Source organism: Zea mays, chromosome 1 (genome assembly GCF_902167145.1).
Source record: "Zea mays cultivar B73 chromosome 1, Zm-B73-REFERENCE-NAM-5.0, whole genome shotgun sequence".
Classification (NCBI taxonomy): domain Eukaryota; kingdom Viridiplantae; phylum Streptophyta; class Magnoliopsida; order Poales; family Poaceae; genus Zea; species Zea mays.
This window is the reverse complement of record NC_050096.1, coordinates 99,294,131-99,438,309: the sequence shown is the minus strand read 5'-3', so window position 1 is coordinate 99,438,309 and position 144,179 is coordinate 99,294,131.

The following is a 144,179-nucleotide window of genomic DNA, read 5'->3' as shown; positions in this document are numbered from 1 at the left end:
ATCTCCAGCCCCTTCTGAAGGCCCTGGAGGTGTTGCGGAAAGGAGGGCTCATTGCTGCGGGGGTGATTGCCGCCATCCATCGCCAGAGGGTGCTTCCCTTGGCGAAGCGGTGGTTGCCGCTTTGGGAGATGACGGCAGAGGCCGACTTGGAGGGTTCGCAGATGTCCTCGGATCCCCTCCCCGTCGACGACCTCCACGGGCGGGTAGCCGTCGCGTTGGGAAAACCGGACGCCAGCGCCCTTTCCTAGCCCTTGATGCGTCCTGACCGCGGGTGCGTGTCCCTGGTGAGTGTCCGCTCCTTCTTTCTCCTTGCATCGGATTGCCCTTGGTCCTCACGGCCGAGACTTTTCGTCTGTCTCCAGGAGGTAGGGTGGCACAAGCCTTCCCGGCCACCGGTCCCAGAGGACGCGGTGGACCGAGCTGCGCGGCAGGTTGCCGCGGAGAAGAGGAAGGAGAAGAAGGACGCGGAGAAGGCTCGGGCCCGCGAGCGGACGCGGGCCCGAGACGCCTTGGAAAAGCTCCATCGCCGGCAGGAGAGGGATGGACTCCCGAGGGAGCCGTCGCCGGAGACGCCTGACGACGATGACGACGATGAAGACGATGACAAAGATGACGATATGGCCGCTCGCCTTGGCCTCAGCCCGGGCTTGAGGTTAGGCCAGGAGTCGTCAAGCCAGCCCCCAAGCGGGCTGGCGCCGTCGGTTTCCGGGGCCGGGACGCCGGGGTCCCGGTCCGAAGAGCGGGGGCAGATCGAGGGGGTACTTGACCCCTCGGCTGGGGAAGTTGAGGTGACCCCTGGGAGTCAGGCCGAGCTGCCTGTTCCCCAAAAATCGTCGCCCGTGCCGGCTGTGCAGGAGGGCGATCCTCAGGTCGCCGTGGCAGCGTCGGGGCAGTCCATCTCCCGGGCGTCTGGGGCGCTCAAGGCGAGGATGGCACCGAAGCTGGCAGCGAGGCGGGCCTCGACGATACCTTCGGGGGTCGAGGTTCGAGATACCTCCCCACAGGCACGGTTGACCATGGCCCGGAGTGGGTAAGTACCTTAGGATGTCTTCGTCTCGGCTCCTCCTTTGTATGTCCCGATCCTGACTTTCCTTTCCTCCTTAGCAAGCGGAGTCATGGCCTGACCGATCTGGCCCCCCGGAAGGTCCTCAAGACGGCGTCGGCCTCCGCAGCCGGTGCCGTGCCGGGCCTCGCCGGCCAGCTGACCTTCTCGCAAGATGCCCCACAGCGGGGGGCTTAGGCGGCTCCAGTTGCCGTGGAGCGAGCTCCCGAGGCCGGCTCTTCTATCGAGGTGGCTGTCGTGCTGGGGGAGGCGGCTGGCGCGGCCGTGGCCTCGGGCCCACCAGACATGCCGCCGGCGCTGGCGCTGGCTGCTGCCGAAGCCGTTGCCGTCCCGGCCGTGGAGCGACCCGTCGCCGCCGACGCTGAGATGGCCGAGGCGTCGCTACTTGATGTCTCGGAGGAGGGGGGCGTGGAACCGCGACCCGTCCCACCGAGCGGCAGCCTTGTCTCTGCGCGGCGGAGCTCCGATGGGCGGCGCCAGTTGCTCTGGTTCCGGACCCACGAGGCCTCAGATCCCTTCTTCGTTCTCAACGATGAGCGGGAGGAGCAGTCTTGGGACGAGCTCCGCGAGTGTGCCGAGGCAACGGTGGGGTCGCTTCGGTCATCCTTGGAGGTCTTTTGCAGGGACGTCCCCAAGATTCTCCAGGTAATGATTTCAGGCATACCTTTTTTCGTGATCAAGGCGTCCTTTGTGACGCCCCGCTTCCTTCCCTCAGGATCTGACGGATCTGAGCGCCGCCAAGTCGTCGTTCATCCACCGCGAGGTAGATGTCTGGGGTTCGCTGCGATCCCTAAGGACCTCGCTTGCCAGGGCTACCGCGCGCCTCTCCCAGCAGGGCGCCGAGGTGGTGGACCTTCGGTTGCTCTGTGCCGATCGGGGAGTAGAGGCAGCAGCGACACGCGCAGAGGTGCATCGGCGGCAGTTGGAGCTTGATCGGGTCACCGATGAGCGGGACCAATCTCAGGGCCGGGCCGCCGAGGCCGAAAGCCGGGCTGCCGAGGCCGAGAGTCGGGCCGGAGCTCTTGCAGCAGACCTAGCCGTAGCCCAAGCCGCATCCTCGGAGCAGCGTGCCCGAGCCGGGGGTATGTCCTGGCTGTTTTAAGTTTTCGTTTCAGCTCAGTTCCTCCACTTGTGTTTGAGGCCTTGCGTTTTGGCTGTTCGCAGAGCTCGAGTCTGCCCTTGATGAGTCCACTAGGGCGCTTGCTCAGGCGGCCGAGCAGAGGGAGGCCGACCACGCGGCCATGTCCGAGGCCATCTCGGACTTCTGCCAGGTCTTTGGCTTCGGCGACGTCCCCTCGGGAAGCTCCCCCCAAAGTCGCCTGCAGGCCTTGGGCGACCATGTGCGTGGCAGACTCCGCGAGGCGCTACATCACGGCGTCAGGCGGGCCTTTGCCGTGCTTGCTTCCCACTACGTCGTGGATCTAGAGTGGATCAGCGAGGGGTATTGCCTCCCTGACGAAGATGAAGCCGCCCTGGCTGAAGTCCAGAGGCTCGACGCGGCCGCCGTGGGCCCGAGCGCGGTGCTGGCAACCACCTTCGAGGCAGAGATCCTCCCGCCTGCGCCATCGTCCGAGGCCGGGGCGGACTTTGCCGAGGGTGGGGATGAAGCCGAGGGCGCGGCTCCTTCTCCAGGCGACGTCTGACCTTGTCAGAGCAATTTTTCTTTGAATGCATATGTGTCTTTTGCGACCGCTGAGGCCCGAACACTTTATTATCGTAGTATAAAGTTGTGCTCCTTTTCCTTCCATTTTGCGTATCCGGCGCCGTTCGTCAGTAGCAGGGTGGCTTACCCAAGTAGGAGTCATTTTTCGTGGTAGGTGACGAGTGAGGTATCCGTATCCCAGAGGTGTAGGAGTCCCTCGGCTCGGTCGGCCTTGTCACTTACATGCGCCCTCGTTCGCTTCTTGGGGTCCTACTACTGATATAGCCGGGGTAACGCAGAGGGGGTTCCCCCCTTTTAGCCCCCGAGGGAGGGTCGGGCTTTGCCGAGGCAAGGCTGACCCTTCCTTGATGACTAAACTTTGCGTGTGAACGAGGTATACGAACAACTTGAAAGCATCTTAAGGGTAGAAGCGACGTAGCTGTCGGATGTTCCAAGCGTTGCTGTAGACCTTGCCTTGACTGTTGGCCAGCTTGTACGTCCCGGGCTTCAGAACTTTGGCGATGACTAATGGCCCTTCCCAGGGAGGCGTGAGCTTGTGCCGCCCTCGGGGAACCGTATTCTAAGTCTGTGGGCAAGATGGCCTCGGCCCCATAGACTAGAAAGAACGGTGTGAAGCCCGTGGCTCGGCTCGGCGTTGTCCTCAGACTCCAGACCACCGAGGGGAGTTCCTTCATCCATCGCTTGCCGAACTTGTTGAGGTCGTTGTAGATCCGAGGCTTGAGTCCTTGCAAAATCATGCCGTTGGCACGCTCTACTTGCCCATTCGTCATGGGGTGAGCCACGGCGGCCCAGTCCACCCAGATGTGGTGATCCTCGCAGGAGTCCAGGAACTTTCTGCCGGTGAACTGGGTGCCGTTGTCGGTGATGATGGAGTTCGGGACCCCAAAGCGATGGATGATGTTGGTGAAGAACGCCACCGCCTGTTCGGACCTGATGCTGTTTAGGGGTCGAACCTCGATCCACTTGGAGAATTTGTCGATGGCGACCAGCAGGTGCGTGTAGCCCCCGGGTGCCTTCTGCAAGGGGCCGACGAGGTCCAGACCCCAGACAGCAAACGACCAGATGATGGGTATGGTCTGCAGAGCCTGAGCGGGCAGGTGGGTCTGCCTTGCATAGAACTGACACCCTTCGCAGGTGCGGACAATTCTCGTGGCGTCGGCCACCGCCGTCGGCCAGTAGAAACCTTGTCGGAAGGCGTTTCCAATAAGGGCTCGAGGTGTTGCGTGATGGCCGCAAGCCCCCGAGTGTATCTCTTGTAAGAGCTCCTGGCCTTCGGCGACGGAAATGCATCGCTGGAGGATGCTTGAGGGGCTGCAGTGGTAGAGCTCCTTCCCGTCTCCCAGCAAGACGAACGACTTGGCGCGCCGCGCCAACCGCCGAGCTTCGGCTCAGTCGAGGGGTAGCTCTCCTCGGTGGAGATATTGTAGGTACGGGGTCTGCCAGTTTCGATTAGGCGTGACCCCGCTCCGCTCCTCCTCGATGCATAGTGCCTCACCCTCGGGGGCCGAGGGTGCCTCGGGCTGGGCCGAGGCCTTCTCGGGCTCGGGCGTGTCGTCGGTCTTGACGGAGGGTTGATGCAGGTCTCGGGAGAAGAAGTCCGGGGGAACCGTTGTTCGCCCCGAGGCTCTTTTAGCCAGCTCGTCCGCAGTCTCGTTGTAGCGTCGGGCGATGTGGTTGAGCTCGAGCCCGTAGAACTTGTCTTCCAGGCGCCGAACCTCATCGCAGTAGGCTTCCATCTTCGGGTCGCGGCAGTGGGAGTTCTTCATGACTTGGTCGATGACGAGCTGCGAGTCGCCGCGAGTGTCGAGGCGTCAGACCCCTAGCTCGATGGCGATGCACAACCCGTTGACCAGAGCCTCGTACTCAGCCACGTTGTTGGACGCCGGGAAATGGAGGCATAGCGCGTAGCGTAGGTGCTTCCCAAGGGGCGAGATGAAGAGCAGGCCTGCGCCTGCTCCTGTCTTCATCAGCGACCCGTCGAAAAACATGGTCCAGAGTTCCGGTTGGATCGGAGCCGTTGGGAGCTGGGTGTCGACCCATTCAGCCTCAAAGTTCGCCAAGACCTGGGACTTGATGGCCTTCCGAGGGGCGAACAAGATCGTCTCGCCCATGATTTCCACCGCCCACTTTGCAATTCTACCCGAGGCCTCTCGGCACTGGATGATCTCCCCCAGGGGGAAGGATGACACCACAGTTACCGGATGAGACTCGAAGTAGTGTCGCAACTTTCGCCGTGTTAGGATCACCGCGTACAACAGCTTCTGGATTTGTGGGTAGCGGATCTTGGTCTCGGACAGTACCTCACTGATGAAGTAAACTGGCCTCTGGACGGGCAATGCATGCCCCTCTTCTCGTCTCTCAACCACGATCGCGGCGCTAACCATCTGAGTGGTCGCGGTGATGTAGATCAAGATGGCTTCTCCGGCAGCGGGGGGCACCAAGATGGGCGCGTTCGTGAGGAGCGCCTTCAGGTCCCCGAGGGCTTCTTCGGCCTCAGAGGTCCAAGTGAAGCACTCGGCCTTCCTTAAGAGGCGGTACAGAGGCAGGCCTCTTTTGCCGAGGCGCGAGATGAAACGGCTCAGAGCCGCAAGGCATCCCGTGACCCTCTGTACGCCTTTCAAGTCCCTGATGGGCCCCATGCTGGTGATGGCTGCGATCTTCTCTAGGTTGGCCTCGATGCCCCGCTCGGAGACGATGAACCCCAAGAGCATGCCTCGGGGAACCCCGAAGACACACTTCTCGGGATTGAGCTTCACGCCTTTCGCCTTGAGACATCGGAATGTCGCTTCAAGGTCAGAAAGGAGGTCGGAGGCTTTCCTCGTCTTGACTACGATGTCATCGATGTAGGCCTCGACCGTTCGACCAATGTGTTTGCCGAACACGTGGTTCATGCACCGTTGGTACGTTGCACCCGCATTCCTCAAACCAAACGACATGGTAACATAGCAGTACATGACGAAGGGTGTGATGAAAGAAGTCGCGTGCTGGTCGGACTCTTTCATCCTGATCTGGTGATACCCCGAGTAGGCATCAAGGAAAGACAGGGTTTCGCACCCAGCAGTGGAATCCACGATTTGATCGATGCGAGGCAGAGGGTAGGGAACTTTCGGACATGCTTTGTTTAGACCAGTGTAGTCTACACACATCCGCCATTTCCCTCCTTTCTTTCTCACAAGCACAGTGTTGGCAAGCCATTCGGGATGGAATACCTCTTTGATGAACCCTGCCGCCATTAACTTGTGGATCTCCTCGCCTATGGCTCTACGCTTTTCTTCGTCGAATCGGCGCAGAGGTTGATTCACGGGTCGGGCTCCACCTCGGATATCCAGCGAGTGCTCGGCGACATCCCTTGGTATGCCGGGCATGTCCGAGGGACTCCACGCGAAAACGTCGGCGTTTGCGCGGAGGAAGTCGATGAGCACTGCTTCCTTTTGGGATCGAGCTCGGAGCCGATCCAGATCTGCTTGGAGGCGTCGTTGCTGGGGTCGAGAGGGACGGATTTAACCGTCTCCGCTGGCTCGAAGTTGCCGGCGTGGCGCTTCACGTCTAGCGCCTCCTTAGAGAGGCTCTCCAGGTCGGCGATGAGGGCCTCGGATTCAGCGAGGGCCTCGGCGTACTCCACGCACTCCACGTCGCATTCGTACGCGTGTCGGTATGTGGGGCCGACGGTGATGACCTCGTTGGGGCCCGACATCTTGAGCTTGAGGTAGGTGTAGTTGGGGACGGCCATGAACTTGGCGTAGCACGGTCTCCCCAACGCTGCGTGGTAGGTTCCTCGAAACCCGACCACCTCGAACGTGAGGGTCTCCCTTCGGAAGTTGGAGGGTGTCCTAAAGCAGACGGGTAGATCGAGTCGTCCGAGGGGCTGGACGCGCTTCCCGGGGATGACCCCGTGGAAAGGCGCAGCGCCTGCCCGGACCAAGGACAGATCGATCTGCAGGAGCCCGAGGGTCTCGGCGTAGATGATGTTAAGGCTGCTGCCTCCGTCCATGAGGACCTTGGTGAGCCTGACGTCGCCGATGACGGGGTCGACAACGAGCGGCTATTTCCCCGGGCTCGGCACGCGGTCGGGGTGGTCGTCTTGGTCGAAGGTGATGGGCTTGTCGGACCAGTCTAGGTAGACTGGCGCCGCCACCTTTACCAAGTAGACCTCCTGATGCTCTTGCTTGCGGTGCCGAGCCGAGGCGTTCACCACTTGCCCACCGTAGATCATGAAGCAGTCGCGGACCTCGGGGAACTCTCCTGCCTTGTGATCTTCCTTCTTATCGTCGTCGCGATCCCTACCACCCTCCGCGGGTGGCCCAGCCTTGTGAAAGTGGCGCCGAAGCATGGCGCACTACTCAAGGGTGTGCTTGACGGGCCCCTGATGATAGGGGCACGACTCCTTGAGCATCTTGTCGAAGAGGTTGGCACCCCCGGGAGGTTTCTGAGGGTTCTTGTACTCGACGGCGGCGACAAGGTCCACGTCGGCGGCGTCGCGTTTCGCTTGCGACTTCTTCTTGCCTTTCTTCTTGGCACCGCGTTGAGTTGATGCCTCGGGGACATCTTCCGGTGGGCGGCCCTGGGGCTGCTTGTCCTTCCGGAAGATGGCCTCAACCGCCTCCTGGCCAGAGGCGAACTTGGTGGCTATGTCCATCAGCTCGCTCGCCCTGGTGGGGGTCTTGCAACCCAGCTTGCTCACCAGGTCGCGGCAGGTGGTGTCGGCGAGGAACGCGCCGATGACATCCGAATCGGTGACGTTGGGCAGCTCGGTGCGCTGCTTCGTGAATCGCCGGATGTAGTCCCGGAGAGACTCTCCTGGCTGCTGGCGGCAGCTTCGGAGATCCTAGGAGTTTCCAGGGCGCACGTACGTGCCCTGGAAATTGCCGGCGAAGGCTTGGACCAGGTCGTCCCAGTTGGAGATCTACCCCGGAGGCAGGTGCTCCAGCCAGGCCCGAGCGGTATCGAAGAGGAACAGGGGGAGGTTGCGGATGATGAGGTTGTCATCGTCCGTTCCACCCAGGTGGCAGGCCAACCGGTAGTCCGCGAGCCACAGTTCCGGTCTTGTCTCCCATGAATACTTTGTGATAGTAGTCGGGGTTCGGAACCGGGTCGGGAACGGCACCCGTCGTATGGCGCGGCTGAAAGCCTGCAGACCGGGTGGTTCGGGCGAGGGACTCCGATCCTCCCCGCTGTCGTAGCGTCCCCCACGTCTGGGGTGGTAGCCTCGGCGCACCCTCTCGTCGAGGTGGGCCCGACGGTTGCGGTGATGGTGCTCGTTGCCGAGGCGACCCGGGGCCGCAGGCGCTGTGTTGAGCGTGCGCCCGGTGTGGATCGAGGCTTCCCGCATGAATCGGGAAGTCGCGGCGCGATGTTCCGAGGGGTACCCCTGCCTCCGGGAGGCAGAGCTTTCAGCCCGTCGGACCGCGGCGTCCTGCAGGAGATTCTTGAGCTCTCCCTGGATACGCCGCCCCTCGGTGGTAGATGGCTCCGGCATCGCGCGGAGAAGTATTGCCGCTGTGGCCAGGTTCTGGCCGACCCCACTGGAAGCCGGTGGCGGCCTTACCCTGACATTGTCGGCGACGCGGTGCTGGATACCCTGGGGTAGATGACACACTTCTCCGGCCAGAGGTTGGCCCGCCCATTCCTGCCCATTGTTCCGGCGGAACGGCTCAAGTGTTCCTGCTCCCTCGTCGAGCCTGGCCTGCATCTCGCGGATTTGCTCGAGCTGTGGGTCATGACCCCCCGCCGGGACGGAGACCACAACTAGCTCCCGAAGGATGTCAACGCGAGGCACAGGCCTAGGGAGATCACCGTTCTCTGGCATACCAAGATGGTTGCCTTCGTCGGGACCCCCTAGATCGATGTGGAAACATTCACGACTTGGGCCGCAGTCCTCGTCGCCGAGGCTGCGGCTACCGTCGGAACAGTCGGAAAGGCAATAGTCGCACGCGGTCATAAAGTCCCGCATGGCACTGGGGTTACCAAGTCCGGAGAAATCCCAACAAAAGTCGGGCTCGTCATCTTCCTCGGACCCCGAGGGCCCGTAGGTCGAGACGGCCGTCAGCCGGTCCCAGGGTGACCGCATACGATACCCCCGAGGGTTTGGACTCGCCTCTATGAGAGCGTCCACCAAAGCGAAGTCGCTTGGTGGGTCGAGGCTGAATCCAAAAGGCGCAAGATGGGAATCGGTCGGTACCTCTTGGTCGACGGGCGGTGACGAAGTCACGTCTGGAGCAGACTGCACCGTCGTCTCAGGTACGAGGGTGACGCACAGTAAGTCCTTCACGAGCGTGCTGGCGTCGTCCGTTTGCTTGGGGTTGGCGTGTTGCGGGGAGACGGCGCTCGTCTTCGTCTCAGACGCGAGGTCGATGCCCGACGTGCCCCCCGTTGGGGTGCCGGCGCCGTCGACTCGCTCGACAGCCGACGAGGTGCCGCCTCCTGCTTGGCCTTGGTTGCTCCGCCTCCTCCTCCGTCGACGGGGGAGGGGACGGGGCGAGCTCGAATGTTGTTCTTCAACCACGTGGGGAAGACGTCGTCGATTCCGCCACCGGCGGGCGGGTTGTCGGCCGCCATTGTCGCTGTCGCGCAGCAGGGGAAGGAGTATCATGTCGTAGCTGCCGTCGAGGGACATGAACTCAAGACTCCCGAAACGGAGCACCGTCCCGGGCTGGAAAGGTTGCTGGAGACTGCCCATCTGGAGCTTGACGGGAAGCTGTTCGTCAACACGCAGCAGGCCCCTACCTGGCGCGCCAACTGTCGATGTTTCGAACCCAGGGGGTCCCTGGACCGACGAGTAAATTGTCGCCGCGCGCCCCAGCCCAGATGGGTCGGCGCGAGACGGAGCGCGAAAGGGGGAAGAAGCCAGAGGGAGACAGGCGTACAAAGGGGAAACCCGCGGCCTTCGTGTTTGTCCCGCGCCCAGGTCGGGTGCGCTTGCAGTAGGGGGTTACAAGCGTCCACGCGGGAGGGAGCGAGCGGCCTTACGCGAGCGCCGTCCCGTCCTTCTCCGCGCGGCCAACCCTCGTAAGAGGGCCCTGGATCTTCCTTTTATAGGCGTAAGGAAAGGATCCAGGTGTACAATGGGGGGTGTAGCAGTGTGCTAACGTGTCTAGCGGAGGAGAGCTAGTGCCCTAAGTACATGCCATCGTGGCAGCCGGAGAGGTTTTGGCACCCGGTTCGTGTGGTGTCGTGGCCGTCGGAGGAGCGCTGGATCCTAGCGGAAGGACAGCTGTCGGGGCTGTCGAGTTATTGCTAACGTCCTCTTGCTTCCGTAAGGGGACTGAGAGCCACCGTCGTCATAGAGCGTGTGGGGCGCCATCATTACTTGTTTAGCGGAGCGAGCCAGATGGGACGCCGGTCTTGTTCCCCGTAGCCTGAGTCAGCTTGGGGTAGGGTAATGATGGCGCATCCTGTGACGTGGTCGGTCCGAGCCCAGGGTTGGGCGAGGTGGAGGCTCCTCCGAGGTCGAGGTCGAGTCTGTCTTCCAAGGCCGAGGTCGAGTCCGAGCCCCTGGGTCGGGCGAGGCGGAGACCGTCGGCTGAGGCCAGGGCTGAGTCCGAGCCCTGGGGTCGGGCGAAGCGGAGTTCGTCGACTTCCGGGGCTGAGCCCGAGTCCGAGCCCTGGGGTCGGGCGAAGCGGAGTTTGTCGTCTTCCGGGGCTGAGCCCGAGTCCGAGCCCTGGGGTCGGGCGAAGCGGAGTTCGTCGTCTTCCGGGGCTGAGCCCGAGTCCGAACCCTGGGGTCGGGCGAAGCGGAGTTCGTCGTCTTCCGGGGCTGAGCCCGAGTCCGAGCCCTGGGGTCGGGCGAAGCGGAGTTCGTCGTCTTCCGGGGCTGAGCCCAAGTCCGAGCCCTAGGGTCGGGGGATGCGGAGTTCGTCGTCTTTCGGGGCTGAGCCCGAGTCCGAGCCCTGGGGTCGGGCGAAGCGGAGTTCGTCGTCTTCCGGGGCTGAGCCCGAGTCCGAGCCCTGGGGTCGGGCGATGCGGAGTTTCATATGGCGCCTGTGGCCGGACTTGGCTGCTGTCAGCCTCACTCTGTCAAGTGGCACAGCAGTCGGAGCTGCGCAGGCGGCGCTGTCCTCTTGTCAGGCCGGTCAGTGGAGCGACGAAGTGACTACGGTCACTTCGGCTCTGTCGACTGGAGGGCGCGCGTCAGGATAAAGGTGTCAGGCCACCTTTGCATTAAATGCCCCTGCGATTTGGTCGGTTGGCGTGGCGACTTGGCCAAGGTTGCTTCTTGGTGAAGACTGGGCCTCGGGCGAGCCGAAGGTGTGTCCATTGCTGGAGGGGGTCCTCGGGCGAGACGTAAATCCTCCGGGGTCGGCTGCCCTTGCCCAAGGCTGGGCTCGGGCGAGGCGTGATCGCGTCCCTCGAATGGACCGATCCTTGACTTAATCGCACCCATCAGGCCTTTGCAGCTTTGTGCTGATGGGGGTTACCAGCTGAGATTTAGGAGTCTTGAGGGTACCCCTGATTATGGTCCCCGACAAATGGGTTGTTTCACACTAGTCGTTAATAGTATGGGAAGCCAGGTGCGTGTGCTCGCAGTGCTCAACAGACCAATCTGGTAAGCACGTTCCCTCCAACACTTAGCTCTAGTTTTTTATGGAACCCTAGTCTGGTGAGAGCTCTGATGCACTACCGAACATGTTATGTGACTGTAGCCCCCAAAGCTATGCAACCAACACTATGACCCTTATGTATGATGTCTAGTTCACACATGACTCAAAGGTGCTGCACTAAACAAAGTCTACTGAAGACAACGTAATATGCAAATCCAGTGCATAGTCAGGTGCTCTGTTAACACTAACAGTTCATCCAATTTAAGCAATATTTGAGTTGGGTTTGATCTCAAGCTTTCTTTATTTTCATTGAGCTATCTAGCGCTAGTTTTCACAAGTGTGCATGACATCTAGTCACTATACTCAACTAGGTCAAGCTACCCATTCATGCCCCATATAGTATAGGTAAAGGAAAAATAAAGACCCTATTGGTAAGTGTCTATTAGGATCTAGATGTCTAGTGGAGGCGAACAACGCTTAGAATAGTGTCGAACCCTGGTTAAAAATGAAGGGGTATTAATTTCATGGAATGGAACATAATAAGTTGGTATATTATTACCTTATAATTCACAAGGTAACACTTGATACTAGTACATGAGATGAGATCATTTTACTAAATTTAAGTGCATCAACTCATCTAGAAACAATTGATTCTTTTAACCAAACACTTCATGTTACAATACATTATGGATCTTGAATGGACCAAACCCAAAAAAGAGTGAAGTAGTCTAATCAAGAATTTCATGCAACAAAAATATCAATTGATTAGCCTATTTCACTCCTTGTGTCTAATTGTGTTTTCTATCTTACACACAAAGTTTTGCACCATAGGTTCCAATCGTACTCTAGCATGTCAATTATAGTAATGTAAGATCATCAAAGTAATTGTACCATTGCAAATGCACAAAGTAAATAGAGGGACATGAACATGACAATGTTTTCTTGTGATATTAGAGCGTCGATAGTCCCTACTTGTCCTCATTTGTGCACTCACGCAAAGGTGTAGCTCTGCCATGATCCATGCAAGGACTGAGTGCTCAATATTCCTGATTCCTTTTCGCTCTGATAAGGTGAATCACCCATAACCACTCACACCATGAGTTGGGTCACCCACAAACTCCACCGAGTGATCACGAAACTCACAAATACCAACAAGTCATCTATGTAATACCGATCACTAAGAGTAACAAGAACAAACTCTCACCTAATCCAACCAACCCTAATGAAAAGAGTGGGCGCACACTTGCTACTATCTATGCACTAATGAGGTCCTTAACATTGCGATAAACAAATCTGAACCACCCCACTTGGAAAGAACTCATCCTTGCTCCTCAATGTGTTCCTTAGCTGAACAACTATGCAAGGGAGGCTCTATGCATGAGTTGGGGGGAGGTATAAATAGCCACAAGACAAAGGAATAACCATTGCCCTCGACTAAACATTTATGGTGTCATTAGTTGTGTCCAATGCAACCTTGATGTCCACATCAAACACATCTGATGAAGCTATAACAACTTTTTTCACACTAGCTATTAACATTATGGGATGCCAAGTGAATGAGGTTTGGTGCTCACTAGACAATAGTCATGTCAGATCGGTACATTCCTTTGAACATTTAGATCTAGTTTTCTATGGAGCCCAAACATAGTGGGAGCTCTGGTGCACCATCAAACACATCAAGTGAGTGCAGGGCATCCCCAAATCTCGGTAACCAACATTGTGGCTCCTGTTTGATGAACAAAGTCTATTGAATATAGGCAAGTATGCACATACAATGTGTAACACCCTGAATTTGGGGGTATAAAATTTCTTTGCTCATATTCACAAATTCAGGTGTTACTCCTCTCTTCACATCTTCCCCAATCTCCTCCTTCTCTTTTCTATAGAAGAAGAGTGGCTATTTTTATGTGTAATTATAATCTAGTAGGCTAAACTCCAAGGGAGTATGAAATGTGGCATTATGTTAAACCCTAAACTTCACTTTTTGTTTAATGCATAATACTTGAGGGTGCTAATTTGAATTTGTGACATATTTGGAATTGAATCAAATGGAGTAAATAAAAAGAAAAGGGAAAACAATTGCTAGAATAAAAGGAAAAGGCAAAGTGGCCCATACCCCCTACTCCCCTCGGCCTTTTGGCCCAGCCGGCCCATCCCGCGCGCGCGCCCTTCCCCCCTTCCTCTCTCTGTCCTAGCGGCCCCGCCCGTCAGCGCGGCCGCTTTCCCCGCGCGTGCGCTCGCTCCCTCTGCCCGCGGCCCCCCTCTGTCAGTTCCCTCGTCCCCGCATAATCGCCGCCCGAGCTGCGCGCGCTGAGGTCTCCGCGCCCACGTCGCGCGTAAAGCTCGCAACCGCCCCGCCCTCGGCCATTTGAGCCCCAGAGCCTCGCTCACCCTCTCCTTCCCTCATTTGCGCACCTGCAGAACCCCTTTTCAACCTCCCCCACGCTGCGCGCACGCCAGAGCGCCGCCGCCGTTCCGAGCCCGTTTCCCCGTCGACGACGGAGCACCGCCGTGCCCTCTGCCACGGTGAGCTTCGCCTCGACGTCCGCAACTCGGGACATGCCCCAATTTATCCTCTCCCTCCCTGATTTCCTCTGCCCGTGCTCACCTGCCGTCCTCCGCGCAGCCGTCGTTGTCCGCCACCGTCGACCCGAGCCGTCGCCGCGCCTTCGCTGCCATCGGGAGGTCCCTGGGGTTCGCCTTGAGGTAAGGAACCTCCCCTGCCCTCTCCCTTCCCCTCCCTCGCTCCCTGTTGCGCTTAATTCCTCGTCGGAGTCGGTTGGCGCCGCCGCCGAGCCATTCCGCCGTGGGCCGCCCCCCTCCGGTGCCCCTATCACGACCTAGCCCCCGCCAGTAAGTTCCCCGCGCCTTCCCCAACCTCCCAGACCATCCCGGTCGTCCTAAGACCCGTGGAGCCCCCGCGCCCCTCGTCTCCGGCGAGCTCCCCCGCCGCAGGTGCGGCCGCCGCCGCCTCTGCTGGCTGGAGAAGGGGACCGAAGCTGGCCGCCCGATCCTCGCCGTCCATCTCAGATCGGACAACCCTTTTTTAAATAGCCCGAGCCTAATCTTGGCCGTCCGCCTGGAATCTGACGGCCCAGAGCCGCCCCCACACCCCGCCTTCCTGTCGACCCGGCCCCGCCTGTGAGCCGCCCGCGCCCGCTCTGCCCGCCCGGCCCTGCCTGTCAGCCGCCCGCGCCCGCTCTGCTCGCCCGGCCCCGCATGTCAGCCGCCCGCGCCCGCTCTGCCCGTCCGGCCCCGCCTGTCAGCCGCTCGCGCCTCCGCGCGCTCGCGCGCCTGCCCGCCGATCTAATCCCGAGCGTCGATCCAAGATCCAACGGCCGGAGGAGCCCGATACCCCTTCGCCCGCGCAAACTTCTTAAAGAGACCCCCGGTTTTCTGCAAATTAACCCGCCGTCCCTGGAATTTTGCAGTTAGGTCCTCGGACCTTTTATTTAATCAGGATAAGTATTAATCCCTAATCTTGTAAAATTCATAACTTTGTCATATGAACTCCAAATTAGGTGCTTCAAATTGCAGAATGTTCATAATATTTTTATCTACCTGTTTAAACAATGTTTCCCTGCTGTTTTTATGTCCCAATTAATAGTTGATCATTAGTGTAAAAGTAATGTTATTGGAACCCTAATTGAAATAAAGTAAAGATAGTAGACTTTAATAAAAGTTGGAGCACTTAAGTTTATGGACTTAACACCATGTAATGATTTAACCCCACCACTGACATAGACCTGGTTAGTGGATAATGAATCACTTTGTATAGTCATCTACCCTAGACCTAGGGAACACCAGATTGCCAATCCTTTTCTATTGTGAACCTGTGATCTCTCTGCTGCACATGTTTGGTATATTGCTTTTGTTTGTTATTTCCCAAGTGCATAGAATGAATGATTACTTTGCGTAGACAACGGGCAGTCTGTGTTTCCCGAGGAAGTTGCAGAAGAAGTCCCTGAGCAGCAGTTTGGTGAAGGCAAGTGCCCTCTGACCCATTATGTCCTATCTATTTATAATTCACTGTCCCGCACTACTTAATTGAAACCTAAGGATTGACTAGCTTTCTATTTACCTTATCCTTGTTTACCTTTCGGATTACTATGGTTAGCTTCATGCTAGCGCTTTAATTTAATCAATGAACATGATGAGAATTACTTGATGATACAATGCTTTTATTTTGGATACGATGGTGATATACTTGTGGCATTTTAGGGGACTCGGGCCGTTTCCCGAGCACCTCTCCGTAAGGACCTGTTCGTTGAGAGACCACCCGGGATAACAGTGCAACCATGAGGGTGAAATGGGATGCCCTTAGCTAATTAATTAGAGGAACTAGAGGTGTAGTTGCTTCGCCGTCGTGCCGTCAATGGGGTCCAGGCACAGTGCTTGCTCTGCCGAGGCTGAGTGCCAAGGTTCTTTCGTTTTGCTTTTTGGTTAGTCACTCTCCTGCGAAGAGGGGTACTGTGTTTATCAAACTGGAGAAACTTAACGGGCGACTATGACCTCTAGGGAGTCTTTGTAAAAGCCATGTAGTGATACCCTGCCGGACCACCTAGGAAGTGATCAATGGGGATTAGCTCTCCCTGGGCAGAACGGGAATCACGGCTCATGGGTAAAGTGTGCGACCTCTGCAGAGGGTAGTGAAACTGATATATCAGCCGTGCTCACTGTTAAGAGCAGCCTTGGGATCCTCTTTGATTAGAGATACTCCAGATACACCTCAGATGATGACTCTAATGATGATGGTTAATGTTGGTGACTTTAATTATGTATTCTAGTATTTCCTCTCTCAGGAGGTACCTTTTGGGATTATAACTTGGATTTTAGGATAAAATCTGGCTTCCACTAACAATAAATACCTGACCAACTAAAAGCAACTGCTTGAGCCTAACCCCCACATAAAAGCTAGTCCACTTCAGCCAAACGGGGCATTTGCTGAGTACGTTGATGTGTACTCATCCTTTCTTTACCACAAAACACCAGGTTGTCCACATTGCAACCACTGCTCAGGAGAAGACGAAGCCTTGGAAGGAGACTTCCAGGAGTTCCAAGACTACGACGAGTTCTAGGGGTGGGTTCACGACAACCCCAGTCAGCTGCCTGTGAAGGCCTTATCTTTACTGTGTTTCGCTTAGCACTTTGATTTATCAGTTAAGTTGATGACTATGTGGATGTCTCTGACTCTGTGATGTAATAAGTTAATACTCTTTTATGTTATTATTCGAGTACTATGCGATGGTGTTCATTTATGTAATCGCTGTGTAAGTGAGTTCTGATCCTGGCACGTACATGGTTCGCATTCGGTTTACCTTCTAAAACCGGGTGTGACATAAGTGGTATCAAAGCCGTGCTGACTGTAGGACCGCTGACCTAGAGTAGCATTGGTCGTACTAAGGACTATTGACCTTCATTCTCACCTTGACCTCTGGTGTCACTTCAAAAGTCGGTCACCTCGACCAACCCTATGTTTTACTACATATATATATATATTATACCTTGCTAAAATTTTATTTTGTTCTGTCTATGGTTTACTCACTTGTCATATTAGTTCTGTTCTTACTCTTATGCTTATGGTGTCTTTTGTAGATGGCTCGTCTTAGACACACTGCTCGTAAGTCGGTGATCCCCTTCCTACCGTCTCGCCTTGCGGAGCGTCCTCTGCGCCGCACCGTGTCCGGTCAGTCGAGTCATCTGGAGAGGCTGCACCACCGCCTGCGTGAGGAGCAGGAGCGCCAGCGTCAGCAGAGGGAGCAGCAGGGCTCTTCCTCCCCACCTGAGCAGGAGGTGGAGTTCGTGAGGCGCCGTTCCTCTGTTCCTCAGCTAGAGGCGCCCCCTGCACCACCACAGGACGCACCGGTTGTAGGAGGAGCTACTGGAGGAGGTCTTGGAGGAGACCCCGACGACGACGACTTAGACCACAACACCGAGTCCTCTGAGCCGCAGGAGGCGGAGGGATGGGTCGCCCGACCCATCACCCGTGACGCCGCTCGCGGCTGTCACTTCCACGACGCACTCGACACCTTGTTGCGCCAGGCTTTCGACCGGCACACCTGGTCGATCGAGTACCGTTGTGTAGTCTACCAGCACAGTCGCGGGAGGTACCCGGACCACTGGGAGGCTACCTGCCTAGTTCGCCGTCTAGAGGATGACCTCCGGGGTGCAGAGGCCATTTCGGAGCATTACTCCATCTCCGAGAGGGACACTGCAGAGGCGGCTATGCAGGATGCAGCACGGCGTGCACTCTCCCAGTACTGTTCCTTATTCGGTGGGGTGGCCAACGGTCTTAACCTTAGGTACTACCCCCGCCGTCCTACTGGCAGCACAAAGAGTGTGGTTGTCTCGCCTATTGGTGAGGATAACCCTAGGTTGAGCAGCACAGTCAACCTAGTCGCGGTGCTTAACACCGAGCTAGACCACTCTCTGGACGAGCTGAGCAGGGCTCGAACGGAGATTGCTGAGTTGCGTGCTGAGCTGGCAGAGCGCCGCCACCAGGAGGGTGGTTCCCCCGCTCCTGTTGGGACTCATCACCCTTACCGCTCGCCGCCACGTGGTCACCACACTTATGGTTCCCCTGCCTATAAGACCAGGATAGATCTGGATCCTTAGATCGTTAGCGTCGGAGTTTGTAATAAATTCTTAAGTCGGATGTCTCAGTCTTAGATAGTCAGTTTAGTTTGCTTATCACTTTCTTCCATTCAGTTTAGTTTGCTTATCAGTTGCTCCCATGCTTGTTATGATGAACTTGTGCTGGAGTTGAATCTTTGTAATGACTGTTGCCAACATGTGGGTTTCCCCTGCAGTTTGGCTTAGCTAGTGATATTAATGAAATCAGTTATTTAGTTGGGAAACCATTTACTTCCACTTTTCTTTTTATCTGAGAAGCTATATGGGATCATAATGAGGATCAGTGAAGTTCTTTGTTCACTCAATGTCATGAAGAATCTTGTATACCCTTTTCTTATGCTGAAGGATTGTAAGATCAATGCTGATGTGTGAATGTCTTCCACAGATGTCTGATAACAGGCGCCGATGTAACAGGCGTGTTCAGCAAGAGCAGCGTGCCCAGCAGGAGGAACATCAGAGGCAGCCTCCCCCGCCACCCCCGATGACAGTGGAGCAGATGTTCTTGATGCAAACTCAGGCAGTGCAGGCTATTGGGCAGACTCTGGCAGCCATGCAGCAGGCTCAACAGCAACCCCAACCCCAGTTGCAAGTGCAGATGCCCCAGATGCCACGGGACAAACGTGGCGAGTTCATGAGAGGGCACCCTCCTACCTTCGCCCATTCTGCTGACCCCATGGATGCAGAAGACTGGTTGCGTGTAGTGGAAAGGGAACTGCGCACCGCCCAATGTGATGATAGGGAGAAGGTTCTGTATGGTCCCCGCCAGCTAAGGGGAGCAGCCCAGTCCTGGTGGGAGTCCTACCTCGCCACCCATGCTGACCCCGAAGCCATCACTTGGGAGGAATTCAGCGAGAGTTTCCGCAGGTACCATGTTCCAGAGGGACTGATGATCGTGAAGAAAGAGGAGTTCCTGGCTCTGAGGCAGGGACCCCTGTCTGTTAGTGAATACAGTGACAAGTTTCTGCAGCTATCTCGTTATGCACCTGAAGACGTCAACACTGATGCTAAAAGGCAGTACAGGTTCATGAGGGGTTTGGTGGATCCCCTGCATTACCAGCTGATGAACCACACCTTCCCCACCTTCCAGCACCTGATCGATAGGGCAATCATGACCGAGAGGAAGCGCAAGGATATGGAAGATCGGATGCGCAAGATGAGTGGACCACAGTCCGGGAGCATCAGCCGCCCCCGCTTCTCAGGAAGTTCATCTCAGCAAGGCAAGCCTGGTCACCCACAGGGATATCAGCATCAGAGTCAGCGTCCGTATCAGCAGCAGTTTCAGAGGCAGTACCCACAGCAGCAGCAGTATCGTCAGAACAGCCAGCAAGGAGGTAATCAGTATCAGAGGCAGAACAACCAGGCACCTCGCCTTCCTGCCCCAGCAGCGAATCAGAACAACCAAGCAGCCCTAGCACAAGGAGGAGGCAGAGGATGCTTCCACTGTGGAGAACAAGGCCACTGGGCGATGCATTGCCCAAAGAAGATAGCGCAGCAGCAGGCAAACCCCAATGCTCCGGCGAGGCAAGGTGTACCTCAACAGGCAGCAGGTAATCGTGGCCAAGCGTACAACTGTGGGAAGGTGAACCACTTGGAGGCCGAAGCGATCCAGGATGCACCGGATGTGGCAGTAGGTATGTTCTCAGTCGAATCTCATCCAGCAAAAGTGCTATTTGATACTGGTGCAACTCATTCATTTGTCACTGCAACATGGGTAGAAATGCATAACATCTCAGTAGAGGCAATGATGCCGCCCATGAGGATTAATTCGGTCGGTGGTAAAGTGCAAGCAGATAAAATGTGCTCAAATATAAGGGTGGAAATAAGGGGGATAGGGTTCCCCAGTGACCTAATAGTAATAGACACCCCTGGGGTAGATGTCATCCTAGGGATGAATTGGTTAATGAAGTATGAAGCGAATGTTAGCTGTGACAAGAGGACCGTAACATTGAAGTCCCCACTCGGAGAGAAGGTAGTGGCTGAGCTAAGGATGCCTAAAACAGCGAAGGGAGATTGTCACCAGATTTCGGTTGATAGCAAGGAGGCCAACCCGCTCGAGGCTATCAAGGTTGTGTCGGACTTTCTAGAGGTGTTTCCCGAGGAACTAACGGGCATGCCACCCGAGAGAAAAGTCGAATTTGCCATAGAGCTTATCCCTGGTACCGCCCCCATTTCCAAAAGAGCCTATCGAGTGTCTGGACCAGAATTGGTGGAACTCAAGAAGCAGATAGATGAGATGTTAGAGAAGGGTTACATCAGACCAAGTACCTCGCCTTGGGCCGCTCCAGTATTGTTTGTAGAGAAGAAAGATGGTACCAAAAGGATGTGCATAGATTACAGAGCCCTGAATGAAGTCACCATCAAGAACAAGTACCCCCTGCCAAGAATAGAAGATCTGTTTGACCAGCTCAGAGGTGCCAGCGTATTCTCGAAGATAGATCTGAGATCAGGTTACCATCAACTCAGAATCCGACCCTCAGACATACCGAAGACAACATTCATCACCAAGTATGGGTTATATGAGTTTACAGTTATGTCCTTTGGTTTGACAAATGCGCCAGCCTTTTTTATGTATCTGATGAACAGTGTGTTCATGGACTACCTAGACAAGTTTGTGGTAGTGTTCATCGATGATATTCTCATATATTCTCAAAGTGAGGAAGAACATGTGGAGCATTTGAAGATGATATTGCAAAGGCTACGAGAGCATCAGTTGTATGCCAAGCTGAGTAAATGCGAGTTCTGGATTCATGAAGTCTTGTTTTTGGGTCACATCATAAACTAGGATGGATTAGCTGTGGATCCAAAGAAAGTAGCAGATATCCTGAATTGGAAAGCACCGAAGGATGTTCGTGGAATCAAGAGCTTCATTGGAATGGCCGGATACTATAGGCGTTTCATTGAAGGCTTTTCAAAGATTGCTAGACCAATGACAGCGTTGCTAGCGAAGAAAGTTGAGTTTAAGTGGACCCAAAAGTGCCAAGAGGCATTTGAAGAACTGAAGAATAGATTGACTACATCACCTGTGTTGGTTCTGCCTGATGTTCACAAGCCATTCTCGGTATACTGCGATGCTTCCTACACCGGATTGGGATGTGTGCTAATGCAAGAAGGAAGAGTTGTAGCATACTCATCTCGACAGCTGAAGACCCATGAGAAAAATTATCCCACACACGATCTGGAGTTGGCAGCGGTGGTTCATGCTTTAAAGACATAGAGACATTACCTGTATGGGCAGAAGTGCGACATCTACACAGATCATAAAAGTCTGAAATACATATTCACCCAGTCAGAGTTAAACATGAGGCAGCGAAGATGGTTGGAATTGATCAAAGACTACGAGTTGGAAATACATTACCATCCAGGCAAAGCCAATGTTGTTGCAGATGCTCTGAGCAGGAAGAGTCAAGTCAATATGATGGCCACGTATCCAATGTCATATGAGTTAGCCAAGGAGTTCGACACACTGAGTCTCGGTTTTCTGAACAGTACGCAAGGAGTAACAGTGGAATTAGAGCCCACCCTAGAGCGGGAGATCAAAGAAGGGCAGAAGGATGATGAAAACATCAACAAGATCCGGCAGCTGATTTTAGAAGGAAGAGGCAAAGACTTTCGAGAGGATGAAAAGGGAGTAATATGGTTCAAGGACCGATTGTGTGTCCCCGACATCAAACCTATTCGGGAACTGATCCTCAAGGAAGCTCATGAGACAGCCTACTCCATACACCCTGGCAGTGAAAAGATGTATCAAGATTTAAAAAGGAGGTTTTGGTGGTATGGCATGAAAAGAGAAATTGCAGAATATGTCGCCATCTGTGATAGCTGTCAAAGAACCAAAGCAGAGCATCAGAGACCCGCCGGACTGTTGCAGCCATTGCAAATTCCTCAGTGGAAGTGGGATGAGATCAGGATGGATTTTATAGTTGGCCTGCCTCATACCCCGGCTGGCTATGATTCCATCTGGGTGGTTGTGGACCGCTTAACAAAGGTGGCCCATTTCATACCTGTGAAGACAACATACACCGGAGCAACATTAGCTGAGTTATACATGTCCCGGATAGTCTGCCTGCATGGTGTGCCGAAGAAGATAGTGTCAGATCGAGGAACATAGTTCACCTCTCATTTTTGGCAGCAGCTACAAGAAGCTTTGGGCACACATTTGAACTTCAGCTCGGCTTATCACCCGCAGACAGACGGTCAGACTGAAAGAACTAATCAGATCCTAGAAGATATGTTGAGAGCCTGTGCGTTGCAAGACAAGTCAGGATGGGACAAAAGGTTACCTTATGCAGAATTCTCCTACAACAATAGTTACCAGGCCAGCTTGAAGATGTCACCGTTTCAGGCGCTCTATGGATGGAGTTGTAGGACTCCGCTGCATTGGGACCAGCCTGGAGAGAGACAGGTGTTTGGCCCCGACATCTTGCTTGAAGCCGAAGAGAATATCAAAATGGTTCGGGAGAATCTGAAGATAGCGCAATCAAGGCAGCGAAGCTATGCTGACAGAAGGAGAAGAGAACTGAGTTTTGAAGTGGGAGATTACGTCTATCTGAAGGTGTCACCTATTAGAGGAGTCAGAAGGTTCGGAGTCAAGGGCAAGTTAGCACCCCCAGTACGTTGGACCATATCAGATTCAAGCAAAGCGTGGAGAAGTGGCCTACCAGCTCAACCTACCAGAAAGTTTGTCGGTAGTGCACAATGTGTTCATCGTGTCGCAATTGAAGAAGTGTCTGCGAGTACCAGAAGAACAGTTGCCAGTGGAGGACTTGGAGGTCCAAGAGGATCTGACATACATAGAGAATCCAACGCAGATTTTGGAGTTTGCAGACAGAGTCACCCGGAGGAACACCATCAGGATGTGCAAAGTCAGATGGGGCCACCACTCTGAGGACGAAGCAACCTAGGAACGAGAAGATGATCTGAAAGCCAAATACCCTGAACTCTTTGCTGACCAACCCTGAATCTCGGGGCGAGATTCTCTTAAGGGGGATAGGTTTGTAACACCCTGAATTTGGGGGTATAAAATTTCTTTGCTCATATTCACAAATTCAGGTGTTACTCCTCTCTTCACATCTTCCCCAATCTCCTCCTTCTCTTTTCTATAGAAGAAGAGTGGCTATTTTTTTATGTGTAATTATAATCTAGTAGGCTAAACTCCAAGGGAGTATGAAATGTGGCATTATGTTAAACCCTAAACTTCACTTTTTGTTTAATGCATAATACTTGAGGGTGCTAATTTGAATTTGTGACATATTTGGAATTGAATCAAATGGAGTAAATAAAAAGAAAAGGGAAAACAATTGCTAGAATAAAAGGAAAAGGCAAAGTGGCCCATACCCCCTACTCCCCTCGGCCTTTCGGCCCAGCCGGCCCATCCCGCGCGCGCGCCCTTCCCCCCTTCCTCTCTCTGTCCTGGAGGGCCCACCCGTCAGCGCGGCCGCTTTCCCCGTGCGTGCGCTCGCTCCCTCTGCCCGCGGGCCCCCTCTGTCAGTTCCCTCGTCCCCGCGTTGTAACACCCCATGTGTTACTCAGGGTATCCACCCAGGACTACCCCACTTAACCTATTATCACATGTGGATTGGTTTGGGCAACGTACATCAAACTTGGAATTCAAGGTCCTAAGCAAGTGCAACCCCTCTTGGATATCATGCCCTAGCTTGTCATGCACATCTAAGGGGAGTTTTTCCCAAAACCCTAAAGCAAACCCCTCTTGGGCAATAGGAACCCTAAATGTAGGTAGGATCAAAAGGTCATGTAAACCTTATGATCATGGCTTGGGCCAAATATAAAATTTGTAATATACTTCATAACCTACAAATGATAGTAAGAAAGTAACCCCAAAAAGATTTCAGAAAAGCCCCAAAAAGTGCACCAAAGGTTGAGCACAAGAGAAAATTTCAGAATTTGCCTAAGTCTAAAAACTAACCTTGGGCAAAGATCACCCATGTTCACCCTAATCCAAAATTCAAAACACTTCGACCCAATTGACAAAGTGGCGCCAAATTAACCCTAGAATGCCCTGGAAAGAGGTGACACCTACCCTAGGGTGTTTGACACGACTTGGCACCATTTTTGTCTCGGTTTGGACATGTCTGACACAGCCAACTTCCCACCCTCATATCTCTCTAACCCGACCACATCTACTCTTGGAACTCACATGAACTAGGTAGCTCTAGGTGCAGGGAAGAGATCTCCCACAGGCGATAGGGCAAGATTCGTACGTTTTGGCCGCTCAGCAGAGGGAAGAACACGGGCAGAAGCAACGAGCCACGTGTTCGACGCGCTCTGAGCTCGCCAGAGCACGCCCGCGCGCACCCCCGCGTGCGCCCCCGCGTGCCCCGCGTCGCGCCAAACGGCCAGCCGACGCCATGGCCCACGCCCGCGCCTATAAAGCCCCCCCAGGCGTCGACCACACTCTTCCGCGCACGCTCAAACCTCACCGGAGCTAAACTCGGAGTCGTTTGCCCGGGCGCGACGTGTCCGCGGCCGCCCGAGCCCCTGCCGCCGTAGACCGGCCAGCCCAGCCTCTCCCAACCCCGTCCGATCCTTAGAGACGAGTGTGCACGCCCCAGTGAAGCTCCCCGAGCAAGGAATCGAAGCCTGCTTCGCCGGAGAGGCCAGTCCACGGTCGCCGGAGTTCACCATCCCGCCGGAGTGCGTGGACCGGGTAAATCACTGAGCCATTTTTCGATTCAATGCACAGATAGCCTCTACATCACCCCAGGAAGCTCACCGTGCCGTTGGATTGGACTAGGTCGCCGTGGTTTGGCCGTCACACTCGCCGCCGACGAGGACACCCGCCTGCGCACGTGGACCGAGCGATTCCGGCCATCCCCACCGGCGAGCCGTACGTCGTTGTGACCGCCAGAACCTCCCCGAGCCAACCCTACCACTCGCCGGACTTCTCTCGTCACCGGTAAGCCGCGCCGCCCCTTTCTTCTCTGCGGATACTGTTCACACCTGGGAGGGACCGCGGGGGAGAGGAAGAGAAAGTCAGGGGGTTTTGCGCATTGTCAGTCACACAGAGGAATAGTGGCGCAAGGGTAGAACTGCGAAGATTAATTAGGAAAGACCCTGGGGACCTCGGTGTAAACTGCATTTCTAGAAAACCTTGTTAAACCTGATTTTCAATTTGAACAGAAACTTTGAAAATTCATAACTTCTGTTTAGTTCATCCAAATTTGGTCAAACCAATTTTGTCAGACTCTAAATAATGTAACCTACTTAAGAAAAATATAAAACCCCCTATGTACTATAGAAAACTTTAAGGTTCTGATTTAATTATAGTTTTGGCCAAAAGCTCAATAATAGGAAGAAAAATAGTTGTACTATTTGACTAAGGTTAGAAAAATTTGGAGAAGTTTAGGTCCATCTACTGACCTAATTAAAAATGCTAAACCTCTCTGTCCACCCCATTAAGTTAGTTTTTACCACTTATTTTACAATATGCTTAAGGTTAAGAAAAATAGAAAATGTGATTTAAATAATGAACCAGAGGGCACCCCTATTTTTGTTAGGGTACTTATTCAATGTAGTTCACTGGAAAAGTCTATCATACCCTGGTTTAGTATAAAATAAGTAAGATACCTTTTATTGTAATAAAACAAGGAAAACTTAGAAAAACCCTACAAAAATAACCCCAAGGTGAAGACACCCCAACCCTTGGGATAACTAATGTTTTGTTAATAAGAACTTAGGAAAAATATGAAATGTGCTGTTTGACATTTTTCAAATAACAATGTAGTAGAAAGTGCCTTTTTGGCATTTAACTTTAGAAAATCATAACTAAATGACCATCCCTTAGCTTTCTGTGATTTTTAGCACAGAAGCCTATTATTTTTGTTAGATGCCAACAAAAATAACCCTTTGGGCAGAACTCACCCCTAATTAAGAGATGTAGTGTAAAGTGGCCCATTTTACACAACTCTTGTTATTTTTGTCTAAAGCATAGCCTTTATATTTTAAGCCTCAAATTCTTAAAACAGGCTAGAATAACAAATGGCAACCCACTGTAATTTTTACAGAATTTTTGGAAAACGTTAAACCACTGTCGTAGTTCAAACCTACACTAGAAACCATAAGTAGAAAATAAAGAAAGGGAAAAGTGAATAACAGGAAATTAGTGTCATCCTAAAAACTCTTTATAACTTGTCCACTGAAGTATATAAATGCAATACCAATTCCCTATATTTATCCTCAATAAAAACTTAAACCTAAAAGTGATAAGCATAACCCACTAAAAGCCCCGCATGACCAAGGAACCCCAAGTTACTCCTTAACTCAGTTTTCTTCTCTAGCATAATGTTATTAAATCCTGCATAATCATGACATACATGTTCATTGCATTCGATAGACTGTAACCTTGCTGACGGAGAGTACGTCCTCGTGCCGGAGCAAGGAGCTGCTCAGGAGGTAGCCCCAGATCCAGCACCAGAGCCTGCACCAGAGGACCTGCCTGCCACTGCTTTGGAAGGCAAGCCCCGGTTTTATGCATAACCATTTATTATGCTATTTTACTACACTTAATGTTTGTAGGTTTGTAATGTGCACTTAAGTGTAGGAGTTGATTGAAACCCTAGTTGCATGATCTCAGGAATCCTTTTTGAAATGGATACTAGTATGCTAGGTCGAGTAGTTGCTTTATTTAATTAGGATCTCGGTAGAAGACGAGTGAATTTTCTAGCACTCGCGCGAGATCAGGAATTGGTTGTACCCACTTTTTATATCATATTGATAGTTGGTTGGTGGACATGGATCCATGGGGATGCGTGGTCTATGAGGTGAAATTGGAATAAGGATTAACGTGCGGATACCTGTGTCAAGCGATTGAACGTACTAAGCACATGCCGAGAAATATGGTAAATCGGTGAGCCTAGTACCTGAGTGACCCTGGCAGTGGACATATCCCCTCACGCGACCTGAGACGTGGTCTCCCATTCCGGTTATGGTGGGTACAAGTGCGGTCACTGCACGATGGCAGTCGGGGTCAGTGAGGCATTGTACGCCAAGGCGGTGAGCCCTGATCTGCTGACGGGGAATCGATGGGGACGGTTGATGTGTGTGGGGACGGAGTGCCCCTACATGTCGTGTGTTTAGGTTTACCTTGCAAGGATAAAAACTCGATTCGAATCATCTGCTTCTCGCAGCTAATGAGACTGCTTGATCCATTGTACTGCATTGAGTAACAAGTGGAAATATGATGAGTTGATATAAGATGTTGATTGCTAATAATGTTTGCTACTATGTATGAGTAGATAGTACACATTTAGCCTTAAGAGAGTCACACTTAAATTGGCAAGTTAAAACTTGACTTAGAAACTCAGCTAGTGCTTTTGGCAACCAAACCCCACAGCCAAACAGCTGCATGTCTAGAGGTAGAGGAGTAGACTCCTCACACCGGGTAAGTCTAGCTGAGTATTAGTATACTCAGCCTTGCTTGTGGCATAATTTTTACAGATTCTCTGGAGGACATGGTTGCTGGAGTGACTTGGCCGTCCATCTTGCCACCGGGTTGGACTATCGAGTGGGACCCTACCTCGGCTGAGGAGGAGCATGAGGAGTGATGGGACAGGCTTCCCCATCTCTCTATTTATTTACCGTTAGTTTTATTCCGCTGCACTTCGAACAATGATGACTACTTTTGCAAAACTCCGATGGTAATGTAATAATTTAATACTTCTTCATGTATGGTTTTATGCTTTATTGTATTTGCTCTGTGACTCACCTTCGAGTGAGATTGTGGTACTTGATCCTGTCAGTGGCCGTGTCGGACTAGATCCGAGGGATTGACAGATTATTCCCATTTAAGTGTGGTCTAGCCTCTAAGGCAGGGCTCAGCCACTTAAGTTGGAATAATTCGGGCAGTTCCGCCACACGCGTAACCGCCGCCCGAGCTGCGCGCGCCGAGGTCTCCGCGCCCATGTCGCGCGTAAAGCTCGCAACCGCCCCGCCCTCGGCCATTTGAGCCCCAGAGCCTCGCTCACCCTCTCCTTCCCTCATTTGCGCACCTGCAGAACCCCTTTTCAACCTCCCCCACGCTGCGCGCACGCTAGAGCGCCGCCGCCGTTGCCCGCCGCCGTCCCGAGCTCGTTTCCCCGTCGACATCGAAGCCCCACCGTGCCCTCTGCCACGGTGACCTTCGCCTCAACATCCGCAACTCGGGACACGCCCCAATTTCTCCTCTCCCTCCCTGATTTCCTCTGCCCGCGCTCACCCGCCATCCTCCGCGCAGCCATCGTTGTCCGCCACCGTTGACCCGAGCCGTCGCAGCGCCTTCGCCGCCACCGGGAGGTCCCTGGGGTTCGCCTTGAGGTAAGGAACCTCCCCTGCCCTCTCCCTTCCCCTCCCTCGCTCCCTGCTGCGCTTAATTCCTCGTCGGAGTCGGTTGGCGCCGCCGCCGAGCCATTCCACCGTGGGCCGCCCCCCTCCGGTGCCCCTATCATGACCTAGCCCCCGCCAGTAAGTTCCCCGCGCCTTCCCCAACCTCCCAGACCATCCCGGTCGTCCTAAGACCCGTTCAGCCCCCGCGCCCCTCGTCTCCGGCGAGCTCCCCCGCCGCGGGTGCGGCCGCCGCCGCCTCTGCTGGCCGGAGAAGGGGACCGAAGCTGGCCGCCCGATCCTCGCCGTCCATCTCAGATCGGACGACCCTTTTTTAAATAGCCCGACCCTAGTCTTGGCCGTCCGCCTGGAATCTGACGGCCCAGAGCCGCCCCCCACACCCCGCCTTCCTGTCGACCCGGCCCCGCCTGTCAGCCGCCCGCGCCCGCTCTGCCCGCCCGGCCCCGCCTGTCAGCCGTTCGCGCTCGCTCTGCCCGCCTGGCCCCACCTGTCAGCCACCCGCGCCCGCTCTGCCCGTCCGGCCCCGCCTGTCAGCCGCTCGTGCCTCCGCGCGCTCGCACGCCTGCCCGCCGATCTAATCCCGAGCGTCGATCCGAGATCCAACGGCCGGAGGAGCCCGATACCCCTTCGCCCGCGCAAACTTCTTAAAGAGACCCCCGGTTTTCTGCAAATTAACCCGCAGTCCCTGGAATTTCGCAGTTAGGTCCTCGGACCTTTTATTTAATCAGGAATAAGTATTTAAAGAGTATTTTTTATCCCTAATCTTGTAAAAATTCATAACTTTGTCATATGAACTCCAAATTAGGTGCTTCAAATTGCAGAATGTTCATAATATTTTTATCTACCTGTTTAAACAATGTTTCCCTGCTATTTTTATGTCCCAATTAATAGTTGATCATTAGTGTAAAAGTAATGTTATTGGAACCCTAATTGAAATAAAGTAAAGATAGTAGACTTTAATAAAAGTTAGAGCACTTAAGTTTATGGACTTAACACCATGTAATGATTTAACCCCACCACTGACATAGACCTAGTTAGTGGATAATGAATCACTTTGTATAGTCATCTACCCTAGACCTAGGGAACACCAGATTGTCAATCCTTTTCTATTGTGAACCTGTGATCTCTCTGCTGCACATGTTTGGTATATTGCTTTTGTTTGTTATTTCCCAAGTGCATAGAATGAATGATTACTTTGCATAGACAACGGGCAATCTGTGTTTCCCGAGGAAGTTGCAGAAGAAGTCCCTGAGCAGCAGTTTGGTGAAGGCAAGTGCCCTCTGACCCATTATGTCCTATCTATTTATAATTCACTGTCCCGCACTACTTAATTGAAACCTAAGGATTGACTAGCTTTCTATTTACCTTATCCTTGTTTACCTTTCGGATTACTATGGTTAGCTTCATGCTAGCGCTTTAATTTAATCAATGAACATGATGAGAATTACTTGATGATACGATGCTTTTATTTTGGATACGATGGTGATATACTTGTGGCATTTTAGGGGACTCGGGCCGTTTCCCGAGTACCTCTCCGTAAGGACCTGTTCGTTGAGAGACCACCCGGGATAACAGTGCAACCATGAGGGTGAAATGGGATGCCCTTAGCAAATTAATTAGAGGAACTAGAGGTGTAGTTGCTTCCCCGTCGTGCCGTCAATGGGGTCCAGGCATAGTGCTTGCTCTGCCGAGGCTGAGTGCCGAGGTTCTTTCGTTTTGCTTTTTGGTTAGTCACTCTCCTGCGGGGAGGGGTACTATGTTTATCAAACTGGAGAAACTTAACGGGCGGCTATGACCTCTAGGGAGTCTTTGTAAAAGCCACGTAGTGATACCCTGCCGGACCACCTAGGAAGTGATCAATGGGGATTAGCTCTCCCTGGGCAGAACGGGAATCACGGCTCATGGGTAAAGTGTGCGACCTCTACAGATGGTAGTGAAACTGATATATCAGCCGTGCTCACGGTTAAGAGCAGCCTTGGGATCCTCTTTGATTAGAGATACTCCGGATACACCTCAGATGATGACTCTAATGATGATGGTTAATGTTGGTGACTTTAATTATGTATTCTAGTATTTCCTCTCTGAGGAGGTACTTTTTGGGATTATAACTTGGATTTTAGGATAAAATCTGGCTTCCACTAACAATAAATACCTGACCAACTAAAAGCAACTGCTTGAGCCTAACCACCACATAAAAGCTAGTCCACTTCAGCCAAACGGAGCATTTACTGAGTACGTTGATGTGTACTCATCCTTGCTTTACCACAAAACACCAGGTTGTCCACATTGCAACCACTGCTCAGGAGAAGACGAAGCCGTGGAAGGAGACTTCCAGAAGTTCCAAGACTACGACGAGTTCTAGGGGTGGGTTGGCGACAACCCGAGTCAGCTGCCTGTGAAGGCCTTATCTTTACTGCGTTTCGCTTAGCACTTTGATTTATCAGTTAAGTTGATGACTATGTGGATGTCTCTGACTCTGTGATGTAATAAGTTAATACTCTTTTATGTTATTATTTGAGTACTGTGCGATGGTGTTCATTTATGTAATCGTTGTGTACGTGAGTTCTGATCCTGGCACGTACATGGTTCGCATTTGGTTTACCTTCTAAAACTGGGTGTGACACAATGCATAGTCAGGTGCACCATGAGCACCAACAACTCATCCAATTCAAAGATATGGTACTGTTGGGGGCCTGCTTCTTCACCGAAGGTCCTCCAAGCAAAAACACCTTCGACATTATGATATGCGAACTGACACAACATGAAAGCACAAGCCGAAGCTACAACCCCGAAAGCTTCGGCATAATGATGCACCTTGAGACGAAGGGCGGCACCGACTTAAAGAGGAAAAGACCGTTTAGTCCCTAATAGTTTGTGTCACATTTGTAATTTGTTGTCAAGGATATAAATGTAATTTCGACCGGGCTGTGTCCCACGCCTATAAATAGGTGAACAGTAACCCTGTACTGTTCACGCTGACTTGTATTAGCTCGCACGTCACACCTAGATTTTTACCTTATGTCAAGTCGAAGGTATAAATGTAACTTGATATTGTTCATGTTTATTCATGATAATATAATAAAAATTCTTTGATAATGTCATATGATTATTCATGTTATTTTCCATGTTTCATATGCTTCTACTTTCATTATTATATGCTGAGATGATGAAGGTACGTCCTTCATGACCTTCGTCTGAAGATCATTATATCCTAAGGGAGATAATGCTTCGAAGGACGAAGGTCTTTAACTATTAACATTTTGTGTTGCCTTGTTCTTAACTCATAGCATTTGAGAACAAGTCCCCAACATTGGCGCCCACCTCCGATGAACTCACTTCCACTATTGAGCTGATGGCTTCGTTCAACAACCAAGTCATGGCACCTTCGCTACGAAGCTGATGCTCCCAATCACGGGCGGTTCAAGTTTAGAGCCAGCTAACAAGAAGCAGAAGAAGGAAGCGCAGGGAAGAGTGCAACATGTTGGGGTGCAAGGACCCTTCGTCAGGTCCAAGGGGTCCCACATCCCAATCACCTTCTCCCAGGAGGATCTTCAGCTAAAAGACTATCCTCACAATGATGTGTAACGCCCCGAATTTTGGAGTTGTATTTTTTTCTTTTCTTCACCCACCAATTCGGGCGTTACCCTTTCCTTTTTCCTTTTCTTCTCGCTAAGCCTTGATCATTTCCAAAGCTATAGCGAGATTCGGCTTGAAATCTCGTGTAAAACAAAACCCTAGAAGTACTTTATTTTGGTTGACTGCACCATGCCGAACCATGCATTTATTTTGGTTGGTTGAAATTGTGAAAGCCTTCATCTAGAAAATAGGTTTTAGAAAAAAAAGGAAAAACCTTTTCTTTTCTCCCTCCCCCTTCCTCCCATTTTCGGCCTAGCCCGCCCCTCCCCTCGCGCGTGGCCCAGCTGGCCAGCGCGGCCCAGCCGCCCCCTCTCTCCCCTCCCCGCTATGGGCCCCACGGCGGCCCAGCCGCCCCCCCTGCTCCCCACGCGCGCCGGCGGCGCGTGCGGTTAGGAAACCGCCGCCGCCTCCCCTCGCGGGCCCCACCCGTCAGCTCCCCCCTCCCCAAACCTCTCTCTCTCCTCCCCTGCTCGCCCCCGCTCCTCTGTCCGACCCGCCCGCTCCCCTGCTCGGCTCGCCGCCGAACCGCCCACCGCCGGCCTCCCTCCCCCGCGCGGTAAGCCCCTCCCCCCTCCTCTTTCCTCTTCCCTCTGTCCTTTTTCCTGCCCGCGGCAGCCCCCGGCCCCGGCTTCCCCTCTCTCGCGGTGCCCCGGCGGCGCTTTGCCGCGGCGCGCCTGTGCGGGCCCCTACTCCAGCCCGGTGTGGCTCGGCCTTGCCCCGCCCCGGCGTTCCGGCGCGGCCCCGTCCCCTGCACGTCGCCCCTGCCCGCGGCAGCCCCGGGCCCGGCTCCCCCTTTCCCCCCACGTCTCGGCCTCGGCCGGCCGACCATGGCGCGGCGGCCTGCGGCCCCAGCGTCCCAGACCCCGTCCCCGCCCTTGGCGCCCGCGGCCATGCCGTGGCGGCCCGGCGTGGCCCCGTCCCCTTCCTCGTCATGGCGGTGCGGCACCCGTGCCCGGCTCCGGCTCGCCGGCACGCGGCCGTGGGGCCCCCTCCCCCGGCGTCTCCGCGCAACCCCTGCCCGCCCTCGGCGCGCGGCTTCGCGCCCGCGCAGCCCGGCCGTGGCGGCCCCGCCCTCGCCGTGGCGGCTCGGCCCCACCCGCCCGGTGCGACGCCCTCCCCGGCGCGGCTCCCTGCCCAGCGCGGCGTGCTCGCCCGCCCGTCCCCGGCGCGGCCTCGGCGGCGCTCGCGCAGCCCCGGCGCGGCCCGTGCACGCACGGTGCCCTCGGCGAGCTCGCCGCACCCGCGGCTCGCGGCCGTGGCGCTCGGCCCGGTGTCCTCGGCTCGCCCGCCCCAGTGCAGCGCGGCCCCGGCCCGGCACGGCTTCGGCTCGCGTGGCTGTGGTGCCCCTGAGTAGCGCGGCGCGTGCGCGGCTCGGCCCCAGCGTGTGCGCGACCCGTTCACGACGCGTCAGCGCGGCCTTGCGCGTGCGTGCTCGCTTGGTGCACGGTGCTTTGGCACGGCTCGCCGTGCCCTTGACGCGCTTGTCTACCCCCTAGACGCGCCCGTCTACCCCCCGTGTGTACTCCATGTCTAGTGATCGCGTTATTTAATTAATGAATGGAAACTCAAGTTGGAAATTGGTTACATTAGGTAATTCATGTAGTTAATCATCCACCTTATTTAATGTTGATCAACTGAAAATGGTTATGATTCTATTAGTGCATGTGACTAATCCTTTTCGTTAGAGCTAAGTGGAGCTAGAGCACGTAATGGCTAGTTATGCGTCTACCCGTAATACACCTTGAGTATAGCTTTAACCACTGCGAGACCTTTCTTCTCTAGCCATGGCATATGCAATATCGTATGTTATACTCTATGCAATATCGTATGTTTGCTCGCATAGAGAACGATCCGGCTGAGGAGCCCGAAGAACTCGCAGGAGAAGCCCCTGAGCAGCAGTCGGTTGGTGGAGGCAAGTGTCCCTTGACCTATCTCTGTCCTTTACATACTTTAATTCACCTCCCGCATTACACATTTATACCTAAGGATTGACTAGCTTTTGTTATCCATGTCCTTGTTTACCTATTTGGGTTGGATTATTATTGCTTAGTCTTATGCTATTGCTCAACTCTAATCAATGAACATGATGAGAATGATCAAAGATACGCTGTTTTCCCTCTTCTTATTATGATGTTATACTTGTGGCCTTTAAGGGGGCTCGAGCGGTTTCTCGAGTGCCTCTCCGTAAGGACCTGTTCGTTGGATGACCGCCCGGGAAAACAGTGCAACCATGAGGGTGGAATGGGGTGCCCTTAGCTGAATAATTAGAGGATCTGGGGTGTAGTTCGCTTCGCCGTCGTGCCGTCAATGGGGCTCGGTGTATGCGGCTCGCTCTGCCAAGGTTGATTTGTCCCTTGGGGAGGAGTGCGGTACATTTAGGAAACCTAACGGGCGGCTACAGCCCCGGGGAATCTTTGTAAAGGCTACGTAGTGAGACCCTACCTACTCACCTTGGGAGTGTTCAAGGGTCCGTACAACCCGAGGCAAAAAGGGAATCACGGCTCATGGGTAAAGTGCGCAACCTCTGGAGAGTGTTAGAAAAACGAATATATCAGCCGTGCTCACGGTTATGAGTGGCTAAGGGAGCTCCAGTGATTAGTGATACTTGATCAGAGATGTTCGGATTACAGATGGTGTTGAGAATGATGGTTCTTGGTTTTGAATCTGGTAATGGTAAGTGGTACTCTTTCTGTTTGGAAAGGAGTACGTTTGGGTTAATAACGTGGGTTAACTCTAAAACTTGGCTTTCTCTACTAGTAATAATAATCTGACCAACTAAAAGCAACTGCTTGACTTATCCCCACATAAAGCTAGTCCACTACAGCCAAACAGGATACTTGCTGAGTATGTTGATGTGTACTCACCCTTGCTCTACACACCAACCCCCCCTTCCCCAGGTTGTCAGCATTGCAACCACTGCTCAGGAGAAGATGAAGCCGTGGAAGGAGACTTCCAGGAGTTCCAAGACTACAACGAGTTCTAGGTGTGGGTTAGCGGCAACCCTCAGTCGGCTGCCTGTGAAGGCCGCGTTTATCTATGTTTCGTTTTCGCACTTTGATTATTGTAAAGACTATGTGGATGTCTTAGACATATGATGTAATCGACTATTATTTCCCTTTTTAATACTATTTGAGCACTGTGTGATGATGTCCATGTTATGTAACTGCTGTGTACGTGAATTGCTAATCCTGGCACGTACATGGTTCGCATTCGGTTTGCCTTCTAAAACCGGGTGTGACATAAGTGGTATCAAAGCCGTGCTGACTGTAGGACCGCTAACCTAGAGTAGAATGGTCGTTCTAAGGATTATAGACCTCTGTCCCTGCCTTGACTTTGGTATCCCTTCAAAAGTTGGTCATATCGACCAAAACTATGTTCTACTATATATTATACCTTGCTGAAAATTGTGTTTTATTCTAATCCTTCATTTATTTATGGTTCATTACTTGCTGGTCATACTAGTTCTGTTCTCACTCTTTTGCTTGCGGTGTCTTTTGTAGATGGCTCGTCTTAGACACACCGCACGAAAGTCTGTCATCCCCTTCTTACCCTCTCGTCTTGCGGAGCGTCCGCTTCGCCGTCCCGTGGCCGGTCAGTCCAGTCACTTGGAGAGGCTGCACCACCGCCTGCATGAGGAGTAGGAACGTCGACGACAGGAGCAGCAAGGCTCTTCTTTCTCGCTCCAGTAGGAGATAGAGTCTGTGAGGAGCTGCTCCCCCGTGCTTCCTCTGGAGGCGCCCCCTGCACCACCACTGGGTGCCCCAACCCCTGGGTAGTTGCTGGAGGAGACCCAGACGACGGAGGTGGCGACGACAGCTCGAGCCACGACACCGACTTTTCTGCTGACCAGGAGCCGGAAGGATGGGTTGCTCGACCCATCACTCGCGACGCTGCTCGCGGGTGTCACTTCCACGATGCGCTCGACACCCTGCTACGTCGGGCACTTAACCGGCGTACTTGGTCTATCGAGTATCGCTGTGTGGTCTACCAGCATAGTCGTAGGGTCTACCCGGACCGCTGGGAGGCGACCTGCTTGGTGCGCCGTCCGGAGAACAGTCTCCAGGGTGCGGAGGTCTGCTCAGAGCACTATTCCATCTCTGAGCGGGACTCAGCTGAGGCGGCCATGCAAGATGCCGCACGACGTGCGCTTTCGCACTACTGCTCAGTGCTCGACGGGGTAGCCGACGGTCTCAATCTGAATTATTACCCCCGCCGTTCATCTAGCAGCACAGGAGGCGTGATTGTTTCACCTGTCGGTGAGGACAATCCTAGGTTGAGCAACACAGTCAACCTAGTCGCCGTGCTAAACACGGAGCTGGACCATGCACTAGACGAGCTGAGTAGGGCTCGTGCTGAGATCGCCCAGCTGCGGGCTAAGCGCGCGGAGCGTCGTCACCTGGACGATGGTTCCCCCGCTTCCGTCGGGACTCAGCACCCGTACCGCTCACCTCGGCATGGACACCAGCCTTATGGCAATCCCGACTGCAAGACCAAGATAGACTTAGAACCATAGATCGTCAGTGTTGAGTCTTGTAATAAATGCTTAATATAGAAGTTTTAGTTTTAGTCTTAGTCTTAGTTTTAGCGTTAGTCTCGCTCTTAGTTAGTCTTAGTTAGATAGGGTAGTTTGCTATATCCTGTGCATCCATGTTTGTCATGATGAACTATGTTTGATTTGGATCTTTGTAATGACTGTCACCAGAATGTGGGTATCCCCTGCATTTTGGTTTATTTGTTATATGTTAATGAAGTTGGATGTCTAGTTGGGAAGCCTTTTATTCCACTTTCCTCTTTATCTAAGAAGTCGTGTTGGTCTGTGTTGGAGATCAGTGAAGATGCTCATCTGTTCAGTGTTGTTGAAGAATTCTATACTCTTTTCTTATGCTACAAGACTTGCAAGATCAGTTCTGATGTGTGGTTGCATTCTGCAGATGTCAGAGAACAGGCGCAGAGGAGGAAGGCGTGCTCAGCAGGAGCAAGCCGCTCAGCAGGATGAGGTACCCCAGCAACAGCAACTGCCGCCCCCGCCCCCGATGTCCATCGAGCAGATGTTCCTGATGCAGACTCAGGCAGTCCAAGCCATCGGTCAGGCTCTGGTCGCCATTCAGCAGCAGCAGCAGCAGGCACCACCTCAACCTCAGATGCCTCAGATGCCCAGGGACAAGCGTGCTGAATTCATGAGAGGTCATCCCCCAACGTTCGCTCACTCTTCTGACCCCATGGATGCTGAAGACTGGCTACGCACTATGGAGCGGGAGTTGCATACCGCTCAGTGTGATGACAGGGAGAAAGTCCTGTATGGTCCTCGTCTGTTGAGAGGAGCAGCTCAGTCATGGTGGGAGTCTTATCTCGCCACCCATGCCAACCCCGACACCATCACCTGGGAAGAGTTCAGAGGTAGCTTTCGTCAGTACCATGTTCCTGCAGGTCTGATGACAGTGAAGAAAGAGGAGTTCCTGGCCCTCAAGCAAGGGTCATCGTCTGTCAGTGAGTACCGGGATAGGTTTCTGCAGCTGTCTCGCTATGCTCCTGAAGATGTCAACACCAACGCCAAGAGACAGTATCGTTTCCTAAGAGGCTTGGTTGACCCTCTGCAGTATCAGCTGATGAATCATACCTTCCCGACATTCCAACACCTGATTGACAAAGCAATCATGACCGAGAGGAAGCGTAAGGAGATGGAGGATCGCAAGCGCAAGATCAGTGGACCCCAGCCTGGAAGCAGCAATCATCCTCGTTTCTCAGGCAATCAACCTCAGCAGTTTAGGCAGAACCAGCGTCCACCTCAGCAGTAGCAGTTTCAAAGGCAGTATCCTCAGCACCAGTATCAGAATCGTCAGAATAATCAGTTAGGAGGAGGTCAGTTCCAGAGGCAGAATCAGCAGGCACCTCGTCTTCCTGCCCCAGCAAACCAGCAGAACAGTCAGGCAACACCAGCTTAGGTTGGAAACAGAGCATGTTTCCACTGTGGAGAGCAAGGTCATTGGGTGATGCAATGTCCGAAGAAGGCAGCCCAGCAGCAGTCAGGTCCCAATGCCCCAGCAAAGCAGAATGTGTCTCAGCCTGGAGCAGGCAACCGCTCTCAGCCGCGCTACAATCATGGAAGACTGAACCACTTGGAGGCTGAAGTAGTTCAGAAGACCCCCGCCATGATAGTAGGTATGTTCCCAATCGACTCCCATATTGCAGAGGTGTTATTTGATACTGGAGCAACACATTCTTTCATTACTGCATCATGGGTAAAAGCAAATAGTCTTCCAATAACTACCATGTCAACCCCCATTCAAATTGACTCAGCCGGTGGTAGAATTCGAGCCAATATCATTTGTTTGAATGTAAGTGTGGAAATAAGGGGGATAGCGTTTCCCGCTAACCTCATAGTAATGGGTACTCAGGGAATAGATGTCATCCTAGGGATGAATTGGCTAGATAAGTATCAGGCAGTTATCAGTTGTGATAAGAGGACGATCAAGTTGGTGTCCCCACTAGGAGAGGAAGTGGTGACCGAATTAGTCCTGCCTGAGCCGAAGAAAGGAAGTTGTTATCAGATGGCTGTTGATAGCAGTGAAGCAGACCCAATTGAGAGTATCAAGGTTGTGTCCAAGTTCCCAGACGTGTTTCCAAAGGAGTTACCAGGTATGCCACAAGAGCGGAAGGTTGAGTTTGCTATAGAGCTTCTTCCTGGAACCGCCCCCATCTTTAAGAGAGCTTACATAATATCCGGACCAGAGTTGGTTGAACTTAAGAAGCAGATTGATGAGCTGTCAGAGAAAGGTTACATTCGGCCAAGCACCTCGCCTTGGGCCGCCCCTGTCCTATTTGTGGAAAAGAAAGATGGCACCAAAAGGATGTGTATCGATTATCGAGCTCTGAATGAGGTCACCATCAAGAACAAGTACCCTTTGCCCAGAATAGAAGATCTGTTCGACTAGTTGAGAGGAGCCAGTGTGTTCTCCAAGATAGATCTGAGGTCAGGTTATCATCAGCTCAGGATTCGACCTTCGGACATTCCGAAGACGACATTCATTACCAAGTATGGGTTATATGAGTTCACAGTGATGTCTTTCGGTCTAACAAATGCACCAGCCTTCTTTATGAATCTGATGAACAGTGTATTCATGGATTATCTTGACAAGTTTGTGGTGCTATTCATCGATGACATTCTGATATATTCTCGAAGCGAAGAAGAGCATGCAGATCATTTGAAGATGGTATTGCAGAGATTGCGAGAGCACCAGTTGTATGCAAAATTGAGCAAGTGCGAGTTCTGGATCAGTGAAGTCCTGTTCTTGGGTCATATAATCAACAAAGAAGGATTGGCTGTGGATCCGAAGAAGGTGACAGACATTCTGAACTAGAAAGCGTCAACAGATGCTTGAGGAATCAAGAGCTTCATTGGAATGGCCGGATACTATCGGCGATTCATTGAAGGGTTTTCGAAGATTGCGAAACCAATGACAGCTTTGCTAGGCAACAAGGTTGAGTTCAAGTGGACCCAGAAATGTCAAGAGGCCTTTGAAGCGCTGAAAGAGAAGTTGACTACAACGCCTGTCTTAGTCTTGCCTGATGTGCACAAGCCCTTCTCGGTGTATTGTGATGCTTGTTACATGGGTTTGGGGTGTGTGTTGATGCAAGAGGGAAGAGTTGTGGCTTACTCGTCCCGACAGCTGAAGGTTCATGAGAAGAATTACCCAATCAAATGTGATGTTTACACAGACCACAAGAGTCTGAAGTACATATTCACTCAGTCAGAGTTGAATATGAGGCAACGAAGATGGTTAGAGTTGATCAAAGACTATGAATTGGAGATTCATTACCATCCAGGCAAAGCGAACATAGTGGCAGATGCTTTAAGCAGGAAGAGTCAAGTCAATCTGATGGTCGCTCGTCCGATGCCTTATGAGTTGGCCAAAGAGTTTGACAGGTTGAGTCTCGGATTTCTGAACAACACGCGAGGAGTCACAATTGAGTTGGAATCTACCTTGGAGTGGGAAATCAAAGAAGCACAGAAGAATGATGAGAAGATCAGTGAGATTCGGCAACTGATTCTAGATGGCAGAGGCAAAGATTTTCGGAAAGATGCAGAAGTTGTGATATGGTTCAAAGACCGCTTGTGTGTTCCCAATGTCCAGTCTATTTGGGCGTTCATTCTCAAGGAAGCTCATGAGACAGCCTATTAGATTCACCCTGGTAGTGAGAAGATGTATCAGGATCTGAAGAAGAAATTCTGGTGGTACGGAATGTAGAGGGAAATCGCAGAGCATGTGGCTATGTGTGATAGTTGTCGGCGGATCAAGGCAGAGCACCAGAGGCCAGCTGGATTGTTGCAACCGTTGCAAATCCCTCAGTGGAAATGGGATGAAATCGGCATGGATTTCATAGTCGGATTGCCTCGCACTCGAGCCGGCTACGATTCCATTTGGGTACTGGTGGATCGCTTAACCAAGTCAGCCCACTTCATACCTGTCAAGACCAACTACAGCAGTGCAGTATTGGCAGAGTTGTACATGTCTCGGATCGTTTGTCTTCATGGTGTGCCAAAGAAGATAGTGTCAGACCGAGGAATGCAGTTCACCTCTCATTTCTGGCAGCAGTTGCATGAAGCCTTAGGCACACATCTGAATTTCAGTTCAGCTTATCATCCGCAGACAGATGGTCAGACCGAAAGGACTAATCAAATCCTTGAAGACATGTTGAGAGCCTGTGCGTTGCAAGATCAGTCCAGATGGGACAAGAGATTGCCTTATGCAGAGTTCTCCTATAACAACAGTTACCAGGCCAGCTTGAAGATGTCACCATTTCAGGCGCTCTATGGAAGGAGTTGTAGAACTCCATTGCAATGGGATCAGCCTGGATAAAAGCAAGTGTTCGGGCCAGACATTTTGCTTGAAGCTGAAGAGAACATCAAGATGGTTCGAGAGAATCTGAAGATAGCGCAATCAAGGCAGCGAAGCTATGCAGACACAAGAAGAAGAGAGCTGAGTTTTGAGGTTGGAGACTTCGACTATCTGAAAGTGTCACCGATCAGAGGAGTCAGAAGATTCGGAGTCAAAGGCAAGCTAGCACCCCGCTACATCGGTCCGTACCAGATTCTCGCAAGGCGTGGAGAAGTGGCCTATCAACTCAGCCTACTAGAAAGTTTGTCTGTTGTGCATGATGTCTTTCATGTGTCTCAATGGAAGAAGTGCTTGCGTGTGCCAGAGGAGCAATTGCCAGTTGAAGGTCTTGAAGTCCAGGAGGACTTGACCTACGTTGAGAAGCCAACGCAAATCCTTGAGACTGCAGACCGAGTCACCCGAAGGAAGACCATCAGAATGTGTAAAGTCAGATGGAATCGTCACTCTGAGGAAGAAGAAACCTGGGAGCGTGAAGATGATCTGATGGCTAAATACCCTGAGCTCTTTTCTAGCCAACCCTGAATCTCGAGGGCGAGATTCTTTTAAGGGGGATAGGTTTGTAACGCCCCAAATTTTGGAATTGGATTTTTTTCTTTTCTTCACCCACCAAATTCGGGCGTTACCCTTTCCTTTTTCCTTTTCTTCTCGCTAAGCCTTGATCATTTCCAAAGCTATAGCGAGATTCGGCTTGAGATTTCGTGTAAAACAATACCCTAGAAGTACTTTATTTTGGTTCACTGCACCATGCCGAACCATGCATTTATTTTGGTTGGTTGAAATAGTGAAAGCCTTCATCTAGAAAATAGGTTTTAGAAAAAAAAGGAAAAACCTTTTCTTTTCTCCCTCCCCCCTTCCTCCCATTTTCGGCCCAGCCCGCCCCCTCCCCTCACGCGCGGCCAAGCTGGCCAGCGCGGCCCAGCCGCCCCCCCTCTCTCCCCTCCCCGCTGTGGGCCCCACGGCGGCGCAGCCGGCCCCCCCGCTACCAACGCGCGCCTGCGGTGCGTGCAGTTAGGAAACCGCCGCCGCTTCCCTCCACGGGCCCCACCCGTCAGCTCCCCCCTCCCCAAACCTCTCTCTCCTCCCCTTCTCGCCCCCGCTCCCCTGCCCGACCCGCCCGCTCCCCTGCTCGGCTCGCTGCCGAACCGCCCGCCGCCGGCATCCCTCCCCTGCGCAGTAAGCCCCTCCCCCCTCCTCTCTTCTCTCCCCTCCCTCCTTTTTCCCGCCCGTGGCAGCCCCCGGCCCCGGCTTCCCCTCTCTCGCGGTGCCCCAGCGGCGCTCGGCCGCGGCGCGCCTGCGTGGGCCCCTGCTCCGGCCCGGCGTGGCTCGGCCTCGCCTCGCCCCGGCGTTCCGACGCGGCCCCGTCCCCTGCACGGCGCCCCCGCCCGCGGCAGCCCCGGCCCCGGCTCCCCCTTTCCCCCCCACGTCTCAGCCTCGGCCGGCCGGCCATGGCGCGGCGGCCTGCGGCTCCGGCGTGGCGCCCTTCCCCGGCGTCCTCGACCCTGTCCCCGCCCTTGGCGCCCGCGGCCATGCCGTGGCGGCCCGGCGTGGCTCCGTCCCCTTCCTCGCCATGGCGGCGCAGCGCCCGTGCCCGGCCCCGGCTCGCCGGCGGCGGCCGTGGCGCCCCCTCCCCCGGTGTCCCCGCGCAGCCCCTACCCGCCCTCGGCGTGTGGCTTCACGCCCGCGCGGCCCCGCCCTATGGTCATATCTTGTGTCATCAAAGGATTTCTGGTCCACAATGTTCTGGTTGACACAGGTAGTGCAACATACATTATATTTGCAAAGACCTTCAAGCAGATGCAAGAACCAGAGGACAAGATTCATGATGCTACACACCCTCTTTGTGGCATTGGAGGACGGTAGATTGTGATACTTGGCAAAATCACAATGTCAGTTACCTTCGGTTATGTCCACAACACAAGAACTGAGCAAGTTGTTTTTGACATTGTCGACATGGAATACCCTTACAACGCAATCATTGGTCGAGGAACACTTAATGCCTTCGAAGCAATACTTCATCCAGCATACTTATGCATGAAGATACCTTCGGAGCAAGGGCCCATTGCCATCCGTGAGAGTCAAGAAGCTGCCAGAAGGGCCAAAGGGAGTTGGACAGGTTCAAAGGCAATCCACAACATAGATGGAGCCGAAGCTTGTCAACAATATAAGCACAAAAGAGAGAAGGCTGCTTCGACAGATCAGCCGAAGCCTATGCTCCTATGTGAAGATATAGCAGATCAAAGGGTAATGCTGGGATCTCAGCTATCTGATGAGCAAGAAAAAACCTGATAAGGTTTTTGTTCAACAACAAAGATGTCTTTGCTTGGACAGCCAATGATCTTTGTTTTGTCAACAGAGATGTCATTGAACATTCACTTAATGTGGATCCATCTTTCAGGCCAAGGAAGCAAAAACTTTGAAAGATGTCTGATGATAAAGCCGAAGGTGCTCGAAACGAGGTAAAGAGACTTCTTAGTGCTGGTGTTATTAGAGAAGTAACATATCTAGAATGACTAGCTAACACTATTATGGTGAAGAAGGCTAATGGCAAATGGAGAATGTGTATTGATTTCACAGATCTCAACAAAGCATGCCCGAAGGACGAGTTCCCGTTACCAAGAATAGACTCCCTTGTAGATGCAGCAGCTTCTTCGGAGCTCATGAGTCTACTGGACTGCTACTCAGGCTATCATCAAATTTGGATGAAGAAGGAAGATGAGCCAAAGACTAGCTTCAAAACTCCTAGTGGCACTTATTGCTACCTTCGAATGCCTGAGGGGCTCAAGAATGCTGGAGGAAGCTTCAGCAGAATGATAGCCAAGGTCCTTCATTCTCAAATAGGCAGGAATGTACTGACTTATGTTGATGACATCATAGTAAAAAGCACGAAGCAAAAGAATCATATAGCTGATTTGCAGGAGACATTTGCCAATTTTAGGGAAGTTGGTTTGAAATTGAATCCAGAAAAGTGTGTTTTTGGAGTAAAGAAGGGCAAGTTCCTTGGTTGTCTAGTGTCAACAAAGGGAATCGAAGCTAATCCAAATAAAATCGAAGCTATCCTTCGGATGGAGTCACCAAATACGAAGAAAGGGGCCCAACGGTTGGCATGAAGGCTCGCATCATTAAATAGATTTATATCCAGATCAGCAGAAAGGAATTTACCATTCTTTGAAGTATTAAAGTGAGCTGAAGTTTTCCAGTGGGGTCCAGCTCAACAAAGGGCTTTCGAAGAGTTAAAGCAATACTTGATCGACTTGACAACACTAACTCCACCTTCGCCAGGGACTCCATTGCTCTTATATGTGGCAGCCTCGCACTCTACAGTCAGTGCGGCGCTTGTACAGGAGAAGCAAGATGGCCAGGTCAAAAAACAAGCACTAGTATATTTTGTCTCCGAAGTTTTAAGTTTATCAAAGAAAAATTACACAGAACTGGAGAAGGTGCTATATGCTATGTTGATGGCCTCCAGGAAGCTTCGGCATTACTTTCAAGCATATCATATAATTGTTCCTTCGTCGCAACCTTTAAAAGACATAATGAGGAATAGAGAAGCTACTGGGAGGATCGGAAAATGGGCTGCCGAGCTCAATGAATTTTCTATAGATTATGTGCATAGGCCCTTAATTCAGTCCCAGGCGTTAGCAGCTTTCTTCGCTGATTGGACGCCAGGGGCTCAGGAAGAAGTAACAAAGGACGCCGAAGCCTGTACAATCTTCTGTGATAGTTCTTGGGGAACCTTCGGCGTAGGAGCCACTGCTGTCCTAGTAGTGCCCTCTAAAGTCAGAACATGCTATGCAGCAAGACTGGACTTTAGTTGTACAAATAACATTGTTGAATATAAAGCCCTTCTGTTGGGGCTTCGGAAGCTAAAGGCAATGGGAATAAGAAGGGCGATCCTTCAAACTGACTCCCAAGTCATCTCTGGCCATGTGGATAAAAGCAGCAAGGCAAGGGACCCAAAGCTTGAAAAATATTTAGACACAGTCCGAAGGCTTCTTTCGAAGGTTTTTTCTGTAAAAAATATTCCAAGAGGGGAAAATGAGCATGCAGACCTACTGGCAAAGTCAGCAGCACATGGGCTCCCTCTACCTTCGAAAGTATTCTTTGAGACAATAAAAGCACCTTCGGTTAAACTTATGGAGAGAGAAATCCTCACAATATCACCTGTACATAGTGAAGATTGGAGGACTAAAATCATATCCTTCCTCCAAGGCAATTGTCTTTCGGATGACAAAGTTTATAATAAAAGAATGGAAGCAAGGACAAGACCATACGTCATAATAGAAGGGGAGCTATACAAACTTGGAGTCTGCTCCCCACTTCTCAAGTGTTTATCCAGAACCGAAGATATAGAGTTAATGAAAGAGATACATGCAGGTTTGTGTGGATCTCACATCGTGTCTAGGCCTTTGCTGGGAAAGGTTTTTAGACAAGGGTTTCATTGGCCGAAGGCAGCTTCGGATGCAGCAGATCTAGTTAAAAAGTGCGAAAACAGTCAAAAATGTGCAAGAGATCAGAAACAACCTTCATCGTTAACTCAGCTTAATATAGCCAACCTGGCCATTGCAAAGATGGGGCCTAGATTTGTTGGGTCCACTCCCACCAGCACAAGGCAACTTGAGGTATGTTGTAGTGGCAGTGGAATATTTTTCCAAGTGGATTGAGGTGAAGCCCTTGGCTACAATAACTTCGGTTACCGTCCAAAAATTCTTCTAGCAGAATATTGTTTGTCGCTTCGTTGTGCTGAAGGCAATAACCGTGGACAATGGTACGCAATTTGAGGTCGAAGCATTCAAAGATTTTTGTGACCAAAATGGTACAAAGATCCACTTTGCATCAGTTAGGCATCCAGAATCCAATGGCCTGGTAGAAAGAGCGAATGGTATTATAATGACAGGAATAATGAAGCTAATCTTCAACCAGCCCAGAGGAAAGTGGTCAGACGAACTAATTAAAGTGGTGTGGAGCCACAACACAACTACGTCAAGGTCAACAAGATTTACACCCTTCAAGCTCCTATTTGGTGATGAAGCAATAACTCTAGAAGAAGCAAAGACAGGGTCAATAAGAACAATGGCTTCGACAGAAGACAAAGCTGATTATCAAGTAACAAAAGATACTGTAGAGGGGACCAGACTTCAGGAAATAGAGCACATCAATAAATATCAGGCCGAAACAATAAAATGCGTGACAGAAAAGTTCGGTTGAAAAATATCAAGCCATGGCATCTGGTGCTTTGGAGAGTTGCTAACCCAGACACAGTGGGCAAGTTGCAAATGAAGTGGGAAGGTCCTTTTCTAGTAGTATCTTCGTCGAGGCCCGATTCTTATAGATTGAAGGATATGGACGGCAACGACATACCCAGATCATGGAATGCGGATGAGCTTCGGCGATACTATGTGTAATATGTTGTAATCTTTTTTCATTTTTTTCTATGGCACCATTTTCCTTTCAAGTGGGGAGAAAGGTTTTTAATGGGGCCATAGCTTGTAATTTTTTATTCTTATTTAGCCCTACGAGGGCCAAATCCCCCAAAAGATGTAATATGTAAAATCTGAGCATGCACCATCGAGTGCAAAAATAAAAACAGGGAGAAGCTCAAAAGACCTCCTTAAGGGGATGCAGAGCATAACAAAGCTACAAAAAGTCGTTCCTAAGGGAGTGCAGTGTAAGTTTTCTGCTCAAAAGTCGTTCCAAAGGGAATGCAGAGCCAAATACCACCGAAATATAAGGCGAAGAAGTTCAAAAGTCATTCCTAAGGGAGCGCAGTGTAAGTTTGCTGCTCAAAAGTTGTTCCAAAGGGAATGCAGAGCCAAATACCGCTGAAATATAAGGCGAAGAAGTTCAATAGTCGTTCCTGAGGGGATGCAGAACTTATACCACCGAAATAGAAGGCGAAGAAGTTCAAAAGTCGTTCCTAAGGGGATGCAGAGTCTGGGTGTGGCTTCGTGTGTGTGTTTGGACATTCATTTGCACGTTACATTACATCATTCATTGCATTCATACACATTCATGTAGACATTCGTAGGATCATTATCATCATAACATAAAGCACAAACAAATACTTAAGCTTTGATAACAATGCTTCGATGAGTTCGTTGTGTACGAAAAGAAGGGAAGGTGTTTTTCGCCTTCGGCTCAAAGTATATAATTTCGTCCGCAAAGCAATTCACACATGGAAGGAAAGGTAAAAATATATTACAAGGTATGGACAAATGTACAGAGTAATGTTCAATTCTCGATTACATTGTCTTTACAGAGATAATACAAATGCCTCTAAAAGATCTATGCAGGCAGGCCTAAAGAGCAGCTTCAGTGGCCTTCGGAATCTGCTTCGGATTACTAATCTTCGGCATCATCATCCTACATACAACAAAATTTTATTAGGTAAAAGGTAATCACAAGAAAAGGTAAGCAACAGGTATAAGTTTCATACCGGCTTAAGTAAGCTTCGGGCCTCATCACCAGCCAAATCCCGACCACCCTTCGCCCAAATTTGTGTTATAAATCTGCTTCCTATGCTTCGGGCTTCACCGGGAATATCAACCAAATATGTCGAAGATAGGCTGAAGGTAGGTCTGTTCACTATCATCGCGTGCATAAAGCCAGCTTTCAAAAATGATGCAGCCGTGCCGCGAGAAGCTAGCAGGGCGCAAAAGTCACCATGCCCCGCTATTACTTCGTCAAGCGCCTCAACTTCGCCTTCAATGTGTTCGAAGGTGCTTGATATATTTTCGGCCGAAGGAGTAAACTTTTCAGCACTTGCTCCAACTGAGTTGAAAACCTTTTTAAATCGCTGTACGTAGCGGCTGCCGAAATTCAGACATATGTCTCGAAGCTCCTTCAAAGATTGCTTTAGCTTCGTATTCTCTGTAGCTTTAGCTTCATACTTTGTCTGCAAGTTTTTCTCTCCTGTTCGAAGCTCTCTGATTTTTGCAGGAGTTCCCTGTTTAATCTAATATTTTCGGCTTGCGCTTCTGCAAGGGAACCTTCCACTGCTTGGAGTAGGAAATCTTTCTTTTCAAGAGAAGCTTTGTATTCTTTGATTTTGCTCTCTAAACCCTCGATTATAATTTCATTCTTTTTATCCTCGAGGTCCTGTTGCATTTGCAGCGCTTTGCTCAGCAGCATACTTTGTACAAAATAGACCTTCATCAGCTAACTTCGTCGTAAAAATAAAACAAATAATAAAATTTTGCTTTATCATAAGAATTTTACCTTAAAGTTGGAATAAAATAAACTACCGACGATATGTTGTCGTCGGTAGCTGCTAATATTGGCTTCAAGCTTCGGAAAACCGACACTCTTTGATAGAGTGCCGATCACCTTCGCCCCGGTACGGTCACGAACACATCCCAAGGCCTCTTCATCTATTCCACCAAAGAGCATGGCTCCTGGCTGGTAGCCACAGAAAATGCCATATTCCTGTAGCTCCTTCTTTTCGGCCTCAGATAGTTCTTGTCCGACCAGGTTCTAAAGATCGAAACCTTTTTCTTCCAAAGCAGCTTCGACATTTTCTTTCCCTTTGTCAGGCACTGGGGCCATGACTTGTTCTGCAGCCGCAGATGTTTCTTCTGTAGGCATACGCAGTATCAATTTATCAATTCCAGATAGGGTAGCCTCCAGGTTGGCAGCTTTGGTAGCAGCTGCAGCTTCGGTCGGTGTGTTTGCTTCGGCAGTGACCTCAGCGCTTGCAGTAGGTGCTATTTTAGATGCCGAGGCTGCTGGTGGTGTCTTTTCAATGGCTTGCATTAGACTACCAATTCTTCGCTTCTTCAGCCCATCTGCCTTCTTTGGCCGAAGGTTCTTCTTTCTCTGAAAAAGCTTCGTCAGTTCTTCTGAAAAAGCTTCGTCAGTCATTACCTTTAAAATTTCTGCCACTTCGGCAGTTGGAGGTGTTGAGGGATTCTGTCGGAGAGAAAATCTTCGGCCGGGTGGTGGAGTGCACCCGCCCTAAATCCTAAGATGAGGAGGGGCCTAAGCGTTTTTCTTGTTAGTTGGAAAATGGGAAGAAACACAAGAACACCCAAGGATTAGAGTGGTTCGGGCCACCGGAGCGTAACACCCTACTCCACTGTGTGATGTATTGCTTGAGAGCTTGTATAAACTTGTGAGTGTCCGAGTGAACCTAAGATTGGATCTGTCTTGTAACGTCGCATGCCTCCCCTTTTATAGCCAAAGGGGGGCATGCACAAAGGTACTGTGCCCAGACATGTGGGCCTAGGGACATAAAGAATATAGTGCTTGAAGCTTCAAACATTTGCTGCTGGGGCAATCTTCTCGTGCCCTGACACCCGAGATCTGCGTATCCTCGGCGTGTAGGGGAAGCTTCTCGTATAAGGGATGGTGAGCATAGTGCGCCGCATGGCACGAACACATTGTTTGACAACAGACCGGACATGTGCGCCGTCTGCAGGATGGCTCTGTCACCATCTGCCAGCGGAGTGGACATGCCGCATTAAATGCTGAGAGGGCACATCGTCTGTCAGCATGGTGGCAGACGACACGTCCTCTCTACAATAAATGCAGAGACTGCGCGGCCTTAGGGGCCTTACGTCAGGCTTGGCCCGTTGGCTCATGTCATAGGCCACAAGCCACGTGGTAGCAGCGAGTTGGGGAGCGTAGGGTAAGGCCTGGACACGTGCCAGCACCGGACCCTTACTCATGCCGGGGTCCTCTCCGCCCCGGGACCTTGTTGTGGCCCGGACCTTGCTCGGAGGGACCTGGGGCCCACTCGAGGGACCCGGCATGCCTTCTCGGGAGCTTCAGACTTGTACATACAGGGGTCCGGTGTCCCTCTATGGAGGTCCAGACCCAATGATGCATCCTGGGGTTTATTACCTTTCCTTGCCACGTGGTGCCCTTTAGACCTACCCACGTGGTGGGGTCGGGTGCTGTTCTCCGTGTGGCCTGAAGACGTCGTATGTGTACAGCGTCTTCAGGTTGTAGAAGAGGGTACCCCTGTTCCAGGGTACCGACAGTGGCCCCGGGCCCGCCTCAGGGGAGGATGCGAGCCTGTAGGTGGGGCCAGAGTTTGATTAGCGGTTGGCCTGCTGCTCCTGCGCGCCTATTGACGCAATTACTTCCGGCCCGCCTATGGCCATGCTGACTGCTACGCCTACTCCCACGGTTGACTGGCACGTGACCTTCGTACTTAATGTCATTGTTGGGCCATGCGCGGGGCGCCTCGAGGCGCTGCATTGGTTCTAAAAACCTATCTTTTTAGCCTTCCGCGATGGCCCCGAGGAGACGTGGTATTGGCGCGAGCGGCGGTGTGATTTTTCCGCACCCAGTAACCGGTGCGCTGGTTGCATGACATGTGGGCCTGGGCCCCCATGTTGGACCGTTGGTTGCAGCAAAGCTGAGGGGGCGCACAACCACAGGGCGGTTGTACGCTTCCTGCATGGCGGTTCGCCTTCTTGACCGCTGGTTTCGACAAAGACGAAGGGGCGCATAACCGCGGGGCGGTTGCATGCTCCTTGTGCGGCGGTTCGCCTTCCTGACCGCTGGTTGCTTCGAAAATGAAGGGGCGCATAACTGCGGGGCAGTTGCACGCTCCTTGTGCGATGGTTCGCCTTCTCCGTGCTTCGGGTCAGTCTGTACGACATGTGGGGCCTGGCCCCCGTGTCATAGGGTGGGAACCCTGGTGCACGTTGGGGGAGACTTTGCTCGTGACGCTTCGGGGCGCGAGTGGGGAAATCTGCCTTCAAAAAGGGGTCGATCTCCCGGGAAGTAGCCATGTCTCGCTCCTCTTGCATTCATCGCGCCCTTCCACCTTCTGGGCCTCCATATGGGGTGCGCCGGTGTTCTCTGGAGGGATCCGCATCAGGGTCGCCCCCTCCGGCGATCTCACCGCCGGAGAGCTTGCGCTCGTGGTGGTGCTGCCGATCTTGTCTTCTTCTTGCTGCTGTTAGAGGAGCGCAACCCCGTGGGGGTTGGCGCTCTTCCGCCATCGCTAGGCTTCAAGGATTTTCATCATACAGCTCAGCCGCAACCTCCCCCCAGTGGTCATCCACAAGGATGACTACCAGCCTTGTGGTGGAGAGAAGCGAGCTAGGCTGCGGCCTCCCCCCCCCCCCCCCCGCCCTCAGCTTCAAGGATGTTCATCATCCTCGCTGGGGTGGAGGGCGAGCCGAGTTGGGGTCCTGCCTTCCGCATGGGCTAGCGACCCGCTTCTTCCTCCAGCATTCGGGGGAGAAGGGCGTTCACCAGCCTTGCGGAGGGGGCGAACTTCGGCTATGTGGGGTTGGCCAGCTGCAGGCGCCGTCAGCTGCAGCGTGCCTGGCTCCTTGGCCTGGATGGCTTTGGTGCCGCCTCCGGCGCTGCCTCCTGCTACTTGGTCAGGGCGTGGCTGTCCGTCCACCGCACGGGCGATGGTCGCGCCGTGCGCAGGTCTACCACATCCACGGCTTCTCCCGTGCCGCCGGCCGCACCGGGGGGTCGTACAAGACGTCGTACGCCACGGGGGCGGCAGCCGTGTTTTTGGATGGTCTTGTCCTCACTCCCGCAGGAGGACGGGAGCGAGGACCTCTTCACGCATGCTAAGGCAGCCGTCGCCACCGGTGCAGAGGTGGCCACTGTTGTCGGTGCTGAGGTGGTCGCCGCCGCTGGTGAGGCTGCCCGTTGCAGAGGTGGTTGCCTCTGCTGGCGAGACCATCAGTGCCACCTACCGCCGAGCCTCTAACTCTTTGGCTTTAATGGCCTCGTTGTCGCCCCCCGTAGGAAGACGGGGGCGAGGACCGTTTCACAATGGCGCACGCGCTGAGGTGATTGCCACTGCTGGCGAGTCGTCGGTGCAGAGGTGGCCGCCGCCGTCAGTGCTGAGGTGGTCGCCTCCGCTGGCGAGCCGCTTGGAGCTTGCTATCACACGACCCTACTGGTGTGGAGGTAGTTCATACCTGTAGAGTAGAGATGGAGCTAGGGCTCTGCTTGAAAAGCAGATGTAATACTTTTGCTTTTTGCAAGGTACTTTTGAGTACTATTTATCAAGCAGTATTAGCACTTATCTATGTACCACCTTCTCTTGTTGTGTACTACGATGTTATGATGTTGACTCCTCTCTGGTACCCGGCCCTCCGCCTGGAATGCAGGCTTGATGTGTCGAGGTTGGATACCAGCGTATCTGGAAAGATTGTCAACAACTCTCGGGGGGCAACCCGCCGGGATCTGGATCTATACACAGCTTCAGCTAGGGAGCCTTAGTAGTACACCCATAGGGTCCCCTGCCTGATATTAGCCATCCTTTGATACATGCTCGGGACTCAAAGGTTTCAGTCCGGGTGGCCAAGTTGCGTATTCGGACCCCCTTGGGTCGCGGTTCTAGATACTAGGGCACTTGTCGCAGGATGGTGGAGCGTGCAGGCCCACGGTACAGGACCAGGCTGAGCGGCTACACAGGCTCCGGACCACCCTAGGAGACTAATGTCCATTCTCTAGCTCCGGACCCGAGGTTGTCGGACCCCAAATACTAGGTATCCGTCATGGAGTGTTGGAGTGTGCAGGCTTTTGGGTACGAAACCAGGCTAAGCGGCCACACAGGATTCGGACCACCCCATGGAACAGGGTCCCATTCTCTAGAGCCGACTCCCAGGATGTCGGACCTCCCAACTTTCGTATCGGGGCCCTAAACTGCAAGCCTGGCTGCTCAATTCGGATGTCGTCACGTTAGGACAGATGGGAACTGTACGGGCGGGTTAGATAAAAAGTATTATCTGAAAAACTGCAAGGTAAGACCATGGAGCAGCGAGATGGAACTATCATAGAGGCTCAACTGAGGGGGTAATTTTTCTTTATAACTCATCATGCATAGGTGTAGACCAACAGGCCGGGTTTATGGGGACGGACCCCACTGGGTTGGCGTACACGTAAGAGCTACCTAGTTACAAAAGGGAAACTAAATCGACCCCTCCGACTTGCTCTATGGATAGAACATACAGAGATGTTCCGGCATCGGGGTGAGGCACTCCCTCAATCGTAGCTAGACGGTCACCTGTAATACCCACTTTGTAAGGAAGAATAAAAGGAGAAATTGTTTCCTTTATATATGTATGTGTGCCTCTAGTTATCATTACATGTGACCACTCATGTAAAAAAAAGAGTAGATCCTTAATAAGACACAAATAAACCATTGCATCATATTGGATTTTTGTTTGTGCATTAAAAGCAATAATAATATGAATTAAATAAAATGATAATGAGAAGTCGATTTGAGGAAAAAGGAGAAAGAAAGAGATAATATAAAATATAAAACAAAATTTACAAATGCATAAACTCAACCATATTGGTAGGATTAAAATCTACCTTTAATTTGAGTACAAAATTCAAAACCATACTTGAGATTCAAATTTAGAATTGAAAATAGGAGAAGAAGAAAATTAAAGAAAAAGAGAATTTCTGGCGCCTGGGCCCTTTCTTCCCTGGCCGGCCCATTTCCCCAATCTCCCGTCGGCCCACTTCTCCCCTTCCCTTCTTCCTTTCTTCACTGGCGGGTGGACCCTGGGGGCAGGCTCACCGCGTGCGGCTGGGTTACTGGCGTGTGGCCCCTTTGTGTCAGCTACGTCCCCCTCCCCTGTATCGGACTCAAGGCCAAAACAGCGCTACGCGATTCCTTCGCCGCCGCATGGGGCACTTCAACGGAACCCGGGATTTCCTCCCTACCTAACGCGCGGAAGTCGCGGGTTGGGTACCGCATGACCCGCGCAACTCGTTGGGAGTCCGTGGCCGGGAATCACGCGCAGGCTGTGGATATATATACGCATGCGACCGGGGGTGTCACCATGGTTGGAGAGGTGAGACTCGCGCTGTGTCGGGGTGTGGTGCATCGCAGGAGTGTGGTGAGGCTGTTCGTGGGCTCGACAGAGCGAATCCGGCGGCGGGGCGAGCTAATTTCTCACCGGCGCGACGCAATCGTCGTGGATCCGCCGCTCACCGTGGGCCGAGCTCTTCACACTGTGAAATCTGGTAAGGAGCCCTCAATCGAGATCGCCTTATTCCGCTTTACGTGTAGCACTAGGGAATTGGCGTCTGGGTGCTTGTGCGCGGAGATGGCAAACTCCGGCCAACTCTCCGCCGTTGGGGAGCAGAGCGCCGCCGGGTTTCAGTGCGTGAGAAAGAAGATGACCCCTGTTCGTCGATCGCGTAACTAACGGCCAGGATTAGACGACTACGTACCGCTTCGAGGAATGGATCCGGGCCGTGGGTTTGGATCGAGCGGTCCCTAGTCAATCTCGCCCACTTAAAATCTCACCCGTAGATTTAGGATCGGGCGGCTAGGATTGGGTCGGGGGATGACGACTTCATGACCACCCACGATTTAATCCGAGCCCTCGATTGTTGATCGGATGGCTGGCAATCCAGGATACACCTTCGTCGTGCACTTTTCTTAAAGAGCCCCTGGACTATTTAGGATTTAACCCGCCGTCCACCTCTGCAGTGTTATGAGTCTCGGTTACATTTACGCCTGGGCCCCTGACTTCTCTGGAAATCGAGGCCCGATCCAGAACTGTGTTAAATCGATTAAACGAATTAGAAATTAGATTTTAAATATGAAAATAAACCCTAGAACTGGTATAAATCATAGAAAATCCATTTTTAGTCCAAATTGAGCCATTCCAGTTTCTAAAATTTTGTAATATTATTCTTTAAAACTTAGAGTCTCTGTTTTGGCATGACAACAGTAAGAAAATTAATTCTTCAGTTAATCCTAATTTAAGCACATAAAACCATTAGAAATTCATAATTTAAAATATATAACTCCAAATTGATTTATTCCAGTGGCATTTATTTTGTTTAACTATTGTTTATCACCTGGTATATTTGTCCAACCATGAAACTTGATTTAAAATTATCCACATAAATAACTCTATTCTAGGCATTAAATAACTTCAGAAAATCCTAACTTAATAACTCTAACTCCGACTTTAGTGGTTCGCGTTCCCACGATCTCGTAGCAACACGTAGATTATTACTATTCAGTTCATTCTTATGTTTGGTGTAATGTTAATTTTTGCCTATACAATGTTTGTTTGTATTGCTACGACTAGAGCGAGGTCACGAGTCATCTGAAGAGCAAGTTGGTACCTGGAATCTCAAGTGCCAGGCAAGTTGTGCCCTTGATCACTTCTTTACCCATTCATGTTCTTATTAATTATAATGATCTGCATAGGTTAATTTTGCTGGGACCCAATAGGTTACCCTAGATTTGACTATCTTTATACCTTGTTTCACCACTGGTTTTACTACTAAATTTTTGGGTAGTACATGCTATTGCTTTATGTGGATTTGGGTATAAAGATATTTATGACTCATGATTACACTTTTTATTATCTGTCATTATTTTATGTTCATGATAAGATCATTATGTTAATGGGAACATGGAGAACCAATCGGGAAAACAGTGCTACCACAAGGGTTTAATGGGACGCCCTTGGCCGATTAATTAGGAAAGCTAGTGGAAGACTACCTTACCCGAAAGGGGCAAGGGCAGTAGGGGAGTGGTCAGTGTAGGGAGGCCCTCGAGAGGATTTTGCTGCGATGGCGGTCCTGCAAGGGATTCCTGCATTGGAGCTTCCTATAAACTGTAGCGGGTTTTCTGAAGCTAGTGGAACTTTGTAAAGGCCTCGTAGTGTTACCCTGCCTCGCCTCCTCGGTAGAGGTGTATGGGAAGTCGCGATCCCTTGGCAGATGGGTAACATGACTTGTGGGTAAAGATGCGCAACCTCTGCAGAGTGTAAAACTGGTATACTAGCCGTGCTCATGGTCATGAGCAGCTCAGACACTCACATGATTAATCTATGGAACTTAAATTCAATTTGTCATATGCATTGCATCGTGGGTGATGTTGTTACTTCTGTTCTACTATTTAATTGGGTTGGTATTTACTTATACTTAGTAACTGCTAATAAAATTTTGACCAACTTTAAAAGCAATGCTCAGCTCTAACCATCCTCTTTGGTAAGCCTTACACTTCACGTGAGCTCCCACCTTTGGCGAGTTCATGCACATTATTCCCCACAACTTGTTGAGCGATGAACGTATGTGAGCTCACTCTTGCTGTCTCACACCCCCCACAGGTCAAGAACAGGTACCACAGGATGAGGCGCATGGAGGATGCTGCGATGTGTTCGTGAGAGGTCTAGGTCGTCGTCTCCCAGTCAACTTTGGGTTGCTGGACCGTTGTCTCCTTATGATGTAATTATTTATTTTGTATAGAATTCCTGTTAAGTAGTAAAGATGTGACATTCGATCATGTGCCATGATTCATCATATGTGTGAGACTTGGTCCCAGCACACCTGGTGATTATGTTCGCGCCCGGGTCTTGGTGTCCCTAAAACCCGGGTGTGACATCACCCTCGGGTCGGCGTATTCCCGTTACCTTGAAGGGTCCCTCCTAGCTGGGGGAGAGTTGTGGAGCCCTTCTTGGTTCGGTACTTGCCGTAGGACTAGGTCCCGACCCTGGGTTCCCATCTGCGTTTGACGAGGGGCCCCTCATCTTTGGCTGTGGCCATTCCTGTGCGAACATGTCGGAAGTCTGGAACCATGGGGAGTCCAGAAGGGCTTTCGGAGGAAGGCAGGCTTCAGCTCCGTAGGTCGCGGAGCACGGGGTCCTTATGGGGGTTCGTCTAATTGTCTCCACCAGAGTAGGAGCCTCCGGCTAAGACATCCTTCAGGTCCCCTTCGGGTGACTGATACCCGAGGTCCCGTTCAGCCGGGGCCACCTCGCTGTCATCCACCTTTTCTTTGCCAGGTCGGCGACGAGGTGGGGAGCCATCTTTGGAAGACTGCTCGCGCCGCTCACTGACGCGTTTCACGAGGTCAATGATCTCGCGACACTCCTCGGCACTGTGGCGATCATTGGGATGCACAGGGCATGAGCCGCTGTTACCCCTCTATGGCCATGGACGTTTGTTGCGGTGGCCCAGGCCTCCGGTCGTGGCTGCGACAACCAGAGCGGTGGACCGCGTCTTCTTGGTAGTCGCGATCCTTCTTCTTTTTCTTCTTTCCGTCTCGGGGGACGGCACCCGAGCCACCCGACTGGGCAGCTCTGGTTTGTGGGGCCGAGTGCCAAGCTCGGCCCTCGGCGGCTCTGGCGCATTTATCGGCCAAAGCGAAGAGTGTGGGGACAGTTTCCACGTCATGTGTGGCCAACTTCTCCAGCATTTTCTCATCACGTACTCCCTGTCGGAAGGCCGTGATGATGGAAGCATCAGAAATGCAAGGTATAGTACCTCGCACTTTGGTGAAGCGGGAGATGAACTTCCAAAGAGTCTCCCCGGGCTCCTGCCTCACCGCATGGAGGTGGGCCTCGACACCGTGCTGCTGGTAAGAACTGGCGAAGTTCGCAACGAACCGCGCGCAGAGCTCTTCCTAGGAGTAGACTGACCCTGGGGTGAGGTTCATGACCCAGGTCCGCACAGGTCCAGACAAGGCAACATGAAAATACGTCGCCATCACAGCTGTGTTCCCACCTGCTGCCGTGATGGCTGTGACGTACACCTACAGGAACTCCGACGGGATCGACGTTCCGTCGTACTTTTCCGGCAGGTGTGGCTGGAACTTAGGAGGCCATGACACCGCACGGAGATGATCCGCGAGAGCGGCGCAGCCCACGCCGGCCAAGGGGACACCCGTTTGGGACCGGGTGCCCATTGGTGTCTGCGGTGCAACCGCGGTGAAGTCTTGATCGAGGTTGCTGAGAGCACCTAGAGGGGGGGTGAATAGGTGATCCTGTAAAAACTTGAAACTTAATCCGCAAAACTTGATTAGGAGTTAGCACGAATAAGCCAAGTGGCTAGAGAGGAGAACTTGCACAACACAATAACCATAAAGAGATCAACACAGAGATGGCATAGTGGTTTATCCCATGGTTCGGCCAAGTCCAACACTTGCCTACTCCACGTTGTGGCGTCCCAACGAATGAGGGTTGCAATCAACCCCTTTCAAGCGGTCCAAAGACCCAGTTGAATACCACGGTGTTTTGCATTCACTTTACTATATCTCGCTTGCGAGGAATCTCCACAACTCGGAGCCTCTCGCCCTTACACTTTGATGTTCACAAAGAAGCACGGAGTAAGGGAGGGATGAGCAACGCACACAAGACACAAAATCAGAGTACCAACATGCACACAAGTCACAACAAGAGCTCACAACACAACCCGACGAGTTCACAACTCAAATGGAGCTCTAGTTGCTATCACAAAGAATCAAATGCGCGGAATCGAAGTCTTGGTGCTTAGGAATGCTTAGAGAATGCTTGGTGTATTCCTCCATGCGCCTAGGGGTCCCTTTTATAGCCTCAAGGCAGCTAGGAGCCGTTGAGAGCATTCCAGGAAGGCAATTCTTGCCTTCTATCGCCTGGCGCACCGGACAGTCCGGTGCACCACCGGACACTGTTCGGTGCGGATCTCTTTCCTTATTTGGCGAAGCCGACCGTTGCATATTCCTAGCCGTTGGCGCACCGGACACTGTCCGGTGTACACCGGATAGTCCAGTGCCCCCTTCTGACCATTGGCTCTGCCACGCGTCGCGCGGGGATTCCACGGCCGACCGTTGGCCCGGTCGACTGTTAGCTCACCGGACAGTCCGGTGCACCACCGGACAGTCCGGTGAATTTTAGCCGTACGCCGCCGATGATTTCCCGAGAGCAGCAAGTTCGCCTGAGTCAGCCTGGCGCACCGGACACTGTCCGGTGCACCACCGGACAGTCCGGTGCACCCAGACTGAGCAGACTCTTGGCTGCTTCGAGCCACGCTTTTCCAATTGTATTTTCTCTAATTCTAACACTTAGACAAACCTGTTAGTACACAAAAACCAATGTACTAAGTCTAGAATCTTACCTTTGTATTGATTTGCACCTTATCCATCATTTGGCATAGTTTATCACTTAAGCACTTGTGTTGGACACTAAATCACCAAAATACTTAGAAATGGCCCAAGGGCACATTTCCCTTTCAATCTCCCCCTTTTTGGTGATTTATGCCAACACAACATAAAGCAACTAAAAGAAGTGCAACATCAATTCAAATGAGAACACGAATTTGTTTTGAATCAAATTTGCATATATGGATCATTCTTTGCCACCACTTGGTTTGTTTTTGCAGATCAAACTCAATTTCCTATCTCTAAGTCAAACACACTTGTTGAGACATAAAGAGAGTTGTTCCAATAGTAATTGATCAAAGATTTCAAAAACTCCCCCTTTTTTCCCATAATCAACCATTCTCCCCACAAGTGGCCAACTTTTGACAAAAGAGACAATAAGAGATTTTTGACAAATCAAAAGCTCTATTCTACTATTTTCAAAATTCTCAAGTGGTAGCTGATCCATTTGTTGCTTTGGCCTTATTTTCTCCCCCTTTGGCATCAAGCACCAAAACGGGATCAATTTTGGCCCTTTAACCCCATTGCCTCACCAAAATCTTCAACTAAGAGTAAAAAGGCAATAAGAGTACAAAGATGAACTTGGAATAAGTTACTCTTTCATCGGAGTGCAGTGGAAGTCTTGCATGGTCCAAGTCCACCTTTTCCCTTTCAAACCTCCTTTGAGACTAAATTAAGCAAACTCAAGCACACAATTAGTCTCAAAGGGTCAAGTTGTAGCACATCTCCCCCTAAATTTGTGCATCACTTGCAAATGGACTTGTAAGGTCCGGGGAGTGCTTGTACAACTTAAGCACCATAAATAAACAACTAAATGCTTAAGGAACATGATCAAGGCATAAAACACATGTATCCTATAAATCAATCCAAGTTCCGCGAATCTAAGACATTTTGCTCACTACGCAACTTGCAAAAGGTCTGCTCATCTAAAGGCTTGGTAAAGATATCAACTAGCTGGTTCTCGGTGCTAACATGAAACACTTCGATATCTCCCTTTTGCTGGTGGTCTCTCAAAAAGTGATGCCGGATGTCTATGTGTTTTGTGCGGCTGTGCTCAACAGGATTATCCGCCATGCGGATAGCACTCTCATTATCACATAGGAGTGGGACTTTGCTCAGATTGTAGCCAAAGTCTCGGAGGGTTTGCCTTATCCAAAGTAGTTGCGCGCAACACTGTCCTGCGGCAACGTACTCGGCCTCAGCGGTGGATAGGGCAACAGAAGTTTGTTTCTTAGAACTCCATGACACCAGGGACCTTCCTAAGAATTGGCACGTCCCCGATATACTCTTCCTATCGACCTTACATCCAGCATAGTCGGAGTCTGAATATCCAATCAAGTCAAAGGTAGAGCCCTTTGGATACCAGATCCCGAAGCAAGGCGTAGCGACTAAATATCTAAGAATTCGCTTCACAGCCACTAAGTGACACTCCCTTGGATCAGATTGAAATCTAGCACACATGCATACGCTAAGCATAATATCCGGTCTACTAGCACATAAATAAAGTAAGGACCCTATCATGGACCAGTATGCCTTTTGATCAACGGACTTACCTCCTTTGTTGAGGTCGGTGTGTCCGTCGGTTCCCATTGGAGTCTTTGCGGGCTTGGCGTCCTTCATCCCAAATCGCTTGATCAAGTCTTGCGTGTACTTCGTTTGGGAGATGAAGGTCCCATCCTTGAGTTGATTCACTTGGAACCCAAGGAAATAGCTTAACTCGCCCATCATCGACATCTCAAACTTTTGAGTCATCACCCTGCTAAACTCTTCACAAGACTTTTGGTTAGTAGAACCAAATATTATGTTGTTGGGACCATGCTTCGTCGCCGAAGGTCCTGCAGGAAGAAACAGCTTCGGCTAAAGCTGCTTATACATGATGACCGAAGCTACCACTCATGAAGCTTCGGTGTTATAGCATATCCGAAGATGAAGGATCGAACCGACTTAAAGATAGAATGACCTTTTAGTCCATAAGGGTCTGAGTCATTGTTGTAAACTTTTATAAGGGGCATGATTGTAATTCCTTACAGGTTGTGTCCTGTGTCTATAAATAGTGAACAGTATTCCTTTACTGTTCACGCATTCCTGTGATTGCAAACGCATTGCTCGGGAATTATTATTTGTCAAGGCAAAGGTATAAATGTACCTAAACATTATGTTCTGACATTTTAGATTCATATAATAAAATATGTGAATGATGTTATCTATTTCTTATATATTTATCTTTAATGTTTCATGTTTTATATATTACTTCGTATTATTTTGTAAGTCTAATCACGAAGGTGCGACCTTCGTGATATTCTACTCGTGGTCTTCGTCCGATGTTCATTAAATCCTTGGGGAGATAATGCTTCAGCTGACGAAGGGCGTTAATATTTAACATTTTATGTTGCCTTGTTCTTAATTCATAGCATTTGAGAACAAGTCCCCAACATTGGCGCCCACCTCCGGTGAACTCACTTCCACTTTCCTGAGACAATGGCTTCGTTCAAGAACCAAGCTGGAACTGCTTCGGCTCCAAAGCTAATTCTCCCGATAACAGGCGGTTCATGCTCAGAGCCGGCTAACAAGAAACAGAAGAAGGAGGCACAGAGAAGAGTACAACATGTAGGGGTACAAGGACCCTTCATCAAGTCAAGATGGTCTCACATTCCAATTACCTTCTCTCAAGAGGATCTTCAGCTCAAGGATTACCCACACAATGATGCTATGGTTATCTCTTGTGTGATCAAAGGATTTCTGGTCCATAATGTTTTGGTTGATACAGGCAGTGCAACTGATATCATATTTGCTAAGGCCTTCAGATAGATGCAAGAGCCCGAAGACAAGATCCATGATGCCACACATCCCCTTTGTGGCTTCGGAGGAAGGCAGATTGTAGCACTTGGAAAAATCACGATGCCAGTAACCTTTGGATTTATCAACAACACAAGGACTGAACAAGTTGTGTTCGATATTGTTGACATGGAATACCCTTACAATGCAATCATTGGTCGTGGTACTCTTAATGCCTTCGAAGCAATTCTTCATCCAACATATCTTTGCATGAAGATACCTTCGGACCAAGGACCTATTGCTATTCATGGAAGTCAGGAAGCTGCCAGAAGGGCCGAAGGAAACTGGACAGACTCAAAAGCAATCCATAACATAGATGGAGCTGAAGCTTGTGAGCAGTACAAGTTTAGAAGGGAGAAAGCTGCTTCGGCCGATCAGCCGAGGCCCATGCTTTTATGTGAGGACATAGCAGAGCAGAAGGTGCTATTGGGATCCCAACTGTCTGAATGTAATACCCAGATTTGTAAAAGCATAAGAAATGAGATTGTCTCCCTCACATGTATTGCCTCTATCCATTTACACATGTGAACACCACATTAGAAACAAGTAATTAATAAAAGACGTACCATTAATTTATGCATCATGCTGAGGTTTTATTTTTTGTGCATTATTCGTGACAAAATAAAAATAATATAAAAGAAATATAGTAAAGTCCAAAGTGGAATTTGAGATCTAAAAGAAATCTTAGAATAGAGAAAAGAGAGACAAAAAAAGGCTATGATAATATAAATAATAAATATATAATTATATTCCTAAAAGAGGTATTTATAAACTTCACAATATGATGTGGAACAAGTTTGAATTCAAATTCGAAATTCAAAATGAACTTGGAAATGAAGGAAAGAAATTATAGCATAAAACAGAAAAGAATAAAAGGCATCATGGGCCAACTCCACCCTATTCGGCCCACTCAGGAAATTGCACCACACGACCCACTCCCCTTTTTACTCTGCCGCGCGACGTCTCAACTGATCCCCCACTGTCGCGCGGGCCCGCTTCGCCAGCCGGTCCTCGCTCCTTAACGCGTTTTGCGTCACTGTCGGCCGGGGCCCTATCGGCAGCGCTGACATCTAGGGCCCGCATTCCAGGGTCTTCTTCTCCACGTCGCTACCGTAACGAACTCGAGCTACGCTGCTGGGCCGTTGCGATCTGGGGCGATTCTGACTTCGCCGCCAAATCTGCAACAACCCACTTCGGTCGGACTCCTGGCACCTACCCGGACTCTCCTCTGGGCCATAAAAGCCAGCGGCGAGCTCTTGTGCCGCCATGGAGGAAGTCAGCCGCCGTCGCGTGGAGAGAGAGAGAAGCAGGGGCAGAAATCGTCTGCCAGCGCCGCTGCCCCCTCCAACCATCTTCCCCCTCACGGCTCCCTGCAGACCGGACCCCACTACCCTCCTTTGAGCCAGTCCTCCAAGTGCTCCGTATCTATGGACTCGCCACCGCCACCGGGGGAGCGAGGTAATGCCGCCACCATGGTCCGGCATCTCTTCCTCCATTCGGTGTCCATGGTGGGGTTTGGGAGAATCGCCGGTGCACGTGGATTGTGACCGGGCATGTGCTTGGCCGCGGTGGCATTCGGTGTCCAGAGAATCGCTCGCCGCAGCTCCAAGGCCGCCGCGGGGTCACGCATCTCCGTGGGCGTGGTGAACTGCTTCACAAATCACGGTATTAATCTCTCCCATGTCTCCTCCAAACCCTTGATTTGGGATAGCACCCATTCCGCGATGCGTAGGGCCGCGTTTGTACCGAGATTGGGGAGCTCGCCGGCGAGCTCCGCCGTGATGGCGAGTTCTGTCGCCTACCGGCCGCGTGGGTAGGGAAGAACAAACATGAGCCGTTGATTGTTTTAGGGACGGTCCTGATTAGATCCTAGGTTACCCTTTTGGGATGAGCGGATCAGATCAACTCATAGAGTCATCAATCGCGTGAACTGATCGTGACCGTAGATCCGTAGGGGAACGATTGGGATATGGTGTGAACGTGGCGCTCTGTGGATCACAGGATCGTGATCCGAGTGCATGCGTAACGTGTAGCTTGCTATAAAATCCAGGCCGTTGATTGTAATCTGAACGGCTGTGCGCATCCGATACCCCTTCGGCCCTGGAAACTTGCTTAAGAGTCCCTGTGCTTTTCTAGAATCAACCCGCAGTACTACAAATAGTATTCTGAGTCTTGAAACAACTTGCGCAGGGGCCCCTGTAGTTCCCTGGTTTATTGCGCCCAGTCCAGAGCCTATTGTAAATTGAATAAATTAATTAGAAAATAGATTTTAATATGAAAATAAGTGCTAGAATTTGAGTAATTCATAGAAAATTCATATGAGCTCCAAATGACTTCATTCCAGTTCCTAAAATTTTGTAATATTATTCTCTATCACTTAGAGGCCCTGTTGTGACATGAAAACAGTAAGAAAATTAATTTCCCTCTTAATCATATTTTAAACACATGAAACCTTTGGAAACTCATCTAAAAATCTATAACTCCTTAATCGTAACTTCGATCTTAGTATTTCTCGATCTCGCGACCTCGTAGCAACGCATAGATCATTATTATACAGTTTATTCTTATGTTTGGTGTGATGTTAATTTTGTCTATACCATGCTTGTTTGTATTGCTACGACTAGCGCGAGGTCACGTGTCATCTGAAGATCATCCTGGTACCTGGAATCTCAAGTCCCAGGCAAGTTGTGCCCTTGATCACTTCTTTTTACCCAGCCATGTTCTGATTAATCATAATGATCTGCATAGGTTAATTTTGATGGGACCCAATAGGTTACCCTAGTTTGTCTATCTTTATACCTTGTTTACCACTGAACTTTTTGGGTAGTACTTGCTAGTGCTTTATGTGGTTTTGGGTATGAAGATACATTATTCATGATCACACTTTTATTATCTGTTTATTATCACTGGTCATGATAAGATCATTATGTTAATTGGAACATGGAGCGACCACCCGGGAAAAAAGTGCTACCACAAGGGTTTATGGACGCCCTTGGCTGATTAATTAGGAAAGCTAGTGGAGGACTACCTTACCCGAAAGGGGCAAGGGCAGTAGGGGAGTGGTCAGTGTGGGGAGGTCCTTGGGATGATTTTGCTGCGATGGCGGTCATGCGAGGGGTCCCTGCATTGGAGCTTCCTATAAACTGTAGCGGGTTTTCTGAAGCTAGTGGAACTTTGTAAAGGCCTCGTAGTGTTACCCTGCCTCGCCTCCTCGGTAGAAGTGTATGGGAAGTCGCGATCCCTTGGCAGATGGGTAACATGACTTGTGGGTAAAGATGCGCAACCTCTGCAGAGTGTAAAACTGGTATACTAGCCGTGCTCACGGTCATGAGCAGCTCGGACCCTCACATGATTAAATTATGGAACTAAATTCAATTTGTCATATGCATTGCATTGCAGGTGAGGTTGTTACTTTTGTTCTTCTATTTAATTGGGTTGGTATTTACTTGTACTTAGTAACTGCTAATAAAATTTTGACCAACTTTAAAAGCAATGCTCAGCTCTAACCATCCTCTTTGGTAAGCCTTACACTCCACGTGAGCTCCCATCTCTGGCGAGTTCATGCACATTATTCCCCACAACTTGTTGAGCGATGAACGTATGTGAGCTCACTCTTGTTGTCTCACACCCCCCCACAGGTCAAGAACAGGTACCACAGGATGAGGCGCTTGGAGGATGTTGTGATGAGTTCGTGAGTGGTCTAGGTCATCGTCTCCCAGTCAACTTTGGGTTGCTGGACCGTTGTCTCCTTATAATGTAATTATTTATTTATTTTATAGAACTCTTGTTATATAGTAAAGATGTGACATTCGATCCTGTGCCATGATTCATCATATGTGTGAGACTTGGTCCTAGCACACCTGGTGATTATGTTCGCGCCCGGGTCTTGGTGCCCCTAAAACCCGGGTGTGACACTGAAGAACAGGAGAAAACCTTGATAAGGTTTCTGTTCAACAACAAAGATGTTTTTGCATGCTCAGCTAATGATCTTTGTGGAGTCAACAGGGATGTTATTGAACACTCGCTCAATGTTGACCCATCCTTTAGACCCAGAAAGCAGAGGCTTCGGAAGATGTCTGATGACAAGGCCGAAGGTGCTCAGAATGAAGTGAAAAGGCTCCTCATTGCTGGAGTTATCAGAGAGGTAAAATACCCAGAATGGCTGGCTAACACTGTTATGGTAAAAAAAGCCAATGGTAAATGGAGAATGTGTATTGATTTTACTGATCTCAACAAGGCATGTCCGAAGGACGAGTTTCCATTGCCAAGGATAGATTCTCTAGTTGATGCAGCAGCTTCATCAGAGCTTATGAATCTGCTGGATTGTTATTCAGGCTATCAACAAATTTGGATGAAGAAGGAGGATGAGCCAAAAACCAGCTTCATAACCCCTAGTGGAACATATTGTTACTTTCGGATGCCTGAGGGGCTCAAGAATGCTGGAGGAAGCTTCAGCAGAATGACAGCGAAGGTTCTTCATTCTCAGATAGGCAGAAATGTGCTAACTTATGTTGATGATATCATTGTAAAAAGCACGAAGCAAGATGATCACATTGCTGATCTGCAGGAGACCTTCGCTAATTTTAGACAGGTCGGTTTAAAGTTGAATCCAGAAAAATGTGTCTTCGGAGTGAAGAAAGGGAAATTTCTTGGCTGTCTAGTTTCAACAAAAGGGATTGAGGCTAATCCAAATAAAATTGAAGCTATCCTTCAAATGGAACCACCAAGTACAAAAAAGGGGGCTCAAAGATTGACAGGAAGACTGGCATCTCTCAACAGATTTATATCTAGATCAGCAGAGAGAAATTTACCATTTTTCGAAGTGTTGAAGTCAGCCGAAGTTTTTCAATGGGGACCAGTTCAGCAAAGAGTCTTTGAAGAGCTGAAGCAATATTTGATAGACCTAACAACATTAACTCCACCAACGCCAGGGGCTCCTCTGTTGTTATATGTGGCAGCTTCGCACTCAGCGGTAAGTGCAGCACTTGTCCAGGAGAAGCTTGAAGGCCAAGTCAAAAAGCAAGCCCCAATATACTTTGTATCTGAAGTTCTTAGTTTATCAAAGAAAAATTATACAGAATTGGAGAAGGTGTTGTATGCTGTTTTGATGGCCTCCAGGAAGCTTCGGCACTATTTTTAGGCATACAATATAGTCGTTCCTTCTTCACAGCCGTTGAAGGATATTATGAGAAATAGAGAAGCTACTGGAAGGGTTGGAAAATGGGCTGCGGAACTCAATGAATTTTGTATTGATTATGTGCATAGATCTTCGATTCAGTCCCAAGCATTGGCAGACTTCATTGCTGACTGGACGCCAGGGGCTCAGGAAGAAGAAGCGAGTAAATATGCCGAAGTTTGGACAGTATTTTGCGATGGATCTTGGGGAACCTTCGGAGCAGGAGCAGCTGCTGTGTTGGTCGCACCTTCCAAAGTTAAAACTTGTTATGCAACAAGACTTGATTTCAGTTGCACAAATAACATTGCTGAGTACGAAGCCTTACTCCTTGGTCTTCGGAAGCTAAAGGCGATGGGAATCAGAAGGGTGGTTCTTAAAACTGATTCCCAGGTTATTTCTGGTCATATTGACAAAAGTTATAAAGCAAGAGATCCGAAGCTCGAAAAATATTTAGACACGGTCCGAAGGATTGAGGCTTCCTTCGAAGGGTTTTCTATTAAAAATATTCCTCGTGGAGAAAATGAATATGCTGATTTATTAGCTAAGTCAGCAGCACAGGGGCTGCCATTACCTTCGAAAGTATTTTTCGAAACAATAAAAGCACCTTCGGTTGAGCTTCTTGAAAGAGCAGTCCTCAACATATCCCCTGTTTATAGTGAAGACTGGAGAACTGAGATCATCTCTTTCCTCCAGGGTAACTTTCTTTCAGATGACGAAGCTTATAACATAAGGATAGAGGCAAGAGCTCGACCATATGTTATAATAGAAGGGGAACTATACAAGCGTGGGGTCTGTTCTCCGTTACTCAAGTGTTTATCCAGAGCCGAAGGTATAGAATTGATGAAGGAAATACACGCAGGACTATGTGGATCTCACATTGGATCTAGGCCTTTGCTTGGAAAAGTTTTTCGTCAAGGATTTTATTGGCCAAAGGCAGCTTCGGATGCAGCGGAATTAGTCCAAAAGTGCGAAGGTTGTCAGAAATGTGCAAGAGATCAAAAACAACCTTCGTCTTTAACTCAGTTAATACAACCCACTTGGCCGTTGCAAAGGTGGGGCCTTGATTTGTTAGGTCTGTTACCACCAGCACAAGGGAACTTAAGATATGGTGTAGTGGCAGTGAAATATTTTTCTAAATGGATTGAGGCAAAGCCTTTAGCCACAATAACTTCGGTCACCATTCAAAAGTTTTTCTGGCAAAATATTGTTTGTCGCTTCGGAGTGCCGAAGGCAATTACTGTGGATAATGGGACACAGTTTGATTCCGAAGCTTTCAGAGAATTTTGCGATCAAATTGGCACGAAGATCCATTTCGCATCAGTTCAACATCCGGAGTCAAATGAACTTGTTGAAAGAGCTAATGGCATCATAATGACAGGAATAATGAAGTTAATCTTCAATCAGCCCAGGGGAAAGTGGCCAGACGAATTAATCAAAGTGGTGTGGAGCCACAACACAACAGTATCAAGATCAACAGGCTTTACACCATTCAAACTATTGTTTGGTGACGAAGCAATAACTCCGGAAGAGGCCAAAGCAGGATCAATAAGAATAGTAGCTTCGACAGAAGGCAAAGCTGAAGCTGATTACTCTGTGGAAAAAGATGCTATAGAGGGGATCAGGCTTCAAGCTGTGGAAAACATCAACAAATACCAAGCTGAAACAATAAAATGGCGTGATAGAAAGGTTAGGCTAAAGAACATTGAACCAGGACATTTGGTGCTTCGAAGAGTAGCCAACCCAGAGACAGTAGGCAAATTACAGCTGAAGTGGGAAGGACCTTTTTTGGTAGTATCTTCGTCAAGATCCGGTTCCTACAGATTGAAGGATATGGACGGCAGCGACATTCCTAGATCATGGAATGCGGACGAGCTTCGGCGATATTATGTTTAGCTTGATGTAATTTTTTCTATTTTTTTTGTGGCACCCTTTTCCTTTCCAAAGGGGGAGAAAGGTTTTTAATGGGGCCACAACATGTAATATTTCTTTTCCTTATTTCAATTCTATAAGAGTGTTATCCCCCAAAAATGTAAATGTAAATGCAAAGGAAAAAGAAAAGAAAATAGGGAGAAGCTCAAAAGTCGTTCCTAAGGGAATGCAGAGCTTACAGCGAAAAATAAACGCTGATTCCGCCGAAAGTAAAAGGCGAAGAAGCTCCTAAGGGAGGCTTACAGCGAAAAATAAACGCTGATTTCGCCGAAAGTAAAAGGCGATGAAGCTCCTAAGGGAGGCTTACAGCGAAAAGTCAGCGCTGATACACCGAAAAGTAAACGGTGAAGCCGAAAAGTAAACGGCAAAAAGATTTGAGTCATTCCCAAGGGAATGAAGGCTATGATTATGGTTTTGAATATATATTCCGATATTCATTTGCACGATACATTACATCATGACATTTGCATTCATAAACATTCATTTAGACATATATAGAATCATCATCATCATACCACACAAAAAAGGCAGATGCTTCGGCTATGATGAAAAAAACTTCGGAGAAAGAGAAATTTTCATGCTTCGTTGTGTACGAAAAGAAGGGAAGGTGTTTTTCGCCTTCGACTCAAAAGTGAAGTTTCGTTCACAGCAAAGCAGATTGTACACGGATAAAGGAGAAAAGATATATTACAAGGTATGCACAAATTTACATAAGTTTTTTCTACAATTATATTACAAAGATTTCTCCAGAATTTTTTGTAGGACAGTCTTTTACAGCAATTGTTAAGCTTCAGCCCGTCATTCTTCAGCTTCATCATCTTGCACATATTAAAGCAGAATGAGAAATGTGCAAATTTCAAGGAGAAGGTAAAAGTAACAAGTATAAGTTTCTCACCGGCTTAAGGTGGCTCCGAGCTTCGTCACCAGCCATTTTTCGCTCGCCATTTACCCAAATCTGGGTCATAAATCTGTTTCCTATGCTTCGAGCTAGGCTTGGGATGTCAACCAAATCTGTCAGCGACAGGCTGAAGTTTGGCCTATTTACAACCTTTCCATGCGTGCAGCCGGCCTTCAGGAAAGCGGTAGCTGTGCCTCGAGAAGCTAGCAGGGCGCAGAAATCAGCATGCCCAGCAATAACTTCGTCAAGTGCATCAACCTCGCCTTCAATGTATTCCAAGGTGCTGGGCAGGTTTTCAGCTGAAGGTGTAAATTTATCAGAGCTGGCTCCGATTGAGTGAAACACATCCTTCAGCCGCTGCACGCATCGGCTGCCGAAATTTAAGCATTTCTCCTGAAGCTCCTTCAATGATTTTTGCAAATTTGAATTCTTCTCGATCTCGGTCTTGAGACTTGTTTCGAGGTTCTTCTTTTCCTGCTCAGATTTTTCTGATTTTTTGAGTAATTCATTGTTTAACTTGTCATTTTCAGCTTGGACCTCAGCCAGTGAGCCTTCCATAGAATGAATAACGAAGTCTTTCTTTTCTAAGGCAGCTTCGTGTTCTTTAACTATGATTTCAAGGTCTTGAATGACGAAGTCCTTTTTCTTTAGAGCAGCTTCGTAATTTTCGACTTTGTCTTCTAAATCTTTGATGATAGCTTTGTTTTTTCCTCTTCAAGATCTTGTTGCATTCTCAGCACTTTACTTAGTAGTATACTCTGCCAAAACAACCTTCGTCAGAAAACGACCTAAAAATAATAATAATAATAAAATAATAATAATATTTTTTACCTTAAAATTAGCATAGAGCAAGCTACCGGCGATATGTTGTCGCTGGTACCTGCAGAGGTCCGCTTCTATCTTCGGCAGGCCAACGCTTTTGGAAAAGGTCCTAACAACCTTGGCCTCGGTTCGATTCCGAAGGCATCTTAGCTTCCCTTTATTGACCCCACCAAATAGCAGAGACCCTGGTTTGTATCCACAGGATATAGCATACTTCTTTAGCTCTTCTCTTTCAGCGTCTGTTAACTCTTGTCCAAGTAAATCTTGAAAATTAAAATTTTCTTCTTCCAAAATGTCTTCAATCTGCTCTTTTCCTTTTTTAGTTGTCGTGTTCACTGCAACCACAGCAGCTTCTTCTTTAGCCATTCTCAGAAGTATATTGTCAATATCATCAAGCGTGGTTTCCAGGTTAGGATCTTCGGTGGTCCCGGTTTCGGCTCCGATGACTTCGGCTTCAGTGGTTGCTCCGGTAGCTTCGGCTCCGGTGGCTTCGGCTCCGGCAGTTTCGGCAATGACAATTTTTGACACCGGTATCGGTGGCGGTGTCTGATGAATGACATCTGCCACTTGAATAATTCTTCGTTTTTTCGGCTTTGCAGGACTTTCTGCTGCCGAAGCTTCTTTGTCCTTATGAAAAAACTTCGTCAGTTCTGGCGCCAGCGGACTTAGCTTGACAGGCAAAGGTTCAGTCATTACCTTCAGAATCTCTTCTACTTCGGCAGCAGAAGATGTTGCAGGAGCTTCCTCCTCTCGGACCGATGTCTTTGGTTTTGGAGATACAGCTTTTCTTTTCCTTGGAGCAGCTACCTTCGGCTCTGGGCTCAGTTTTTTAGAAATTTCTTGTTCCTTTTTGGCCAATTTGGTGCTTTCTTTGTCAAGGGCGCTGGCAATTCTTTTTCTCTTCGGGCCTTCGGCATCTCCGCCCAGTTGCTCATAATCAGGATAGTCAAAATTCAAGGCATCTAGCACCCGATTCAATCTTCGTTTTGGGCGACTGCCGAAGGCTGCTGTCATCAACTGATCTTCTTTCTTAGAATAATTACCGAGGATATCGTTGCACATAATCTCAATTGTGTCCAGCCATTCCTGGCAGGGTTTTTTAAAGTGTTTCTTAAACTTGTAGTAATAAGGCAATCGAACAAGTTCTCCCTTTTTCTTTTCCCCCTCTAGCTTCGGCATCTCCCACTCCCTCATTGTTGGGAACACTTTAAAAGCCAGAGATTCCTGCACTAAGTCTCTAGTGCCAATATGTTCTGAAATTACTCGAAATTCACCCAAAGCAATCTGGCTCGGACTTTCCCTTATCATGTTGCATTGGGGCCTCGTCTCTCCGAAGGTTAGCTCTAGCGGACTCTGGACCAATTTATCTTCATCCTTATCAACTTTAACATAAAACCATTCAGATTTCCATCCGGCCGGCCATTTGCTTCGGTAGCTTATCACTGGAAACTTCGTAGTTTTGCGATAGGCAAAGTTGTAGCAGCCAAAGTTCTCATGCAGACCATCTCCTCTAGCTTTAGTCTGGTAATGTAATTCATGAACTCGGCAGAAACCCTCACCAAACGGTTCCACTCCCTGGCTATGAAGGGCCCATATGTAAACACTTAATCTAACAATAGCATTGGGGGTCAATTGATGAAGGTAAATCCCAAACTTCTTCAGTACAATAGCAATCATCCCATTCAGGGGGAACCTTAGGCCAGCTTTAAAGAAGCTTTTGAACACTACAACCTCATTCTTTTCCGGCTTCGGAATAGTTTCCTCTCCGCCAAAACGAACCAGCTCCTTTTTTGTTTCACTAAAGTAGCCCAGCTTCACCATTTTTGGAAGATCAGCTTCAGAGATGGTGGACTTTCCAAAGTCCAAATGACTAGGTTTGCTTGGCATCCCGCAGCTGTACTCATCTTCGGAACCAACTTCTTCAACATCAGCTTGCGTTGCTTCGGCAGCAGGTGTGTCCTCTGATGGAACCAGCCCAGAGCGCCTCATTGCTTCAGAAATCGAAACAGTTTCAACGACTTCGGTCTTGTCTCCATCGCGCTCAACCCTAGCAGTGGAGCGAATTCTGGCCATTTGATTTTAAATTTTCTTGAAAAATTCTTTGGAAGTCAATAACCTTTTTTCCGAAGCTCTTATCGTGATGAAGCACAATCCAAACTGGAGCTTCGTTTGAATGCAAAAATCAAGCTTCGGCTATGGTTAAATTTTTGGCAGCAAAACAGTGCAATAGCAATGAATGTTGTGGTAACTTCACACCTACCTGTCTGTTTATATAGTGCTGCAGGTAAGAAGGTGAATCGTCAGGATTTTTTCACCGGACAAACAGTCGCTCGCACCCACTGCATGGTGGGCCGCAAAAACCAAGAAAGTGAACCTGCATGGTGGGACCGCTCCACACTCGGAAACTGTATCGTTTCTCGGCAACGAGATCAAGGAAGGTGTTTTTCGGACCTTCGGCTTCCCGAAGCCTAAGAGACTTTTTTCACGGATCAAGCTCGTTACGAAAAACGATCTAGCACCGCGAAGGGGCTACTGTTGGGACCATGCTTTGTCGCCGAAGGTCCTGTAGGAAGAAACAGCTTCGGCTAAAGCTGCTTATACATGATGACCGAAGCTACCACTCATGAAGCTTCGGTGTTATAGTGAAGCGTCCCAATCCTCTGGGACTCAAATGTGATACAATTACTAGTCCCAGGAGGCTAGTAAACACATTTATACATCAGATGATTCCAGATCTGCTTAAACGAGACAAACCTATAAAGGTGGCGAACAACTTTAAGAGTTGGTCCACAACTCGGGACATATCATCAGAGTGGGGCTGAAGCAGCCCGATATACGCAGCGAAGCAAAACAGCGGTCCAACAGCCACAGGCAAGGTTGGGAACAGGCGTAACTCTTACCCGATCTCCTTTTTCTGAAAAAAAATAAATAAGCAAGGGTGAGTACAAACGTACTCAGCAGCCCACCTTCACCCGCGGAATGGGGAAATCAGATATAATGCATGGAATATGTAGAGCTCAGGATATTTGCAGAAACATCAATATTTTATGCAGGGTTGTTTTGAAAAACATTTTGTATTTTGCAAAGTGCATCCTCTCCAAAAGGAGCAGGAAGTTTTTCAATATTAGAACAAAATCCCCTGGACTAAACCATCCAGGTATCTCAGCAGTTTCCCACTGGTTTTCATTTTCAAAAACAGCTACTGGACTTCCCGTCCACCATAGCTCACGGCTGAACCGCCGAACCTTTTAAAAACCACTTTTCTCAAACGCACCCTTTTTTTGGAAAACAAAACATTAATTGCCATACCATACCAGACTCGTCCATTCCTGTGGACACAGACTATTCGAATAGGTTTGAACTCTGCGCAGAGGTGTACACTTTACCCACTAGTCCGGCTCTGCGATCTCATGATCAATGAGATCCGAATCCGAATCTCTTTCTTTCCCCGCACGTCCTAACCTTAACGGTTATCCGGAAGGAGTCAGGCCACCACCATGTCCAAACCGGACAAAACTTTCCCCCTCCTTATCCTCCCGGTGCTCCCCAGCCTTCATAACCCTGGGGTTGGACCGTAGGAGTTCAGATTGAGTGACTGCCCACACAGTCTCGAGTGGTTGTACTATTAAAGAGTACAGGTAGAGAAGATGACAAACCGGTCCTTATACGAGGAGACAATCCTTCTGCTCACGCCTAAACCAGCTGAGCCATCACCTTAGGCCCTCCCCTAAACCAGGGAGTCCCTGATTATCCCACTCACAAGGTGATAAGGGTGAAAACCCTTCATCATACACATTTTGAAAAGCATTTTCTTTTGAAAACTCACACCCTTTTCTCAAATCATTTGTAACAAATATATTAAGGATTGATTGCGGCAAGCGGCTTGGGTGGCCATAATAACTTGTCTCAAAATCATATCATGCATAAAATAACAGGCTGAGGGTTGTGGTTGAAAGACATAGGTAATTTATGCATCAAAGGGATCCAGTGAGCTTGCCGTGCTTATCCGGCGAAGGGGGAAGGAGAGCTCGCGGAACTGGCTTCTGGCTCCACCGCCTGGCGTAGACTTGCAAATCTGGCCTCCACGAGACGGCATGAATGCTCCGATAACTATGCAACATGAATAAGCAAACATACAAACAAGCAAGTATACCAACAAATATTTAGTATAGTGGTCAGAATAGCGATATATGGATGGGTAGAGTTTGGAGTAGAATCTGTGTCATGTGGTGTTGTGATATTACTGGTGGTGGAGTGGAGGTGCTTACCAGGAGGGTGGACTGGAGGCGAAGCGACACTATGCGTGTAGCCGGCAGAGCGGAGTAACTGAGTGGGTGGGGTGTTTGCCTTAGTTGAGGGTGTTGAGTGTGTGTGGAGAGGGAGAGGGTAGCTAGGTGTATTTATAGCTGGATGTATGTGGTGTAGCATAGTGAAGTTCACTGTTGGTGAGAATAGTGATGAATGAATCGTCTGACTTAGTATGAACATGAGAGTTATAGGTAGAATATGGGACAAGAGTATTTTGGGAGTCTTCTGAAATATGAACCATGTTTAAGGGATGACATGGTTGGATAGGGAATAATTCGATAAGAATTTAGAAACAAGAATTATTGGAATCGGAGTTTGGAAGCCTGGTTCGAAGGAATCTCAAAGTCAAGCATGCTCAACTTGGAGAAACCTGGGATGGGTGACCAGATGGGAAGTTCCTACTGGAAGGAAAATCACAGTCACCGGAGTTCGTATGACTGGAACATGGGTCTGGCTGGTCTTAGGTGGACTGGACAGCATGATGGATGAGTAGTTGAAATTTGGGATGACTAGATGACCGATGAATAGTAACGATGATTAGTAACGATGAATAGTGGCGATGGAAAAGAAATTATAGATATCATTGATGAATAGTAACGATGATGAATAGTAATGATAAATAGTAACGATGATGAATAGTGTATGTGAATAGTAACGATGAATAGTAATGGTGAATAGTAATGGTGAATAGTGATAGTGAATAGTTCGTATGAACGAACGATGAACGATGAATAGGAACTATGAACGAACGGACGAACGATCGAATGATCGGACGAACGAACGATCGGAATTTCGGCAGCATAACGACAGGAAAAGATTATTTGGACGAACGAACGGACGAACGATCGAATGATCGTACGAACGAACGATCGGAATTTCGGCAGCATAACGGCAGGACAAAGATTATCTGAAAGAACGATGAATAGGGACTATGAACAAACGATGAATCGATGAATAGGGACTATGAACGAACGATGAACGATCGAATGATCGAACGAACGAACGATCGGAATTTCGGCAGCATAACGGCAGGACAAAGATTATCTGGAAGAACGATGAATAGGGACTATGAACGAACGATGAACGATGAATAGGAACTATGAACGAACGATGAACGATCGAATGATCGAATGAACGAACGATCGGAATTTCGGCAGCATAACGGTAGGAAAAAGATTATTTGGATGAACGAACGGACGAACGATCGAACGATCGGACGAACGGACGAACGAACCACGAACGATCGGACGAACGATCGAACGATTGGACGAACGAACGAACAAACTAAGAACAGGGGACGAACGATCGAAGAACGATCGAACGATCCTTGTGCTAGTGTGTGCTTGTGTGGAACATGGAGTGGGTGTGTGGGGGGGGGGAGAGAGTTGCCATGAAATGGCTTGGGGTGGGATGAGAGGAGGCCCTTGCCCCTCTATTTATAGCCATGGTGGGGGGATTAGGGGGAGGGATGAGAGGATTAGTGGGAGGATGAGAGGATTAGTGGGAGGTTAGCATGTATTTGTCTTGTATAAGTGTAATTAGCTTGTAGAGCTCACCGTATGACACTGGAGGCATACGTATACATATGGACATGAGGAAAGTTATGAAGAAAATATTTGTAGGGTCTTGAAAAATGATTCTGAAGGTATTTCTCAAGAGGAAAATATCCGGAGATACATCGGTGGAATATTTTGGCAGTATTTCTGGAAAGAAATCAAAGGGGGGTTACTGGGGAAATATCTGAGCAGTATTTCTGGAAAGAATTTGAGGGGGATCACTGGGGAAATATTTGTAGGATATTTTGAGGAGGATTTTAGAGAGAATATAGACCACTATACTTTATTTGTTGATATCAACTCGCAATTCGCAAACAAACATTTTGAAATGAAATTTGAAATTCATTTTGAATTTAGAGCAAGTTTGAGAAAATTTTAGGATTTGAATTTTTGGGATGCTACAAATCTACCCCACTTAAAAGGAATCTCGTCCTCGAGATTTGGCTTAGAAGGGTTATGGGTATAGCTTTACTTCAGCTACATATCTTCACTTTGCAACTCTTCGAGGAGATGGAACTTCAACAAAATCTGGCCTTTGAGGGGCATCCGGTTGCTGATTGCAAACGCTGGTTCTGGCTACTCAAGAATCATCTTCAGGCTTCTAGCTTTTGCTTGGCAGCTTGCTTATTGAAGGAGCATAGATGCCAACACACAAACCTTTCTCTTGCGAACTCCCACATGGATTCCTTACTTGATTGGTCTTTTGGTGCTTCATTAACGGAACTTGGGTGACCACTTCTCATCTAGAAACTTATAAGCTTCGGTGATCTGGTCCTCCACAAGCTTGCTACATGCCTTCTTTTCTTCCATAGCAGGAACTTTACTGGAACACTACCCCACTTAAAAAGAATGAGGGTAGATCTCTTGAATCTTGGGGATTTGAACTCCTTGAAGTACCTCATAACAAGGGTGTTATGGGGCCTTCTTCTGCTGTTGCTGCTTGAGCTGGCTGCGGAGGGATGACTGGCACAGGGTTGATTTTGGGAGAACCTTCTTCTCATCTTCTCTTCACTATCTTCTTTTCTCTTCTCACTTTTCACTTTTCACTGCCTCTTTCTTTCTCTTTGCTCTTCCCACTGGAGGAGTCTATCGATGAGTATTACCATCATACAGAGGAGGAAACCAAAGACTACGAACCATGTACAACAGTCTTCAACCCAAGAATCACCAAGCATTGTGATCTTAGGGGCGAGGGAGTGGGAAAATGGAGTTGCTTGCGATTTGGCAGAGGGGATTTATCTGGAGTGTGCTTTGAGCGAGTTGGGAGTTGAGGGAGCTGGTGGGGGGGTTTATAGGCGAGCGGGGGTGCTCGGGGGGGGGGGGGGGGGGTGGAGTGGTAGTGATGGAGCAGGTGACACAAGGCAGCAAGTGCGACAAGGGGAAGGGGGGGCTGTTGCCGGCGACGATGGCGGTAGTGGGTGCGCTGCAAAGGGGGGGGTGGGTGGCGGTAGTGCGCTGCAAAGGGGGCATGGGGCGGTGGTAGTGCGCATGGAGGCGGGCATGCGTGCGGGGGGGGGCATGGGTGAGTGGTGGGGTCAATGACCCTGATGTTTGTGGTCTCTGGTTCCAAGAATCTTTGCCTCTCTGTATGGTAATAACTCCTTCTGTCCTCTTTTCCTATTTACTTTGACTCAGGGGCAGTGCTTTGATTCTCACGGTCGGTCCTTTTGACTGAGCGGCTGGACAGGTCCTTTCTGTAGCTTAATCTAGGCTTCAAGGGTAAGCTTTCCGGTATCTTCTTTGGTAAGGTGCTTTTCTCTTCAGATGGGTTAAGATGAGAATGGAAGCATAAGGTAAGGATTAGCTCTAATTTGTGATCTATGTTTTTAGAGAAAACCATTTTAAGAAAAACGAAAAGAAAACACACAAGCTCAGCAATGATAAGCACAAACAAATCAAATGTTTTGAATAAGGGAAGAATAGGGTTTTTCCAAAGCACGGACTACTCAGATTCGGAGGCTAAGCATAACTACTATTGCTTGGCTCCTGAATTGAGAACTATGCTAAATGCAACTTATGAGCACTAACGTTAAAGCATCACATATGCACTCAAAAGAGGAGAAAACATCAAGCGAAATTCATTTTGAAATGCCCTAGGGGGCCACACAAATAGAGTTTTTCAAGGCACGGGACTACACGATTACCTCTCATACATGCAGGGCTCTAGCCAAAGTGAAGAAAAACTTCACTACCTAATGCACGCAGAGGACTGGGTATAACTAACTCAGATCTGGCAGCTTCTCTTCTGGCAAGGCTGACGCACAACTTCAATCTGAGATATCTCCTGGATGGGTCAACAGGGAGCTGATGTTGATGACTTCTTCTGGCGGCGACTGAGATGGCAAGACGTGGTCGAACTCTTCTTCAAGCTGGACTGGCTCTTGTAGCTCCTCTGAGGGCGGCGGTGCTGGCGGGGTGCTTGCAGCTTCTTCCTTGACCTCAAGGGACGGTGCTGGAATCTTCTTCATGGTGAGGGGCTCAAACAACTCTGGCGGGGGATCTTGGGAGGATTCAGGGTGCTCTTGTTTATCCATAGCCTTAGGGGAGACTGGAATTCCTTCCAAGACTATGGTTCCTTCCGGGAGTTCCCAAGCCTTCTTCTCTCCTCTGATAGAGACCGGGTGACCTTCAAGAATCTGGGGATCTTCAGCTCTCCTGGGTTGAACTGGGTTGGATGGAGCGGGCTCTTGGATCCGTAGGGCTCTACATTGGTTATGGGTTACCAAGTAGGCCTCCATCAGCTTCTGGACATGCTCATCCTTGGCTTGCTTCAGGGCTTCAACAGCAATGACTTCACGACTTTCTAAGGCAGCTACACGGGCTTGAGCTGTGGTGAGATCCACATGGAGCTTACGGTTGAGCTTCTCTGCATCTTCTGCTCGGGCAATCATCTGACGGTGGTGCCGGGCCAAGAAATCATACTGGGCATCCAGGGTGAGCAGGTATGCAGTGAGGTACACGACTGTGGGGTCGTCCTCAAGCAGCTGCTGCTCTTCCAATGCACGCATCCTGGCCATCCAAACTGGACGGTCTCTCTGAAAGGGCGGAAAGAATCTGAGCGGGGTGTCGGCCACTTCTTCTTCATAGATCTGACACAGGGCCCTCAATGCCTTGCGAGCGACGACTTGGCAGGTGTCTTTGAATCTGTGCCCAGCAGTAGTGACACTCCACTCCGCATGGTGCGGACTGGATCCAATGTATACAGTCACGACACACTTCTCTGTGCCATGCTCGATGAATTCACGACCATCATACTCTGGCTGGCTCCTGATTTCGAGGCGGACTGTGCATGCTCTCAGCAACTTGGGGAAACCATCTTCATTCTGGCAGAAGCTGGTTTGGCACTGAACCTCCATCTGACTTCTGAGAGAAGGAAAGGGGGAAAACATTTTTGAAATGAAGGGATGAGAGCAAGAATTTTTTTAAGAAAATAGTTTTGACTCAAAAACTTTTGATCAGGCTAAGGGTTACGTCCTGCGGCCAACCTAACAGCTCCGATACCACCTGAAGCGTCCCAATCCTCTGGGACTCAAATGTGATACAATTACTAGTCCCAGGAGGCTAGTAAACACATTTATACATCAGATGATTCCAGATCTGCTTAAACGAGACAAACCTATAAAGGTGGCGAACAACTTTAAGAGTTGGTCCACAACTCGGGACATATCATCAGAGTGGGGCTGAAGCAGCCCGATATACGCAGCGAAGCAAAACAGCGGTCCAACAGCCACAGGCAAGGTTGGGAACAGGCGTAACTCTTACCCGATCTCCTTTTTCTGAAAAAAAATAAATAAGCAAGGGTGAGTACAAACGTACTCAGCAGCCCACCTTCACCCACGGAATGGGGAAATCAGATATAATGCATGGAATATGTAGAGCTCAGGATATTTGCAGAAACATCAATATTTTATGCAGGGTTGTTTTGAAAAACATTTTGTATTTTGCAAAGTGCATCCTCTCCAAAAGGAGCAGGAAGTTTTTCAATATTAGAACAAAATCCCCTGGACTAAACCATCCAGGTATCTCAGCAGTTTCCCACTGGTTTTCATTTTCAAAAACAGCTACTGGACTTCCCGTCCACCATAGCTCACGGCTGAACCGCCGAACCTTTTAAAAACCACTTTTCTCAAACGCACCCTTTTTTTGGAAAACAAAACATTAATTGCCATACCATACCAGACTCGTCCATTCCTGTGGACACAGACTATTCGAATAGGTTTGAACTCTGCGCAGAGGTGTACACTTTACCCACTAGTCCGGCTCTGCGATCTCATGATCAATGAGATCCGAATCCGAATCTCTTTCTTTCCCCGCACGTCCTAACCTTAACGGTTATCCGAAAGGAGTCAGGCCACCACCATGTCCAAACCGGACAAAACTTTCCCCCTCCTTATCCTCCCGGTGCTCCCCAGCCTTCATAACCCTGGGGTTGGACCGTAGGAGTTCAGATTGAGTGACTGCCCACACAGTCTCGAGTGGTTGTACTATTAAAGAGTACAGGTAGAGAAGATGACAAACCGGTCCTTATACGAGGAGACAATCCTTCTGCTCACGCCTAAACCAGCTGAGCCATCACCTTAGGCCCTCCCCTAAACCAGGGAGTCCCTGATTATCCCACTCACAAGGTGATAAGGGTGAAAACCCTTCATCATACACATTTTGAAAAGCATTTTCTTTTGAAAACTCACACCCTTTTCTCAAATCATTTGTAACAAATATATTAAGGATTGATTGCGGCAAGCGGCTTGGGTGGCCATAATAACTTGTCTCAAAATCATATCATGCATAAATAACAGGCTGAGGGTTGTGGTTGAAAGACATAGGTAATTTATGCATCAAAGGGATCCAGTGAGCTTGCCGTGCTTATCCGGCGAAGGGGGAAGGAGAGCTCGCGGAACTGGCTTCTGGCTCCACCGCCTGGCGTAGACTTGCAGATCTGGCCTCCACGAGACGGCATGAATGCTCCGATAACTATGCAACATGAATAAGCAAACGTACAAACAAGCAAGTATACCAACAAATATTTAGTATAGTGGTCAGAATAGCGATATATGGATGGGTAGAGTTGGAGTAGAATCTGTGTCATGTGGTGTTGTGATATTACTGGTGGTGGAGTGGAGGTGCTTACCAGGAGGGTGGACTGGAGGCGAAGCGACACTATGCGTGTAGCCGGCAGAGCGGAGTAACTGAGTGGGTGGGGTGTTTGCCTTGGTTGAGGGTGTTGAGTGTGTGTGGAGAGGGAGAGGGTAGCTAGGTGTATTTATAGCTGGATGTATGTGGTGTACCATAGTGAAGTTCACTGTTGGTGAGAATAGTGATGAATGAATCGTCTGACTTAGTATGAACAGGAGAGTTATAGGTAGAATATGGGACAAGAGTATTTTGGGAGTCTTCTGAAATATGAACCATGTTTAAGGGATGACATGGTTGGATAGGGAATAATTCGATAAGAATTTAGAAACAAGAATTATTGGAATCGGAGTTTGGAAGCCTGGTTCGAAGGAATCTCAAAGTCAAGCATGCTCAACTTGGAGAAACCTGGGATGGGTGACCAGATGGGAAGTTCCTACTGGAAGGAAAATCACAGTCACCGGAGTTCGTATGACTGGAACATGGGTCTGGCTGGTCTTAGGTGGACTGGACAGCATGATGGATGAGTAGTTGAAATTTGGGATGACTAGATGACCGATGAATAGTAACGATGATTAGTAACGATGAATAGTGGCGATGGAAAAGAAATTATAGATATCATCGATGAATAGTAACGATGATGAATAGTAATGATAAATAGTAACGATGATGAATAGTGTATGTGAATAGTAACGATGAATAGTAATGGTGAATAGTAATGGTGAATAGTGATAATGAATAATTCGTATGAACGAACGATGAACGATGAATAGGAACTATGAACGAACGGACGAACGATCGAATGATCGGACGAACGAACGATCGGAATTTCGGCAGCATAACGACAGGAAAAGATTATTTGGACGAACGAACGGACGAACGATCGAATGATCGTACGAACGAACGATCGGAATTTCGGCAGCATAACGGCAGGACAAAGATTATCTGAAAGAACGATGAATAGGGACTATGAACAAACGATGAATCGATGAATAGGGACTATGAACGAACGATGAACGATCGAATGATCGAACGAACGAACGATCGGAATTTCGGCAGCATAACGGCAGGACAAAGATTATCTGGAAGAACGATGAATAGGGACTATGAACGAACGATGAACGATGAATAGGAACTATGAACGAACGATGAACGATCGAATGATCGAATGAACGAACGATCGGAATTTCGGCAGCATAACGGTAGGAAAAAGATTATTTGGATGAACGAACGGACGAACGATCGGACGAACGGACGAACGAACCATGAACGATCGAACGATTGGACGAACGAACGAACAAACTAAGAACAGGGGACGAACGATCGAAGAACGATCGAACGATCCTTGTGCTAGTGTGTGCTTGTGTGGAACATGGAGTGGGTGTGTGGGGGGGGAGAGAGTTGCCATGAAATGGCTTGGGGTGGGATGAGAGGAGGCCCTTGCCCCTCTATTTATAGCCATGGTGGGGGGATTAGGGGGAGGGATGAGAGGATTAGTGGGAGGATGAGAGGATTAGTGGGAGGTTAGCATGTATTTGTCTTGTATAAGTGTAATTAGCTTGTAGAGCTCACCGTATGACACTGGAGGCATACGTATACGTATGGACATGAGGAAAGTTATGAAGAAAATATTTGTAGGGTCTTGAAAAATGATTCTGAAGGTATTTCTCAAGAGGAAAATATCCGGAGATACATCGGTGGAATATTTTGGCAGTATTTCTGGAAAGAAATCAAAGGGGGGTTACTGGGGAAATATCTGAGCAGTATTTCTGGAAAGAATTTGAGGGGGGTCACTGGGGAAATATTTGTAGGATATTTTGAGGAGGATTTTAGAGAGAATATAGACCACTATACTTTATTTGTTGATATCAACTCGCAATTCGCAAACAAACATTTTGAAATGAAATTTGAAATTCATTTTGAATTTAGAGCAAGTTTGAGAAAATTTCAGGATTTGAATTTTTGGGATGCTACATATAGCATATCCGAAGATGAAGGATCGAACCGACTTAAAGATAGAATGACCTTTTAGTCCATAAGGGTCTGAGTCATTGTTGTAAACTTTTATAAGGTGCATGATTGTAATTGCTTACAGGCTGTGTCCTGTGTCTATAAATAGTGAACAGTATTCCTTTACTGTTCACACATTCCTGTGATTGCAAACGCATTGCTTGGGAATTATTATTTGTCAAGGCAAAGGTATAAATGTACCTAAACATTATGTTCTGACATTTTAGATTCATATAATAAAATATGTGAATGATGTTATCTATTTCTGATATATTTATCTTTAATGTTTCATGTTTTATATATTACTTCGTATTATTTTGTAAGTCTAATCACGAAGGTGCGACCTTCGTGATATTCTACTCGTGGTCTTCGTTCGAAGTTCATTAAATCCTTGGGGAGATAATGCTTCAGCGGATGAAGGGCGTTAATATTTAATATTTTATGTTGCCTTGTTCTTAATTCATAGCATTTGAGAACAAGTCCCCAACATATGTCATCGACATAAATTTGGCACACAAAAAGATCACCATCACAAGTCTTAGTAAAAAGAGTTGGATCGGCTTTCCCAACCTTGAAAGCGTTAGCAATTAAAAAGTCTCTAAGGCATTCATAACATGCTCTTGGGGCTTGCTTAAGTCCATAGAGCGCCTTAGAGAGCTTACACACGTGGTCGGGGTACCGTTCATACTCGAAGCCAGGGGGTTGCTCCACGTACACCTCCTCCTTGATTGGTCCGTTGAGGAAAGCACTCTTCACATCCATTTGGAACAACCTGAAAGAATGGTGAGCAGCATAGGCTAACAATATGCGAATTGACTCTAGCCTAGCCACAGGAGCAAAAGTCTCCTCAAAGTCCAAACCTGCGACTTGGGCATAACCTTTTGCCACAAGTCGAGCCTTGTTCCTCGTCACCACTCTGTGCTCGTCCTGTTTGTTGCGGAACACCCACTTGGTTCCCACAACGTTTTGCTTGGGACGAGGCACCAGTGTCCAAACTTCATTTCTCTTGAAGTTGTTGAGCTCTTCCTGCATGGCCAACACCCAGTCCGGATCTAGCAAGGCCTCCTCTACCCTGAAAGGCTCAATAGAAGAGACAAAAGAGTAATGCTCACAAAAATTAACTAATCGAGACCGAGTAGTTACTCCCTTGCTAATGTCACCCAAAATCTGGTCGACGGGATGATCCCTTTGAATCATCGCTCAGACTTGAGTTGGAGGTGCCGGTTGTGCTTCTTCCTCCATTACATGATCATCTTGTGCTCCCCCTTGATCATACGCCTCATCTTGATGAACCTGTTCATCGTCTTGAGTTGGGGGATGCACCATTGTTGAGGAAGAAGGTTGATCTCGCTCATTTTGTTCCTGTGGCCGCACATCTCCAATCGCCATGGTGTGTATTGCGGCCGTTGGAATGTCTTCTTCATCTACATCATCAAGATCAACAACTTGCACTCTTGGAGAGCCATTAGTCTCATCAAATACAACGTCGCTAGAGACTTCAACCAGACCCGATGATTTGTTGAAGACCCTATACGCCTTTGTATTTGAGTCATAACCAAACAAAAACCCTTCTACGGCTTTGGAAGCAAATTTGGAATTCCTACCCTTCTTTACTAGAATGTAGCATTTACTCCCAAAAACTCGGAAATACGAAACATTGGGTTTGTTACCGGTTAGTAGCTCATACGAAGTCTTCTTGAGGAGGCGATGAAGGTAGACCCGGTTGATGGCGTGGCAAGCCGTGTTCATGGCTTCCGACCAAAAGCGCTCGGGGGTCTTGAACTCTCCAAGCATCGTCCTCGCCATGTCTATAAGCGTCCTGTTCTTCCTCTCTACCACACCATTTTGCTGTGGTGTGTAGGGAGCGGAGAACTCGTGCTTGATTCCTTCCTCCTCAAGATACTCCTCTACTTGAAGGTTCTTGAATTCGGACCCATTGTCGCTCCTTATCTTCTTCACGTTGAGCTCAAACTCGTTTTGAGCTCTCCTTAGGAAGCGCTTGAGGGTCCCTTGGGTTTCAGATTTATCCTGCAAAAAGAATACCCAAGTGAAGCGGGAAAAATCATCAACTATAACAAGACCATACTTACTTCCTCCTATGCTTAGATAGGCGACGGGTCCGAAGAGGTCCATATGAAGTAACTCCAGGGTTCTTGATGTTGTCATCACATTTTTGGCATGATGAGAGCTTCCCACCTGTTTCCCTGCTTGACAAGCTGCACAAGGTCTATCTTTTTCGAAAGTAACATTAGTTAGACCTATCACGTGTTCTCCCTTTAGAAGCTTGTGAAGGTTCTTCATCCCCACATGTGCTAAGCGGCGATGCCACAGCCAGCCCATGCTAGTCTTAGCAATTAAGCATGCATCTAGACCAGCCTCCTCTTTTGCAAAATCAACTAAATAGAGTTTGCCGTCTAATACACCCTTAAAAGCTAATGAACCATCACTTCTTCTAAAGACATACACATCTATATTTGTGAATAGACAATTATATCCCATATTACATAATTGACTTACGGATAACAAATTATATCCAAGCGACTCAACTAAGAATACATTAGAAATAGAGTGCTCATTTGAGATTGCAATCTTGCCTAAGCCTTTAACCTTGCCTTGATTCCCGTCACCGAATATGATTGTATCTTGGGAATCTTTATTCTTGATGTAGGAGGTGAACATCTTCTTCTCCATCGTCATGTGGTTTGTGCATCCGCTGTCGATAATCCAGCTTGATCCCCCGGATGCATAAACCTGCAAGGCAAATTTAGGCTTGGGTCTTAGGTACCCAACTCTTGTTGGGTCCTACAAGGTTAGTGACAATATCCTTAGGGACCCAAATGCAAGTTTTATCTCCCTTGCATTTTGCCCCTAGTTTCCTAGCAATCACTTTCCTATCCTTTCTACAAATCGCAAATGAAGCATTGCAAGCATGATAAATTGTAGAAGGTTCCTTTATTATTTTCCTAGAAACATGAACAACATTTCTTCTAGGCATGTGATTAATAACATTTCTCCTAGCTAAATTTCTAACATGCATAATAGAAGAACTAGAAGCAACCATGGCATTTGAATCATAAGCATGTGAAACAACATTATTGCAACTCCTATCATGATGAATATTCCTAGAATATCTCCTATCATGGTATAAGAAGGCGTGGTTCTTTTGAATACTATTTGCCATAGAGGCCTTCCCTTTCTCCTTGATGGAGATGGAAGCCTTATGGCTTGTTAAGTTCTTAACTTCCCTCTTGAAGCCAAGACCATCCTTAATTGAGGGGTGTCTACCAATCGTGTAGGCATCCCTTGCAAATTTTAGCTTGTCAAATTCACTCTTGCTAGTCTTAAGTTGGGCATTAAGACTAGCCACTTCATCATTTAATTTAGAAATGCAAACTAGGTGTTCACTACAAGCATCAACATTAAAATCTTTGCCCCTATTGCAAATCATAACATGTTCTACACAAGAGTTAGATTTACTTGCTACTTCTAGTTTAGCATTTAAATCATCATTAACGCTTTTTAAAGTAGAAATGGTTTCATGACAAGTAGATAGTTCACAAGAAAGCATTTCATTCCTTTTAACTTCTAGAGCAAGAGAATTTTGTGCACTAACAAATTTATCATGTTCTTCATATAAAAGGTCCTCTTGTTTTTCTAGTAATCTATTCTTATCATTCAAAGCATCAATCAATTCATTAATCTTATCAATCTTAGTTCTATCTAATCCCTTGAATAAGCAAGAATAGTCTATTTCATCATCATCACTAGACTCATCCTCGCTTGAAGAAGCATAAGTAGTATTGTTTCGAGTACATACCTTCTTCTCCTTTGCCATGAGGCATGTGTGATGCTCATTTGGGAAGAGGGATGACTTGTTGAAGGCGGTGGCGGCGAGTCCTTCGTTGTCAGAGTCGGACGAGGAGCAATCCGAATCCCACTCCTTTCCAAGACGTGCCTCGCCCTTCGCCTTCTTGTAGTTCTTCTTCTTTTCCCACTTTCCACTCTTCTTTTCCTGGTCACTATCATTATCGGGACAATTAGCGATAAAATGACCAATCTTACCACATTTGAAGCAGGAGCGCTTCCCCTTCGTCTTGTTCTTGTTGGGGTGCTCCTTGTGACCCTTTAGCGCCGTCTTGAACCGCTTGATGATAAGTGCCATTTCTTCCTCATTAAGCCCGGCCACCTCAACTTGCGCCACCTTGCTAGGTAGTGCCTCCTTGCTCCTTATCGCTTTGAGAGCAACGGTTTGAGGCTCGTGGATTGGGCCATTCAATGCATCATCCACGTATCTCGCCTCCTTGATCATCATCCGCCCGCTTACAAATTTCCCAAGAATTTCTTCGGGCGACATCTTGGTGTACCTAGGATTTTCACGAATATTGTTTACCAGATGTGGATCAAGTACAGTAAAGGACCTTAGCATTAGGCGGACGACGTCATGGTCCGTCCATCGCGTGCTTCCATAGCTCCTTATCTTGTTGACGAGGGTCTTGAGCCTGTTGTACGTCTGGGTTGGTTCCTCCCCTCTTATCATCGCGAATCTCCCGAGTTCGACTTCCACCAACTCCATCTTGGTGAGCATGGTGACATCGTTCCCCTCATGTGAGATCTTGAGGGTGTCCCAGATCTGCTTGGCATTGTCCAAGCCGCTCACCTTATGGTACTCATCCCTGCACAATGAGGCTAACAACACAGTAGTAGCTTGTGCATTTTATGAATCTGTTCATTGATAAACAAAGGACTATCCGAGCTATCAAATTTCATTCCACTCTCTACTATCTCCCATATACTAGGATGGAGAGAGAACAAATGACTATGCATTTTGTGACTCCAAAATCCGTAGTCCTCTCCATCAAAATGAGGAGGTTTACCAAGTGGAATGGAGAGTAAATGAGCATTGGTACTTTGAGGAATACGAGAATAATCAAAAGAGAAGTTTGAATTAACCGTCTTCTTTTTCTCATAGTCGTTGTCGTCGTCCTTTTGGGAAGAAGAGGATTCGTCGCTGTCGTAGTAGACTATCTCTTTGATGCGCCTTGTTTTCTTCTTCCTCCCATCTTTTCTTTTGTGGCTCGAGCCCGAGTCGATAGGCTTGTCCTCCTTTGGATCATTGACAAAGGACTCCTTCTCTTTATCGCTGACCACCATCCCCTTGCCCTTAGGATCCATCTATTCGGGCGATTAGTCCCTTTCTTGAAGAGAACAGCTCTGATACCAATTGAGAGCACCTAGAGGGGGTGAATAGGTGATCCTATAAAAACTTGAAACTTAATCCGCAAAACTTGATTAGGAGTTAGCATGAATAAGCCAAGTGGCTAGAGAGGAGAACTTGCACAACACGATAACCACAAAGAGATCAACACAGAGATGGCACAGTGGTTTATCCCGTGGTTCGGCCAAGTCCAACACTTGCCTACTCCACGTTGTGGCGTCCCAACGGACAAGGGTTGCAATCAACCCCTTTCAAGCGGTCCAAAGACCCATTGAATACCACGGTGTTTTGCTTTCACTTTACTATATCCCGCTTGCGAGGAATCTCCACAACTTGGAGCCTCTCGCCCTTACACTTTGATGTTCACAAAGAAGCATGGAGTAAGGGAGGGATGAGCAACGCACACAAGACACGAAATTAGAGTACCAACACGCACACAAGTCACAACAAGAGCTCACAACACAACCCGGCGAGTTCACAACTCAAATGGAGCTCTAGTTGCTATCACAAAGAATCAAATGCGCGGAATCAAAGTCTTGGTGCTTAGGAATGCTTAAAGAATGCTTGGTGTATTCCTCCATGCGCCTAGGGGTCCCTTTTATAGCCTCAAGGCAGCTAGGAGCCGTTGAGAGCATTCCAGGAAGGCAATTCTTGCCTTCTGTCGCCTGGCGCACCGGACAGTCCGGTGCACCACCGGACACTGTCCGGTGCGGATCTCTTTCCTTATTTGGCGAAGCCGACCGTTGCAGATTCCTAGTCATTGGCGCACCGGACACTGTCCGGTGTACACTGGATAGTTCGGTGTCCCCTTCTGACCGTTGGCTCTGCCACACGTCGCACGCGGATTCCACGGCCGACCGTTGGCCCGGCCGACTGTTGGCTCACCGGACAGTCCGGTGCACCACCGAACAGTCTGGTGAATTTTAGCCGTACGCCGCCGACGATTTCCCGAGAGCAGCAAGTTCGCCTGAGTCAGCCTGGCGCACCAGACACTGTCTGGTGCACCACCGGACAGTCCGGTGCACCTAGACTGAGCAGACTCTTGGCTGCTTCGAGCCACACTTTTCCAATTGTATTTTCTCTGATTCTAACACTTAGACAAACATGTTAGTACACAAAAACCAATGTACTAAGTCTATAATCTTACCTTTGTATTGATTTGCACCTTATCCATCATTTGGCATAGTTTATCACTTAAGCACTTGTGTTGGACACTAAATCACCAAAATACTTAGAAATGGCCAAAGGACACATTTCCCTTTCAGTTGCGACCACCGATGTTTTGGCGGCGCTCGCGCGCCCTTTCCAAAGAGACCGGGCATCCTCCCCTGCACGCCTGCGGTCGAGTTCTGCCCGGAGGTTGTTGGTCTGTGCGCCCCTTACTGAGGGCGAGCGCACAGACGCTGACACCTCGTGTTGGCACCAGGATGACCGTGTCCTCGATCTGGTCGAGGTAGAATGTGTCATACCGAGTAGTCGGTCGACGTCGTCCCGCCATTGCTTCATGGCCCCTGGTGAGGCCATGGAGTTTGGAGGGTGCCACAACAATTCCCTGGCTGCTGACAATGCTCTCGGAGTCACCCTCGATGGAGTCCGGGACGTCTGTGCAGCCGTGTGCTGCCGTGCAGCGTGCACAGCAGCAGTGCCTGGCACAGGGCGGTTGGGAACCTGTGGTGTGGAAGAAGCAGCTTCTCCTTCCACCGCGAAATCAACCAAAGTCTCGGCACGGTTCTCAACGATTTGCACCATCATGCTTGAGCAAGGAAACAAGCAAAAACCTAATGCCTAGCCCCCTACATGGCGCGCCAAATGTCGGAGAGGAAATCTCCGGCCGGGTGGCGGAATGCACCCGGCCTAAATCCTAAGATGAGGAGGGGCCTAAGTGTTTTGCTTGTTAGTTGGAAAATGGGAAGAAACACAAGAACACCCAAGGATTACAGTGGTTCGGGCTGCCGGAGCGTAACACCCTACTCCATTGTGTGATGTATTGCTTGAGAGCTTGTATAAACTTGTGAGTGTCCGAGTGAACCTAAGATTGGATCTGTCTTGTAACGTCGCATGCCTCTCCTTTTATAGCTGAAGGGGGCATGCACAAAGGTACTGTGCCCAGACATGTGGGCCTAGGGACATAAAGAATATAGTGCTTGAAGCTTCAAATGTTTGCTGCCGGGGCAATCTTCTCGTGCCCTGACACCCGAGATCTGCATATCCTCGGCGTGTAGGGGAAGCTTCTCGTATAAGGGATGGTGAGCACAGTGCGCCGCACGGCACGGACGCACTGTTTGACAATAGTCCGGATAGGCGCGCCGTTTGTAGGATGGCTCTGTCGCCATCTGCCAGCGGAGTGGACAGGCCGCATTAAATGCTGAGAGGGCACATCATCTGTCAGCATGGTGGCAGACGGCGCATCCTCTCTACAATAAATGCAGAGACTGCGCGGCCTTAGGGGCCTTACGCCAGGCTTGGCCCGTTGGCTCATGTCACGGGCCACAAGCCACATGGCAGCAGCGGGTCGGGGAGCGTAGGGTAAGGCCTCGACACGTGCCAGCACTGGACCCTTACTCATGCCGGGGTCCTCTCCACCCTAGGACCTTGTTGTGGCCCGGACCTTGCTCGAAGGGACCTGGGGCCCGCCCGAGGGACCCGGCATGCCTTCTCGGGAGCTTCCGACTTGTACGTACAGGGGTCCGGTGTCCCTCTGTGGAGGTCCGGACCCAATGATGCATCCTGGGGTTTATTACCTTTCCTAGCCACGTGGTGCCCTTTAGACCTGCCCACGTGGTGGGGTCGGGTGCCGTTCTCCGTGTGGCCTAGAGACGTCGTATGTGTACAGCGTCTTCAGGTTGTAGAAGAGGGTACCCCTGATCGAGGGTACCGACAAATTCTCTTTTCCTCTTCAATCACCTTCGGCTCTAGGGATTTAGCTTTGCTTTTCTTTAAACCTGCCACCTTCGGCTCGGGACTGGATTTTCTCTTCTTTAAGATCTTCTCATCTTCTTTCACCATTCTGGCAGCTTGTCTGCTCAGAACGCTAACAACCCTTTTTCTTTTTGCCCCTTCGGTACCCTTGTTGAGCTGCTCATAATCAGGGTATTCAAATTTTAGAGCGTCCATAACCCGGTTTAACCTTTGTTTTGGCCAGGTGCCGAAGGCTGCTGACATTAATTGATCTTTTTTTAGTATAGTTCCCCAAAATTTCATTGCACATAGTTTCAATCATTTCCAGCCATTCTTGGCAGGGCTCCTTGAACTGTTTCTCAAACTTAAAACGATAAGGTAATAGAACAAGCTCATATTTCTTTTTTGTCCCTTTTAGCTTTGGCATGCCCTAGTCACTTGACGTCGGAGATGTCCTGTTGGCCAGGTATTCTTGCACCAGGTCTCTGGTGCTGATTTGTTCAGCAACCACCCTAAATTCTACTGCGGCCAGTTGGCATGGTGGCCCTAGCTACATGTTGCACAGGGGCCAGGTCATTCCAAACTTTAGAGATAGTGGACACATAATCATCGTCATCAGTTTCCCCCTTTTATTTTCATCAGCCTTGATATAGAACCATTCACTCTTCCAGCCGGTTGGCCACTTGGTGCGATAGCTCAGAACTGGAGCCTTCGTATCCTTGTGATACGCGAAGTTATAGCAACCAAAATTTTCATGTAAACCGTCTGCCCTGGCCTTTGTTTGGTAGTGCAGCTCGTGCACTCGGCAGAATGCTTCGGCATCTGGGTCCATCCCTTGGCTTCGGAGGGGCCAAATGAAGATGTTGAGCCTAACAATAGCGTTAGGGGTCAGCTGATGAATATAAATTTCAAAAAAAAATCAAAACTTCTCCTATCATCTCGTTCAGAGGAAACTGTAATCCTGCTCTGAAAAAACTTTTGAAAACCACTAATTCATCATCTTTCGGCGTTGGAGTGGTTTCTTCTCCGGAAAAACGAACAAGTTTCCTTTCAGCTTCTCCAAAGTAGCCCAGTTTTATCATCATGGGCATGTCGGCTTCAGACACAGTAGATTTATCAAAATCTAGGTGGCTAGGTTTTGATGGGATCAAAATGCTATAATCCTACTCTTCTTCATCAGCATTTTCTTCATCAATATCAGTCTGTTCAGCTTTGGCAGCAGGTGTACGTTCGTCAATGGTTCCCTCTGTCACAACTAAACCCGACTGTCTCATGACTTCAGAAATTGGAGCTGTCCTCGGTGACCTCGGTCACAACTAAACTCTGGCCATCTGATGGATTTTTTGTGGTTTTTACGAAGTTGATGTCTTTTGCAGTTTTGACGAAGCTCTCTTTTTTGACGAAGTTAACTCAAAATGATGGTCCGCCCGACAGTGCAGTGAAAAAGCTTCGGCTATGGTTAAATTTTTTAATAGCACAATAGTGCAATGGCAATGAATGTTGTGGTAACTCCACACCTACCCGTCTCTTTATATAGTGCTACAGATGGAAAGGTGAATCGCCAAATCGCCTGCACCCGCTGAGCGGTGGGCCACCCGGCGCTTGGAATATTTTAATCGTTTCTCAGCAACGAGCTCAGGGAAGGTGTTTTTCTGGACCTTCGGCATTTCAAAGCCTTTGAGATTTTTTCACGGATCAAGCTCGTTACGAAAAACGATCTAGCACCGCGAAGGGGCTACTGTTGGGGGCCTGCTTCTTCACCGAAGGTCCTTAAAGCAAAAACACCTTCGACATTATGATATGCGAACTGACACAACATGAAGGCACAAGCCGAAGCTACAACCCAGAAAGCTTTGGCATAATGACGTGCCTTGAGACGAAGGGCGGCATCAACTTAAAGAGGAAAAGACCGTTCAGTCCCTAATAGTTTGTGTCACATTTGTAATTTGTTGTCAAGGACATAAATGTAATTTCGACCGGGCTGCATCCCGCGCCTATAAATAGGTGAGCAGTAACCCTGTACTGTTCACGCTGACTTGTATTAGCTTGCACGTCACACCTAGATTTTTACCTTCTGTCAAGTCGAAGGTATAAATGTAACTCGATATTGTTCATGTTTATTCATGATAATATAATAAAAATGCTTTGATAATGTCATATGATTATTCATGTTATTTTCCATGTTTCATATGCTTCTACTTTCATTATTATATGCTGAGATGATGAAGGTACGTCCTTCATGACCTTCGTCTGAAGATCATTATATCCTAAGGGAGATAATGCTTCGAAGGACGAAGGTCTTTAACTATTAACATTTTGTGTTGCCTTGTTCTTAACTCATAGCATTATAGAACAAGTCCCCAACAGGTACTATTTTTGAAATGGGCTTTCTCTTTCTACTAGTGAAGAACTTCTTTCTTCTTAGAATCAAAGTTGATGCTCTTCTTGTTATGATTTTCGTGCATCTTGGTGGTGTTCCTCACCACAAGAGCAATCTTCACTTAAGCTTTCATGGTCAACCTACTTGATTTTGCCTTTACCCTTTTATCTTGGTTATCCTTGAAAGCTAAATCTTTTTTATTAGAAGAAGAGCTATCATGTGGGGTGATGTGTATTGCACATTTTATGAGCATTTATACTCTCCAATATTTGAGTTGGAGTAGTGGTGGAGAGATCAACTTGATGAAGCATGGTGACAATATGCACATACTTTTGAATTGAGAGTGTCAATTGTGTGAGTCTGATCCCATTAACTTCCTCTACAAGAACATTCAAGTGAGACTATATGTCGTTAGCACTTTCATGAGGAAGCATCTCAACGGAATTTAGCTTTTTATTATAGGTTTGGTAGCATTCCTCGCATTCACTCTTAGTTCCCTAATGGAGTGCACAAATGTATGACCATAGCGCATGTATGTCTTATGGTTCCACACATGGTTAAAAACCTCTTTGCAAAGACCTCTAAAAAGGGTATTTTTGGTTGTTGCATTTCACTTCTTATAGTGTGCCTCATCACCAATAAGGTTGGTGGATCCTTAGGTTTTGAAAGTTCTTGTATGGAAGCTCTACATACATACATCTATGGCTTCTATATTGTGATATTCTGGCCCTGGTGGATGGGATATCCTGATCCAAGGCTTAATATAACTAATAGAGTACTCATATCAAAAAGGTGCATCTTCTTTTTTTGGAAGCCTATCTCGAAAGAACCTCCAAGTTAAGCGTGCTTGGCTTGGAGCAATTTGGGATGGGTGATCGACCGAAAAGTTTTCTCGGGTGCGCATGAGTGAGGACAAAGTGTGCACAAAAGACTCATGTTGGTCCGTGCAGAAAATATATGATCCTAGAGAGTTGGCAGGAGTAAGTACCGCCGGTTCGGGAGTGGACGTGATGTTACAAATGAGCAGGTGGTGCCAGTAGTGGTCCTCTAGCCAGCAGGTCTCGCCGGGGTGACAGTGGAGCGCTCTCTGATTCTCGGTGAGCATCTTCCTCGTCAATACCCTACTATTCCTGCTACTTGCTACTGCATTCGGATAGGAGTTTAGGCGCGGGAATTAGGTTCGGGTTGGGCGCCGACCATGGTTCTAGCGTCGGTACTTGGGCGCCACCGGGTCATGACGTCAGAGTGGTGGACAGGTTGTGACTGTTGGATCGGTATATACGATCGAGATTAGATGGTCCATACCCTTTTGGTTGTTTGAATCTGCACCTTTGGTGTGGATCTCGTGACTACGATTTAATTCCGCCCCGAGTCGACCTAAGCCGTAGTCGCGGATTCAGGTGGTTGACATTGCGTACCGCTTCAGGGTTTTGGCGATCTAATCTGGAGCATCCGGAGTAGATCGGATGGCCAAGATCTATTCATACCCCTTTGCCCGCGTCTTTTTTACATATGAGTCCATGTGCTTCATGATTAATAACCCGCTGTCCACACCTATTGTAAAGTAATTAAATCTAGGTCCAGAAATTTGTAAATTAAACCCGGAGCTTTCTAAAATTAACACCCACAGCCAGAGGTTAAATAAAATGAGTAAATTAATATAGAAAATGACTTCTAGTATATAAATAATTTCATGATCTTGTTTAATTCATGAGTAATTCATTTTAACTCCTTTTTGATCCATTCCACTTGCATTAAATTCATATTAATATTGTTTATCATTTGGTAACTTTATTTTGTTATGAAACATAGGTTAAAATTATGCACTTAATTTGTTTTATATCTAACACTTAATTCTTCAGAAAATCATAACTCTTTAACCGTAACTCCGAATTTAGTGGTTCTCGAACCTACGATCACATTACAATGCATAAAACATTATTATGCGGTATGTTCTCATGTTTGTTATGATGTTAATTTCTCCTATACCATGTTTGTTTGTATTATTGTGAGTAGACGAGCAAGCAACCGAGGATCCCGATACTTAGCAGGTGGAAAATACTGAGCAGGAGCTCGTTGAAGGCAAGTTATGCCCTTGATCACTTTTATTTACCTAATAATGTTCCTATTAATCATTATGATCTTCATAGGTTAATTTTTCTAGGACCCAATAGGTCACCCTAGTTTGGTCATCTTGATACCTTGTTTACCACTTAACTTTTGGGTAGTACCTGCTATTGCTTTATGTGGTTTTGGGTGTTAAGATACACATTATTCATGATCATGCTTTTATTACAAATGGGTTATTTACTGTTCGTGACAAGATCATTATGTTAATTGGAACATGGAGCGAGCACCCGGGAAAACAGTGCTACCACAAGGGTGGTATGGGACACCCTTGGTTGACTAATTAGGAAAGCTAGTGGAGGACTACCTTACCCAAAAAGGGCAAGGGCGATAGAGGAGTTATCGGTATAGGGAGGTTCTCGGTTTGATCTTGCTGAGATGGCTTTTCAGACAAGTGATTCCTATATTGCTCTCCTCATAAATCGTAGCGGGTTTTCTGAAGCTAGTGGAACTTTGTAAAGGCATCATAGAGTTACCCCGCATCGCATCCTTGTTAGTGGTGTATGGGGCCCATACAACCCCGTGGCAGATGGGTAACTTGACTTGTGGGTAAAGATGTGCAACCTCTGCAGAGTGTAAAACTGGTATATCAGTGGTGCTAACGGTCATGAGAGGCTCAGACCCTCACATGTGTAACTTATGGAATTAAATTTAATTAGTCATTTGCATCGCATTGTGGTTTATTTATTAATTATGATCTCTCATTATTTGGGCTGGTATTTACTTATATTTAGTAACTGCTAATAAAATTTGACCAACTTATTAAAAGCAATGCTCAGTTTTGACCAGTATTTGTTGATCAGCCTTACACTTCACATGAGCTCCCACCTTTGGTGAGTTCATGCACATTATTCCCCATACTTGTTGAGATATGAACTTTTGTGAGTCCACCCTTGCGATATATAAACCCCTCATAGGTGAAGGGCAGGTAGCCCAAGAAGTGGACTACTATGAAGAGTTTGATGAAGTATAGGTGGCGTCTCCTAGTTAGCTTAATGGCGCCAAGGAAATAATATTAGTTCGCTTTATTGTTATCATTTATTTTTGTAAGACACTTCCGCTATTTAAATATGTTTGTGACATTTATCTCTATACACTTGGTCATTATATGTGTTGTTCTTCTTTGGCGCACATATGAGACGCGCCCCGGAGCCGACCCTCGAGGTTTCACAGGCGTGTGTGGGCTAGGGGGGTCGGGTATATGGAGCATGACGCATGTGGGCCCAGAATGGTCACATGGCATGGTATATGACGACACTAGACACACAGACGTGGTTAAGAGGGGAAGTTCTTTGATTGGGGTTGACCGACGAGGACGTCCGTCTTCTAAGTGGGGTGGATTGTGATATCCTGGCCCCGGTGGATGGGATATCCTGGCCTAAGGCTTAATAGAATTAATAGAGTACTTATATCAACAAGGTGCATCTTCTTTTTCAGAAGCCTATCTTGAAAGAACCTCCAAGTTAAGCGTGCTTGGCTTGGACCAATTTGGGATGGGTGACCGACCAGGAAGTTTTCTCGGGTGCGCATGAGTAAGGACAAAATGCGCACAAAAGACTCGTGTTGTTCTGTGGGGACAATATATGATACTAGAGAGCTGCCGGGAGTAAGTACCACCGGTCCGAGAGTGTACGGGGTGTTACATATATACACCTCCATGTGAATTTTCCAATAAGAAAAATGGTCTCCCTCAAACACTAAAGGGATCCATCCCCACCGGGCATATTTCTCTAAAGATGAACCCTCTAATGAGCATGAGGCTCCTATACCAATTCAAAGGATCAAGATGGCCAAGAGGAGAGGGTGAATTAGGATAATCCAAAATTTCTCGTAATAAAAAATAGTATCACTTAGCCCATTTCAACACTTGAGCCTAATATTGTTTACTATCTCACGTATAGTGTTTTGCACACTAGGTTCTAATTGTATTCTACCATGGTATTTCCAATAATGTAAGAAAGTAAAAGTAATTGTACAATTGTCAATGCGTAAAGTATAGATAGGGATATGAATATGATGGTGTTTTTCTAAGGCATCGGAGAGTCGACACTCCCCACTATTGTTTTGTTAGAGTATTCGTACAAGGATGTACATGTGGCTCCTCCTCAATCCATGCAAGGACTATGTGCATCATAAGTTAGGCCATTCACAAGCTCCGTTGAATGATCATCAAACTCTCAGACACCACCAAATCATCTATGTGATATCGATCATCAAGAGTAACATGCAAAGACTATTACTTGCCTTAACCAAGTCTAATGAGAAGAGTAGAAGCACACTTGCTACTCTATATACACTAGTAAGATCCTTAATCTTGCAATTAACAAATTTCTATATACAAATTTCTAGTAAGGCCCTAAATAGCCTCAAGGCAAAGGTCTAGCTGTTGCTTCATTTAGAACTGTGATTGTATGCTTATGATGCGTACAAAAGCTGAAGTCAGCATTAGAACTGGCTTGCATTTGGAGTAGAACAGCCTTGATTTTGTTCACGCGTAGGTCGGTGTAACTTTTACTCGAAACAGGTTTCGTACGTTAAAAAATAGGAAGTTTTTTCTTTCCTGGTTTCCTGTATTCTTCAGAACTGTATAAGCCTTTCCAGCCTGGTCCCAGCAGTGACCCAGTCAGACGTGTTGTCTTCCAAGGGACACCGGAAGCACAAAGAAGCAATTGCTGCCTTTATACCCATACTATATACATAAACTCCTACCAACGAGTGCATGCGTGGATGACACAGCAGTATTATCATCAAGTCAAGTAATAAAGCAACGAGCTTTCGTCTCAGCTTAGCACCCGTACAAATGCCAAAAACAATGGGTTAATTAGGGCAGATTACGCGAGCGAGGAGCCCACTCCAGTTTCGTATAGTCATTCCCAGCAGGTATGAACGGTGGCACTCCATCGAAGACTAGAACTGCTTGACTGCATGAACTTTGCGAGGCGGGGCATCTGCACCATCGTCGGATCCCCATCAGCATGGCACTGATCGACGCGGGGCGGCTGGCTCCCTTTTGATCGTATCATATCCAGCAACAACTGCGCAGCAAAGCCGCCTACTGCTTTTCTCTTCTCGTCTCAAATTAATTATCCTGCCATTTGTTAATTCAGTTCAGTTGTTCAAAGCTAAGCTAGGAAACCATCATCAGGTATGAACCCAACTTTGAATTATCTCTGACGTACTCTGATAGGACACCAGCGCTGGAAATTCCGAGTGCCTGTTATTAGTCTAGTCTATACATCATCAGGTATGAAAACCTTTCTATTGTGTAAACAAATGAAATGGCAAGATTGAATGATGCAGGACAGCATCAGCTAGCATATCTGGAAATAATGCAAGTTCTCGTACGTACATCCTTGTGTGTAAAGCTAGCAACCCTAGCTTTGCACATGCGGCAAGTGAGCTTGCATGATTCGGACCGGCCGGGGTTCCAAGAGGTTTAGAGGTGGCATTATGCGTCATCTTACCTTGACTGCGAGTCTCTGATCGAAAGGCCTTCTAGTGTTCCATCCGTGTGAATCTTCCTTCTGTTTGCTGCAGATTGCAACAAAGTACAATAAACAAAAAACAGTTCACTCTGGTTGGATCACAACTGTGACCAGAACGTCCGACAGACAACCAGGCCATAAACAATTCGGATTAGAATAAAACTAGTATTGGAAATAAAGGTTTAATAAACCACAGTTTATTTATAAATATATAGGAATGGGTTAAGGTTACATCATTCCACACCACACATGCAAACCCTAGCTATCGTTTCTCTTGGACCTAATCGCGAGGCCCTCGCTACGCGCGACCGCGAGCACGGTGGCAGCACACCGACGTATGGTGTTCCTCCCCGTATGTGTGGACTATGTGAAGTCACGACTACGATTGCTGTGTCAATCGACCACGCGCGGAGGAGGAGACAATAGTTATCTACTGTTTTCTCTCCATCAATGTGCGCCTCCGTTGGATCGCTACGTCAACTCTATGTAACTGTAAACCTAGAAATTTTTGACAGCTTAGACCGTCGGACATAAGGCATAAACCGTTGGGCATAGATTATTTCCGGTAGCCTAAGTCTTATATCCGACGATTGCCATCTGGTGACTGTAAAATGTCGGGAATAAGACTATTTCTGACGACAGCCATCAGATATTACTTATGTCCGACGACCACTAGGGACCGTCGGCTATTATTAAAGCCATTGACGACGGTCGTAACGACACAAGTGAGCCCCACAACTTAATGTTCGACGACTATCATGCAGGCCGTCGGACATAATGTCCTTAACACCGACTACTACATGCAGGTTGTCGTACATAATTTAATGTTATGTCCGAGGCTTACATCAAGCCATCGTACCTCTCACATTTATGTCCGACGGCTTATAATAGGCCATCAGACATAAGTAATTCCAGGGAGGTAAAATCTCCCTGGTTTTTTTTTGTTAATTCTCACATTTACAAAATAACATATTTTATAGACATCGGATTATCACACTCATATTCTCAACCCTCCACATACACATTCTCAACCCTCAACATACACATTCGTCCACATTATTCTCACATACACATTCTCAAACATCAATTCACAACCACAAAACACATTCTCACATCCACATTCTCATTTTATTCACACAAACACATATTGCAACATCACATATATAAATATCCACAATATTCATTCAAATATCGTCATAGTTCCACATCCACATTTACATTCACATAGTCATTTACATCCACATTGACATAGTTTGAAATCAATCACATAGATGAACACCACACATATCTGTCACCTGGTTGGTTGGAATTGTGGCCACTTCTTTTGGTTGGACTCTAGATGTTGAAAAGGTTGTTCACCAAAGAAGCTGATGCGTCGTCTTGGTTAGATACATCTTCAGGTGCAGCAACTGAAGCAGGAGATGTCTCAAAGCCCTATAACACACACGCATATGAGATATGAACCACTAAGTTCTTCATTTGTAACAAACACGTATATATGTACATGCTATAGAAAATATTTAAATTAGATGTAACTGAAGTAATGAATATCGTGAATTATAATTGTTTATATGCATTTTACTATGTTTTAATATTTTATTTTTAATCTAATTATATTATATTATTTTAATGGAATGTCTAGATTGTGTCTTTTCTTATGTTCCTTCACACGGGCACGACTAGATTTGTATAGTGAGGAATAAATTAGTCAAAGCACATGAAATTTAATATTAAAACTTGGTTAGAGTAGAGAAAGAGAGAGGTTATCATTTACCATAGTGTTAGGGGTGTTTCAATGCACTAAAGCTAATAGTTAGCTGCTAAAATTAGTTGAAGTCATCAAAACAGTCTAGCTAATAGCTGATAGTTCAGCTATTAGCTATTTTTAGCAAATTATCTAATAGTTAGCTAGCTAATTCCACTAGCAATTTTTAGCTAACTAACTATTAGCTTTAGTGTATTCAAACACTCCCTTATTTGAAGAGAGAGTGATTTAGAAATAGTATATCTTGGACCTCTATTTTTAGTAATGGTATTGTTTAGATCCACCTCTTAAAAAGTGGTATAGATTGCATTCTTATTCTCATGGTAGGGTCATATGCACCCACCCAGTGTCCACAAAGACCAAACAGCACTACTAGCTAGTACTCTTGATTGGTCTCACGATAAATTCTGCTGCTAGTTGAGCACACAGCAAGAGCAGTGGCCGTCCTATTCTGTTCTGAAGATTCCTCACGGTGATGAAAAACACACCAATTTTAATAATTGGCTCGCTTCATTCTTCCTGACAAGGAAAAGTATAAACAGAGAGCATATGCAGTGTGTTTTCTATGAGGTAGATTGCTTCCATGCATGGTGCAAAAGGCCGGTGCCCGGCGATGTAATGTAAGAAGGCTAGAAGCCTAGAACAAGAACAGTTTAATTAGAGGCTGAACCGCCTAACCAGCAAAGCAAACGCTTTGTGAACAAAATACAGAGAACAAAATTAAAAGAAAAGCAATGAGTGGGGAACATTACCCTATGTGCTAAATTTTAAACATACTGACGGCAAAAGTCAGCACAAAAAGCAGTTTTATTGTAAGTTATGAAGGGAATCGAAATAATGGGACGGGGCATGAAGCATGTAGTTACAAGATATACCTTTCCTGATCCCTCATCAGAGTTTACATTTATATTAGTATAACTGGGAAGAGATTCAAATAAAGCTTGTGGCGCAAACGACCAAAGAAAAGACAGATCCATAACTTAGCAGGGGCCACTCAGGAAAGGAATAATCGCGGGAAGGGAAAGATCGTGCGCGCTACAGTCAATTTGGGGCATTCACGCTGCTTGCTTGCTTATTGCCAATAATAATGTTAGGCAACACGTCCAAAATTGATGATCACACGAGGTTTTATCAAGCTAGTGTCAGATACAATCAACATTATTGGCTTTTGAGTACATGGTAGGAGTAGTGAACATATCAGTACATCACACTCCACATCCCATGGCACTTAAGCACATAATATTCATGACGACCTAGACACCGTGGTGCGGTTTTTTTAAACAGAAGTGTTGATGTCGATCTGGATGCCAAACACTGGAGATAAACCACCTGACGGTGCTCTCCACGGAGGAACGGATGGTCCGTGACCTAGGCGCAGGAGCGGCTCCTTCTCTGCGTACGTCCGGACAGTTTGTGTCCGGGGCTCAAACGGTCCGCGATGACGTAGAGGGTCGTCTTCTTCACTACAGACATAGATCTCGCCTCTCAGGAGCGACCCCGTCGGGGAGGAGAGATCCTAGGGTGTGTTTTGGCGTCGACAGGCCACCCAAGACGTCTCTAGTCGATGTAGAGCCGAAGAGAGTTGAAGATTCAAGTTAGAGGAAGGCTAAACTAGGACTACTTCTAATACATAAGGTAAAAACGATAAGTAGAGTTGATTGGATCGATTGTGGGGGTTCAATCGACTGTAACCCTTCATCTATATAAAGGGGATGTATGGACCTGTTACAAGTCGGTTCTCGAGTTAATCCCGCATATTTAGCTAACAAATCCCACAAGAAATTCGAAACCCTAACTGATTCTGTGTACGCGCGGACCGTCCACGTCGCCACCGCGGACCGTCTGGTGGTTATTTTGGTTCTTAACATATGCCCCCTGCCTTTTGGTGGAGGTTGATGAACCAAAAGCATATGTACAACCAACACTCTTCAGAAAACAATAGATCTCACAAGTCATCTTATTTCCGAAGTAAGAACTAAGCGTGATACAAGTCACCGGCTTTTCAATCTAATAGGGTGATCAATCAATAGAGCTCTAATGCATATAGGTCGTTTCAGATTGCATCTTTCTTGGCCATGAGCATCTGATCAATAGATCAAAATGTATAGAATGGAAGTGCCCCCTAGCCTGAATAGGTAAAGGGACTATGCATGTACCATGGGTTCATCGTTGTACCATTTCACGTTTGAACAGTAGGCGGGTGGAAAGTATCCTGACATCAATGGATGAATAGGCGATGCTTGTTGCATCGTCTTTCAGGCCATTTTATTCGGTCGTTTTGTTTTAGTGGGTGACCGTGATTTCTTTGTTGGTCGATCACGTAGAACGACCTCTTGCTAGCGTATTTGGAGAGCAATTGATCAAAAGTAGGGCCGACTTTGACCAGCCGACCATGTGCGTTTTATGTGCTTTGCTCCCGCGTCTCCTTTTTCGCTTTGTGTACCATAAAGTATAAGTTTCTACTTTTTGACCATCCCCGCTTAGCGCCCTTCGCTTCTTTGCAATGACTTTCGTTCTAAGCACTAGGCTAAAAAGAAGCTTCTTCCTCTGTGAAAATAAGTCAGATTTAGTTGAGATTCGGCTTTGCCTTAGCTTGGCCAATAGTCCATTCGCTTTAAGTATTGATGAAGAACGCAGGTACCCTATAAGCAGAAGTACAAGCCAATGCCGAGAAGATAGGAATCAGTAAGAAGTCGTACAAGCATAGCATGAAGCAATAGGGATGAAGTAGCGATAAGATAAGACTCAAGAGCTATAAGCTAACCTTGGGGTTCCTTATAAGCATAAGCACTTGTCTTCTTTCTAACATCACCATGTGTCAAGCCACCTGGTTCTCTTCCTCTATCCTTCTGTGCGAGTTATCCGGTGCTTAGGCTTAGATTCCTCCCACCTGAGCATTCTACTTCCCCCTATTGGCTTACAACTCTCGCCCTCTAGTTACATACTATTTTCTTACTATGGATCACCATCTTGTTAGGCATCCCACGAATTCCAAACTTCTTTAATGCGACTCAAAAATTATTGCGATAAGTTAGAATCTTCACATAATTATCACATCTACATCACAGATATCACATAATCATCACATCTACATCATATATATCACATAATCATCACATACATAATAGAGACCACATATTTCACAAAAAAACAAAAATCTCACAAGTTTTTTACAAACATGTCTATGTTCTTACCAAGATTCACCAACATAAGTATCACACAACTCTAAAACACAAGTTTTTCACAAACATAAGTTCAGGATAAGTTTATCACACAAGCTAAGAGAAGATCATGAGCGAGGTGGGCGGCTGGACTGGTGCGACGACGGGTTGGGCGATCCATGACGGTTGTTGGATGCCAGATTGTCCCTGGACAGAGAAGAGATTGTTTGTGTTATACCAGATAAATATATATCATGCAGGACTAGAATTTTGATACTCACAGGAGTATGGAACTGAGCAGGGTCAATTGGAGGGAACAACGGAGGTGGTGGAGCAAAACCCTGTGCGGCGTCAAGGCTCTGCATGTACTGGAACATCTCCGTCATCCATCATCCTTTGTTGATCTGCCAAGCAGGCCTCCCGCTCTGCCATCATCCTCGCCTCCATCTCCTGTCGTTCCCTCCTCTTCTAGCTGGGCCTATAATATTTTAACACAATATTATAATAACTCAAAGAGAAGGTATATAACTCAAGGAATGAGGAGTTACAGAAACACTAACCTGGAGTTGTTGTATCTTCAAACTCTTAGGTTTCTACACATAGTGCGTGATAATTTTCACGAAACATTCTCAAATTTTTATCATATGCTCTACATTTGATATCATGACATGTCGACAAGTTTCATGATTTTCTGACTTTGTTTGTGTTTTATATAATTTTTAAACAACTGGATGCAAGTTCACAGTCATGTTTAGTGAGCATGGTGCTCGAAAATTCCGATTTGCTCCTTAAATCGACCGTAACTTGTGTTAAATAACATGGATACCATTTTTGCATTCAAGGTTTTATATTTTTCGAGTGACTTGCAGTTCAAATCTGAATTATCTGAGGAAAATCAATTAAACGAACAAAATCTAATAGCTATAGCAAACACTTTTATAATTATACCAAAATTGAACCTGTAAGTCTACATAGTGTAGGAACATAGTAGACAAAGTTTGGTTGAGAAAAGAAAAAAAGAAAAAAATATTTTGTTGAGTGTCAGTCTGGAGACACTCGGCAAAGAAGCCTTCTTTGCCGAGTGCCAAAGGTCGGCGCTCGGCAAAGCTAATGGCCGTCAGATATAGACGGTGGTTGATAGCCCTTTGCCGAGCGTCTCTGTTCGCCGAGTGTTCGACACTCAACAAAATGGTCTTTGCCGAGTGTCTTTTTGTGACGAGAGTCCTGCTCTCAGTAAACGTGGTCGTTACCGAGAGTAGGATTTTGCCAAGTGCGGCTCTTGACAAAGATTTCTTTGCCGAGTAGCCGAGAAAAAGGACTACTCGGCACTCGCAAAAAGCCGGATTTCGATAATGTAAATTGGCTAATTATTCCTACAAGTCAACTCACCAACCAAGTATTTACTTGAAAATGAACATTGAAAATAACAATTAGAGAGAGAAAGTATCTTGCCAACAAAGTGGGAAGCATAGGGTCACCTCTGACCACCCAAGAAGGTGGAGACATCGTTAATGGCAGAGGTCGTGACGAGTAGCAGTGCCCGGTTAGAATTTGGAGTGAGGAAGGAGGCAGTGCCTAAGATCTGCCCGATGGCGACTAGCGAAGCATGGGTGAGCGACACGACACGAGCGGGTGAGGAAGTTCATAGGAAGGGAGAGAAGAGGGCATCTACGGGCCTGATTTCCTATTTTTTCATGTTGACGTAGGCAGGTTGGCGCGTAATGATCATGGCGCCCGAGTTGATGGCATGGCAGCCATATGCAAGCCAGAATAACACAACTTTTGGATCGTATGGCGTAAGAAGAGTAGAAACAGTGATCCAGTTTGGTCCTAAAGCACGTCGTGTCTTTATCGAACTGTACCAGATGGGTCGACCCAAGCCCGACCCATGCGTGTGGACCGTGATAAAAGGCCGATAGGCTAGAATTTAAGGCTAAGCCTATACCCATTTTCGGATCGTGCTAGCTCGGCCTATACCATCTTGTGCTTGGCCACCTTGAGCTCTTGTTTTTGAGCCGTGTACTAGCCGAAAAAAAAACCGACCATATTTCCAGCACAGCAGATGAGTGCTTGGCGCTGACCTACGACGCTGGCAGCCGTCACGCGAGACGAGATGACAGTGACACCGTTTTTGCTGTTTGGTCGCATTAGAGAGATTGGTGAGGTTAGACAGTTTATTTTTGAGAAGTAAAATTACTCTGATATTATTTTAAGAAATAGCTTTAAGAAATTTAAAAGTAAGACGTTCGATATGCAGGATTTTAGATTTGTGGGACATGGTCGGCAAGAGATTGGGTAATCCGGAAGCTAATAAAGTCGTCGCGCGCGCCGGCCGATGGCGATGTGTCGCAGAACGGATCGCCGTTCCTCGTTCAGCCGTTGAGGTAGGCATCGTCCGACGAAGCTGTGCCGTCGTACGTCCGCTTTCCAGCTGCAGAATGTTTACATTGCAGTGTCAGGCGGTCCACGACATGCATGCATGTCGTCCTCATTAGCAATATTACCAGCGATCTAGTCACCCCACCCGGCGCCGTGCCGTGTGACATCGTGTGGTTACAAACCAAAAGTAAACCAGCAACATTCTCCCTGACGCTGTCCCTGTCGTGCTCTGATCATTTTCGATGCTTTGGGCCAGCCTCTGATACGGCGATACTCACTTTTTGCTGAACGGTTATACAGTTGTTGTAAGTAGTGTGCATGGAACTGGAAGTAGTGCTCCACTCCAAGAGGGTGTACATGTTTCGCACGAGTTGTAGAACGACCCGCTGGCAGTGACAGGAGGCGAAGTGGCGATCAGAGAATGAAGGCGCGTCAGCTGGATAGAAGAATGTGCAGGCAAGTTGCGACAAGCAGTGGCGCATCCACCTGTTCACGTCGACATCGTCATGTATGTGGGCCCATCACCACTAAACCAAAGCGTTTTCTAACTTTCGTCCCGCCTGTATAGAGGTAGTGTTTGGTTACAAAGCCTACTTACACAACAACTATATTCTAGATTATAAAGATAGAGCGGCTCCATTCTATGTTAAGGGCATGTTTAGGAGAGTTTAAGGCCTTGTTTAGGTAGTATTTGGTTGAAGAGCCAAGTAGAACGGAGCCATTCTGTTCTAGTTTTGTCGCTGTTTGGTTACAAAGTAAATAGAACGGAATGGCTCCAATTAGGGAATATTCTCCTTAGATCCGGAACCATTCCGCTCCAAAAAAACAACCGGACGGAGCCGCTCCGTTCCCATCCCGCTCTCACAGTCACGCTCTGTTCCGTTCACTCTGCAACCAAACAAAAAACAGAGCCGCTCCGTTCCAGATTACCAAACACAGAACAGAGCGGCTCTGTTCCTAGAATCAAGGATAGAACGGCTTCGTTCTACTTAGCTCCTCAACCAAACACTACCTTAGGATAGCTCTAGCTCCAGAAAATTTGGTGAGGTTAGTGAAGTAGATCATTAGATGCTCCAGAAAATCATGGAGCTGGAGCTATAATTTGTTATTCTGGATAGCTCAAACCGAAGGTACATTTATAATTTGTTATTCTGGATATGGTAATGCAAATGAAAATAAGTTAATGATAATGTCTACATTATTTTTCGTATTTCATATATGAATTCTTCCTTATCATTTATTGTGCTTACGAAGATTTTTTCTTTCACAACCTTCGTCCGGAATTAATTATATCCGAAGGGACATAATGTCTTGAATGACGAAAGACTTTAATATTTAACACTTTTTATGTTGCCTTGTTCTTAACTCTTAGCATTTGAGAACAAGTCCCCAACATTGGCGCCCACCTCCGGTGAACTCACTTCCACTTTTTGAGTTTTGAACACCTTCGGCAAGCATAGACCTTCGTCATGCCGCCGAAGAAAGCTTCAGCAACAGGGGCTGTAGCTCTGCAACCACTGGATCCCAACTAGGAGACTCTCTCTCTTCGGGAGGCCCAAAGCCAGAAGAGGAAGGCCACCAGCCCAACGCCTCAGGAGGATGAATTGGATCAAGAGATCAGAGATATGGAGATGCTTCATCAACAGGTGCAGAGGAAGAAGGAAAAGATGGCTAGGCTAGCTGACCTGCAAAGGCAGATAGACGAAGCCTCTGAAGAAGTTCGTCATCTTACTCAAGATGAGCAGAACCGAAGGCCTCAGCACAGAGAGCTTCATCAGGAGGGCTTCTTCAACGAAGATGACTGGAATGAGAATTTCCATCATGGAAATTTTGCTTTTGATGATGCTTCTCCTCTGTCAGCAGAACTGCAGGCTACACCTTGGCCTCCGTCCTACAAGCCACCCCAACTCCCCATGTACGACGGTCACTCAGATCCGAAGCAGTTTCTGATGAGTTACGAAGCAACAATATCTTCATATGGTGGCAATACTGCAGTCATGGCGAAATCTTTCGTCATGGCAGTCAAGAGTGTTGCACAAACCTGGTACTCCTCCCTTCGGCCAGGAACAATCATATCATGGCAGAAGCTGAAGGATATGCTGATAACCAGTTTTCAAGGATTTCAAATGAAGCCGGTCACTGCTCAAGCCTTATTCCAGTGCACCCAAGATCATGAGGAATATCTTCAGGCGTATGTCCGAAGATTCTTACGCCTGAGGGCACAAGCGCCAACTGTGACCAATGAAATTGTCATTGAGGCCATGATCAAGGGGCTTCGGCCGGGACCTTCGGCCCAGTACTTTGCCAGGAAACCCCCTCAGACTCTGGAGAAGTTGCTTCAGAAGATGGATGAATACATCCGCGCCGACAACGACTTTCGACAGAGAAGGGAGGAAGCTTACAGATTCTCTGAAATAGCCAGGGGCTTCGGAGGGAGGTTTCATCCCAGACATGTCAGATCGATTCATTCCACCCAGAATGATGATAGGGGAGGCCAGCAGCAGAGGCCGCAATATTCCTCCCAGGCTTCGGGGCAGCAGCAGAGTTATCCTCGGCCTCCAGCTCCAAGGGGCAGAGGTGCCAGGGGCTTCGGAGGAAGATTCGGGGATCAGCCAAGGAAAATCTATTGCTTATTCTGTGGTGAAGACAAGGGCCACACCACCAGGATGTGCCATGTTACCATCCAAAAACAAAAAGAAATAGCAGAAGCTGCAGCCCAACAGACTCAGCCGAAGCAAGTCCTGCATACTGCTTCGTACCACTCGCCCTATATTCCAGAGTATGTGGGTAACTACCCTGCAGCTTCTGTTGCTTCAGCAAGTCAATCTCAGGCATCTTGGCAACAGCTTCCACCTCCACCACCAATGCAACGAGGCCAGCAGCCAGAAGGGAGTCAGCATACTCAACACCAACGAGACTTCAGAGAAGAGTCCGAAGCTCGCACAGTCAATAGTACTGTGCCAGAATCGAAACACATTTATTGACAAATATCCTACCTCGGCAGCAGTTTTTGCATTCAGTATCATTTTATTTTTAATAAGGAACAATTATTGAGACTAAGTGTTTTTTGTCGTTTTCAATTTCTTGTAATATCTTCCACTTTGCTATAGTACAAGTATACCTTCTCCACAGAATAACGGAGTCCAAAAGTCGTCGAAGCATAAGAACTTATGGTTACGCTGTAAATCTTCGAAATAACAAAAAGTCGTTCCTTAGGGAGCGCAGCGTAAGTTTTCTGCTCAAAAGTCGTTCCGAAGGGAATGCAGAGCTTACAGCGAAAAATAAACGCTGATTCCGCTGAAAGTAAAAGGCGAAGAAGCTCCTAATGGAGGCTTACAGCGAAAAATAAAAGCTGATTCCGCTGAAAGTAAAAGGCGAAGAAGCTCCTAAGGGAGGCTTACAGCGAAAAATAAACGCTGATTCCGCTGAAAGTAAAAGGCGAAGAAGCTCCTAAGGGAGGCTTACAGCGAAAAATAAACGCTGATTCCGCTGAAAGTAAAAGGCGAAGAAGCTCCTAAGGGAGGCTTAAAGCGAAAAATAAACGCCGATTCCGCTGAAAGTAAAAGGCGAAGAAGCTCCTAAGGGATGCTTACAGTGAAAAAACTTCGATCTTCGGCAAATATCATTTTGCATAACATCACATCATCACATCATTTGCATAACATAACATCCTACATCATATTGCATCAACGACGCAAGAAGGGGGTCTCAGTATTGATATTTGAAGATTGTTTCGAAGAAATAGTGCCAGGGCACAAAAATAGTTATTGAAGAGTCATACCTTCGTCAAACTCTGAAATGGAAAGATCTATTGGTTATTGATTTTACGAGGATTGGTTACTGATTTTATGAGAACACGGATATTATTTACGAAGCATGAAAAGAAGGGAAGGTGTTTTTTCGCCGAAGGCTCAAAAACGGTATGTATATGAAGTTTCATGCATCGTAAAGAATAGAACCATAAACAACTAATATATTACATTCAAAGTTACAAAATATTACACATGTTTCTAAACAAACATTACATTCTAAATGTTTTTACAATAACATCTAATCTTCCCTTAGAACTATTTCTGCAGCTTCGTTTAGTAGTTGATCAACAACTTTATCCATGATGGCTTCAGCCATTTTTCTAATTTCGTCGTCCCCCTTCGCGTGGGGGTCCGCTGATGGCTCGGTAGGCTCTGAGGGAGGATAAAGTATGGCTTTATTACAAAACGTAAACAAGTCCGAAATAAAAAATTACAACAAAGAGCCGAAAACCACTAGTCAATACCTATTTGCTCTTCGGGATCCGCACTTTTTTCAACGGCCTCTGAGCTTTTTCGTATAATTTCCTGGGCCATTTCTCGACCACCATTGTCCCAGATGTCGGTGAAAAACTTTCCACCGACCAAGCTCGCTTCAGCCGAAGGGTCTTTTATATCTTCAGAGGATAAGGCGGCTTCGGATTGTGCTAAGAATTTCACATGGTCACAGCCTTTCCTCTCCAAAATGGTAGCAATCCCCCTGGCATCCGAAAAGGCGCATATGTCTCCTCGACTATTTAGAATTTCTTCAAAAGCTTCAGCTTCGTGGCTGATCCATCCAATTGGGCCTTCGGGGTCACCCCTTATGAAGTTCTCCTCACTTGAGAATGCGCCAACGCTGGCGAAGCTGGTTTTTATTGTCTGAACACATTCCATAGATTTTTCATAGCATCTTTTCTTAGATGCACGAAGCTCTTCAACGTTTTTCTCCAAATGATTTGCCCATTGTTCACTGATTTCTCGTTTTGTTTCTTCAAGTGTGCGCTCGTCTTTAGCTCTGGCTAGTTGTTTTCGAAGATCTTCAATTTCACGCTTCTGAGCCTCAGCTTGAGCTTTGAAAGTAGCTTCGTGTTCTTTTATTCTATTTATCATGAATATAATATTTTATCTTTTTCGAGACCTTCGTTCCTTAGTTCAATTACTTCAGAAACGAAGGTTGCTCAGGGCCATAACACACCCTTCGTCTTCAGCATATTTTTGAGCCCTGAGGGCATTGCTAAGTATGAGGCCCTGCAAAAAGTTTGGTTTCAATAAGTCTAAACAAATGAAAATTTTTGGTTTCAATAAATAATACAAAGACCTCATTTTTGCACCTTTAAGCTATTGTACACCAAGCTGTCAGCCAGCTCGTTTTTCGACAACACCGAGAGCCCGTCTTCTAGTGTTGGGAATCCGAAGCTCTTGCTCATCTCCCGACAGACAGAAATCTCCTTGCTGTCAGGGAGACAATACAAGAAGTCTTCTTCTCCGCTGCCGTTGAATATCAACGCCCCTTTGGATATTTCAGTTTTTGGACGTAAAACTGGGCCTCTTGCTTTTCTTTTTCAGTCAATTTTTTCCCCGAAGCATGTCGTAAAATATAATCGAAGGCTTCGGAAGATGCTTCGGAGGCGGCAGTGCCAGTTTCTTCAGCCAAAATTTGTTCTGTTGTTTCTGTTTCTTCGGCTTCCAAGGATTTCACCTTGGTGGGCTCTGAAGGCCCAGCTTCAGTCTCAGATTGGTGCTTTTAAGCTTCGGCACCAAAGGCTTCAATATGCACTTCGGAAGTTTCAACAATTTTCCTCGGAGTCGTGCTTGAAGATTTTATCGTCTCCAAAACATCCAGCACATTAACCATCCTTTTTCTTTTGGGGGTCATTGCTGGACCCTTTTGGCTTTTTGGTGCTTCAATTTTTGCTGAAGGACTTAAAATTTCATATGTCCTTGTTTCTGCAGCCTTCGATTCTTCTATTTTCTTCATTTCCGGCATTATGATTGGCTCTTCAACATTCGGTAGGGGAGTCGGCTCCTTGGCTTCGGTGGCCGAAGAGGTTTCACCGACATATTCAAGCACTATGGCCGGTTCAATATAGCATGGCCGGTGAGTAAGAACCTTTATCTTTTTCCTCTCCGGCGCTGGCTCACTGGGAACGGCTAAAGCAACTTCCTTTGCTGAAGCAGTATTTTTTCTTTTCTGACCCCGTGTTGGGTAACAGTAGTCAGGGTACACGAACCCAATGGCATCAAATACTCGGTTAAGTCTTTTCTTCTTTCGGCCTCCGAAGGCCGCTGATAGTGCAGTGTCTTCGGCCTTCGAGTATGATCCAAGCAGTTCATCACTTATGGCCTCAATACTTTTCAACCAGTCATCATCTGGCTCAACGAACTTATCTCCGTATTTGAATGTGTATTTTAGCCTAACTAGTCCACCTTCGTCAGGTTCCTTGACGGTTTCCTTCGGCATTTCCCACTTTTCTGCAAGTGGCCATACTCTGAAGGCAATGTGTTCTTGAATCAAATCCCTTGTCCCAATAAAAGAGCAAACCACGCCGAAGGCTCGCTGGCATTCTTCGGCTGCTTCATCCATTTCCACCTTCGGCCTCCGGAGGCCGAAGCGTTGCCAGATAGGGCGCATAATGATATCTTTAATATCTTCCCGTGTTTTTAAATCATTCTTCACATAAAACCATTCCGTCATCCAGTCGCCGGGCCATCTCTTTCGAAAGGTTGGCACGAGACAGCTAGACCCAGACCGGGCACCGAAGCTGTAGCAGCCAAAATTGTTGTGATACTGCTCTTTACCCCAGGGTTTTGTCTCATACAATAGCTCATGTATGTTGCAGAAACTTTTTGCATTTGGTTCTAAACCTTGGCTCCTCACGGCCCAGACGAAGATGCCCATCCTTATGATTGCTTCGGGAGTAAGTTGATGAAGGCAGATTTCAAATATCTTCAGTACTTCCACAACAAAAATGTTCAAAGGAAACCGCAGTCCAGCCTTTAAGAAGCTTCGGAATATCACGACTTCATTCTCCTCGAGAGTCGGACAAGTTTTCTCTCCTTCGTCAGCCCTCACAATAGACAAGTCCCAAAAATATCTACCCCTCATATTGACAAGATGGATTTGTTTAATACTTGATTTCCCAAAAACCGCATGGCTTGGTCGCCAAGGTCGATCTTCGGAATCTTCACCACCACTATCCACATCATAACTGTCACTGTCACCAGTGTCTTCAGATAAACCCTCTAAAATCTCCCTAGTAATCTTCTCTGTATTTGTCTTTGCTATTGATTGAAGAAAGCCGAGATGCATCTCCTCAGAAAGGCTCAGCTTCGATTCAGCAACAGCTTTCTTATCTTCAGACATCTTCAAAAATGTTGAGAAAGTGCTCTCGAAACCGAAGCTTAAAAATTTAAAAAACCTAGCAAGTGTTGTTGCGCAAGGGCTAAAAGTCGAGTGAGTAAGAGCAAATGGCAAGAAAGCGTGCCAAATGAACTCGTGGTAAGCTCTTATTTATACACCTAGTGCGTTAAAAACTGAAGAGGGTCCCGCTTGTCAATGACTGTTGCTATTCTAGCAAAGGGAAGGTGTTTTTTCGGACCTTCGGCTTAAGGCCTTCGTCCATGTCGCAATATGAATTTATCACTAATAAATTAATATTGCGAGGGGCTACTGTTGGGGGCCTTCGGCTTCCGAAGGTCCTCAAAAACATGATTTGACAATGTTTTCCAAGTGAAATATGTGAACAGGTATCTTCGGAATCAGGTCATGAGTATACAAGAGCATGGTCAGGACGAAGCCTGAGCGAGACGAAAGGTGATTATGACAAAGGATAAGGTGATCATGAAGCTGTGCGTAGAAAAGCTTCGGCATGAGAGCAGAGAAGGAGAACCGACTTAAAGATGAAACGGTAAATTAGACCTCGAAGAATTACTATAGAGTTGTTGATAAATGTAAAGGGCATGAATGTAATTCTACATGGGTTGCGTCCCTTGCCTATAAATAGATGAACAGTACTCTCGTACTGTTCACGCTGACTTGCCATTCGCTTTTTGCATCACGCCTGTACCTTTACATTTCGTCAAACCAAAGGTACATTTATAATTTGTTATTCTGGATATGGTAATGCAAATGAAAATAAGTTAATGATAATGTCTATATTATTTTTCGTATTTCATATATGAATTCTTCCTTATCATTTATTGTGCTTACAAAGGTTTTTTCTTTCACAACCTTCATCCGGAATTCATTATATCCGAAGGGACATAATGTCTTGAAGGACGAAGGACTTTAATATTTAACACTTTTTATGTTGCCTTGTTCTTAACTCTTAGCATTTGAGAACAAGTCCCCAACAATAAAATACAACTGCACACTGGAGTTAGAACATGGAGTCATCCCAAACACCCCCTCACTTCAAGAATTTCATGATCGTTCCAGTTTCGTCCGACCAAATAGGTCTAACTTCACGAGCTCTAGCTTCGAACAAAAATTAAGCTAGAGGTCCAGCTTCATGAAATTCACGAAGCTCCTCAAGGGGTACTTCACAAATACTGTTTTCATACCTCCTCATGAAGTTACACGAAAATTACCCACCATGCCACCGGTTGCATAATATACCGCTTCAGGACTCCCGTAACAGTCCACTAACCATCAAGGGTAATCAAGGAAACTCACATAAATCAATTGTATTACGGAAGCTAGAGTCCATGCGCAACCCAAACGCTCCTTGAACCCACCTCAACAATTTGTTGAAGTTGTTTTATTGTGAAGCTAGAAAACCGAAACTGAAATTCCTAAGCTGAAGCCCTCCCAAACAGGCCCTAAGAGTCATAATGAAATCGATGTGTTCCTTTTGTTTTTGTTTGGTTTCGAAACGAAGCAACTCTATCCTATGGTTGGTTGATGGATGCAAATAGATAATTTTCTAACCATGACACACGCATACATCCATTTGTTATGTCTTAGAATGAAACTTGTAAATGTAGACCTTCAGATGTATAATAATTATTCTATAATCCTAAACATGACACATCTATACGACCATGACAAAAGTGTCCAAGTATAGAATAAGTAGCCACAACATAACACACATAGGTCCGCATATAGTTCCACACAAACATAGGTCCATACATAGATTTATACAAATATCATAATTATCTAATGGCAAAGGCTATGCAACTGAAAGGGAATTAGGCTTACACCTAGTTCCTAAATAATTTTGGTGGTTGAATTGCCTAACACAAATAATTGGACTAACTAGTTTGCTCTAGTGTATAAGTTATACAGGTGCCAAAGGTTCACAACAAGCGAATTAAAATGACCAAAGTTGGGTTCAAAATAGAGAGCTAAAGGCATCCCGAAAGGCTCCCTGGTCTGGCGCACCGGACTGTCCGGTGGCGCACCGGACAGTGTCCAGTGCACCAGGGGACTTCACGCTGAACTCCTCAGCCTCGGGAATTTTCAGAGCAGGCGCGCTATAATTCACCGGACTGTCCGGTGTACACCGGACAGTGTCCGGTGCTCCAAGAAGACGCGGCTCTTGAACTTGGCAGCCTCGGGAATTCGCAACGGCTGCTCCGCTATAATTCACCGGACATGTCCGGTGTACACCGGACTGTCCGGTGTAACTGCGGGGCAACGGCTACTTCGCGCCAACGGTCGCCTGCAACTGCAATTAATGCGCGCCAGATCGCGCAGACGTCAGGCACGCCCATGCTGGCGCACCGGACACTCTACAGTACATGTCCGGTGCGCCACCGGACATCGAGGCGGGCCCAGAAGACAGAACTCCAACGGTCGAATCCCAACGGCGTTGGTGACGTGGCTGGCGCACCGGACATGTCCGGTGTACACCGGACTGTCCGGTGCACCATACGACAGTCAGCCCCACCAAACGGCTAGTTTGGTGGTTGGGGCTATAAATACCCCCAACCACCCACCATTCATGGCATCCAAGTTTTCCACTTCTCAACCACTTACAAGAGCTAGGCATTCAATTCTAGACACACCAAAGAGATCAAATCCTCTCCAATTCCACACAAGGCTTTAGTGATTAGCGAGAGAGATTTGCCGTGTTCTTTTGAGCTCTTGCGCTTGGATTGCTTCTTTTCTTTCTCATTTGTTCTTGTGATCAAAACTCCATTGTAATCAAGGCAAGAGGCACCAATTGTGTGGTGGCCCTTGCGGGGAAGTTTTGTTCTCGGTTTTGATTTGAGAAGAGAAGCTCACTCGGTCGGAAGGACCGTTTGAGAGAGGGAAAGGGTTGAAAGAGACCCGGTCTTTGTGACCACCTCAACGGGGAGTAGGTTTGCGAGAACCGAACCTCGGTAAAACAAATCCTTGTGTCACACTCCCTATTTGATTGAGATTTGTTTTGCACCCTCTCTCGCGGACTCGTTTTTATTTCTAACGCTAACCCGGCTTGTAGTTGTGTTTATATTTGTAAATTTCAGTTTCGCCCTATTCACCCCCGTCTAGGCGACTATCAATTGGTATCAGAGCCCGGTGCTTCATTAGAGCCTAACCGCTCGAAGTGATGTCGGGAGATCACGCCAAGAAGGAGATGGAGACCCGCGAAAAGCCCACTACAAGCCACGGAAGCACTTCATCGGAAGAGTCCCGCACCAAGAGGAAGGAGAAGAAGAAGGACTCCTCCAAAGGGAAGGAGAAGAGATCTTCTTCACACCACAAAAAAAGAAGGAGAAATCCTCCTCCCACAAGCCGCATCAAAGTGGGGACAAGAAAAAGAGGATGGGGAAGGTGGTATACTACGAGACCGATTCTTCATCGGCATCCACCTCCGGCTCCGACGCGGCGTCCGTCACTTCTAAGCGCCAAGAGCGTAAGAAGTATAGTAAGATCCCCCTACGCTACCCTCGCATTTCTAAACATACACCTTTACTTTCCGTCCCATTAGGCAAGCCACCAACTTTTGATGGTGAAGATTACGCTAGGTGGAGTGATTTAATGCGATTTCATCTAACCTCACTCCACAAAAGTATATGGGATGTTGTTGAGTTTGGTGCACAGGTACCATCCGTAGGGGATGAAGACTATGATGTGGATGAAGTGGCCCAAATCGAGCACTTCAACTCCCAAGCCATAACCATACTCCTTGCCTCTCTAAGTAGAGAGGAATATAACAAGGTGCAAGGGTTGAAGAATGCAAAGGAGATTTGGGATCTACTCAAGACCGCGCACGAGGGTGATGAACTCACCAAGATCGCCAAGCGGGAAACGATCGAGGGGGAGCTTGGTCGCTTCCGTCTTCGCCAAGGGGAGGAGCCACAAGATATGTACAACCGGCTCAAAACCTTGGTGAACCAAGTGCGCAACCTCGGGAGCAAGAAATGGGATGACCACGAGGTGGTTAAGGTTATTCTTAGATCACTCATCTTCCTTAACCCCACTCAAGTTCAATTAATTCGTGGTAATCCTAGATACACACTAATGACTCCCGAGGAAGTTATCGGGAATTTTGTGAGCTTTGAATGTATGATCAAGGGCTCAAAGAAGATCAACGAGCTTGATGATCCCTCCACATCCGAAGCACAACCGGTGGCATTCAAGGCAACAGAGGAGAAGAAGGAGGAGTCTACACCAAGCAGACAACCAATCGACGCTTCAAAGCTCGACAACGAGGAGATGGCTTTAATCATCAAAAGCTTTCGCCAAATCCTCAAGCAACGGAAGGGGAAGGATTACAAATCCCGTTCCAAGAAGGTTTGCTACAAGTGTGGTAAGCCCGATCACTTTATTGCTAAATGTCCATTATCAAGTGACAGTGACAGGGATAACGACAAGAAGGGCAAGAGGAGAGAAAAGAAGAGGTACCACAAGAAGAAGGGCAGCGATGCCCACGTGTGCCGCGAGTGGGACTCCGACGAGAGCTCCACCGACTCATCCGACGACGAGGACGCCGCCAACATCGCCGTCACCAAGGGACTCCTCTTCCCCAACGTCAGCCACAAGTGCCTCATGGCAAAGGACGGCAAGAAGAAGAAGGTTAAATCTAAATCCTCCACCAGATATGAGTCTTCTAGTGATGATAATGCTAGTGATGAGGAAGATAATTTGCGTACCCTTTTTGCCAACCTTAACATGGAACAAAAAGAAAAACTAAATGAACTAATTAGTGCCATCCATGAGAAGGACGATCTCTTGGACTCCCAAGAGGACTTCCTAATCAAGGAAAATAAAAAACATGTTAAGGTAAAGAATGCTTATGCTCTAGAGGTAGAAAAATGTGAGAAATTAACTAGTGAGCTAAGCACATGCTATGACACTATTGCCAACCTTAGAAATGAAAATGCTAATTTGTTAGCTAAGGTTGATTCTCATGTTTGTAATGTTTCAACTTCCAATTCTAGAGATGATAATGATGATTTACTTGCTAGGATTGAACAATTGAACATTTCTCTTGCTAGCCTTAAAAATGAAAATAAAAAATTGCTTGCTAAGGCTAAAGACTTTGATGTTTGCAATGCTACTATTTCTAACCTTAGGAGTGAAAACGATATATTACATGCTAAGGTTATAGAATTAAAATCTTGCAAATCCTCTACATCTATCGTTGAGAATGTATCTATTTGTACTAGATGTAGAGATGTTGATTTTAATGTTATTCATGATCACATATCTTTAATTAAACAACAAAATGATCATATAGCAAAATTAGATGCTAAAATTGCCGAGCATAACTTAGAGAATGAAAAATTTAAATTTGCTAGAATTATGCTCTATAGTGGGAGACGCCCTGGCATTAAGGATGGCATCGGCTTCCAAAGGGGAGACAATGTCAAAATTAGTGCCCCTCCTAAGAAATTGTCAAACTTTGTTAAGGGCAAGGCTCCCATGCCTCAGGATAACGAGGGTTACATTTTATACCCTGTCGGTTACCCCGAGAGCAAAATTAGGAGAATTCATTCTAGGAAGTCTCACTCTGGCCCTAATCATGCATTTATGTATAAGGGTGAGACATCTAGCTCTAGGCAACCAACCCGTGCTAAGTTGCCTAAGAAGAAAACTCCTAGTGCATCAAATGAACATAGCTTTTCATTTAAAACTTTTGATGCATCATATGTTTTAACTAACAAATCCGGCAAGGTAGTTGCCAAGTTTGTTGGGGGCAAACACAAGGGCTCCAAGATTTGTGTTTGGGTATCCAAAGTTCTTGTTTCTAATGCCAAAGGACCCAAAACTGTTTGGGTACCTAAAGTCAAGAACTAAAAATGTTTTGTAGGTTTATGCATCCGGGGGCTCAAGTTGGATACTCGACAGCGGGTGCACAAACCATATGACAGGGGAGAAGAAGATGTTCTCCTCCTACGAGAAAAACCAGGATCCCCAACGAGCAATCACATTCGGGGATGGAAACCAAGGTTTGGTCAAAGGATTGGGTAAAATTGCTATATCTCCTGACCATTCTATTTCCAATGTTTTTCTTGTAGATTCATTAGATTACAATTTGCTTTCTGTATCTCAATTATGCAAAATGGGTTACAACTGTCTTTTCACCGATGTAGCTGTCATTGTCTTTAGAAGAAGTGATGATTCAATAGCATTTAAGGGTGTGTTAGAGGGTCAGCTATACTTAGTAAATTTTGATAGAGCTGAACTCGACACATGCTTAATTGCTAAGACTAACATGGGTTGGCTCTGGCACCGCCGACTAGCCCATGTTGGGATGAAGAATCTTCTTAAGCTTCTAAAGGGAGAGCACATTTTAGGACTAACCAATGTTCATTTTGAGAAAGACAGGGTTTGTAGCGCATGTCAAGCAGGAAAGCAAGTTGGTGCCCATCATCCACACAAGAACATCATGACGACCGACAGGCCGCTTGAGCTACTCCACATGGATCTATTCGGCCCGATTGCTTACATAAGCATCGGCGGGAGTAAGTATTGTCTTGTAATAGTGGATGATTATTCTCGCTTCACTTGGTTGTTCTTTTTGCAGGAAAAATCTCAAACCCAAGAGACCTTAAAGGGATTCTTGAGACGGGCTCAAAACGAGTTCGGCTTAAGGATCAAGAAAATTAGAAGCGACAATGGGACGGAGTTCAAGAACTCACAAATTGAAGGCTTCCTTGAGGAGGAGGGCATCAAGCATGAGTTCTCTTCTCCCTACACGCCACAACAAAATGGTGTAGTGGAGAGGAAGAATCGAACTCTATTGGACATGGCGAGGACCATGCTTGATGAGTACAAGACTTCGGATCGGTTTTGGGCCGAGGCGGTCAACACCGCTTGCTACGCCATCAACCGATTATATCTACACCGAATCCTCAAGAAGACATCTTACGAACTCCTAACCGGTAAAAAGCCCAATATTTCATATTTTAGAGTCTTTGGTAGAAAATGTTTCATTCTTGTTAAAAGAGGTAGAAAATCTAAATTTGCTCCTAAAACTGTAGAAGGCTTTTTACTAGGATATGATTCAAACACAAGGGCATATAGAGTCTTTACCAAGTCCACTGGACAAGTTGAAGTTTCTTGTGACGTTGTGTTTGATGAGACTAACGGCTCTCAAGTAGAGCAAGTTGATCTTGATGAGATAGGTAATGAAGAGGCTCCATGCATCGCGCTAAGGAACATGTCCATTGGGGATGTGTGTCCTAAGGAATCCGAAGAGCCTCCAAATGCACAAGATCAACCGTCCTCCTCCACTCAAGCATCTCCACCAACTCAAAATGAGGTTCAAGCTCAAGTTGATGAAGTAGAAGATCAAACAAATGAGCCACCTCAAGATGACGGCAATGATCAAGGGGGAGATGCAAATGATCAAGATAAGGAGGATGAAGAACAAAGGCCGCCACACCCAAGAGTCCACCAAGCAATCCAACGAGATCACCCCGTCGACACCATCCTCGGCGACATTCATAAGGGGGTAACTACTAGATCTCGTGTTGCACATTTTTGTGAGCATTACTCTTTTGTTTCCTCTATTGAGCCACACAGGGTAGAGGAAGCACTCCAAGATTCGGATTGGGTGGTGGCAATGCAAGAGGAGCTCAACAACTTCACTAGGAATGAGGTATGGCATTTAGTTCCACGTCCTAATCAAAATGTTGTAGGAACCAAATGGGTCTTCCGCAACAAGCAAGATGAGCATGGTGTGGTGACAAGGAACAAAGCTCGACTTGTGGCCAAGGGATACTCTCAAGTCGAAGGTTTGGATTTTGGTGAAACCTATGCACCCGTAGCTAGGCTTGAGTCAATTCGTATTTTACTGGCCTATGCTACTTACCATGGCTTTAAGCTTTTTCAAATGGACGTGAAAAGTGCCTTCCTCAATGGACCAATCAAGGAAGAGGTCTATGTTGAGCAACCTCCCGGCTTTGAAGATAGTGAGTACCCTAACCACGTCTATAAACTCTCTAAGGCGCTTTATAGGCTCAAGCAAGCCCCAAGAGCATGGTATGAATGCCTTAGAGATTTCCTTATCGCTAATGGCTTCAAAGTCGGAAAGGCCGATCCTACTTTATTCACTAAAACTCTTGAAAATGACTTGTTCGTATGCCAAATTTATGTTGATGATATTATATTTGGGTCTACTAACGAGTCTACATGTGAAGAATTTAGTAGGATCATGACACAAAAGTTCGAGATGTCTATGATGGGGGAGTTGCAGTATTTCTTAGGATTTCAAGTAAAGCAACTCCAAGAAGGCACCTTCATTAGCCAAACGAAGTATACTCAAGACATTCTCAACAAGTTTGGGATGAAGGATGCCAAGCCCATCAAGACACCCATGGGAACTAATGGGCATCTCGACCTCGACACGGGAGGTAAGTCCGTGGATCAAAAGGTATACCGGTCGATGATAGGTTCTTTACTCTACTTATGTGCATCTCGACCGGATATTATGCTTTCCGTATGCATGTGTGCAAGATTCCAAGCCGACCCTAAGGAAGCTCACCTTACGGCCGTAAAACGAATCTTGAGATATTTGGCTTATACTCCTAAGTTTGGGCTTTGGTATCATAGGGGATCCACTTTTGATTTGATTGGTTATTCGGATGCCGATTGGGCGGGGTGTAAAATCAATAGGAAGAGCACATCGGGGACTTGCCAGTTCTTGGGAAGATCCTTGGTGTCTTGGGCTTCAAAGAAGCAAAATTCGGTCGCTCTTTCCACCGCCGAAGCCGGGTACATTGCCGTAGGTCATTGCTGCGCGCAATTGCTTTGGATGAGGCAAACCCTGCGGGACTATGGTTACAAATTAACCAAAGTCCCTTTGCTATGTGATAATGAGAGTGCAATCAAGATGACGGATAATCCCGTCGAGCATAGCCGCACTAAACACATAGCCATTCGGTATCACTTTTTAAGGGATCACCAACAAAAAGGAGATATCGAGATTTCTTACATTAACACTAAAGATCAATTAGCCGATATCTTTACCAAGCCTCTTTATGAGCAAACTTTTAACAAACTTAGACATGAGCTCAATATTCTTGATTCGCGCAATTTCTTTTGCTAAATTGCACACATAGCTCATTTGTATACCTTTGATCATGTCTCTTTCATCTGCTATGACTAATGTGTTTTTCAAGTCTATTTCAAACCAAGTCATAGGTGTATTGAAAGGGAATTGGAGTCTTCGGCGAAGACAAAGGCTTCCACTCCGTAACTCATCCTTCGCCGTCACTCCAAGCAACACTCCATTTTGGGGGGAGAAAGCATGAGCACCACGCAAAAGGACTCCATCTTTGGTATAATCTTCACTCATTTATTTATGACCAAAGAAGGGAGAGAGTAATTCGAGGGCTCTAATGATTCCGTTTTTGGCGATTCATGCCAAAGGGGGAGAAAGTATGAGCCCCAAAGCAAAAGGACCGCACCACCACCTAATTTTATAATTTTAAAATTGGAGATTTTCAATTGGTAAATTTCAAATTGGTATCTTATTGTGTTCAAAAGGGGGAGAAAGTAGTATCTAAAAAATATATCAAAACCCTCTTGAACACTAAGAGGAGGATCTTATTTAGGGGAAGTTTTGTTTAGTCAAAGGAAAAGCATTTGAAACAGGGGGAGAAAATTTCAAATCTTGAAAATGCTTTGCAAAATCTTATTCATTTACCTTTGACTATTTGCAAAAGAACTTTGAAAAGGATTTACAAAAGAATTTGCAAAAACAAAATCCGTGGTGCGAGCATGGTCCAAAATGTTAAAAATGAAGAAACAATCCATGCATATCTTGTAAAGTATTTATATTGGCTAAATTCCAAGCAACCTTTGCACTTACATTTTGCAAACTAGTTCAATTATGCACTTCTATATTTGCTTTGGTTTGTGTTGGCATCAATCACCAAAAAGGGGGAGATTGAAAGGGAATTAGGCTTACACCTAGTTCCTAAATAATTTTGGTGGTTGAATTGCCTAACACAAATAATTGGACTAACTAGTTTTCTCTAGTGTATAAGTTATACAGGTGCCAAAGGTTCACAACAAGCCAATTAAAATGACCAAAGTTGGGTTCAAAATAGAGAGCTAAAGGCATCCCGAAAGGCTCCCTGGTCTGGCGCACCGGACTGTCCGGTGGCGCACCGGACAGTGTCCGGTGCACCAGGGGACTTCACGCTGAACTCCTCAGCCTCGGAAATTTTCAGAGCCGGCGCGCTATAATTCACCGGACTATCCGGTGTACACCGGACAGTGTCCGGTGCTCCAAGAAGACGCGGCTCTTGAACTTGGCAGCCTCGGGAATTCGCAACGGCTGCTCCGCTATAATTCACCGGACATGTCCGGTGTAACTGCGGGGCAACGGCTACTTCGCGCCAACGGTCGCCTGCAACTGCAATTAATGCGTGCCAGAGCGCGCAGACGTCAGGCACGCCCATGCTGGCGCACCTGACACTCTACAGTACATGTCCGGTGCGCCACCGGACATCGAGGCAGGCCCAGAAGACAGAACTCCAACGGTCGAATCCCAATGGCGTTGGTGACGTGACTGGCGCACCGGACATGTCCGGTGTACACCGGACTGTCCGGTGCACCATACGACAGTCAGCCCCACCAAACGGCTAGTTTGGTGGTTGAGGCTATAAATACCCCCAACCACCCACCATTCATGGCATCCAAGTTTTCCACTTCTCAACCACTTACAAGAGCTAGGCATTCAATTCTAGACACACCAAAGAGATCAAATCCTCTCCAATTCCACACAAGGCTTTAGTGATTAGCGAGAGAGATTTGCCGTGTTCTTTTGAGCTCTTGCGCTTGGATTGCTTTTTTTCTTTCTCATTTGTTCTTGTGATCAAAACTCCATTGTAATCAAGGCAAGAGGCACCAATTGTGTGGTGGCCCTTGCGGGGAAGTTTTGTTCTCGGTTTTGATTTGAGTAGAGAAGCTCACTCGGTCGGAAGGACCGTTTGAGAGAGGGAAAGGGTTGAAAGAGACCCGGTCTTTGTGACCACCTCAACGGGGAGTAGGTTTGCGAGAACTGAACCTCGGTAAAATAAATCCTTGTGTCACACTCCCTATTTGCTTGAGATTTGTTTTGCACCCTCTCTCGCGGACTCATTTTTATTTCTAACGCTAACCCGGCTTGTAGTTGTGTTTATATTTGTAAATTTCAGTTTCGCCCTATTCACCCCCCTCTAGGCGACTATCAGCAACTGATAAAGAAAACAGAGATACAACCGAGCTTGCGAGTGCCTCGAAATTCATAATAAAATGCCCCAGGTCAGAATACTTCTTATCCTATGATTTTGCAAATTTCATCACTGATGACAAATTATAAAGAAAAATGTATCAATAGTAATATGGAAATCAAAATGGCAATGAGGGAGACAAGCTATGCTGCTATGTTTGAATTTCTTGACATTTTTTATATTTCCCAGGGTTTTGCTACTTCAGTTGGTGAACATGGAACACAACTTTCAGGTGGGCAAAAGCAAATAATAGCCATTGCTAGAGCAATTCTCAAAGATCCAAGAATCTTACTATTGAATGAAGCAACAAGGCGCTCTAGACACTGAATCTGAAAGGATTGTAAAGGAGACTCTTAATAGGATCATGATGAACCAGACAACTATGATAGTTGGTCACCATTTGAGCACTTTGAGGAATGTTGGTTTCATTGCCATGATTCGTCGATGACCATTAGTTGAAAATGTATTTCCTTTTTGCTAAATTCATTAACATGACTTTTCTGTTATCAATTTCTCAACTCCTTAAAATTCCACACTTTATTAGGTTCACACCATGATCTTGTAAGGGATCTAGAGAGATCTTACAACCAACTAATATGCCTACAGGAGGCAATCCATGCTTCTGAGGATCCAAACTACTAGAAGTGTGGTCGACCAGCAGAGTATGCATGTGTGGGAGTCGCTGATGGTGAAGCCATAGATGAAGAGGTTTCATGGCAATGTGCCCGTTGAGGCGTTCGTGATGCCAACATCCAAGCCAGAGGAGAGTGCGACACTGGAGTGCTTGCCTCACTTAATTAAGATAACAACCCTAAAGTGTGTGAATAAGATTACTCGATATCAAACTAGACAAGCAACTAGTTTTTATCCTCTAATTCTTTAATTACAAACAATTGAATGTTGTTTATTGTTTGTCTTGTTGGATTTTAAGAGAGACTTATGGATATCACACTTACAGGGAGTATTCATTGCCCAAATTTACTTCAAAACCCTAGTGAAATAATCATGAGTTCATCTCTCAACTGCCTATTTTCCTACAAACTACTTAACCTATGGCAAATTTGTGACAGAACCTCCCAAGTCATTAGGCCCACCTACAGTTGTCCTTGTCCAACGGACCTCAGAAAACCCTGCAGGTGCACCTGATCACTTGACAAGTTCGGTATCAGAATTCCTTACCTTTCCCAAGAGCGTTTCACCCGTCACGCAGACATTACAATACATCGGAGGCACAAAAATGTGGAAGCGGTTACAATAACTTACTTTATTGAAAAATAAGACAGAGTTATATAGTTATAGACCAGAACAAAATATATGAGTGCTGAGTATTATTATTACATAACCTCGGAGGCAAAACCCCCTCCCGAATAGATAGTAAAAAGTTTTTCTTAATGGAGGACCTTTCCTCCCGAGTTTTCAGTCTTGATTTTCTTCTTTGGGCACCACCTTCGAACAAAAGCAGCAAAAATTTGCCGCTTCCTCACCTAAAACAACATGGGACAAAGCCCTGAGTACGAAATGTACTTTCACAAGACTTACCCGTCAAAGTAAAAGACTCTCAAGGATATGTTGGCCTTTGGGAATCAAGGTAAGGCTTATCAATAATCAAAGACTCTGTTTGCATAAATGCTTACTAACAGTGGATCCTTAAAAATCCAGTTTTATTTGTCAGGTTAAGTAAAATTACCTGCAGCTAGAGTTCTTTCTACCCTAATTCATTCATTTGACCTATACTAGCCAATTTCTTAACAACCCTTCATCTTCACTGGATTGCTACGTGTAGGGCAGTGACCAAGTCTTCATATCCGCGAAGTTACGGCGATCCGAATCGATTATACTCAGCTGAGGATCTCCAATCACACGACATATGTAGCACTTAACCCTTGCATATGTCAACTCGCCACCGGGGTTCTTAAGACCAGATCAGGTTCACGCCAAACGATAGCACAGCTACACCACCGTCCAGCCTCTTGCCACGGAGGGTACACGCTACTCTCGCCATCTCTCCACTCCCATTGCGTGTTATCTTATTCTGGTATTAGTCTACCCGAGGCAAAGCTTACCCATGACGAGGCATGTGACCAGCTAAAGGGTCCTCGATCATCAAGCCTACATCGACACGGTCCTTAATCGACTCAGACGGAGACACTACATCCAGACTCTCTTTCTCGTGCAAGTCACCCGCCTGGTCTTAGCTTTATCATTTCAAACCCAAAGTTTGGTACCTGACAGAGGTACATCTTTTCCGATGTTGAACCCATCACGGCCATGATGGATCCACCATCAAATTTTATTTTTGAAAATATCCCACCCACTTGAAGCATCATCTTTTGTCAAAACAAAACATTTTGTTTTTCTAGAGCAAAGCTAAGCATAAGAAAAACCTTTTTGTAAAACAGGGATTTAAGGAGAAGTAGTCAAATCCAAGGAAGGCAATGCAGCAACTGGTTTAACACACAACTCCTAACACCTAATGCATCAAGTAAGTGAGAAAGATTTCAAAATAACAAGGGGGTGGCAAATGCACCGGGGCTTGCCTTGTGTGATAGGTGAATCAGGCTCTGTTCCGCAGATATCAAAATAGAAACAGTTTCCTGCCTGAGGTTCTTCAGGTGGTGGTGGTGAAGTCCTTGCTTCTTCAACTTCTATTTCCTCCTCGTTTTCTAGATATAATCATATATAATCATGAATGCTCATGTGATGCTCATGAAGATGCAAAGATAATAAAAGTTATCTAATGTCTTGAATACAACTTTCCTTCACGGATCTCCGAGAAACTAGGGTTTTCGGAGTCTATAGTGAAGTTCATAGGGCAGGGGGCTAGGGTTTTGGGTTCTAAGTATCAAACATGGTCCAAATCATACCAAACTTTACCCAAGGTTTCTAAATAATATTTAAAGTTTATCTAAAAAGTTTGGTGAATTTTGGAATTATTAATTACTCTCTAAAATTCCAGAAGTATGGTTTTTGGCGTCCAATTTCACAACGATGCGCTGGCGGCCGGAGAGGAAGAAGGTTACTGGCGCTCGGGGTTAGTGGCTTTCACCGTGGCAGCTCTCCGGCGATCACCGGGCATGCATGACGTGTTTCACTGCGACGTGGTCTAGCGCTTTAGCATGTGGCGCACAGCGGTGAGCGGCCAACGACGGCGAGGTCTATCTCGTCCGCACGACAAGCAAGTGGGTATGGTGAAACTCATCCGAGACCGATCCTGAGCTGATCTGGTGCCAAGATCTTTACTCCGCCGTGGTTATCCACTTATAAGAGAGCACGAATCACGGCGACGACGCAAATCACGGCGCAATGGTCACCGGCGGTGAGGGGGGCTGAACTTGTAATATATTTCAGTTACTATACAATGGTGGTTACCATCAGAGTGTCTGACAGACCATTTTGCAGGGCTCGGATCTCAAATTTTCATGTGGTAACTTATGAATCCACCAGTAACAAAATTGTTGCCTGATGCTCCAGCTACAATCCTGCTATAGCAATCACTCCTAAATTCTTACTGGATTAGGCTCGAATCCTAGCTCAAAGATGGCTCAATCACACTGTCAGTCTGAATTCAGACTTAAGGCAGTCTGACAGCCCATCTTAGGGACAAATTATCTCAAAACATTTAATGGCACCAAGGTATAATTCCTATAACAAAGTTGTCCTCCTTGTATAGCTCTACAAACTTGAAGTGTTGACCTAGGGCAAAAACTTCATAATTTGGAAGATATAGGGCTACAAAGTTGACCCTATGCCACTGAAATTCAGACATAACTCCATAGGGTTTAAGTGGTGCTTTTTGCAAATAAGTCCAATTCACATCTTTTGACTTGGGAATCCCCAAATATGTGAACCATATGACTTAAGGTACCATAATGCCTTGGTTTTTGCACTTTAGTCCAAAAGTGCACTAGTTTTGCACTTAGCCCCCTAGAGTTTTAGTCTAGGGTTTTCCAGGGTTCTATTTAGGGTTTTTGATACTTCTAGGGTTTGGATGCTACTTAAGTTCATCCATAGTGACATTTTATGACCATCTCTAATGAGTTTTGAAGTTTTCTCTTATTAGGCTGTGTTTACTCTTTTAAGCCCAATCTAGGGTTAAGCATTGTTCCCTAGGGTTTCACTTATAACATGTCACATCAATACAACTTGTTTGAACTTTTTGCCTAGTGAATGCATTCTAGGTGTGACAAACACATGATATGCCAATGCTTATGATGTTATGATCAAGTTTTAGTGTCAGTAACACCAGGGGTGTTACAAAATTATTTTAAAAATTAATGGTTTGAGAGAGGTAACTTATACTAGTCCCTACTAGGTGTTTGTTTGCTGTTTATCAAAGTTGGTATGTGGAAAATCAACTTCTTGTGGTATTGAACTAGACCGCCGAACCGATCGTCGGACTAGTATGATGATCCATATGGTTTGTACGTGTATGGAACAATGCTAGCATTCCGTCCGATGACCTGATTTCTCAGAATATCTGACTATCTAATGATATTGTGCTATGCACTATGCTTTTACATAGTGGTAGTGTACCATTCGACGATAGGGAGGAGCTCTTAAGAGCTCTCTTTATGCACTCATTGGACCCTTTGTATTGTCAAACGGTGCCTTGTTAAACCATTCAACGACTAATCTGTGTGACTATTTAAGGTCTTTTTTATCATTGCACGTGAGCCTTTGTGTAAATTCCTCTTAGATCCCACCACCGACTACCCTAGCCACACTTGCTCCTCCCTAGTGCCACTGACGACCCTCCTCTGCCTCCCTACTATGTTCCTCACTCTATGTCTCTGTAAAAGGAAGCCTCTGGTTGTGATTTTGGGTTTCATGGACTATGGTAACCACCTTGCACACAACATGTTCAATGAAATGACCACAAGGGATCTCTTTCCTAACTTCTCTCTGATTCCTTCATAAGTGTACTCCTTTATTATTTGTGACCTTTTTAGGGTGTGTTAAGTTCCTTGGAAAGCATTAGTGACCACCATTAAGGTAGTTCAAGCCTCACTCTATTACTTATCTTATATGTTTGCTTCCATTAGGAATCCTTTTCTCTAGATTATAAATTGCTTATTTATGCTCTTGCTCTATTCTATTACACAACATGATGGTTAGTGATAGTGTGTTGTGGTAGTTGGAAATCAACTCAAAGCCAACCTTTGAGTATGGATTGAGGCCAATCCTCACAAGTGTTAGTGATAGGGGAGTGTGTAATAGGATCAGAGGCAGTTTAGTTAGGTTCTCTTGAGATATTCAGTGTGGTTAGGATGAAGAATGTTGGTGGTGGCCTAGGAGTCGATGATAGATATAGGAAGCCACCCTCATCCTCTGCCTATGAGAAGGGCAAGGTTTTAGAGACTAAAAGCTCTTAAAGATAAAGCTTGCAGACAAGGAGACCTAGAGACCCTTGAGGTGGCACAACATAGAGGCAACTAAGGGAGGTGGCAAATCAGGCTCCATTTGAGTTATAGATGTGACAAAGGAGCCACCTTAAATAGAGACTATGTAGATAGGACAGGCACAAATGTCCATTGTTCAATGGCCCACTCATGCTAATGCACTAGTTACACCTTATGTCGAGGGACTGAGGCATCGAGGTTGTATACCATTTCCTCACTTTAGGACAACAAGTATAGACCACCCACTAGTCATACACTTGGACCTTAGGACTGCTAGTGCCTCGAGGGTACATCAACTTAGGTTTGTACCTTTAGAGTAGTGATTCCTGGCTAAGAGAGGGATCCCATGCATAGCCTCATAGAGTTTATACACCATGTTACACGAGGATTTCCATTCAATGAAGGCACATAGTCGGATCACTTCATGTCCACATGGAGTATGTATCCTACGGATATAGTGGCAGTTGGAGAAGAGTAGATACTCTAGCACCTCACCTACTTGCTAGGGTTGGCAGACCTCTAGGACCCTCTTACATTGTTGTGTGTATAAGGAGGGCCTAACTAACCTATATTAATGGTTGATCATCGCCCTAGCCTCCATGTCTCATTTAGACATATTAGATATCATTTTTGTGAGATGGAGGATACCATTGGATAGGTATCAGGTTTTGCCGCCAGTTTCCTTATGCTCAGAGGACCTTATACCTTCTGATGAGGGAGTTGGATAGATAGAGTATGGTGTCCCTAAGAGAGCTTGACGAATCGACCACCTAAAGTCTTGTGGACATGATGACAACATCAGTTGATGGACACCATGAAGGCTATGTAGTGAGATAGATTGTTAGGGTCGCACATCTAGCCAATATGACTCAAATAGAAGAGGAGACAAGGCCATCATGGTTGTAGAGCAGTCTGAGCTAGTAGGGATGTTTGCACAGTGCTACAATACTTTAGATAACTTAGACAGGACTACTAGCTAGTGCCTAGATACCACCACATAGGGCACATGACTCTAAGGTTGATGGGTATAGCTCAGCAAAAGTGGCAGCTCTGCAGCTAGCACTAGTTGATCCAATACTATTTCTAATTCTAGTCTCCTTGCAGATAGAACAACAAAGATAGGCTCGTGTTCACAAGCAACAAAGTGAGCATATGCTTACTGTGTTTGGACAGATCCAATAGAGGTAGCATTAATTCTAGCAATAGCTTCTAAACACCCAAGAGAAGTATTTAGACTTTATGAAGCATATGTTGAGGATGACTGGAGTTTTTGATATAGTACTGAAAGGGAAATAGGCTCACACCTTTTCCTAAATACTTTTGGTGGTTGAATTGCCCAACACAAGTAATTGGACTAACTTGTTTGCTCTAGATTATAAGTTCTACAGGTGCCAAAGGTTCAACACAAACCAATAAAAAGTCCAAGAAAGGGTTCAAACGAAAAAGAGCAAAGAAAACCGAAGGCTGCCCTGGTCTGGCGCATCGGACTGTCCGGTGGGCCACTGGACAGTGTCCGGTGCACCAGGGAGAATTCCCTCCAACTACTAAGCTTCGAGTTTCAGAAAATGGCTCTCTTCTATAATTCACCGGACTGTCCAGTGTAGCACCGGACTGTCCGGTGTGCCAAGCGGAGTAACGGCTACAGCGCCAACGGTCGTCTGCAAAAGTGTACAGTGCGTGAACAGTGCACGGACAGCGCGCGCAGAAGTCAGAGCAGGCGCAGATGGCGCACCAGATAGTGAACAGAACCTTTTTAATGCTCCACCGGACTATCCGGTGGCCCACATGTCAGAATCTCCAACGGTCGAACCCTAACGGTCGAACCCATACGACAGCAGCCTTCCCCAACAGCCATTTTGGTGGTTGGGGCTATAAATACCCCCCAACCACCACACCTCAATGCATCCAAGTTTTCAGCCATCAAACCTCATACAAGAGCTCTAGACTTCATTCCAAGACACAAACAAAGAGATCAAATCCTCTCCCAAGTCTGGAATCACTCCAAACAAATTAGTGACTAGAGAGAGAGACTTTTGTGTTCTTTTGAGCTCTGAGCTTGGATCGCTTTTCTTCTTCCTCTATTCTTGTTTCCAACTCACTTGTAATCAAAGCAAGGGACACCAAGTTGTGGTGGTCCTTGTAGTGGACTAAGTGTCCCATTTGATTGAAGAGAAAGGCTCACTCGGTCTAAGTGACCATTTGAGAGAGGGAAAGGGTTGAAAGAGACCCGGTTTTTGTGACCACCTCAACGGGGAGTAGGTTTTCAAGAACCGAACCTCGGTAAAACAAATCACCGTGTCATCCACCTTATTTGCTTGTGATTTGTTTTTCGCCCTCTCTCTCGGACTCGATTATATTTCTAACGCTAACCCTGGCTTGTAGTTGTGCTTAAACTTTATAAATTTCAGATTTGCCTATTCACCCCCCCTCTAGGCGACTTTCAATTGGTATCAGAGCCCGGTACTTCATTAGAGCCTAACCGCTCGAAGTGATGTCGGGAGATCACGCCAAGAAGGAGATGGTGACCGGCGAGAAGCCCGCCACAAGCCACAGGAAGGCTCCATCGGGAGAGTCCGGCAACAAGATGAAGGGATCCCCTTCACACAACAAGACGCATCGGAGCGGTGAGAAGAAAAAGAAGATGAAGAAGGTGGTCTACTACGAGATCGATTCTTCATCACCCTTTACATCCGGCTCCGACGCGCCGTCCATCACTTCTAAGCGCCATGAGCGCAAGAAGTTTAGTAAGATCCCCCTATGCTACCCTCGCATTTCTAAACGCAATCCTTTACTTTCCGTCCCACTAGGCAAACCACCGGTTTTTGACGGTGAAGATTATTGTATGTGGAGTGATAAAATGAGACACCATCTAACCTCACTCCACGCTAGTATTTGGGACATTGTTGAGTTTCGAGCGCAGGAACCATCCGTGGGGGATGAAGGCTATGACTCGGACGAGGTAGCCCAAATCCGGCACTTCAACTCCCAAGCCACCACTATACTCCTCGCCTCTCTAAGTCGAGAGGAGTATAATAAGGTGCAAAGGTTGAACAGTGCCAAAGAGATTTGGGACATACTCAAGACCGCGCACGAAGGAGACAAGGTGACCAAGATCACCAAGCGGGAGACGATCGAGGGGGAGCTTGGTCGCTTCATGCTTCACCAAGGGGAGGAGCCACAAGCCATGTACAACCGGCTCAAGACCTTGGTGAACCAAGTGCGCAACCTCGGGAGCACCAAATGGGATAACCATGAGATGGTCAAGGTTATTCTAAGATCACTTGTATTTCTTAACCCTACTCAAGTTCAATTAATTTGTGGTGATCCTAGATATACACTAATGTCTCCCGAGGAAGTAATAGGAAAATTTGTGAGCTTTGAATTGATGATCAAAGGCTCCAAGAAAATCATCGAGCAAGGTGCCACCTCCACACCCGAGGTGCAACCCATTGCCTTCAAAGCAATGGAGGAGAAGAAAGAAGAGTCAACATCAAGTAGGCTCCCCATCGACACCTCCAAGCTCGACAATGAGGAGATGCCTTTAATCATCAAAAGCTTTCGCCAAATCCTTAAGCAAAGGAGGGGGAAGGATTACAAACCCCGCTCCAAGAAGGTTTGCTACAAATGTGGTAAGCCCGATCATTTCATTGCTAAATGTCCATTATCAAGTGATAGTGACAGGGGCGATGACAAGAAGGGGAGAAGGAAGGAGAAGAAAAGGTATTACAAGAAGAAGGGCGGCGATGCCCATGTTTGTCGGGAGTGGGACTCCGACGAGAGCTACACCGACTCCTCCTTCGACGAGGACGCCGCAAACATCGCCGTAAACAAGGGCCTTCTCTTCCCCAACATCGGCCACAAGTGCCTCATGGCAAAGGACGGCAAAAAGAAGAAGGTAAAATCTAGAGCTTCCACTAAATATGCAACATCTAGTGATGAAGCTAGCTCTAGTGATGATGAGGATGATTTGCTCAACCTTTTTGCCAACTTAAACATGCAACAAAAAGAAAAATTGAATGAATTGATTAGTGCTATTCATGAGAAGGATGAACTCTTGGATAGCCAAGAGGACTTTCTAATTAAAGAAAATAAGAAGCATGTTAAGGTTAAAATTGCTTATGCTCAGGAAGTAGAGAAATGTGAAAAAATAACTAGTGAGCTAAGCACTTGCCATGACACTATCTCCAACCTTAAATCTGAAAATGATAAATTGATTGCTAAGGTTGAGAAATTAAATGTTAGTGATGATTCTCTTGTCAACCTTTGAAATGATAATGCTAATTTGGTTGCTAAGATTGACAAATTGAATGCATCTCTCTCTAGCCTTAAAATTGAGAATGAAAAATTAATTGCTAAGGCTAAAGATTTAAATATTTGCAATGATACTATTTCCAACCTTAGAAATGAAAATATCATGTTACATGCTAAGATTGATGAATTAAATGTTTGCAAACCCTCTACATCTACCGTTGAGCATGTTACTATTTGTACTAGATGTAGAGACATTAATGTTGATGCTATCCATAATCACCTAGCATTAATTAAACAACAAAATGATCACATAGCTCAACTTAGTGCTAAAATTAATGAGCATGACTTAGAAAATGAAAAATTAAAATTTGCTAGAAGCATGCTTTATAGTGGGAGACGCCCAGGCATTAAGGATGGCATTGGCTCCCAACAGGGAGACAATGTCAAGCTTAATACCCCCAAGAAATTGTCCAACTTTGTTAAGGGCAAGGCTCCCATGGTTCAGGATAACGAGGGTTACATTTTATACCCTGCCGGTTATCCCGAACACAAAATTAGGAGAACTCATTCTAGGAAGTCTCACTCTGGCTCTCATCATGCTTTTATGTATAAGAGTGCGACATCTAGTTCTAGGCAATCCACTCATGTTAAATTGCCTAAGAAGAAAACTCCTATTGCATCAAATGATCATAACATTTCATTTAAGACCTTTGATGCTTCATATGTTTTAACTAACAAATCAGGCAAAATAGTTGCCAAATATGTTGGGGGCAAACACAAGGGGTCAAAGACTTGTGTTTGGGTGCCCATGGTACTTGTTTCTAATGTCAAAGGACCCAAGACCGTTTGGGTACCTAAGAACAAGGCCTAAATTTGTTCTGTAGGTTTATGCATTCAGGGGCTCAATTTGGATAATTGATAGCGGGTGCACAAACCACATGACTGGGGAGAAAAGAATGTTCTCCTCCTATGAGAAAAACAATGATCCCCAAAGAGCTATCACATTCGGGGATGAAAATCAAGGTTTGGTCAAAGGACTTGGTAAAATTGCTATATCTCCTGACCATTCTATTTCCAATGTTTTTCTTGTAGATTCTTTAGATTACAATTTGCTTTCTGTTTCTCAATTATGCAAAATGGGCTACAATTTTCTTTTTATGGATATAGGTGTTACTGTCTTTAGAAGAAGTGATGATTCAGTAGCATTTAAGGGAGTGTTAGAGGGTCAGCTATACTTAGTAGATTTTAATAGAGCTAAACTCGACACTTGCTTAATTGCTAAGACTAACATGGGTTGGCTCTGGCATCGCCGACTAGCCCACGTTGGGATGAAGAATCTTCATAAGCTTCTAAAGGGAGAACACATTTTGGGACTAACAAATGTTCATTTTGAGAAAGACAGGATTTATAGCGCATGTCAAGCAGGGAAGCAAGTTGGTGTTCACCATCCACACAAGAACATCATGACGACCGATAGGCCACTTGAGCTACTCCACATGGACCTATTCGGCCCGATAGCTTACATAAGCATCGACGGGAGTAAGTACTGTCTAGTTATTGTGGATGATTATTCTCGCTTCACTTGGGTGTTCTTTTTGCAGGAAAAATCTCAAACCCAAGAGACCTTAAAGGGATTTTTGAGACAGGCTCAAAATGAGTTCGGCTTAAGGATCAAGAAGATTAGAAGCGACAACGGGACGGAGTTCAAGAACTCACAAATAGAAGGCTTCCTTGAGGATGAGGGCATCAAGCATGAGTTCTCTTCTCCCTACACGCCACAACAAAATGGTGTAGTGGAGAGGAAGAATAGAACTCTACTTGATATGGTGAGGACCATGCTTGATGAGTACAAGACTTCGGACCGGTTTTGGGCGGACGCAATCAACACCGCTTGCTACACCATCAACTGTCTCTACCTTCATCGAATCCTCAAGAAGACATCGTATGAACTCCTAACCGGTAAAAAGTCCAATGTTTCATATTTTAGAGTCTTTGGTAGCAAATGCTTTATTCTTGTTAAAAGAGGTAGAAAATCTAAATTTGATCCTAAGGCTGTAGAAGGCTTTTTACTTGGTTATGACTCAAACACAAGGGCATATAGAGTCTTTAACAAGTCCACTGGACTAGTTGATGTTTCTTGTGACATTGTGTTTGATGAGACTAACGGCTCTCAAGTATAGCAAGTTGATCTTGATGAGCTAGATGATGAAGAGGCTCCGTGCATCGCGCTAAGAAACATGTCCATTGGGGATGTGTGTCCTAAGGAATCCGAAGAGCCTCCACATGCACAAGATCAACCATCTTCTTCCATGCAAGCATCTCCACAAACCCAAGATGAGGATCAAGCTCAAGATGATGAAAATAAAGATCAAGAGGAGCCACCTCAAGAGGAGGACAATGATCAAGGGGGAGATGCTAATGATCAAGACAAGGAAGATGATGAGGGTCCAAGGCCGCCACATCCAAGAGTCCACCAAGCAATACAACGAGATCACCCCGTGAACTCCATCCTCGGCGATATTCAAAAGGGGGTAACCACTCGATCTCGTGTAGCTCATTTTTGTGAACATTACTCCTTTGTGTCTTCTATTGAGCCATACAGGGTGGAAGACGCATTAAGGGATTCGGACTGGGTGTTGGCAATGCAAGAGGAACTCAACAACTTCACGAGGAATGAGGTATGGCATTTAGTTCCACGTCCTAACCAAAATGTTGTAGGAACCAAGTGGGTCTTCCGCAACAAACAAGATGAGCATGGTGTGGTGACAAGGAACAAAGCCCGACTTGTGGCCAAGGGATATTCACAAGTCGAAGGTTTGGATTTCGGTGAAACCTATGCACCCGAGCTAGGCTTGAGTCAATTCGTATATAACTTGCCTATGCTACTTACCATGGCTTTAAGCTTTATCAAATGGACGTGAAAAGTGCCTTCCTCAATGGACCAATCAAGGAGGAGGTCTATGTTGAGCAACCTCCCGGCTTTGAAGATAGTGAGTATCCTAACCATGTGTATAAACTCTCTAAGGCGCTTTATGGGCTCAAGCAAGCCCCAAGAGCATGGTATGAATGCCTAAGAGATTTTCTTATTGCAAATGGCTTCAAAGTCGGAAAAGCCGGTCCTACTCTCTTTACTAAAACAATTGCAAATGATTTGTTTGTATGCCAAATTTATGTTGATGATATCATATTTGGGTCTACTAACAAATCTACATGTGAAGAGTTTAGTAGGATCATGGTACAAAAATTCGAGATGTCTATGATGGGGGAGTTGAAATACTTCCTAGGATTTCAAGTGAAGCAACTCCAAGAGGGCACCTTCTGAAAGGGAAATGTGCCCTTGGGCCATTTCTAAGTATTTTGGTGATTTAGTGTCCAACACAAGTGCCTAAGTGTAAAATAGTGGACAAAGTACAAATCAAGGATAAAGGAATGTTTCTCAGACTTAGTACATTGTTTTAGAGACTAATGTATTGTGTCTAAGTGCTGGAAACAGGAAAAATCGAATTGGAATCGTCTTGGCTTGAGCAGCCAAGACTCTACTCGGTCTGGGAGCACCGGACTGTCCGGTGGTGCACCGGACAGTGTCCGGTGCGCCAGGCTGACTCGAAGCAAACTGGATGCTCTCGGGAATTCACAGGCGACGTACGGCTATAATTCACCGGACCGTCCGGTGTGCACCGGACTGTCCGGTGAGCCAACGGTCGGCCGGGCCAACGGTCGGCCGCGCGATCTGCACGGGACACGTGGCCAAGCCAATGGCTAGAAGGGGGCACCGGATTGTCCGGTGTGCACCGGACATGTCCGGTGCGCCATCGGCTCCAAGTCTGCCAACGGTCGGCTGCGCCAGTTATGGAAAGAAATCGGGCACCGAACACTGTCCGGTGTGCACCGGACTGTCCGGTGCGCCAGACGACAGAAGGCAAGAATTGCCTTCCCAGATTGCTCTCAACGGCTCCTAGCTGGCTTGGGGCTATAAAAGGGACCCCTAGGCGCATGGAGGAGTACACCAAGCATCCTTTGAGCATTCTTGATCACTCACACTCCACTCTTGCGCACCTGTTCGACATTCTAGTGATTTGAGCCCTGTTCTAGTGTGCTAGTCTTTTTGAGCTCAAGTCTGGGTCTTGTGTTTGCGTATTTGCTGTGATCTTTGTGTCTTGTGTGAGTTGCTCATCCCTCCCTTACTCCGTGATTCTTTGTGAACATCAAAAGTGTAAGGGCGAGAGGCTCCAAGCTGTGGAGATTCCTCGTGAACGGGATAAGAAAAGAAAAGCAAAACACCGTGGTATTCAAGTTGATCATTGGATCACTTGAGAGGAGTTGAGTGCAACTCTCGTCCGTTGGGACGCCACAACGTGGAGTAGGCAAGTTTTGTACTTGGCCGAACCACGGGATAAACCACTGTGTCATCTCTGTGTTGAACTCTTTGTGGTTATCGTATTGTGCAAGATCTTCTCTCTAGCCACTTGGTGATTATTGTGCTAACACTTAACCAAGTTTTGTGGCTTAAGTTTTAAGTTTTACAGGATCACCTATTCACCCCCCCCCTCTAGGTGCTCTCAATTGGTATCAGAGGCGTTCTCTTCAAGAAAGGGACTAACCGCCTGAAGAGATGGATCCTAAGGGGAAGGGAATCGTGATCAACGACAAGGAGAAGGAGTCCTTCATCAACGAGCCGAAGGATGACAAGCCTACGTACCGACTCGGGCTCGGGCCACAGACGCAAAGATGGGAAGAAGAAGAAGACAAGACGCATCAAGGAGATCGTCTACTACGACGACAGCGATGAGTCCACTTCTTCCCAAAAGGACAACGACGACAACGACTGCGAGAGAAGGAAACCGGTTAATTCAAACTTTTCTTTTGACTACTCTCGTATTCCGCAAAGTACAAATGCTCATTTATTATCCATTCCACTTGGTAAACCTCCTCACTTTGATGGAGAGGACTACGGATTTTGGAGTCACAAAATGCGTAGTCATTTGTTCTCTCTCCATCCAAGCATATGGGAGATAGTTGAGAATGGAATGCATTTTGATAGTAGTGATAGTCCCATGTTTATCAATGAGCAAATTCATAAAAATGCACAAGCTACTACTGTTCTTCTAGCTTCTTTGTGCAGGGATGAATACCACAAAGTGAGTGGCTTGGATAACGCCAAGCAAATTTGGGACACCCTCAAGATCTCTCATGAGGCGAATGATGTCACAATGCTCACCAAGATGGAGTTGGTGGAAGGCGAACTCGGGAGATTCGCTATGATAAGGGGAGAAGAGCCAACTCAAACGTACAACCGGCTAAAGACCCTCGTCAACAAGATAAGAAGCTATGGAAGCACGCGATGGACGGACCACGACGTCGTCCGCCTAATGCTAAGGTCTTTTACTGTCCTTGATCCTCATCTTGTAAACAATATTCGTGAGAATCTTAGGTACACCAAGATGACGCCCGAGGAGATACTTGGAAAGTTCGTGAGCGGGCGAATGATGATCAAGGAAGCAAGATACGTGGACGACACATTGAATGGTCCAATCAATGAGCCTCAACCTCTTGCTCTCAAAGCAACAAGAAGCAATGAGACGCTACCTAGCAAGGTGGCACAAATTGAGGCGGCCGGACTTAATGATGAAGAGATGGCTCTCATCATCAAGAGATTCAAGACGGCGCTAAAAGGTCGCAAGGGGCAGCCAAGCAAGACCAAGACAAAGGGGAAGCGCTCATGCTTCAAATGTGGTAAGCTTGGTCATTTTATTGCTAACTGTCCCGACAATGATAGTGATCAGGATCAAGGGAACAAGAGGGAGAAGAAAAAGAACTATAAGAAGGCAAAGGGCGAGGCGCATCTAGGGAAGGAGTGGGATTCGGATTGCTCCTCTTCCGACTGCGACAATGAAGGACTCGCCGCCACCGCCTTCAACAAGTCATCCCTCTTCCCCAACGAGCGTCACACATGCCTTATGGCAAAGGAGAAGAAGGTATGTACTCGAAACTCTACTTATGCTTCTTCAAGTGAGGACGAATCTAGTGATGAGGACGAAATAGATTATTCATGTTTATTTAAGGGCCTAGATAGAACCAAGTTAGATAAAATTAATGAATTGATTGATGCCTTGAACGATAAGAATAGGCTTTTAGAAAAAACAAGAGGACTTGTTGTATGAAGAACATGACAAATTTGTAGAAGCACAAAAATCTCATGCCTTAGAAGTTAAGAGAAATGAAATGCTTTCTTGTGAATTATCTTCTTGCCATGAAACAATTTCTAGCTTAAGGAGCATTAATGATGATTTGAATGCTAAGTTAGAAATAGCTAGTAAATCAACAACTTGTGTAGAAAATGTTGTTATTTGCAATAGATGTAAAGATTTTGATATTGATGCTTGTAGTGAACACATAGCTTCTATTGCAAAGTTAAACGATGAAATGGCTAGTCTTAATGTCCAACTTAAGGCTAGCAAAAGTGATTTTGATAAACTAAGATTTGATAGGGATGCCTACACGGTTGGTAGACACCCCTCTATTAAGGATGGACTTGGCTTCAAGAGGGAAGCCAAGAACTTAACAAGCCATAAGGCTCCCATCTTCGCCAAGGAGAAAGGGAAGACCCCTATGGCAAGTAGTACTAAAAAGAACCATGCCTTCATGTACCATGATAGAAAATTTTCTAGAAATGTTCATGATGATAGGAGTTGTAATGCTTATAATGCTTTTGACTCTCATGCCATGTTTGCTTCTAGTTCTTCCTATATACATGATAGAAATGTGTTTAGAAGAAATGTTGTTCATCATATGCCTAGGAGAAATGTTGTCAATACTCCTAGGAAAGTTAATGAATCTTCTACAATTTATCATGCTTGTGATGCTTCCTTTGCTATTTGTAGAAAGGATAGGAAGATAGTTGCTAGGAAATTAGGGGCAAAATGCAAGGGTGATAAAACTTGCATTTGGGTCCCTAAGACAATTGTGACTAACCTTGTAGGACCCAACAAGAGTTGGGTACCTAAGTCCCAAGCCTAAATTTGCCTTGCAGGTTTATGCATCCGGGGGTTCAAGCTGGATTATCGACAGCGGATGCACAAACCATATGACGGGGGAGAAGAAGATGTTCACCTCCTACGTCAAAAACAAGGATTCCCAAGATTCAATAATATTCGGTGATGGGAATCAAGGCAAGGTAAAAGGATTAGGTAAAATTGCTATTTCAAATGAGCACTCTATCTCTAATGTGTTTTTAGTTGAGTCTCTTGGATATAACTTGCTATCTGTTAGTCAATTATGCAATATGGGATATAATTGTCTATTCACAAACATAGATGTGTCTGTCTTTAGAAGAAGTGATGGTTCATTAGCTTTTAAAGGTGCACTAGACGGCAAGCTTTACTTAGTTGATTTTGCAAAAGAAGAGGCCGGTCTAGATGCATGTTTAATTGCTAAGACTAGCATGGGCTGGCTGTGGCATCGCCGCTTAGCACATGTAGGGATGAAGAACCTTCACAAGCTTCTAAAGGGAGACCACGTGATAGGATTATCTAATGTGCAATTCGAAAAAGATAGACCGTGTGCAGCATGTCAAGCAGGTAAACAGGTGGGAGGAGCACATCACAGTAAGAATGTGATGACCACATCAAGGCCCCTGGAACTGCTACACATGGACCTCTTCGGACCCATCGCCTATCTAAGCATAGGAGGAAGTAAGTGTTGATGACTTTTCCCGCTTCACTTGGGTATTCTTTTTGCAGGATAAGTCTGAAACCCAAGGGACCCTCAAGCGCTTCCTAAGGAGAGCTCAAAACGAGTTTGAGCTCAAGGTGAAAAAGATAAGGAGCGACAATGGGTCCGAGTTCAAGAACCTTCAAGTGGAGGAGTACCTTGAGGAGGAAGGGATCAAGCACGAGTTCTCCGCTCCCTACACACCACAACAAAATGGTGTGGTAGAGAGGAAGAATAGAACTCTCATCGATATGGCGAGGACGATGCTTGGAGAGTTCAAGACCCCCGAGTGCTTTTGGTCGGAAGCCGTGAACACGGCTTGCCACGCCATCAACAGGGTCTACCTTCACCGTCTCCTCAAGAAGACGTCGTATGAGCTACTAACCGGTAACAAACCCAATGTATCGTACTTTCGTGTATTTGGGAGTAAATGCTACATTCTAGTAAAGAAGGGTAGGAATTCCAAATTTGCTCCCAAAGCAGTAGAAGGGTTTTTGTTAGGTTATGACTCAAATACAAAGGCGTATAGAGTCTTCAACAAATCATCGGGTTTGGTTGAAGTCTCTAGTGACGTTGTATTTGATGAGACTAATGGCTCTCCAAGAGAGCAAGTTGTTGATCTTGATGATGTAGATGAAGAAGATGTTCCGACGGCCGCTATACGAACCATGGCGATTGGTGATGTACGACCACAGGAACAAAAGGAGCAAGATCAACCTTCTTCCTCAACTATGGTGCATTCCCCAACTCAAGACGATGAACAGGTTCATCAAAAGGAGGCGTGTGATCAAGGGGGAGCACAAGATGATCATGTGATGGAGGAAGAAGCGCAACCGGCACCTCCAACCCAAGTTCGAGCGATGATTCAAAGGGATCATCCCGTCGACCAAATTCTGGGTGATATTAGCAAGGGAGTAACTACTCGATCTCGATTAGTTAATTTTTGTGAGCATTACTCCTTTGTCTCTTCTATTGAGCCTTTCAGGATAGAGGAGGCCTTGCTAGATCCGGACTGGGTGTTGGCCATGCAAGAGGAGCTCAACAACTTCAAGCGCAATGAAGTTTGGACACTGGTGCCTCGTCCCAAGCAAAATATTGTGGGAACCAAGTGGGTGTTCCGCAACAAACAAGACGAGCACGGAGTGGTGACAAGGAACAAGGCTCGACTTGTGGCAAAAGGTTATGCCCAAGTCGCAGGTTTGGACTTTGAGGAGACTTTTGCTCCTGTGGCTAGGCTAGAGTCAATTCGTATTTTGCTAGCATATGCCGCTCACCATTCTTTCAGGTTATTCCAAATGGATGTGAAGAGCGCTTTCCTCAACGGGCCAATCAAGGAGGAGGTGTACGTGGAGCAACCCCCTGGCTTCGAGGATGAACGGTACCCTGACCACGTGTGTAAGCTCTCTAAGGCGCTCTATGGACTTAAGCAAGCCCCAAGAGCATGGTATGAATGCCTTAGAGATTTCTTAATTGCTAATGCTTTCAAGGTTGGGAAAGCCGATCCAACTCTTTTCACTAAGACTTGTGACGGTGATCTATTTGTGTGCCAAATTTATGTCGATGACATAATATTTGGTTCTACTAATAAAAAGTCTTGTGAAGAGTTTAGCAGGGTGATGACGCAGAAATTCGAGATGTCAATGATGGGCGAGTTGAA